This window comes from Arachis hypogaea, chromosome 7, assembly GCF_003086295.3.
Source record: "Arachis hypogaea cultivar Tifrunner chromosome 7, arahy.Tifrunner.gnm2.J5K5, whole genome shotgun sequence".
In the NCBI taxonomy this organism is placed as follows: Eukaryota; Viridiplantae; Streptophyta; class Magnoliopsida; order Fabales; family Fabaceae; genus Arachis; species Arachis hypogaea.
Window position 1 is genome coordinate 78,640,589 of NC_092042.1, and position 144,179 is coordinate 78,784,767.

Below are 144,179 nucleotides of genomic sequence, written 5' to 3' on the forward strand. Positions count from 1 at the left end.
TAGTGTTGCTACTCATCATCAGAGTCAATTATATGATCACTATGAAGTTGATTTAGAATATTCTAGGCATAATGTTGCTATGCTATCATCATCATCGTCATCACCATCTTGCACTGATGATACTACTGTTCATCAGTTTGACAATATTTATTATTATGATTTTGGATGGGACTTGGATTTTGATGGCTTGGCATGTTTTGATCATCATCAAGATCAGATTACGATGATTATGTAAGATTTTTAATTTGCTTACTACATATGGTGGAAAAGGAAGCTTCGTTATAAGTAATAGAATTGAGTGTGGTCGTTTTCGTATTGGAAAAAATTAAAAAACAGTAAAATAAAGTAGATATCTTTCTCCTTCTCCTCTTCATACTATTATATATATGTAATTTGTACATACCCCTTTACCTATAAATTTCAGCATTTCAGGTATGGATTTTGATTGTAAGAATTATCGATTTTGAAATGATTTCTGACAAATTTTCTCTTTTCTCAGTAAATAAATGAATATATAAATTCAATAAAATTAGTGTTTTTCAGCTATTTTTTACATAAATTGAAAAAAATAATTGTAACAAACATATACATAGATTTAATGTTTTGTATATTCTCTTTTTAATATTTAAAAATACAAATTCAAAAATTCTAAAAATTATTTTGTTTAAAATTAAATTCAAAACAATCCAAACAAATTTTAAATTACAAAAATAAGATCAGAATCAATTTTTTAAAAAAAATCCTAAACTCCAAATTCTAAAATCTTAAACCCTTAATTCTAAGAGGCATGCTACACATACAAGTCTTTTTTATTTACAAGTCTTACAAGTTGCTACACATACAAGCCTTTTTAATGCGTTATTCAGTTTCCAAAGCGCTACACTCACCATGTATTATGAATGACTCTTCTTCTTCTTCTTCTTACTTCTTCTTCCTCTTCCTCTTCCTCCATGTATTTCTTCGTTATTTTCTTCGCCTTTTCATTAGTTGTTTTACTTGCGTTTATCACTGGTATTCTTGCTTCGTTTTTTTTTTCGATTTTCATGGTTTTTGAAATCAAGTTTTGAAATCATTTTGAAGATAATGGAATTTCAGAAATATACCCAAACAATTACAGAAATACACTCAAACGATTACAGAAATACACGCAAACAGTTACAGGAATTCACCCAAACGATTATAGAAATACACCCAAAGGATTACAGAAATACACCAAAAGGATTACAAAACTACACCCAAAGGATTTAAGAAATACACCCAAAATTCGTTGAAGTACACCTTATGCATAATTTAGAACTCTTCTTCTTTCTCCTCCTCATCTTCTGCTTCTTTTTCTTTTTCAAAAATGATTTCAGAGCTTGATGTCAAAAAATAATGAAAATCGAGAAAAGAAAACAAAGAGAAAAGTACGTAAATGAAGAAGGAGAAAGAGAAGGCAAAAATGAAAAAAAGAAGAAGAAGAAGAAGAAGAAGAAGAAGAAGAAGAAGAGGAAAAAGAACGTGTAGCAAGAAGAAGAAGAAGGTGCAGTGAAATTGCGTAGTAACGGTTGAAGAAGGAGAAAGAGAAGGCAAGAAACGAAAAAAAAAGAAGAAGAGGAAGAAGAAGAAGAACGTGCAGTAACGGTTCAAGCGCGTCAATATAATGACTTGTAAAGACTTGTATAAAAAAATGTTTGTATGTGGAGAATTTCTCTAATTCTAATGCCTTAAATTCAAAAAATTAATTTCTTAATTACAAAAAAATTACAGCAACACGTGAATAGGCATTCAAGGAGATAAAAAAAAAAGTAACAAACTGAAAAAGTGGGAAAGAGGTTATAAAAGTGATAAATTTTTTATTACCAAATTCAAAATAAATTTGAGCAATGCTAGGGGGCCAGCAATTTTTGTGATTGTTAGCCATCAACTAGCCATCAATGATGATTTGATGGTGTGAGATTTCATCCAATGGCTCACCTTTCTCTGCTGGTTAAATGCTGGCCAAAATTCAACAAAACTGCTGGCCCCCTAGACTTTTCCAATAAATTTAATTAGATTGAGCTTACACTTAATCTTGGAGATTGAAGATTGAAGAAGGAAGAGGAGAATGAGGAAATAGAAGATTACAGAGAGTGAGAAGAAGCTTTTTCTCTATTACAGAAAAATCAGAGAGATCACAAACAATTGTGACGTATATATATGAATCTATTACTCACACCACAAGCTACTTAACTTACCATAACTACATATACCTTGAGCCATTCATAGCCTCAAGTGCCAGCTCAGCTTCTACTCAACTAACTGAATCCTAACAAACTACACAGCTAATTTTACTCACTCCTAACTAATTGTAACCAATTCTTTGCTTCCAAATCAGATGACAGTCATGATGTTTGATATGCAAAAATGTATAGATACTTAATAGGAGAAAAACTACTACAATAGCCACACTTTAAATGAAATAATAAATTGATTATATTTAGGTCATGTCTCGTTTAGAAAAATATCTTTATTAATAAAGCCATCTTTGTAACCTTTATGTAACGATCTATATAATATCTATGTAATAATAAAATCCTTGAAACTCTCACGCTTCAAATCATATCCAGATATTACAATTGATGGATCCATGCAAAATAAAAACAAATAATAAGGAGCCTCAGAGAAGTAATATTAGGATCCATTAATATTCAAATTACAATCTAATCAAAACTACTAAAGGTAAAGTAACTAATTTCATATTCATCACTACTATTAATTAATCCTAACCAGTCCTGACTTCATTGTCAGAATTCCATTAAAATTTCATAATAGGTTCTTGGATACACAAAGCATTATTTGATTAGTGGAGGACAAATCCGGAAAATAATAATCTCGAAACTAGGTTAAAACAAAAGTTAATCAAGCTTTACTATGATTAATTAATTTTAATATTATTGATTATTTCAAGCTAAGTCTTTGTCAATTGTTAAAATTTAACCATGAGTTCAAATATAAAAATTAAAAAATAAAACCAATGAGAAACACGTTTTCTCCCAAAAATATATAATACAATTACTAGCTAATCCGTTTAATTTGACTGAACAAGAATAGTTGCCTTGCCTCAAATTGGGGGCAAAATCGTCCTTTTTGTGTACATCTGGTTAGAATAGATAATTTTATCAATTCAGATCATCCATATTAAATTATCAAAAATATATATTATAGGACAAAAATATACTTATACTCATAAGAATGGTTGAAAAAATTTAGTTCTTTGATCGATCTTTTTCTATCAAAAATTTTTTATATTTGTAATAGGATTGAATCACAACTCTTTGATGAAAAAAGAGATATGTTAAAGACTAAAATCTTGAGATCACTATTTATATTCGAGTGTGATCCCATTAAATATTAAAATTTAAATAAAAAATAATTATAATTTATTTTAATATTTATAATAATAAATAAATTACTATTATATAAATTATTTAATTTAAAATAATATAATTTATTATTATAATTAATATATGTATTATTTACAAACAAATTAAAAAATTAAATAAATTTTCAAACACACGTAATCACGTATAGCACTAAGTAAGAATGATGACGTCATCATCATGATGCATTTCCATGAAAAGCAACAACCTATGAATCCAAGCTCCTGGCTAACACATCAGTTGCAATATACAAGAGAAAAATCTCTCTCTCTCCCCCCTACCTATACGTGGCAAAAGCCCATTGGCTGTGTTCTCCAATTAAACTACTTAGCTCATCAACACTATTTGCCTCTCATCATCATCACTATATAAAAAGAACATTAATCAAAGTTCCACTATATATACTTTTCATATTCTCTCATCATCTAATTTTGTGAGGGTTTAATTTCTGCCACTACGCACAAAAAATATGGAGAATCAAAATTCAAGGGGAAGAAAAGCAATAATAGAACAAGAGCTACTTAGAGGGCGTGACATGGCGAATCAATTGCTTGAAGTGCTTGTTGCTCATAATAACAAATCCAATAATCATCACTATCTAAATAGATCATATGATGATGATAAAGGGTTAATGGTACTATTACCATATGCTGAAGATCTTGTGCATCAAGTACTAAGATCATTCACGAATTCCCTTTTGATCTTGAACACTACTACTACCACTAAAAGTGATGCTATTGATCATGATGTTTTCTCCGATGGAAGGGTGGTTTTTGATTCTACAAAATTCAGAGATTTCTCTTCTACTACTTCTTCTCCGAGTCTTCATCACACAAACAATAATCGATTAAGAAAGTAAGAATATAATCATATATTATAGGGTGTAGATATATATTGATATATATCAAATAATTACTTTATGTATGTTATTGATTTTCATATTATTTTCCTTTTAAAAATGTTAACAATCAAAAGTTTATTGAGTCCCTTTAATTATATGTACAGATTTTCTCAATAGCTCTTAGCTTCTTGATGATTAATTATTATGGTATTGTCTTTTATTTTTATCCGAAATGATATATATGCCTCTCATATGATTTTGTCACGGGTGTTTTCTTCATTAATTTGATATTTTCCTAAGTAAAAAACTCTTATGTCAAACAAATGTTTTGTCTCTTCAATTTTTAGGTTAGTGTACTAATGTAGTCCCAGACAATATTCGGGTTCAATTTTATTTTAGGTTAATGATATCTGATTCCGAAGGCTTTCAAAAGAAAACAAACAAGAATTTATTTACTAACTTAATTAACCCAAATTTATATGTCTTGAATTTGATAAGATCATCTGTACCAACATGGGAGAAGGACAGTCCAATTTTAATTGAAGATGGACATGAATGGAGAAAATATGGACAAAAGATGACAATGAATTCAAAATACCTAAGGTATTCTTCAATGAAATTTCCAGCTTTAATTTTATGAATTTAATTTTAATGCACTGAAAAATAAAATGTTATCGCATCTATTTCTTGGATAACTATTCATACGATCAATGTAAAAATTAATTATTTTTGCCAACAAAACGTTAATAATTAGATACATATATAAAATTATTTTATTTATATTGACAATGCATCAAAATTAAATTCTTAATTTTATTTGTACCATTCATTTCAAAATACTAGGGTTATTAATCATTTTCTTTAAAAATAATACATATTTTTTTAACTAATTAAATTAATTAATATTATATATATATATATATATATATACTCAAACATAAATGTATCTTAATAATATTGCAGTGAATTTGGTTTATATTTTCACTTTTAAAATTTTATTAAAAAATAATAAAAATAATAAAACATTTTTTTATCTTTATTTTTTATTTTTTTATTTTTTTATTCATAAAATTTTAAAAATAAAAAATATTGAAAATAAAATTACAAATCAAACCACACGTAATTTTCTAATGGAGAAACAGGTAAACTAAAGCAACATTTATTAGAAAAACAAATTATTCCTAATTCAATTATAACCTAATCATGTATATTAATAAAATAAACATATGATTCAATAAAATTGTTGCATGCAGGAATTATTATAGGTGCAGTCACAAGAATGATCAAGGTTGCCCAGCAACAAAAAAAGTGCAACAAATTCAAGACAATCCACCATTGTTCCGAACAAGCTATTATGGTCATCACATATGCAAAAGCATCACTTATAATGAGGAAACAATTTTGGAATCTGAATCTTTTTCCGAATCTTCTATGTTCCTTAGCTTCAATAATAATAATAATAATAACAATAATAGCAATGTTATTATTACACCTAGCAAAGAACACCAATTTTCATCATCACAAGCTTTTGAATCAAAAAACTTCATCTCACAAAACCAATTATTACTATCTTCATCAGATTACTACCACCCATTATGTGTCTATGAAGAACTTGGTTTCGACTATTCTAGGCATCATGATCCTATGCTATATTCCACTGATGAAAAGGTTCAATTTGACAATAATGCTTTAGGGTGGGACTTATTGGATTATGATGGCTTGGCATGTTATGGTCAACAAATTTAAGAAGACTTTTGGTGACGTCAGCTTGGAACAGAGATTCAATAGAATTTAGGTTTCTTAATTAACTATTAGGAGAGTTTGTTAAGAAAATTAAATGATGAGTTGAGTTTTATTTGAAATTCAGAAGACAAAAGCAAAATTAATTAATTAAATAAGAATCTTTCTTCCGTTAGATTTTTCCCCCTTTTGTAGAGATTTAATTAAACAGCGGTTGTGTAATGCATATAAGTTTTACTTTTCTTAATAAATTATGAAATTTGTATAATAATTAAGATGTTGCCCAAGGATTTTCACTCGTTGGTTTGGCTTGTTGGTTTTTTTTTAAGACAAATTAAAGATTTAATAAATTAAATCGAGATGATATGGTTTAGTTTCTCATAAGTGTTTTTATTAATAATTAATTTCTAGTACAAGTCATTTAATTAAATAAGTCTAACAAGTTGAGTTGAAACTCATTTTGGCTCGTGAAATTTTTTACCGGTCTCAATTTTGACCCTCAAATTTATAGTTACCCAATTAACACTTTCAAATATTGGATCGTGTCCCACTTTTGTTCCTGTAACTATCTTTGTTAACGAAAATTTGATATAGCACGTTAAGTTAACAAAGTGTGTATCCACGTGGCACCTAACTTATCATAATATAGATGTGTAATGAGTGAATAATGTGGCAAAAGTTGAATGAACTCAATTTAACTCCTCCATAGATGATAAAACCCAAATTTGCTGCCCTCTTTTCCCAATACGTTCAAGACTTTGCTGGAGAAATAATGAGTTCAGGAAGTCAAGTTGTAAGGAGTTCTACACGATCATGTTCTCATGGGGCTTCTATGAGAAACCTTACTCGTAGGAGATTGGGGAAAATTTTTAATTGGTGTGGTTGTGGAATATGTCCAGTGCTTCGATGGTCTGGGACGAATGCCAATCCTGAGAGACCCTTTTATGAGTGTCCAAAATATAATGTAAGTTATCAATGTCGTCTTCTTCTTCTTCAATGTGTTGCTACTGGTACTTTTGTTTGATGAGTAATCTTAAAATCCTTTCTTTTTATTAGTTGATGTGAAATTGGCAGAGTTCTGGGAGAATGTGGTGTGGTTTCTTTATGTGGACAGATGGCGAAGAAGAATAGAGTTTAATGGGCAAAACACAACCTACAAGCAGTGATGATAGTTGGAAGATGAGTTTAGCATGTATAATTACTTCAATGGAAGTTGAAAATAGGTGTTTGAAAATATGAATTAGTATTTTAAGTTTGGTTATTTGTTTAGGTATGTTTGTGACTGTAATGTATGGTATAAGTATGATTAAATTTTGATTAAAAGTGTAGACCTAAAAGTGTATACTTTAAGGGTAAATGAAAGCATTGTATTCAGATTTTCATGAAAAAGAAGCATGGTGTTAGCTCCTCTGGTACATATGTAATGTTACAACAGTGAAGAAGTAAAGCTAAGTATTAAGCATACTGGTATCATTCATAAACCTGGAATAAAGTGTCTACATTTAGGGTCCAAAAAAGGGCATTCATAATGAATATTCAAAAGCATTGCTTGCTAATAACTGAACAAATATCCAGAAAGTCATGAACAAAATACATCTAAAAATTCTTCAACAAAATAGTCAAGTTTTTGGACACACATAATCATGTTCCAGTGACACAAGATAAACATAATTAGGAAAACAACTACCCTAACTATAATAGTCCATCACAACTAAACATCATTCATTTTTTCTTAGGAGGTTTGAATGTTGGCTTCACTCCTGGTGTTGGGACAAATTTCATGAATTCAGTCATCCTTAAAGATGTTGCAGTACTTACTCCCTACAATGGGTCAACACTTGTTGATCCTGGGACTGGAGATGCTTTCATCTTAGATTGTAATTTATTAGGCCTCGTTGCAGGAGTTACCTATAGTTGCAAGTAGAATACAAGTCCCCATCAATTTAATACACAATTAAATTAAATAGATATTTAAAATAAACGTTAAAAACACAAATAATAGGGCATATTAGATTCTTACTTGTTCCTGATCTCCATTATCTGGTTGTGAAAAAGGTGCCTGTGATAGCACAATCTCTGAAGGAGTATTAGCATTTGTTGGGGCCTCAAAAGTAGCAACATCAGTTGCTGGAACAGGGTCACCCTCTGCTTCTCCATCTTGTGCAGATTGACCCTCTATGGTTCCATTTGCATTAAATTTTTTTTCTTTCTTCTTAGCTATTACAGCTGTTGCAGCAGCAGTAAGGACAGCTGCAATGTCATCAGCTCTTTTGTGGGAGTAGCTTCTTTTCGTGTGACATTTTGTCTTACAGTAAACACAAGAAAACTCCTTGTACTTTCTAACTAGTTTTGTTGCATCTGTCTTACTTTTCTTACTTTCTGAAGGCTCTTCATCTAAATTCTTCCGTCGTTTCTTCTTCAAAGGACCTGGCTTCTTCCGAATCTTGGGAGCTTGAGGCCTACTATACTGAGACTTCTCCTACATTACTTGTATGTCCAGGGATGAGATTCAAGGAATGCTTATATATTTTTCTATATGAGTCTATTGTCAACCACTTGTGACAATAGTCTTTAGGATTCCCATTGAGTCTAGCTATTGCAGCACATGCGTGGACATATGGCATGCCTGAAATTCAGATTACATCCAATCAGAGAGGATGTTCAGTAACAAACAATTTATATTCAATCAAAACAGAATTTGTTCCAAGCTAAATTGTATGCCTAACACATTTATTTCAATCAAAGTTACGATTCCTACAAAAGTTGACAATGAGACCTCAAATGTATATATGAAACATTTTATAACTACTACCAAATAAGAAAAAAAATAATCTTATACCTGTGATCTGCCAGAATCTACATGTGCATATCTGCTTTCCCAAGTCAACAGTCATATTTGTTGACCACCCATGAATCTCAAATCTATGATAGCATCATTACCACACCACACCAGACGCTATTTTTGTGACTCCTTCCTTGTCTTCTCTAGTCTACTCTTTTGAATAGGAGGTAACCTGCCAATGTGGTGTTGCAGCTTCACTTTATTTTTTGTAATTGTTCTCATCACGAACATTCGTACTTCTTCTAATATAGTGAGTATAGGCTTTTCCCTATATTCCTTTATCCTTGCATTGAAGATCTCGCACACGTTATTACAAATGTTATCCAGCTTCGGAGCATGGCTAAAGTATGCCTTGGTCCAACTTTTCTTCGGCCATTTGTTCACCTCATTCTTTCTCTTTACCTTCTCCATCTTCTGCTCAAAGCTATGCCTAGTTATCTCTCTTACACATTTCCATAATATGGTTCTTAACTCTTACTCTTTTCATTGCTTGTTAAAATTTTTTCACAGGTGCCACACAGAAAACCTATGGTGCACTCCAGGCATCAATTCACGGACTGCTGGAATTAATCCCTGCCATAATATGTAGAACAGTTAGCAGTTAATGTTATCGAGCCCCAATTAAGCCCCTCAAACTAACACTTAAGACTCTATCTGATCTCTTAAATTTAAATTATGTCCCAACACAGTTTTCCAAAGTTGCAGTCAAAATTTTTAAAGCTTAAATATTACTTTTTGCATGTCCGACATAAAGCACCAGTTGTTAGAGGCTACATCACCCAGATCAACCAACAAAAGCTCCAAAAACCATCACCAATTGTATTTGTTCTCGACCTTTACAATAGCCCAAGCGATTACATATATGTGGTTGTTGGCGTCTTGTCCAACTGCGGCTAGTATTTGTCCTCCAAAGTGTGTCTTCAAAAAGGCTCCATCTAGCCCAATTAGAGGTCGACACCTAGTCTTGAATCCTTTCTTGTATCCATCGAGGCATATGTACATTTTTTTGAAAGTTGGTTCTCCTTCAGGTTGTGGCTTCACTCCTATTTTAACCGTTGATCCAGGGTTACTTTTGAGTAGTGTCTCTATATAGTCTCTGAGAAGTGTGTATTTTGCTGTCACATCCCCATATACAATGTTCCTTGCACTACTTAAGGCTCTAGTTAGAGAGAACTTATTCAAGTCAAGATCACACTTCCTCTTGAAGTAATCAGACGCTTCTCCATGCTTGAGGTTAGGGTATTTTCTTATTTTCTTTACCAGCTTTAAGGCTAGCCACTTTTTGTTTGTTGCCCTACTTTTAGTCCTCATTGCACATATGTGGTCATTTTTGAATGTTTTCATCTGCTTGCAAGTCTCTTCATGATCCATAGAGGCATATGCAACCCACTTACAACCCTCCTTCTTGTACTTGCAAACAGCTCTCACCCTATAACTCTCATTCCTTTTAAAATTGATTTGCCTCTCCTTTTGTATGGTGAACTCCCTCACTGCCTCAATAAATCATGTTTGCTATTGAACTTCATCCCGACCTCCAACTTTAGCTCTCCAAATCTTTCTCCCTCCACGAACATTGGAAAAGCATCGTCATCATCCGCATCAGATTCTTCGTCTAAAATAGGTGGGGTCTTCATTTCCTCAGATTTCCATGAATCATTTCCATCGGAATTATCGTGGTATGCATTAAAGGCATCATATGGTGGCTGGACCTCATTGACTTTTTCTATCACTTGACCCAGATCAACTTTCTCATCAGAATTCTGAACTATCAGCTCATCTTCTTCACACAAGTATTCCAGACATATCTTACCTTTTGCCTTATTCTTCTTCATTTTTAACTCCCTGGCTCTTGCTGTAGCAACTTCAGAATCAGAATCATCATCGCTTGAATTCTCAAAAGCCTCGCCCTATAGAGCTTATCTTTCACACTCTCATACGAGTCACTACTGTCACTGCTTAATGTCATTGTAGGGACCTCACCAATAGCGTTCTTCCCTTTGGGTGTAAATCTTGAAGTTGATCGTGTCACTCGTTTTGGTGGTGGTATTGTTACCTTCTTGACATCACCTTTCTTTGGGGTAGACTTTGAATTCTTTTTGACACTTGTTGCAGATTTTTTTGTAGTGGTGGTTGGAATAGACTTTTTAGATTTATTGGTTTTTGGTTTAGAAGAACATAGCCTGGAAAGAGGCATTGATTTAGGCTGGGCTGGAGGTGTGGAGGTGGTAGACTAGGGTGTAGGATTTGAGGTGGGTTGGACTGCAGGTGAAGAATTGGTTTAGGCTACAGGTTTTGACTTGGGCTGGGCTAGAGGTTCAGAGGTGGGCTAGGCTAGATGATTTGAGGTGGGCTGGGTTTGAGGTTCAGAGTTGGGCTGAGTTGGAGGTGTAGAGTTCGGCTGGCCTAGGGGTACAGAGTTTGCATCAGGGAATCTGATAATATTTTGTTCAAAGGGTGTGTTTGGGATACATGAATGAATATGGATTTGAGGTGGTGTCAGATACAGGAGTTTTTGGATTGGGGGTCATCGAGACTAGTTGTGGAACCTCATCACCTTTATGTTCAGAATTTTTATGCTCAAGGTACACATGCACTACACTTTCATTATTCCTTGCGTGAAAGCACATCTCCAAAAGCCCTTTCTCATGTGAGAGTGCTCTCAATCCAGTCTTTAAGGGCCTCCCAGGAGCTAGCCACCAGCACTCCTTCAAGTTTTCATATCCTAGAACCTTGTAGTAATTTCTTATTGAGAATAGTCCAATGTATGTTCCTCTAGTCCAAACAACTGTTCAATTTGATTTCTGACATACACCACTTCTCCATCTTCTTTCGTCTCAAAATTTCTTCCATGTTGAATGACAATTGTTACATCATCATCCATCTACATTGCAAAATAACAAAAATCTCAACAATGATTTCAAAAAACAAAGCATACTGGCTTAACTGAATTCAAACTCCAAACAGGATAATAGTTCATCATTCATTTTCAAACGATAAATTTTTTAAACACAAGCAATAACACACACATAATAACATTTATCCAGAGACAACAAAAGATATAATTGACATTCTCTTCTTCAGCAAGGAAAAAAACCCTAGTATCATTCACATGCAACAACTTCCAATGCCCTAGATATAATCAGCACCTTGCTTTGACAATAACAATGCAATATAAAAACTAAAACAAAAGCCAAGAACAGAGTATCAAGAAATTTGTGAAAAAAAATAAAACTTCACTTCTTAACCTGATCTTCGTCATTTCTTTCTGCGACAATGCTAGTTGTTCAGCAACCTCACCCAGCAGTCCAACACGATGAATGTTACTATGATTCTCCTTTCTCATAGTCAAACATGTGAGAAGAACAAAAATGTGGAGAAGAATAATAGAAGAAAAAGAGAATGAAAAAGAAGAGTCAAGTTACTTCTATGTCTTCATCTATATGTTCACCAAACTTTTTTAACCCAAAGAAGCCCTTAAACAACGTCGCATTGAGTGAAAATTGGAAGGGAACATAAAAGGACGTCATTTTAGGGTTTTCTACATATCAACTTAATGTGCCACATCAGATCTCCATTAACAGAGATAGCTACAGGGGCAAACATGGAGAACGATCCAATATTTGGGAGTGTTAATTGCGTGACTATAAATTTGGGGGTCGAAATTGAGGCCGTTTGAAAATTTCAGGGGCTAAAATGAGTTTCAACTCCTAACAAGTCATTTATACTCACACATTCCTACTGTTCGTTCTTCTTTTTCTTCTTCATCACTCCTTCGTCTTCTTCTTCTTCTTCTCTTTTTTTTTTGTTATTTTTCTCTTTCGTTATCGTCATCACCAACACCACTTCCTCCTCCTCCTCCTCCTTATTTTCTCATTGGACTTTGTTCTCCTCCTTCCTTTTCCTCCTTCTCCTCCATCATCTTCATCATCATGATTATCATTGTTATAGTCATCGTCGTCTTCTTCTTATACGTATTGTCTTTATCGTTATCGTCGTTGTTGTAGAATTTTTACCATATTGATGATGTTGCCTGATCCAAAATTTTTGCCATAGAATATTTTCAAGTTTCTTCTTGTTTTACTCTCTTAACAAGAATAAAAACAAAAAATCAAACAAAGAAGAAACACATAATACTATAAAATTACTTAGAAAAGGATGAACCTACATTCATTCAACTAAAAGAAAAAAAAGAAATAAGAAAAAAAAAGAAAAAAATATAGCATTAAAGAAAATATTTTTGTGTCTTTGTATCAAATTTTGATGTAAAACTGAGATATTATGTGTATTGTTAAGAATTTTTGGTGTATTTGTACTGATAAATTTTGCATAATTCAAATCTCTTTCTGTTCTTTCTCCTCATCTTCTGCTGCTGCTTCTTCTTCTTTTTTATCATCATCATCATCTTCTTTTTTCTTATTCATCTTTTACTTCTTGTTGTGCCTTCTCAAGTTTTTTCTTGTTTTACTCTCTTAACAAGAATAAAAACAAAACAAAAAAATCAAATAAAGAAGAAGAAAAAAAATACATAATGCTGCAAAATTACTTGGAAGAGGTTGAACCTACATTCATTCAACTAAAAAAAAGAAAGAAATAAGAAAAAAAAAGAAAAATGCAGTATTCAATTTTTTTGTGTATTTATAGTGAATTTTGGTGTAAAACTAAGATATTTATGTGTATTGTTAAGTATTTTCGGTGTATGTGTACTGATTAGATTTAGGTAAGTTTGGCAGTGTGTCATAAAAATCCCACGAATCATCGATAACGGGACAGATCTAAGACCTCCAGGATATGGCAGGGAGTATAATTAGACTAAACAGAGTATATTTTGGGAGTTGCCTTATTAGAAAGACAACTTAGTTTGACATTGTCTTGATGTGAGGCACATTGAAAAAATACGTGTTTGATAATATCATGTACATAGTAATGGACGATGAGCAAACAAATGACAACAATAAAGCTAGGCTCGATTTTATGGACATTTGCAGGCGGCCAAATCTGAACTTAAAGAGACTTGATAACGGGCGGTGGGCTAAAGCAAAGGCGGTGTTCTCTCTAAGTGAAGGAGTAGAGACAAAATATTTGTAGGTGAATTAGAAGATTAAGATTTTCTAATGGTTACACCTTTAACTTAGGCAGGTGTGCAAACGTGTGACAGGATAGACTTACAGGGTTGAAGAGTCATGATTGTCATGTATTCATAGAGTCTTTGCTTCCGATCGCATTCAAAAAACCTCCAACCAACATCTGAAAATTCTTTATAGAAATAAGTGAGTTCTTTAGGGATTTATGTGCTACAAAACATATCATCAATGACCTCACAGTCATGGACAAGAACATTCTCATCATACTTTGTAAGCTAGAGAGAATATTCTCTCCATCCTTTTTTAACGTTATGGAATATTTAGCAGTCCACCTATCGTACAAAGTAATACTATGTGAGCCGGCCCAATTTCGATGGATGTACCCATTTGAGAGGATGATTGGTTCATTCAAGTGCACCGTAAATAACAGAGCTTGAATTAAGGCACCATCTGCGAGGCATTTTTGGCTAAGAAAACTTTCGTATTTTGCTCTTTCTATTTTCTGTCTCATGTTGAGTCATGTAGAACAATGATTACAAGAAATGATGAGAGGGGAGAATCCTTGTTAAGTTGAACAACATACCCAATTTTTTTTTGTCATAAATAGCTGCAATGGGTGCGGGCAGTGACTATTGGATAGAGTAGAAGGAGATCGACGCTGCATATCTGCATGTGTTGCATAACTGTGACCAAATTTCACCCTACCTTGTGAGTTTTTTAAGTCTTCGTAAATATTACAATTAGTAACTTACTAGCTTCGTAATTTAATTAAAAATTTGTTATCCTATTCTATCCTATAGGTTATTTCGAGAGGCAAATCCAGAGACTTCGTTGAACAATTTTTCACGTTGGTTCCGAGAATATGTGAGCGTGCAGCTAACTGACACAATAGATTCAGAACTAGTTGAACTTAGTTGGAGCCCAATGAATAAGGCCACTAGCTACTGGATTTACAATGTTAACAAATACCGGTTCCGTACCTTACAATGGTTGATTGGAAAGAAAACAGATAACGCCAGAGTTTGGATTCATGGGAATTTAGGCGGGATCCATTCTGATTGGTTTGGTGTGTTGCATAATATAATTGAATTATAGTATTTCTATTGCATTATGTACAAGGTGTGCATGTTTAAATGTGAATGTATGATCCAAGTTCGAGACAAGAAACACGAAAGCACAAGGGCTACGATATCACTAAAGTTAATATAACCAGGAAATATAGGCACTACGATCCTTTTATACTACCTCAAAATGAACAACAGGTATACTATTTGCCTTATCCAAGTTCATGCAAGTCTATTTGGGTGGTTGTAGTTAAGACTAAGCCAAGAGACCGTATCAAGTCTGATGATACGATAGAAGGTCAGGAACCTTACTAGATTAACGACCCAACTCCTTCGAAAATGGTGCTTGATACCGGTGAGCCAATTTTCCTTAGGTCTGCTGTTATGAATGATGACATCGTTAATCTTGGACTAGATGCATATGCACTTCTATCAGAGAACAACGATCTTCAAAAAGAAAACAGGATCGATGGCGACGAAGAAGAGGAAGATGAGTTCGATGATAATCAGAAAACTACATCGGAAGAGGAGGATGGTAAACCAAAGGAAGATATTGAATCTGATTAGGGTTAATGTAAACATAGTTTTGTAATATATTTTCTTTAAAAACTTAATTGTATTCGTAACATATATTTCAGTGACTATAAACATAGTTATGTGAATGTAAAATAGTTAGTATTTTTTTAGATATTTCAATTACCATCATTCACTATTTGTAATTTATATATTTCGTCTTCACATCAGGTTTGAAGAGCTATTTCAATTGTTAATTATCAGGGTACATTAGAGATGGACAGAAAAATATAATTTTAAAAAAATTAAAAATGTTATCGTCAGAATTATCGTTGGAATATTCCGATGGTAACATTATTTTTAAAAAATTCAAAAAAATATTTTCGTCGGCATATATCGGATAAATTCGTTGGTAATATAGCGGGAAAACGAACAATATGGCGCCAATGTTACCGTTAGAAATTTCTGATGGTACCGTCCAACTTGATCCATTTTCATACTAACTATATTCTGTCACAGAATCTAATGGTAATTACTGTCGAGCAAAGAAAATTTGATAGTAAATATTTACCAGGAAGGTTTATACCGTCCGATTATTTCTGATGGTAATTAACTTACTGTACTGTTAGATTTTTTTTGTATTTTTCGACCATAAATCTGACGGTACACAACATTTTTCTTATAGTACTAAAATTTTTTTCGTTGCAGAAAAAAAATGTGGCATTTGTTGGTTTAATGTCTTTGTTAAAATGTTATTTTTATATGTCTATATTGTTGTTTTTATTAAGAAAATTTGTAGTTAAAAGATATTGCTACTTTATTTGGTGGCTGAACTGAGTTAAGGGTTTATGCTCTGTTTTTTAGATCATCATCGACTTTTTTTATTTTGTATTTGTAGATGGATGATGGAATAACAATTGTCTTTTATCATGGAGAAAATTTTGAGAGTAAAGAAAATAAAAAAATAGTTTATGTCAGAAACTACATTGATCAGTTAGTTGGATTAGAGGAGGACACAATAAATGTGTTCTCAATAAGAAATTACTACAAGGTTATTGGATATGAAAAGTTGAAGGAATGCTAGTGACTAGCTTCTGAAAGGCCCTTGAAGATTGAATTGAAAGCATTATCAAATGACAACAAATTGTTAGAGATGTGATCTCATACAAAAAATAATTATGTATTTGTGGATGTCTATCATGAAGAGACTTGCTGATAGATAAAGACATTCAACAGTGACTATATCTTTGCTAGGAGGACTAAGAATAGGACAACAAATAGAAAGTGACTAGTCTCAAAGCTGGTCAAAACAATAAAAAAGTATCCTAACCTAAAGCAGGGGAAGCCTTTAATTACTTTAAAAAACTGTGATCTAGACTTGAATAAATCTTCTTTGACTAAAGCATTAAGTGATGCAAAAAATATTATTTATAAGAATGTAGAAGATAATATACATTGATCAAAGTAAGAGACTGTAAAAACTCTTCTAAAAAGTAATTCTGACTCAACCGTAAAGATTGGAGTGATACCCCAACCTGAAGAAAATTTTATTTTTTAAAAAAATATACATATGCCTTGATGGATGCAAGAAAGTCTTTAAGACTGAATGTCACCCCTTGATAGGTTTAGATGGATCCTTCTTGAAGACTCAATTCGGAGGAAAATTCCTTTAACTATTAGATAAGATGTCAACAATCATATATATGTCATTGTCTAGGTCATTGTAGATAATTTTTGTGTTGCTATTTGTGAGGGCAGTTTTAATTTTATAAAGTTAATTTAAGAGTCTGGTTTGATTCATAAATGAATTTTATGGTCTATTTAAGGTCGTAAATTAAAACTTTGAGGGTTACTTTAAGGCATGATTATAAATTTCTTTATAATTTAGACAAATGTGTTCAATAAATTACTGCACATTATGTTAGGAGTTAATTCTAGTAGTATAAGAGGTGATGCTTGGAGTATATCATAGATTTTGTGTGTGGCACATGTAGAGAAATTTTATCAAACAATAAAAAGAATGAGATTTGGGAGGCTTATTATGGAAATGTGCAAGAAAAACTATCATGTATGGGTTTGATAAGAAGACGAAAAGGCCTAAAAAAAGAATGAGGATAATTGGACCTATTTGAACAGATATCCAAGAAAATCATGAATCAGGGCATACTTTAGCGATGATCCTAAGATGAATAACATTTGTAACAATGCATGTAAAGAAGTCAATGCAAGGATAAAAGAGTATAGAGCAAAGCCTATAATTATCCCCCTAGAGGAAGTTCGCATGTTCGTAATGAGAATAATTGCGTAAAACAAAATAAATCTGTAATATCACATTAACAAGATACCTCTTGTTTATAAAAGCAAACTAGAGAAGATAAGATATAAAAAGGATTACAAAAATAATATCCAAAATTATCCATGCTAAATTTATCTTCCAATTATCATCATTATTTGTATATTGTGCTCTTCTACTATGCTGCCTTCTTCTTTGCCATTTGTTCACATAAAAAAATCATATTCCATCCTCCCAAGTCTGTCAATCTATCATCAACCTAAAAAAGTAAACAAATTTATAATACTCATTAACAAAAGTTTTAGTATCAACACATTGAAGAAGAAGACATTGAACTTACATTATAATTTGGACACTCATAAAAGGGTCTCTCAAGATTGACATCCGTCTCAAACCACCGAAATACTGGACATATTCTACAGTCACACCAGTCAAGAATCTTTCCCAATCTACCACGGTTAAAGTTCCTTATAGAGGTGCCATGGGAACACAACCTAACAGATCTTCCTAAAGCTTGGCTACCTGAACTCATAATCTTTTCAGCAAAATTTTAAACATGTTGAAAAAATATAGCTGCAATTTAGGATTTTAACATCTTTGGAAGAGGTTAAATTGAGTAACACCAATTTTTATCACATACATAATTTAATCATTACCTTTTCACCGTAGCAATATGATGAAATCCACGTGAAAATACCCTTTGACAAGTTAATGTACTATATTAGAGTTTAGTTAATAGAAATAATTTCGGGAATAAATATGAGTCACGACTTTATATTTGGGAGTTTTAATTGAGTAAATTAGATTTCAGGATAAAAAATGAGGCAGAGTTAAAATTTCAAGGGTCAAAACAAGTTTTTAATTCAAAATAATTTGATAAAAAAAATTGATTTGTCTAACGAAAAAAAAATTAGACACTAATTTAATAATCAAAATTTAACAAAAGACTAAAATAACATTTAAATTAAAATTTTAAAAAGTGAGTATGTACTGCTTTTTTATAAATTTCTCATATAATTTTTTTTAAGAAAAAAACAAAAATCTTGTTATATAGGCTAGTACAAACTTTAATCCTAACAATTTGGGTGAAAATTTTATATATAAAAATATTTTTGGGATAATACTCTAAAATAGAATTTGGGGATGAAATTTAGAATGATGAATTTTAATTTTTCGCACTTTGTGAAAATTATTTTTTTATTTTTGTAAGTATTTCGTAATCTTTTAAATTTTTTTTTCAATATGCAAGAAGCTTTTTTTCAGCGTCTGCACAAAGTTTTGAAATAAGTTTTTTTTTATCAATATATTTTTGGCTAATTTTTTAAAAATCGTACTAATTTAGTAGCTGATTTTCGGTTAACCAAATCGATTCTCTGAACAATGCTTTGAAGTGACAAATTCAATATTTTTTGATAAATTGGACTAATTGAACACGTGACACGTCTCTGACTATTATTTTATTAGGTGCAAAAACATTAATTTATATACATGTATATTATTATTACCACCTATATTCATGTATTATACCCTCCAAAATTAGATGTAATTAAAAAATAATGTAAAGTTGGTTATTTATTTGAAAACCATAAACTAAAAAACAGGGACAGACCCAATAGCAAAAAAGAGGGGGGCACTTGCCCACAGTGTTTTTTATTTTTTTTAAAAAAATATAGTTCTATATAATATGCCTTTACTTTAAATTTTAAATAACTTTATTATAAATAAATTAAACTCAATTAGCTAAAATTTTAAATTCACTTTTTTATATTTCTCTATCATTTTAATTATTATTTAACTAAATCAAATTTAATTTTTGTGTCGTCACTCCTTTATTCCCTTAAACTCTCTTTTTTTATTTTTATATTTTCAACTTTTTTTCTATTCCTTATCTAGTGGTCATCTTCTCTTCATCAAAAAATAAATTTTAAATTTTTTATATTTTTTATATAGTTCCCCATGACCCTATGTATCTTTTAATTTCATTAATTCTCTTTTTGATATTTTCAATTGCAAATTTTAATTCAAACAATTGTAGTTTAGGTATTAATCTAATATTTTATTTTTTTCGTAAATTTATATATTTTATTTTATTTTCGATTTATTCATTTTTATTACTTATTTTTTATTTTTTGTTCTATTATATGTACCTATGTTGCGTATAAAATTTTAAAATAAATTGATTAATTTATTAATTTAGAATATATTTTTTATTTTTAGAAATAGTAATAAAAAATATTTTAATTACAATACATAATTAAACATATGTATAAAATCTTTCATCTAACATTATATCAAAATTAAATTAAAAAATATATAACAAATTTAATTATTTTAAAAAGAAAGAAAGAAAAAATTGTGAATTATATTTATATTATTTTATATAAACATACTTTTCAAGTTTTCGTATACAGATTTAAATTTTTTAGTATTTATATATAATTCTAGTTTCAAATTATAAATATTAGTGTATCATTAGCCGCTAATATACCAATTAATTCAGTCTTTTATTATTAAATGTGTATAAAAATAAGTTAGGATAATAAAGAATTTATAATTTAATTAAAATATTTTAAGTTCAAATTTTAGAAATAAAAAATATTTTTTTATAAATTATATATAATGAATAATATTTTAAGAATGAAAGTGTTCATTAACTCTTTAATTTTTATATTTCTATATAATTAATAATATTTAACAAAATTTATTTTAGTATATATATTTTCGCCCCTACTCTTAAAATTTTCTGGGCCCGTCACTGCTAAAAAAGAAAAACGAGCAATTAATATATCTAACTATGAATCTTTTTAATAGAATGATACGGCTTCGTCTACATAAAATTTTATTGGAAATTTTAAGTTCTCATCTCTTTCGATCTTTTTTCTTCTTTATAGATAAAGACGAGAGTTCTTTTTTATGAGCTGTTCGAGACTTTTGCTTATAAAAATCTAAATCTAAAGAATTATCTGATCTAGAATAAATATCGTTTTAGACTATATATACTCTAATTAATCTCAGCATCCCTTTTCTAAAATAAAAAACACACACAAACACAAATATCAATTTTCTAAGAGAAAAAACAAGATAAAACAAAACAAAGTTAGCTTGTGGAAAAAACCTACTAGTCCAATGAGGTCGGCTCTTAATTAACTAATAACTATAATTTCTTGCTTGAAAGGATAAAATAAACTCTCCCCTTGTCTTTGAAAATGTTCGGACTAGCCTGAGGATATCACATCTAAATAATAATCTAATTGGATATCTATACAAGCTAATTGAATAAAGACATAAATTTCCTTATATAAAGAAACACCATCAGAAAACATTTACTTATTAAAGGTGTATCCATCATAAGAAGGTTCCTTGCAACAACTTTAAATTCAATCGGTCAATTCTTTCGATTTCAGAAATCAAATCAAACCTCGTTCTACAGTCCTAAAATACGGCTCATGGATTAATATAATAACTTTGATATGTGCGTTCCGATTATTTAACACAACTATGGAATCTATATATAGATTTTATCTATCTACAATTGTTCATATCCAATAACCTTAAATACTATAATGCAATATATATAGATGTTAACAACCTTATGAACTTGCTGTATAATTAAAGCTTAGTCGTTTGTGTTTTCTTGGTCTTTTGTCCTGAATCTAATAATAATAATATTTTAATTTAATATTACATTTCTCAGATCAGAGTGGTACCACTGATTTTGTTGTGAACTTACCAAAAATAAATAAATAACTGAATTTATTTTATGTCGTGAATAGCTAATTAGGAATCTACAATAATCATGGCTTTCTAGAAACTCAATCAGCCTTAATTTTCTACATGTTTAACAACCTTGGATTTAAGATTGTGTTTGTTTATAGAGAGAGAACCTAGAGATAATGCAGAATAATATATTCAGAGATATAAAATTGTGTTTATCTTAAGAGATATAGACAGAGACAATATATCTAAAAATATTGAATTAGTGTATTTTATATTTATTCTGACAGAAAGAACATACACAGAGACACTAATAACAAGAGACACAATTTATTTTTTATTTTTTCTTTTATTATTTTTGTTAATTTTTTATTATTATATTTTTTGTCTCAAATTTTTTGAATGAAAAAAATGAGAATAAATTAAATTTTCATAATTTGATCTAGTTTATCACCAAACAGAATACTAGAACACAAAATTTTATGTCTCTGTCCTTTACATCTTGTTCTCAATGTCTTGTCTTATCCTGTTCTCAGAAATAAACGCAGCCTAAGTGCCTAACTGAAGTCCTATAGATGTCTTTTAATGAAGATTTATCCATTATCAAATTAAATTTAAAATATTATCACTTAATTATTATTCAAAAACAAAAATATTTATCACCTTAATCAATTTAATTTCATGTTATTACCTAGTCAATAATCTAGTACTCAGATTCATAGTTATAAGAATCAGACTGGACCGGCCGATTAAACTAGAAATTGGTGAACTAGTTATTTGGTTGGTTTAGTTGAGCAATCTGATCGAATAAAGAACAAAATTGGAGAAAATCGGGTTGAGCCATCCGATTTTGATGAAAACTAAAAAACCGGCGGTTTTATATAACTCGAACGGTTCAAAATTCTTTTTTTTTCTTTGCCAAAATGACATCATTTTGGGTCTTTAAAAAAGAAAAAAAAAAGACACTCGAATACCCCATTTCCCCTAATCCTAATCCCCTAAACGGCACCCATTTCTCATTAACCCCTTCAGGCTCTAGCCCTCCTTGAAGTCTTTTCCTCAACTTATCACACCATAGTTTCTCTCAACCTCACCTCACCTCACCTCACCGCCAGCCGTCTCGTCTTCTTTGTCTTGTCAGACACTGTGCGTCTCTGACCGTGTCCCGTACACCGTTGCGTTTTGGCTCGCAAGTCGTTTTCTTTGTTGCGGCTGCTTGCTTAGCATCGTCGTCGCGTCTTCTGCGTCCTCTATCAGATAGGTTGGCAATCTCTTCATTCCTCAATTCTCTAAGTTCTGCATTATCTCTGTTTTTTTAGTTATTCTGTTTATGTTATATTGTTAATTATAACTGGTTGAATTTGTTGATTCTTGATTATGAATTTTTTGAATTTATTAAATTTTTTATTATAAATCTGTTTAGATTAATGGCAGATTGATGTCTTTTTTCTGATTATTAGTATTTATAGTTGTTTTTGTTGATGTTGCTATGAATTTAGGGTTGCTGAATAGGAAATAGAGAATAGGTGATGTGAATTTGGGATAGTTGTTGTTTTATACCTTTGCCATTCCATATTGTTTTAGAATGGCGTCAACAAATACACCATCAGAAACACCATTCTTGCAAGAACAAGGATCAACTCTTGATGCATTAATTGGAACCCAAAAAAATAACAATAGAGCAAAAACCAATCCTGCATGGGACAATTGAAAATAAGTTGTGGAATCTGAAAAAAATCATTATGTTATGTATATATTGTGAGAAGCTTATTAGGGGTGGAGGAATTCATCAGTTTAAACTTCATTTGGCTGGATAAAAAGGAGATATTGAGTCATCTCGAAAGGTGCCAGCTGCAATGAGACACCAATTTGATCATAGCATTGAAGAGCTTCGAAGCACGAAAAGAAAAACTCAAGAACAACATGCAAAAAGTTATAATGCTTGTGATGAAGTTGAAAGAGAATTTGACAAGATTGAAGGTAATGAGATGCGATAACAATAAAAATATAGAGTTCCAGCACCTAGCTCTAGAAAAGAAAAACAAGTCAAAGGATTACAATCCTTTTTTTCATCGGCAACAACATCCGGAGCTCAACCAACTATCAAAAGTGTTCTCCAAATCAAAGAAATTGTGGAGAAGTGTGATATTGCTATTGCAAAATGGATGATATAAGCCTCTGTGCCATTTAATACAGTTAATTTAGCTTATTAGCAGCCAATGATATTGATGTTATTGCAAGCATGGGTGCAAGGTATAAAGGGTCAAATTATCCAAGAGTCCGTGGGTATTTGTTGAGCAAATTGGTTGAGGATGTGAGGAAAATAATTGATGGCTATCGTGAGATTTAGAAATAAATTGGATGTACTATCATAGTCGATGGATAGACTAATCATTGTAAGTGTACTTTAATTAATTTTTGGTTTATTGTCCTAAAGAAACTGTTTTTCTAAAGTCAGTTGATGCTTTTAATGTCTTAAAAACTACTGATGCTTTGTTTAAGTTGTTTAGAGATGTTGTATTGTTTGTTGGTCCTAAGAATATTGTACATATTTTAACGGATAATGCTGCAAATTATGTTGCTGCTGGAAGGTTGTTGAAGTATGAGTTTCCTAAATTGTATTGGTCCCCTTGTGCAGTTTATTGTGTTAATATGATGTTTCAAGATATTGGGAAGTTACAAGAAGTGAGTGAAACTGTGTCACAAGCTTTAATGATCACCAAGTATATCTATAATCATTGCTATTCGTTGTTCTTGATGAAAAAATTTACAAGCGGACGGGAAATATTTTGTCTAGCTCCAACTCGATTTGCCACTAATTTTATTGCTTTGCATAGTATTTTAGCTCAAAAGAATCCTTTGAAAGCTATGGTGACCTCTAAAGAATGGACAAGCTCAGCTTACTCTAAAGAAGCAAAAGCTAAAATATTTGTGGATCAAGTCTTGGATTCTAAATTCTGGAGTCAATGCACTAATATTGTTAAGCTTACTGAGCTACTTGTTCGTGTATTACGTATTGTGGACAGTGAAGATAGAGCTGTAATGTGTTTTCTTTATCAAGCTATTTATGAGGCTAGAGGAGAGATGGTGAAGAGGTTTCAAAAAAAAAAAGAAGGTTGCTTATCCTTGTTTGAAGATTTTAGATACACGTTAAGATTCACAACTTCAGAAAAATCTTTATGTCGTTGGTTATTAGTTAAATTCAGCTTTTTTATTTAATACCGAAAAATTTGAAAAGTACAGACAAATGACTTCTAGCCTGCTAGATGTCATTGAGAAATATGCTTACGGTGATCCAAATTTGAATTCTACGCTGACAAGTGAGATAAGGATCTTCAAGAATGATGAACAAGATTTTGGAAGACCGTCTGCAATACGTAAACAAAGTACTATTATGCAAGGTGAATTTTTTCATAAAATTAGTCTTTTATGTTTTTGATGTATTTATGATTTGATATTTATGATTGTGATATATTATTCTTTTTTTTATGTTAAGATCAATAGTGGAAATCTTATAGTTGTGAAGTGCCAAATTTGCAAAAGTTGACGATTTATATTTTAAGGCAAACTTGTAGTTCTTCAGGTTGTGAGCGTAACTGGAGTATTTTTTAATACATTCACTCAAAGAAGAGGAATCGGTTAGAGCATCAAAACTTAATGATCTTGTTTATGTTCATTACAACTTAAAGTTACAACAAATGTACTTTTTTAATTATTTTAAGTTGAAAGCATTATTTTTAAATTTTAATAATCATAAGAGTAGTAATGAAGTATATTGATAACATAGGAACCAAATGAGAAAGCCAGTTTATAATCTAATTTGTCTTGATATATTTGATGGTCATTCAGAATGGATATTGAAAGATTCACCACAATTTTTAACTCCTAAAAAAGTTGATGCTTTACAAAATGAGTTTACAAATATGCATCTTCAATCACCTTTAGATGATTTAGGTATGTTTTCTTTTATTTATTTATGAATTATGATCAACTATAATTTTGGTATGCTTTATAAAATATTTTATATTATTTTTTATCTTGATTTGTGAAACATTATATAATGTTAGATCAATTGAATTTGAAAGATGATCGAAATGATGATGGGACTAATAATTCTGTAAAAAATATAAATCAAAATAAAAACAATTAAGATGTAGCTCCACATTTGTCAGATGAAGAACAGTATTCCGACTTTGAAATCACTCCTTGAATATAGTTCATGGATTGTTATTATCCTTATTGTGTCAAATTAAAATATTATTGTAGTGGTACTAAGTACTAACCAATTTTATGATTATCTTTGTATTAGTTATCTTTAGAATTTGAAATTTGGTTGTTCTTAAAATATTGGTGAAGATATGTATTTTAAATTTTTTAATTTTTTATAATTTTATATTTTTTATTTACGTAAAACTAATTTTATCGATTCAACTAGTGATTTATCGGTTGAACTAATAAACTTATAACTTGACCGATTTAATTATTGGTTAGGTTCTTACAACCATGCTCAAATCAAAGTCTAAAACTTTCCGAGCTAGATATGAGAGTAACATTTTTGTGGTGAATATAATTTCATTCATTAGAAATTGAAAATCTGGTATCAAGATACATAGATTTATCATGGTAAAATAATATTGTAAGTTAAACTTCAATTATAACATTGGAAAACTTAACTGTGTACAATGTTAGAAACTTGAAATAATGTATCGATATTGCATCATATAAGCTACTAGAATGGGTGAGTTCACTAGACATCTAGATGTATGAATACGGGTTTGAACCTTGGACATTGAATCCAAGACTTTACAACATATAATGCTAAAAATTTTATGGGTAAAGTATACTTTTTGTTTCTGAAGTTTGTTAAAAGTTTTAAAAATATTCCTAAGTTTTGATTTGTTTTAATTTTGTCCTTCAAATTTCGGTTTGTATCAATTTTACCCTTATTACTAATTTTTTGATAATTAATATTTTTTTTCCAAATATACCTCTCCCTTATTATACCTATCATCATCATCATCACAATCCTCTGTCTCTCTTTCTTTCTCTCCATCTCCATCACCACTATCTCCGTTGAGCCCCAATTATGACCACCACTTTTTTTCTTCTTCTTCCCACAAACCCAGCAACAACGAAGCCATCGCTCTTCCTTCTTTTCTCTGTTAGCAAATCCAACCTCATTAATTATTAGTACTAGTTGGGTTAATACCTTTTCTTTGTTTTCAGATTTCACACAAAGCAAAGCAAAATCTTTTTACTGCCACACCAACCTGAGACCCTGACCCCAACAACAAAGATTCTTCCTTTTTTTTTGTTTTTAGATTTCACACAAAGCAAAGCAAAATCCTTTTGCTGCCACACCAACCTAAAACCCTGACTCCAACAACAAAGTTTCTTCCTTTTAATATTACTCGTACTATACCTCATTGGAAAATTAATAACACAAAAATTAAATGACAAAGAACCAAACATGATCCATTTCAATACACTTCTTCTCATTTCTCAAAATATCAACATCCAAAACAAATAAATTTATCATCATGACCATGATCATACTCCAACCTCCTCTCCTCTCCCAAAAAAATTAAAAAAAAAAGAGAGAAAATAAGAAGAGGATGAGAGAAAAGACCACATCTTTAAACACCTGCATAATCAAAAAGTATGGTTTTTTTTTAAAAAAACTTCATTGTTGGGTAAAAATGCATGCTTTTTGAAATTTCAATGAACATATTGAGAGTAAAAAGTGGTAAGAGCATTGCTAGAGGGATCCTGCGAGAAGAGCTCCTCCAAAAACCGGTTCCATAGAACCTATCCCATATCTCATTCTCTGTTTGCTAACAGAGAAGGAGGAAGAGCGATGGTTTCGTTGTGTCTAGGTTTGCGCGAAAAAGAAAAAAAAGGATGGTGGTCATCAAAGATTGGGCCTCAACGGAGATGGTGGTGATGGAGATGGAGAGAAAGAAAGAGAGACAGAGGGTTGTGATGATGATGGGAGTGGAGAGGACGGTGAAGATGAAAAGAGAGAAAGAAAGAGGAACAGAGGATTGTGATGATGATGATGATAGGTATAATAAGGGAGGGGTATATTTGAAAAGAAAAATATTAATTATCAAAAAATTAGTAATAAGGATAAAATTGATGCAAATCGAAAACTTGAGGGACAAAATTGAAACAAATCAAAATTTAGGGATATTTTTAAAATTTTTAGCAAACTTTAAGAACAAAAAGTATACTTTACCCAAATTTTATATATTGTGTTATGAATTTCAAGAGTGAGTTTGATCCCTTTGGAGCAATCAACACCTCGCTCTATTATTAGACTGTATTTCTAAGCAGGTGAAGCTTTGGTTTTTGGTACACTATGTGATAGTAGCCGGTTAAACTTTTTTATATATGATTATCATTGGCATGTAATTCTTAAATATGGGTGTTGTTTGTGATTTTTTCAAATATGGGAGGTTGGAATTGGAAAAAAAAAACAGGGTTAGTGAATTGTAAAATATCAAAACGGGAATGCCAAATTGTAAATTGATTTTGTGTAAAGATTTCAAAATATCAGTTCAACTCAGCCGAATTAAGTTATGAAACTTTTTTTGTTTATTTTAATGAACAATAACACAAGGGCGTTTTGGTTTGAATTAATATTAAAAAATTCAAAAGGACAATTCGACTATAGCGAATTGTTAATACACCTAGAAACTTTTAGGACTAGATATTTAATATATATTTCAAAAAAAATTAGATATTCATAAATTTTAAAGATTAGATATTTAATATATATTAAAAAAAATAATTATATATTCATAAATTTAATCGCGATTGAAGTCTAGTTTATAGTAATAACCCTCCTCTTTTTGTTACACATTTTATTGATGAAATAGGGGGTGTGCATGTTGGCAACTTGGCAACTTTCACACAATACAGCAAGTTGTGTTGTGATGGGGGCATTAATGAGTTTTCGCTAATGGCGTATTGTTACGTCTTCTCCATACCGGTTTGACGATTTCTTTTGTTAAACACCACTCCCATAATCATATCTATTAAGAATCGTGTGATAAAAATTGTTAATTTCAATGCATTTGGATATAAATGTGTTTAAATATATTGATTTGCCAATGTACCAAAAAAGTAAGATTGATAATTTGTAATTTATATATTATCTGATTAATTAGATTTGATTGCATGTAATATTCTTAGTTTATTATTCAAAATTTTGAATATTCAATAATAATTTTTATAATTTAAATTTTGTTTTATTATAATTTTATATATTTATCTAATTATTATTGAGTCAAATAATTCAATATATATCCCATCGGGTGAACTAGTGATCCAATGACTCGATAACCAAGTAGCTTAGTCGAGTAAATTATCGTCTCGATTTTTATAACTAAGGTTAGCTTCCTTTTTTTTTTGGAAATGAGAGGAGAACCTAAATGTAAGGTATCAGGCTAGAAAGTGAAGAATAGAGAAAAAGCAGAGAGAAAAAGAGAACAAATATGAGATTTGTGAGAAAAATAGAATTTTCTTGATTTCTCTTACGGGTGTTATTGATATATATAGTTGGAAATGCAACTATCTTAGCTAACTATAACTGTAACTAACTACTTCTAGAGATTTTTTGTAAGTTCTATTTGTAACTAACTTCCTAACTGTTACTCAGTTGCAGCTTGTCTGTGCATTACTGCTAACATCAAACCTATTGCTTTGTTTCTTGAAATTTTCTTTGACATTGATGCTTTTGTTGGAAGTGTTGTTGGCTAGCACTAGTTTTGTAACTCTGAATTTGGATCTGAATTTGAGAAAAACTGAGGCTGGAGGTGGATTTTGTGAAGCTATCAGCTATTTGGTCTTCGAATGAGATGTACAGTATGTTAACTTTTTTCTGTGCAACATGATCTCTTATAAAGTAAAGATCAAGTTCAAAATGTTTGCTCTTGCTGTGTAGGACTGGGTTTACAGCCATTAAGACTACATTTTGGTTGTCACAGTAGAGGTTTGGTGTGGTGGAGCATGAATTTTCATTTCACTCATCAAATTTTGGATCCCATAGGATTTCAGTCAAGCCAGCAGCTAACCCTTGATACTCTGCCTCTGTGGAGCTTTTTGAGACTGCATTTTGCTTTCTACTTGACCATGAGACTAGGTTTGGACCTAGAAATACACAGAACCCATAAGCTGATAGCTTGAGACTGGATACCATGGGTGTTGGTACGGCCTTGGCATCACGTGTCCCTACTTTGGTTAGCAGGTCCTTAATGTATTTGGTTTGGCATAGGAGCATGTCATTGTCATTCGGTTTTACAGCCTCAATACCCAAGAAGTAGCTCATTTTTTCCAAATTTTTTAGAGCAAACACAGCATTTAGCTGAGCAATTAGGTTGGAGAGTTTCATTTGGGACGTCCCAGTGACTAGAATATTGTCCACATATGCCAAAATGTACATGACAGACGAGTGCGAGAACCTGGTGAAGAGTGACATATTCGATTTGGTGTAGGTGAAGCCGAATCGATTGAGGGTTTCCTTCAATTTTGTGAACCACACACGGGGAGCCTGTTTCAAGCCATATAGGGATCTCTGGAGCTTGCAGACATGAAGGGATTGAGCAAGAGAGGTGAATCCTTCGGGTTGAGACATGAAAATGGTCTCCTATAAATCCCCGTTAAGAAACGCATTGTTGAAGTTGAACTGCCGGATGAGCCATCCCTTGGAGAGTGCTAGGCTGAGCATGATCCAGACTGTGGGCGGATGGACGACGGGGCTAAACACTTGGTCATAGTTGACCCCTTCTCACTAGTGAAAGCCCTTTGCAATTAGCTGGGATTTGTATTTCTGAATAGTACCATCTAGGTGCTTCTTGATTTGGAACACCCATGACGTTAGGATTTTTGCTAGTAAAGAATTTTATAAAGTCGCATTGTAAGTATAGATTCTGAACCAACAGAAATCCATTCATACAAACGTTTTGGTTGTCACAAGTAACAAACCCTTTTTAAAATTGATAACCGAGTATTCAAATCTCGGGTCGTCTTCTCAAGGAATTGCAGGGAGGTATGTTCTTATTATTGGTTATGGGTTTTGTAAATTGGGGTTTTGAAAGTGAGGAACAAGTAAATTAAATGACAAATAAAATAAATAATTAACTATAAAATAAACTCTCGGCAAGATATGAAAATTCGGAAGTCCTATCCTAGTTAATCCTATAAGAATGGAAGTTAATCCCACTTAGTTAACCTTTGCGTAAGCAAGGGAAAGTCAAGTGAACTAATTGGTTAGATTTCCCAAGTCCTAGCCAAATCCTAAGGAAAGACTAGAGTTAGTGGAATTCCAGTTAATTAGCCGACATAACAATCAATCATAAACAGTTGATAACGCAAGAGCTTCCAGTCAATCAATTAAAGCCAATAATGTGGAAAGTTAAATTGAAATCATAAATATCTGGCATACCTCAAGTAACATTCATTCAAAGCAGTAAAATCTAACATGGAAAAGTTCATAAGCCAATTGGGCAACATAAATCAAATACAAATAAAAGCATTAAAGTATCTCAAAGTAGAAGAGAAATATAAAGTAAAAGAAATATTGAACCTGATGAAGAGTTGAAATCCTAAATCCTTTAAGAGGAATCCTAATCCTAAATCCTAAGAGAGAGGAGAGAGCCTATCTCTCTAAAAACTACATCTAAAACCTAAAATTGTGAGCAATGAATGCGTCATCTTAAATGGATGCATTCCCCCACTTTATAGCCTCTAATCTGTGTTCTCTGGGCCGAAAACTGGGTCAGAAATAGCCCAGAAATCGCTAATTGTGAAATCTGGTCCGTACAGGTCACGGCAAAGTGGCGTCGTCCACGCGTCCGCGCGGATTGAAGTTCACAGATGCGACGCAGGCGCGTCATTCACCCGTTCACGTCGCCTATCTATACGACCACTATGGCAAATTATATATCAAATCGAAGCCCCAAACGTTAGCTTTCCAACACAAGTAGAACCGCATCATTCAGACCTCCGTAGCTCAAGTTATAGTCGTTTTAGTGCGAAGAGGTCAGGCTGGACAGCTTAGTAATTTCTCCAACTTATTGTATTCCTTCCACTTTTGCATGCTTCCTTTCCATCCTCTGAACCATTCCTGCCCTGTAATCTCTGAAATCACTTAACACACATATCAAGACATCTAATGGTAATAAGAGAGGATTAAACATAGGGAATTTAAGGCCAAAGAAGCATATTTTCAATCAAAGCACATAATTAGAAAGGCAAATACAAAACCATGCAAATAGTATGAATAAGTGGGTAAAGAATAGATAAAAACCACTCAATTGAGCACAAGATAAACCATAAAATAGTGGTTTATCAATCTCCCCACACTTAAACATTAGCATGTCCTCATGCTAAGCTCAAGAGAACTAAAAGAGTGAAGGAGAATGGTAAGAATGTATGAAATTCAACCTATAAATGCAACTACATGCTAAGATGTTTCTACCTACTTGGTTAAAAATAAATAAGTTCTCCAAGACAAACATAAATCAGATTTCACTAATTCAAATTACACAATAAAAGACAAGTAAACTTGTAAGAAGATAGCTCATGAAAGCAGGGAACATAGAATCAAGCACTGAACCCTCACTGGTAGTGTATATCACTCTAGTCTCTCTAGTGTATAGGGTACTTCACTCTAATCTTCTCTAATCATGCTTTCTAAACTTTGTTCTTCAGCTAACCAATCAACAAATATTTAGTATACCAATGCAAACATCATGAGGTCTTTTCAAGGTTGTAATGGGGCCAAGGCAAGGGTGAGGATATATGTATGGCTAAGTGAGCTATAAATTGAATCATTGAATAGCCTAAGCTCTCACATAAACACACACACACACACACACTCTATATAACTCTAAATTCATGCCTAACTACCCATAATTCCCACTTTTGTATCACATACTCATGTACCAAACTTTTGATATTTCTTTACTTTTATCACATGTGCATTGATCTTTCTATTAAAGCTTAACATTGGGGTAATTTTGTCCCCTTATTTAATTACTTAATAATAATTTTTTTTTGTCAATGCACATGGTAATTTAATTATTTTGATTTCATATGAGCATGCTTCCCAAATTTTCAAATAACTTATTCTATTTAATTCCCTTTTTTCCTATCATCCCATGTTCCCATAAAATTTCCCACTCTTAAATTATACACAATATCTATCTTAAGCTAACCAATGATTCAACTTGGAATTTTTAATTTGTTTTTCTGCTTAAGGCTAGTAATGTGGTTATAAAACAAAAGGGGATTAAAAAGCTCAAGGTGGATGACAAGGGTGACATAAAAGGGTAGGCTTTATTTGGGATAAGTGAGTTAATAATCAAATATGGCCTCAATCATGTGCAAGCATGTAAATATACTAAACAATGGACATATAGACTGAAACAAAGTAAAGATTGTAATTATAGAGAAGAAAACACACTAGAATAAAATATTATGGTTAAATAATGTAACTATGCAATTAAGCTCAAAATCTCACAGGTTGTGTGTTCTTTGGCTCAAAAACTATGTTCCAAATACAACTTCCAAACAAGTTTAACACAAAATTTTCGATTTAAATTAGTGAAATACTATGAAAATTTCTTGAAAAAGAAAATATTACTTCAACCAAGTAGTAACTAAATGCATAAAATCAAACAAACATGCAATCAAATATGCAAATGCAGCAATGAACAAACAAAGAAAATAGAATATTGGTGTTGAAAAGAAGGTAACTAACCCCTGGAAGTCGGTATCGACCTCCCCACACTTAAAGATTGCACCGTCCTTGGTGCATGCAAAGATGTGCAGGTGGCGGGGGTTGTGGTTCCTCAGCCGGTGCTCGTTGTAGGTCTTTCTCTTTACTCTTCCTGTTGGCCAGCCTGAAAAAAGGAGAAGAGAAAGGGACATGAAGTCAAAGGGATAGAGCAAGGGAGAGGGCAGTACTAGTAAGAATCATGCCAAAATAAAGAAGAATGTCCTTAACACATGGTCGCGATTCCATGAAATTAGGACATCACTGGAAGCATAGCATGATAAATTGAGGCAATTAAATGCAAGATGTTTATTGGCATGCTGGCAAAGGCATGAGTAGCATAAATCAAGCATTAAAAGCCTTAATGTATTATTAGTCGTGAGAAACTAACAATAACGTTTCTATTGACAATTATATTCAATTAATAAAATATTAAAAAGGGTTTTGTGAAAAGCAGGCATTAGAGTAGAAGGATAGAATAATTGAGAATGCACAATGCCATACGGACTTTTTCACAAATACATAGCATGCATGGTAAATAAGGTATTGAAAGTATTAAATTGAACATGCAAGCAATCCTATAAAAATAATATATAATTGTCAAATAGTTCCTTTTAATAATCCACAAGCAAAATATGGAAAATAATTATCCAAATAATTTCCAACACCAACATAAAAATGCATGAAAATAAAAAAAAGAAAGGAGAAAGAAGGAAGAAGAAAGAAGGAAGAAGGAGGAAGGAAGAAATAAGAAAGGAAAAGAAAAAGTAGGATTTGGGGAACAAAAAAATAAGATATTTTGGCAGATTAGGATAAGTTGTGCGCCGCTGGTGACGCGGACGTGTGGGGCACGCATTCGCGCGGGTAGCACGTAAGTGAGGTGACGCGGGAGTGTTGGTCACGCGGACGCGTGACATGGTTTGTGCTAGTAGCGCGAGGGCAGCCTCGCAGCCGCGCAACTCTCTCTTTGAAACTCATATTGCCAAATTTTAGGGGGACGCGGTCGCGTGAGTGACGCGATCGCGTGGATGGCCTATTTTGAAAAACGACGCAGACGCGTGGGGCACGCATTCACGTGGTAGGGCTTGTGCTTCTAGCACGGAACCAGCACAGGTTCAGCGCAACTTTCGGCCATACACCCTTTTTACGTCGATTTTGAGGCACGCGTTCGCGTGAGTGACGCGGACGCGTGGGAGGCGTTTTTCCCACATGACGCGGACGCGTCATCAACGCGATCGCGTGGACCGATTTGTGCCAAAGGCACGCCTCCAGCCACGCTTTTGCGTGACTCTCTGTTCAATTTATTTTCCTCCTAACGCACCTATGACGCGGACGCGTTGGCGACGTTGTCGCGTCGCGTGCGAAATTTTTTTTTTTTGTATATGCAGTATGCAAAATGCTAAATGCAATGAATGTCATGCAAAAATTCCAAGTTCAAATAAAATTCAAAAACAGAGTAAAATAGAGAGGGAACGATCATACCATGGTGGGTTGTCTTCCACCTAGCACTTTTAGTTAAAGTCCTTAAGTTGGACATTTGATGAGCTTCCTGCTAGGGTGGCTTGTGCTTGAATTCGTCCAGGAATCTCCACCAGTGTTTGCAATGACAGCATCCTCCGGGGTCCCAAACAGAGTACGTAAAGCCCTTGTGTGAGTTCAAACAGGCTTGCAGGCTCTCGGAGTGTTGAATATCAGAATAGACTCCAGGATCCCAAACTTTTCTTCTACACCCATCTTTAGCTTGATCTCTATTCTTCCATCCGGGCGGCTCAGAAATTGTATTCTCACCAAGATGACCAAACGTTTTTCGAGATCTATTCGATTGAACATGATACCAATCCGTGCACTTCAAGTTGAAGCGTGGAACCTTATTGAACCTTGTGCACCAGCTCTGAGTATGAGCCATTTCCCTTTTACTCTTAAAGCAGAAAGAGCTCTAAGCTGGCCATCTGTTTCAAGTAAACCATATTCAAGTGGAAAAGTAAAGATAAAAGCTAAGGATTTTACCCACTTGAAGTCTGTGTTGGGTGGTAGTGGCCTTGGGATAGGTGTTTCTAGTGGCTCTTCAAGCTCTACTCCCTTGTGGTCTTCCGTGAATTCCTCCACTTCCTTGCAAATTTCTTCAACTTCAACCATGTCTTGATCAAAGTCATTGATATCTTCCTCATCACTTGAGTCATAAATAGGAGGTTGAGAGAAGTCGACCTCGGCATCATCTTCATATTCACTTGGGGAAGATTCTTCTGTCTCAAAGAATTCACTTGCGGATGCAAGTTCATTACTAAGAGGACTTGACTTGTGATCATCATCATCAAGGAAACATGTGTCTTGGGTAATTCCGTCTAGTTCCTCATAAGATACCTGCCTTGGGGGTTGTGCACTATCCTCCTTAACATTAATTGTAACGTCTTCAACGGGATTCTCCACAACTCTGGATTCCTGCGGAGGTTCGGCATCTCCTAAATCTTCAACCAACTCTTCTTCTTCTACAATGACAGCATCCTCTACTTGTTCCAGTACGAAGTTATGCTCTATGCTGTCCACTGGAGCTTCTTGTGTCTTCTTCGTGCTGCCTTCTTCATTAGATTCTCCACATGAAGCCATGGGAGTCTGTTGAGTGCCTGAACATCTGGAAGATAATTGATTTATTGCTTGCTCCAGTTGATGAAGGGTTGCATTAAATTGTTTTACTGATTCTTCGAGGCGAACCTGTGATTGTTGGCTTGATGGATATGGACATGGTGCATAGGGGTGTGGTAGTTTTTGGGAATAGTTGGATTGGCGTTGGGGTGGATAAGGATCATGTGGTAGTGAATGGTGAAAAAGAGCTTGTGAGTATGGTGGATTGAGGTTGTGTTGAAAGGATGGTCTCTGAGCACAGGGTGGGGCTTGTTGGTAGCTACCAGGCGGTCCACCATATCTATCAGCTTGGTATGCATTGTAGAATGGTCTCTGTCCATGATATCTAGGAAGATGTTGTTGCCTAAAGGGTTGATCAAATCCTCTTGGCTCCATCCATCTTTGATTGCCTACACCTTGATGCATAGTCCTGTTATAGCTTCCATTCCTTGCAACAAAATTAGAACCAAACTCAAAGCGAGAGGGGTGAGAATTCATAATAGCTATCAGAAATAAGAGGGAAGAGAAAAAAAACAAATAAACAAGTAAGAGAAAAATATTTTTTTTTTGTAAAATATTTACAATAACCAATAATAAGGCACACGTTTGCAATTCCCCAGCAACGGTGCCATTTTGACGTTAGGATTTTTGCTAGTAAAGAATTTTATAAAGTCGCGTTGTAAGTATAGATTCTGAACCAACAGAAGTCCCTTCGTACAAACGTTTTGGTTGTCACAAGTAACAAACTCTTTTTAAAATTGATAACCGAGTATTCAAACCTCGGGTTGTCTTCTCAAGGAATTGCAAGGAGGTATGTTCTTATTATTGGTTATGGATTTTGTAAATTGGGGTTTTGAAAGTGAGGAACAAGTAAATTAAATGACAAATAAAATAAATAATTAACTATAAAATAAACTCTCGGCAAGATATGAAAATTCGGAAGTCCTATCCTAGTTAATCCTATAAGAATGGAAGTTAATCCCACTTAGTTAACCTTTGCGTAAGCAAGGGAAAGTCAAGTGAACTAATTGGTTAGATTTCCCAAGTCCTAGCCAAATCCTAAGGAAAGACTAGAGTTAGTGGAATTCCAGTTAATTAGTCGACATAACAATCAATCATGAACAGTTGATAACTCAAGAGCTTCTAGTCAATCAATTAAAGCCAATAATGTGGAAAGTTAAATTCAAATCATAAATATCTGGCATACCTCAAGTAACATTCATTCAAAGCAGTAAAATCTAACATGGAAAAGTTCATAAGCCAATTGGGCAACATAAATCAAATACAAATAAAAGCATTAAAGTATCTCAAAGTAGAAGAGAAATATAAAGTAAAAGAAATATTGAACCTGATGAAGAGTTGAAATCCTAAATCCTTTAAGAGGAATCCTAATCCTAAATACTAAGAGAGAGGAGAGAGCCTCTCTCTCTCTAAGCACTACATATAAAACCTAAAATTGTGAGTAATGAATGCGTCCTCTTAAATGGATGCATTCCCCCACTTTATAGCCTCTAATCTGTGTTCTTTGGGCCGAAAACTGGGTCAGAAATAGCCCAGAATTCGCTGATTGTGAAATCTGGTCCGTATAGATCGCGGCAAAGTGACGCGGAGGCGTCGTCCACGCGTCCGCGCGGATTGAAGTTCGCAGATGCGATGCGGGCGTGTCATTCGCGCGTTCACGTCGCCTATCTGTACGGTCACTATGGCAAATTATATATCAAATCGAAGCCCCGGACGTTAGCTTTCCAACGCAAATGAAATCGCATCATTCGGACCTCTGTAGCTCACGTTATAGTCGTTTGAGTGCGAAGAGGTCAGGCTAGACAGCTTAGCAATTCCTCCAACTTATTGTATTCTTTCCACTTTTGCATGCTTCCTTTCCATCCTCTGAACCATTCCTGCCCTGTAATCTCTGAAATCACTTAACACACATATCAAGACATCTAATGGTAATAAGAGAGGATTAAACATAGGGAACTTAAGGCCAAAGAAGCATGTTTTCAATCAAAGCACATAATTAGGAAGGTAAATACAAAACCATGCAAATAGTATGAATAAGTGGGTAAAGAATAGATAAAAACCACTCAATTGAGCACAAGATAAACCATAAAATAGTGGTTTATCAACCCACTTGGATCCAATCACTGGTTCAGTGTGTGGTGGAGGTTTGGGAACTAGCTACCAGGTGTGGTTGTGCATCAGGGCATTATACTCCTCTTGGATGACTTGCCTCCAATGAGGAGTGGCTAGGGCTTGTTGAACAGATTGGGCCAGGGAGTGGGTGAGATCAGAGACAGGGGTGGAGAGCACTATTGCATAGGTTTTGGGCTTGAGACTTCCTGTCTTGCTGTGAGTTTGCATCAAATGCTAGTTGACTGAGGCAGGAGGAGAAGGGAGAAGTGGCAGCACGATTTTAATGTGAGCAGATTAAGGGTGGGGACAGAGGAAACACTAACAGAGGCATTAGCAACAGCAGGTTGAGAAGTACATTTATTAGGTAAAGGAATTGGTAAAGCAGGTAATGATTCAGGTATTATATTAACTATATTGGAAGTTTCATGTAATGTATGCAAGGGTAGAGGGGGCTTGGGGGTTGAGATCGGGTGGGAAGGGGATGCAGGGTGGGTGCGGATGACTGTAGAGTAGTGTGAGGTGGAGAGAAAAATGTTACTAAAGTAGTAGCTAAGAGTAGATAGACGAGAGGTGGAGAGGTTTGGGTTAGAGAGGATGCTGGGTGGGGGATGGTTTGAGAGGGGAACAGTTAGTTATAGGGGAACTCATGTTCATTGAAGATAACATCTCTTGATGTAAATTCTTTGCCAGTTGGAAAAAGACAAACGTATCTTTTATGGTTTGAAGCATAGCCAACAAAGATGTATTTTTGGGATTTGTGGCTGAATTTGGTTTGGTTGTATGGTCTTAGAAATGGATAACAGGTACAGCCAAAAGGTTTGAGAATGGTGTAATTGGGTTTAGTTTTCGTAAAAGCTTCATGAGGTGAGGTATTGTTCAACTTTGGATTTGGGAGTAGATTGATAAGGTAGGTGGCTGAGAGGGCTGCTTCACCTTAAAAAGTTAAGGGAAGGGTTGCTTGGGCCAAGAGGGTTAGAGTAGTTTCTATGATGTGTTTGTGCTTTCTTTCTACTTTTTCATTTTTTTTGGTGAGAGTAAGGGCAGGTAAATCTATGTTGTATGCCATTAGTTTCAGGATATTAGGTGAAGGTTGTCGAGAGATATTCTTTTCCTTTGTCTGTTTGCAAGTCTTTTATCTTCAGTCCTATTTTGAGTTCAATTACTGCTTTGTATTTTTGAAAGGCATCAAAAGCTTGTCCTTTTGTCTATAGCAGGTAGATGCTGGAGTATCTTGAGCTTGCATCAATAAAGCATATGTAATACCTGCAACCAGCTCTACTATATACAGGTGCAGGTCCCCAAAAGTCAGAGAAGATTAAATCCAAAGGTACGTAACTTGTTTGCGAATTAAAATGAGGTAATTGATGAATTTTGCTAATACAACAAGCATAACACAATGAAGGCTCAAAGTTATTTTTATTGCTTGGATATTGTCAGTAACATTGCATTGTTTCATTACAATAGAAGTGACTTTTTCATACGGGTGGCCCAATTTTCTATGCCACAGTTGTGCAGTAGGACTCATACTCTTACAAGCTATTAGTAAACTTGCTTCTAAGACATATGCATCCTTAATTGGCTTATTTACATTTTCACTATTAGAGGACAAGTCACTAGTAGAGTGTGATTCTTTTTCTTTTGTTGCTTGCTGGATTGTGCTGTAAGTATTTGATGGTTTATTTTGTGGCTGTGTTGGTTTTGGAATTGAGTGTGGGTTTGTGTGAGTAGTAGTGATTTCATTTGATTTTTCTACAATAATAGGTGCTGGTATAAGTGATGGCTGAGGGGTGTGAGTGGATTAGGCTTGGTGACTTGTGATTGTGTTATAGCAGGGATGGAGGCATTGATTTTGTAGTGTATTTTAGTGTGAGGGTGAGTGCTTTCATTTGGCTTTTCTGCAACAATAGGTGCTAATATGAGTGGTGATGTGAGACGTATGAGTGGATCAGCTTTGGTAACTTATGGTTGTGTTGTAGAAGGAATGGAGGGATTGACTGTTTGGTTTATTTTAGTGTGAGAAAGAGTAACAGTATTGTAGTAAGTTGGTGCATTGTGTTTATTGAGGCTGAGAGTTCTTGGAACAATTTGAACTCCCTCAAATTTGTAAAGTTCTTCTTTAAGCGGTCCTTGAAGAAGGATTTTCTTAAAGATCTGGCATTTCACATTGCACAAGTAAGACCAAAATTCAAAATAGACACAGTTATCTAATGCAAACTTGGCTACACTTATTAAGTTTTTGGATATGGTAGGGACATGGAGCAGGTTTTGTAACTGAAAGGGTCTAATTGATAATGATGCATTCATTAATGTACTTCCAATATGCTTAATTTTCATACCTTGGTCATTATCTCCAAAAATTTGTTCTATGCTCTCATAATATGTTCCTGTGGTTAGGTTTCTTGGATCATAGGTGATATGATGAGAGGCTCCCGAGTCTGGGTATCGTGCAGTATCTGCTACTGATATAATAGCCCAGACCACCCGCTAGCACGATATTGTCCGCTTTAGCACACAAGGCCTCACGATTTTACCTTTGACGATAGGGATAATAGCCAAAACCCCCCACATTCACTCGTCAAAATGTGTCATGCTAGGGAGAGGTATCCACACTCTAATAAGGCATGCATCGTTCCCCTCCCCAACTGATGTGGGACCTTACAATCCACCTTCCTAAGGGAGCCCAACACCCTCGCTGGCACATCGATCCAGGCTCCGGCTCTGATACCATCCGTAACAGTCCAGACCACCCGTTTGCACGATATTGTTCGCTTTGGCACACAACGCCTCACGGTTTTGCCTTTGACGATAGGCGTGATAGCCGAAGCCTCCTACACTCACTCGTCAAAACGCGTCATGTTAGGGAGAGGTATCCACACCCTTATAAGGCATGCTTCGTTCCCTTCCCCAACCGATGTGGGACCTTAAAACTACCCTTAAACCTAATTTTACCTAAACTCTAATTTCCAAATTGGGAAAACCCTAACCCGGTTACCCTTTTCCCAACCCAGCATCAACACACACACACAAACACAACAAGCACACACAGCGAAACACACGCACCCACTCACTGCAACAAAGAAAAAATGGGAGGCAGAAGCAGGGGAAGAAGAGAAGAGGAGGGGGAAGACCGCGCGGCGTGCTGGGCCTCACCGCTGCTGTCGCACCATCATCGGACCATGGAGGGAAAGAGAGGGAGAGCGCTCGTGGAGGGAGCCAGGGGAGAGAGATCCGAGCGCGAGCCAGGGCGCGCGAGAGGGAGCCACCGCTGTTGGGTTCCCGTTCTGCCTCGCCGTCGTCTATGGAGCCACGAGCCGTCCCTAGTCACCTCGTATCAAACACAGGAGTGGCCACCGCCGCTGCAGAGAAGCAGCACTGCCACTGTCGCATCCTCGCCGCCAGCTTCGTCGGATCTTGCCATCGAACCCGTCCTTGCCGCCGTCGTTGGAGCCACGAACAGGAGAGGGAGAAGAAGATGTGAGCCATGGCCGAAGGGGAAGAGGTGCCGTGTCTGATCTCGTCACCGCCGTCTACCTCCGTCACTGCCAAACTGCTGCTCTGCGGTGCATAGCTGGAGCTTCTATTACTGTTGCTGGAGATCTGTGGTTTCCAGAAAACACCGCTGTTGTTGCTGCCGAAGGAGGAGGAAGCCTTGCCGCTATTTGGGCCCCCAGGAGCAGTCCTATGGCCACCGGAACCACCGCCGGGGATGTCGCTACTTGGCTCAGTCACTTCTTCTTAGTTGCGGTAAAGGTCTTGTTATTAGCTTTGGTCCTTTTTGAATTTTGGAAATACTGTAGTCACTGAATGTTGCTGCAGCCGCCGTCTGGGTCGCGTGGAAGGAGGAAGAGCCGCTGGGTGTCGCCGCACCTTGCCTCCGCCGCCTCTGTCCCCGAAAACAGCCACTGAGTCCTCTGTATTGGTAAGCATTTCTGATTCGAAAGGCCTTTTGTCGCTGCCCTGTAAACTTATGTTGAGGCATTGCGGTGTTGTCCGTCATAGGGTTGTGTATTCGTGATTGCATTCCGTGCTCAGAGTTTGTAGCTGCCTCGTTTTGTCATTTCAGTAGGTAATTATGTTTTGAAAATCCCCGCGTTAGTGTTCTGTACCTGTATTAAAGCCTTTATGATATTAATGTTCTTGGGATTTAGTAACTGAGGTTGCTTGTTGTGATTTAGACCTGTTTATGCTGCTACAAAAGTGTGTGGGGCTGTGCTTTGAAGCTGCCATTGATTTTGGGTCGAGACGAAAGGATTTTTGAGAGGCGTTTGGTTTATGGTTTCAATTTGTCGAGGTAGGGGCCTTTTCATAAAAATATATTTTATAAATTGGAATTATTATATGCGGATATTATGTGGTAAAAATATATACTTGAGTGATTATATAAGTCTTATGTGATGTTGGTTGTTTTGGATGAACATGAATGCTTGATTGATTTGATTATTATTTGGTTTTGTGAAACGGACGGTTTTGAAGTGTTTCTTTAAAGTCACTTCTTTAAAGCTTTGAAATCAAGTTCACTTCGTTGGAAATTGACTTAAGTTTGATTTGGTTTTCTTGAAATATGAAAATGGAATATATCTTTGGATTCAGTTGGATTTTGAGCTTATTTGGTTTTGGACCCTTTAAAGAGGGTTGTGGAATGGTTTGGATGGAACCCCGTAAAGGGTGGCAGAGTCCATGTTTTAGGGAAGGTACTGCCGAAATTCTGATAGAATTCGAGACTTTATTGAAATGTTATTTGAAAAATTATGAGTTAAAGACTTCTACTATTTTATTTGGATTATTTAAGAAAGGGATGACTTATGTTTTTGAAATGAATTATTAAAAAACAAAAAGGAAATTATGATTTAGTCTTGATTCTTAAGAAAAGTATTGTATCTCTTTTGGGAGCAAGTTATTTAGATGAAACTTATGTTTTAAGGCTGTTTTAAATGTGAAAATGGTTTATGTCTTTGAATTTGCCTTGAGGGTTTCAATTGGAGGAGTTTTAGTGACTTTGAAAGAACCCAAATGTCTATTGACAAGTCTCATTTTACAATGTTTTGGGAAAAAGTTTTAAGTACTCTTTGAATTCTGAATTTTTGCAAGACTAGAACAATTTTTGGGCAGTTTGAAACACTTTAGATTTAATCATGGAATTGAAGCTAGTTTTGTTTAAGTAAAGAAAATGGTTTTGAAAGGAGTAATTGATTATACGACTCAGTTTGGCTTAGATTCTATTTTTATTACTCAAATCAGGAAGCCAAAGTTCTAAAGATTTTAAGCGAACTTGAGGAAATGAGTTATATTATTCTTCCCTAAAGACTTGAGACTCTACCGGGGAACTTTTGTTACAAAATCCTGTTTTTGGATGGATGATTTTGAATATTTCAGATGAGATCTTTAAATTGCCATGGTTTTAGAAGTTTTGGAAAGAAGATGCCGAGAGTGGCTTTGTTTTGAAAAGGGAACCTACTTTGAGTAAAAGTGGCTTATGAGCTTGAAATGATTTGAGGAATGGAATTTTAAAGCCAAGCCTGAAAAGAATTGATTTTTGGATTTCAAAGTGAAGTAAATTGAGAAAGAGTGATTTATGGCTTGAATGATGATTTTATTAATTTAATGATCTTGGATTGTGGAAGTGCTATTATGTTATGAGCCGGAATGGCTTTGTATGATAATGAATTATGGCTGATTACGAAATATGTTATGAGCCGGATGGCTGACTATGAATCATGAATTTAAGCTGGATGGCTGAGATGAATGTTGATTTATGGCTGAGAATAAATGCATATATGCTGAGTTATTGATATTGTGATTGTTGCACTTCACCTATCTGAGATACGAGATTTCCTGGGTGAAGGCAGTGGCTAGCCACCACGTGCTCCAGGTAGAGATTCGATACTCTGCTAACCCTATATCGTAAGTGTGGCCGGACACTGTGAAAGTTCCGGATGAGCTCGCCCCCGTGAATATACACCAGTGAGCGTGTTGTATGTGAATTATAATTATGATTGTGAATAACTCGAGTTGGGGATGCACGAAAGAGGGACAGTCCAATGGTTAGCTACCAGGACTTGTCGGGTTGGCTTTATATCATCAGCCACTAGGACAGGCATTTATCATATGCATCTATGTGACATTGTTTGGGTGTGCATATTGTACTTGGTTTGGCTTTGTGATTACTTATGATTAACTGCTAATTGTTCTACTTGCAGTAACTGTTTGTTTGTGCTTGAACTTTCCTATTTGTTTTTGTGACTGAGACTTTGTTGGACTGTGGTGATTGGTTGTTGTTTGGGTTGGTTGGGCCTAGAGCCGTTGTTGATCATGAGGTGGGCCGAAGGCCATGTCTGGTCGATATTTCTGGTTTGGAAAAGTATGAAAAACTAATTTGGTTCAGCATAGATAAATCTTTTGAAAGGCTTTTGAATTTTTAAGAAATGAACAGTTCCTCTTTCAGAAAAGATTTTATATTTTTCTTTTATAGTAAACATTTGCTTTTGAAAAGATGCATAAGGCAGTTATTAATCAGTGTAACGATCTTATATCGCGTATCCTATTATAGTAATTCTGCAACACTATAGTGAGAACCCTTTCGAGGATGATGTTCTCACTCCCCTACAGGTCTTTTCTTTTCAGGTTATGGACGACGAAGTTTGGAAGAGCTTATTTCTTTTCTGTTAGATGATATTTCTATTTTGTTTTAGTATTTTTGTTCCGTCACCTCTATCTTTATACATTCTATAAGAGGGATAGGAATTGTATTAGCTAATGCTTGTAAAACTATTAATATGTACATATATATATATATATATATATATATATATATATATATATGTATATGTATATGTATATGTATATGTATATGTATATGTATATGTATGTATGTATTCTTTGTGAGTTTTGTAAGTGGTATTATATGTATAGATGTATATTACTCATCGAAAAGTATTTTTGGAGCGGTTATATGGTTTCAAGTTTTAAACATGCTTATATTTTAGTACTAAATATTTTAAGCGTCGTCGTAATACCCGAGCTATCAGAGTGACGCAGCCGGAAGCATGACATTATGATAGTTAGGGTGTTACAACTGATGAGGGCATGGTGAGGAGTGCTTGAGGATTGGGAGAGGTAGGTTGCAGTGTGTTTGGTGGCTGTTGCTGTTGCTGAGGGGTTTTTGGGCTTGAGTTGTTGTGAAAAGTAAAAGATGGTGGTTGAGCTATGTTTAAGGGTTGAAGGTAAGGGTTCATGAATTCTTAATCAAAGAGATGATAGCACTGGACGACCGTGTGGCCAATCTTGCCACAGAGTTGACATTGTGGTCTACTTCCTTGCCACCATAAGGATCATCCACCTCCATCCTTGAACTGTCCTCTGCCTTGGAAACCACTGCCTCTGCCGTTGTAGTTGTTGTAGTTTCTTCTTTGAGATGCATCTTGAGTTTCATCATTTTGAGCAATGTTTACTTGCATTGATCATAGCTCAGTTTTTCTGAACCTCTCAACCAACTCTTCTTGAGTCAAGAGTTGTGTTTCAAACTCGCTTTCAGTGGTGTGATCTATCCTTGCTGTCGCAACAGTGACAAACGTATTGTATTTTTCTCCAAGACCTGCCAATGCCACTTCGATATATTCTTCTCTTGAGAGAGGTGCACCTAGTGCTTTTAACGAATCTGCCACCTAATTAATCTTTGACATATACTCCATTATTATTTATCCATGCTTCTTGAGTGTTCTTAGTTTAGTTTTTAGCTGTTTGATTCTTATTTTTACTTGCACTGCAAATTATTCTTTCAGTGTGATCCAGATCTGACATGTGTATTGACATTCAACCACTTGATTGACAAAGTTTGGCTCCATAGACGCAATGAGCCAGGTGACAAGCCATTGATCTTGAATCTCCCATTCTAAATATTCTTGACTTTTAGTTCCATTTTTGCGATCTAATTTTGAGTTGAACTTCGTTGAAATTTTTGCAGGATTGAGAGGATTTTGCAGCTTGTTAATCTTGATGCATGCAAGGGCTTGTTTCTTCCATGCTTTGAAGTTGTTGCAGAAAAGGCAGCAAACGCATTCTTGTTTTGTATACTCACAGATGCAATGGTGGTGAACTGTGATATGTGTTCCATTGATCTGAAGCTCTGATGCCATGTAAGGTATCAGGCTAGAAAGTGAAGAGCAGAAAGAAAAAGAGAAACAATCTGAGATTTGTGAGATAAATCAAATTTTCTTGATTTTTTTTATAGGTGTTATTGATATATATAGTAACAAATTCAAAATCTTTCACATACAAATTAAAATAAAACGAAATTAAAAAATTTTTGACATAATAACATAAAAAATCTTGATCGACGATTATAATTCGGTGATAATACTTTGATCGAGGATTATAACACAATGATAGTATTTTCTTTTTATAATAATACAAATTTAAAGAAAAAATTCTTGTATATTTTCTAATGGAAATGTTCTTACATATTCAAGAAAGAAGAAACTTTTTCCTCCATAAGGTTGTAATAACAACCTTTAGATGTAATACAAAGTATGAACGAGAAACTGAATGAGAATAAGAATCAATGTTAAATGTGTATTGTGGAGTAAAACTTTCATGCCAACTTTAATTTTTTAACTTTATCTTCTTTGACAAGAAAAAAAATTATTTTTTCCCTTCTTCAAAATGAAAAACTTTGTGCAAAATATTATATATTTTATGTTTAATAATATAAGTCGCTTTTAATCATAATGTTATACCCAAATATTTTCGTATTATACACAAATTTACTACAAATACAAAAAAAAATATTTTTTCTAATGATGCATTTTTTCTTCTTCTTTTTTTCTTTATTTCTTTCTTTCTTTTAGTTAAATGAATGTAAGTTCATCCTCTTCCAAGTAATTTTGCAGCATTATGTGTTTCTTCTACTTTTTCTTAATTTGATTTTTTTGTTTTTATTCTTGTTAAGAGAGTAAAACAAGAAGAAACTTGAGAATGTAAAACAAAATGAAAAAGATGAATAAGAAAAAAAAAACAGCAGAAGATGAGAATGAGGAAGAGGAAGAATTTTGAATTATACAGAACTTATCAGAATAAAAATACACCCAAATTTACTGCAAATACAGAAAAATATTTCCTCTAATGCTACATTTTTTTCTTCTGAATTGAACCACACCTCAGCCACTTGATTGGATTCAAAACAATAATCAATTTCATTCTGGTTCAATTGACAATCTGAACCTAAATTATTCATTATCTTCAACAACAAGATAACTGGTGATGGAGGAGAAAGAAAAACAAGAAGGAGAAGAACGTGCAATAGTAATAAGGAAGAAGAAGAAAACGAAGAAGGGAGAAGAGGTGGTGTTGATGACGACGATAACGAAGAAGAAAAATAAGAAGAAAAAGAAGAAGAAGAACATGCCGTAACAAGAAGAAGAAGAAGAACGTGCGGTAACAAGAAGAAGAAGAAGAACATGTAGTAACGGTACAAAGCGCGTAAATATAAATGACTTGTAAAGTCTTGTATCGAAAAAACGCTTGTATGTAAAGAATAATTTATATTTTTTATTGTTGGCCAAACTTCGTTTGTCTAACTTTAAACATTTAAATAAAAAGTTACAAATTTAATTATTTGTATTTTATTTTTAAAAAACTAATTGATTCAATATGCTTAATTATTTTTTCATTTGACCATTTCGATGTAAAAAAAGTTGAATTTAAATTACTATGTCGGTTACTAATATTTAAATCAATAAATTTTAATTATTATATGTCAATTACTAATATTTAATTTTATTTTGTCAGAAAAAATAATTATGACATAATTTACTTTTAATTTATCAAACTAATTTTGTTGTTATTTAATAAAATTATAAATTTCTATATAAATAAATAATCTAAAATAAAGATTAATTTTTTTTAACAAAATAAAAATTTAAAAAATAATTTAATAATCAAAATTTATTGAAAACTAAAATATTTTTAAAAAAATTATTAAACATTGATGTGGGTAATTCTTATGAATTAATTAACACTAATTTTTTTAGGATTAAGAATTGTAATTTTATCCGGATAATCTTAAATTCAAAATTAAATTACTACAGTAATTTTGTTGAATTAAAAATTATGTTCTTTATAAGGAATAATCTTACACCGTCAACTGATATTAGACTATAGTTATAAAAATGAATAATATTGTATTGTAACTAGAAGTAGATTTAAATCCTTATTTTAATTCATATACTAATCAAAATTTAGCCCCATCAAATAGAATTTTAGATTAGACCAATCCTCTCCATTTGTGACTCGAAAAAACAAGATCCACAAACCACCTTTGCCAAACTCCATTAGACACGGCTAGAATTTTTTTTGGTCAAGGTTCTTCTTCTTTACATTAATCTTAGAGAGGACTGATAATGGGTAGGTTAGACTAAAATTTGAACTCTATCTTAATTCTATTCGTAAATTGAAAATTTTCTTAAAATTCTACTCTATTCTACTTGTAGATCGAGAATCTTTCAACCCTAACTCTACCAGCACTCTAAAGTTCTAAACCCTAACCTATCCTACCTGCAGAAAAATCAAATTTTTTTAAGCAAATATAAATTTCAATCATTCCAAATTTTATACATATTAATAAAATAAAAAATAGAGTTCAAATTAAAATTAAAAACAATAAAATTTTTAAAAAATCTAACATAAAATTACAAATACCATAATCATCTTCTTAAGAAATGACACTTAGGTCTTAGGGTTTTTAAATGATATATGAATTTTATTTTTTTTATTTTTATTTTATGTTAATTTTATAAATGTACAAATGCTTTAAATTATTAATTTAACTAACTAGTTTAGTGGTTACTCACTTACTCTAAACTATTATATGAGGGAGGTTATGGATTCAACTCTTATATCCTTTACTATATGTACGATTTTTAAAATATATATTATATATTAGAGATTCGAATAGAGTAAGATAGGATACACCCGACCCTACTCACAAGGAAATCCAAACCTATCTCTATCCTAATCGCAACATTTGCAATGGGTGAGGTAGCCTACCCTATATATTCGATTGGGTCAGGTCGATAAAAAAAATTAAACATATTGAATCAATTATTTTTTAAAAACTAAAATAAAAATAATTAATTTTATAACTTTTTGTTTAAATATTTAAAGTTAAGCAGACAAAGTTTGACCAACAATAAAAGATATTATATATTTTTTTATTATTTGATCATAAAACATCTTTTCATAATTCATTTATAATAACCGTTTTTTAATTTTAAAAGAAAATCAGATAAAAAAAAGCACATAATTAACATCAAACAACATACATTTTTTGTCCAAAAAGACAACAATTTCAACGAAATTTAATAAGATAATTAACATGACATCACATTATATTATTTCTATTGTGATAAATATGAATGGATGGATATCCATTTAATACATTGTGACTTTTTTTCACAATATTGGACAGCCAACGTTTTCAATAAGAGAAGTCTTGTTTCTCAAGAAAGACTTAACTTTATGAAGATTGAAAAAGATATATTTTATACAAGTATAAATAGAAGTGAAAGTCTGAGACATATGACACAATAAAAATACAAAACATTTTTTCTCTCTCTCCGTACAAAGTTCTTCTTTATCTTTTCTTCATATACTACAACATATAATATTAGTAAATATATTAATCATTATTATATTGGGATAGTAATTATTGTGAATATTATTATTAGAGCTATCTAATTATATTTCATTATTTTATATTATAACATCTTATTTATTTATTTTATAATACATTATCAGCACGAAACTCTGATCAAATTTTAGGAAGACTCAGGTAACAAATTTTCATTATGTCGAAACTTTCTCATCTTGAATTTAATGCTCTTGATATATCTGGAAACAACTATTTATCATGGATACTAGATACTGAAATCCATCTTGATTCAATGGATCTTGGAGATACCATTAAGACTAAAAATAATGTATTCCAAAAGGATAAAGCCAAAACCATGATTTTCCTTCATCGTCATCTTGACGAAGGATTGAAAAATGAATATCTCACATTAAAAGATCCTGCGGATCTGTAGAAAGACCTTGAAGAAAGGTATAATTACCAAAAGACGGTGATACTTTCTCAAGCTCGATATAAATGGAAGCACTTGCGTCTACAAGATTTTAAATCGATAAATGATTCTGCAATGTTTCGAATCACCTTACAAATGAAATTATGTGGGAAAATGATAATTGATAATGATATGTTAGAGAAAACTTTCTTGACCTTCCATGCCTCGAATGTGCTCCTGCAGTAGCAGTATTGAGAAAAAGGATTTAAAAAATATTCTGAGTTAATTTCTTGCCTTCTTGTTGCTGAACGCAACAATGAATTACTTTTAAATTTTAAGGAATCATGAAGCACGCTCAGTTGGTGCCGCCCCATTTCCTAAATTAAATGCAGCAAATCATTACCCTAGAAGAGGTAAATGGCAAGGTTTTAGTAATAAGAAAAATTATGGAAGGAAAAGGAATTATGTTCACAAGAAAGGATTTCACCAGAAGTGGGATAAAGAAAGAAACTTTGGGCAAAATAAATCAATAGAGAAAAAGTGTTTCCATTGTGGTGGAAAGGGCCATTGGTCACATAACTGTCGTACCCCAAGGCACGTAGTCGATCTTTATCAAGCATCTTTGAAAAAAGACAACAAAGGAAAAGAGTCGAATTTTGTTTCAAATGATGCTGAAAATTCCACCACTCATTATGATGTATCTGATTTCTTTGAGGATCTTGAAGGAAATATTGGTCATTTGATCAATAATGGAATAGTTTAATATGTGAGATTGTTAAGTATTCATATAAATAAATAATGTAAGAAACTTATCGTTAAATTTTATTTTTTATGTATTTAAGTTTCAAATATGATGTAAAAAAATAATGAAATATTAATGTTTATGTTTAAGAATTTTGAAATCATTAAATGTGTCAAGTTTTTAAAAATAATAATAACAATAGTGATAATAATAAAATTTTAGTATATGACATTATTTTTATGTAATGTGTTTCTTAGAAAAATAATTCCAATCAAGAATTTAATTTAATTATGTATGTATTACTACTCATTTTATTATTATTTATCTTTGAAGAAAATGGCAAGGATATATAATGAAGATGTATGCCTTGCAGATAGTGCAAGTTCGCACACCATTCTCAAAAGTAATATATATTTTACCCATCTTGTGCTAAAGAAAGAATATGTTAATACTATTATTGGCTCGGGCAATATGATAGAAGGCTCTAAAAGAGTTATAATTTTGTTTCCTAGAGGAACAAAATTTATAATAAATAATGCACTATTGTCTACTAAGTTTCTAAGAAACTTATTGAGTTTCAAAGATATTTACCGAAATGGATATCATGTTGAGACAATGAATGAGGAAAATCATGAGTACTTATGTATCACAACTCATGATTTAAATAAAAAAGTTATATTAGAAAAGTTACCATCACTTTCATCTGGGTTATATTATACCAAAATTAGTGCAATTGAATCACATGTCATTGTAAACTAGAAGTTTACTAGCCCAAATGAATTCATAACTTGGCATGATCGATTGGGTCATCCGGGAACAACTATGATGTGGAGAATCATTGAAAACTCCCATGGACATTTGCTAAAGAACTAGAAGATTCTTAAAACTAGGAAATTTTGTTGTGTTGTATGTTCTCAAGGAAAGTTAATTTTAAGGCTATCACCAGTAAAGATTGGATTTGAAACCCCTGAATTCCTAGAAAGGATTCAAGGCGATATATGTGGACCTATTCATCCACCACGTGGATCTTTCAGATATTTTATGGTCTTAATAGACGCATCTTCAAGATGGTCACATGTGTGCTTATTGTCTTCTCGCAACCTGATGTTTGTGAGATTACTTACTCAAATTATTCGATTAAAATCATAATTTCCAGAAAATCCAATCAAAACAATTCATATTGATAATGCTAGTGAATTTACTTCCCAAGCTTTTGATGCTTATTGTATGGCTAACGAAATATGTGTTGAACATCCAATAGCTCATTTTCACACGTAAAATGGGTTAGCAGAATCACTTATTAAACGACTCCAATTAATTGTTAGACCCTTACTAATGAGAATAAATATCCCAACCTCGGTTTAGGGGCATGTTATTTTACATGCCGCAACACTTATTCATTTGAGACCAACGAGTTACCATCAATTATCTCCTATACAATTAGTTTTTGGCTAGCAAACAAATGTTTCTCATTTAAGAATATTCGGGTGTGCGATATATGTTTCCATTGCACCACCTTCTCGCACCAAAATGGGAACCCAAAGAAAATTGGGGATATATGTTGGATATGATTCTCCCTCTATAGTAAGATATCTTGAGATACAAATTGGGAATGTATTTAAAGGCCGATTTGCGGATTGTGATTTTGATTAATCAAAATTTTCAACATTAGGGGGAGAGAATAAGCTTCCTGAAAAGAAATTTAATTGGGATGCATCATCCTTGATGCATTTGGATATTCGATTAGGGCAATGTGAACTAGAAGTTCAAAAAATTATACATTTGCAAAGAATAGCAAATGAATTGCTTGATGCATTTTTCGATACAAAGAGGATAACAAAATCTTATATACCAGTGAAAAATGTCCTAATTCGAATTGATGTCCCAGTCGGACAAATAGTCACTTAAAGAATAAAATATTTGCTAAAGAATAAAATATTTGACTAAAAAGTTTTTGAAAACTAATTTTAAGTTTTTATTTTAGTATTCTTAATAAATCCAAATTAACTTAAAATTACTTGATAGCAAAAGTCAGATTTGCATTACTAAGGATTCGTTTGGAAAGTTTTAAAAGTGATTTTTTTTAGTTTTTAACTTATGAAAAGTAGTAGTATTAATGTCTGATACAATTTTCAAAACTAAATTATGGCTTTTTAAGAAGTTATTTAAGAACTTATAGAGAAGTTAAAAAAAATGACTTCACTCATAATACTGCTATTTTTTATCACATTTCTATAAAATAAACACTTTTAAAACTAAAAATTTAAACATAAAATAACTTATTTATAAGTTATTTTTAATATAACAATTTATTTTTTAAACTATTTGTTTAAAAAGGACTTAATTAAGTAAAGAGTCCAATCTCTTGCTTAGTAAGCTCGGTTCTTTGTCTTAATTTAATTACTCCTACTACCACTGTTATTGTACTTTGGGAATACTATAATTTGAGGTATAAAATTGGTTTTGGTTTTGGTTTTTGATGTCGGATGAATTTGTGAAGATGTTTAAACATAAAACCGGTTACGAGATTGTGGAGCCTGCTCATATGGTAATTTACTAATTTCCTATATATTTTTATTTGTAAAATGTTATCAGGTAAAGAAAAACATAGATTTATAGAAATGTTAGCTGATGAACTTTTTCTAATGTTGCAATGAGACTGTTAGCATTTTACTTAGGTTGTTTGTTTGTCAATGGCAATGAGACTTGCCTTTTCCCAACATGAAGTAAAAAAGAGATAAAGCTTCTTTCTCTTTTCTTTCATGGTTTGATCAGGCAGCTAGATTTGGCTCATAGAAGTATAAATAGTGTTAACAATATTCTTCATGGTGCATAAATCAACATCCTTTTCATTTTCATTTTATGACAATATTGTAATTTGGATGGCTGGGGGAAATTCTTGATGTTTCATAATATATATACATTTTTAGGAGTTAGCAGAACCATCAATTAGAGATGCCTTTCAATCTTGTGTCGAACAAGATGCACAACGTGTTGTTATCAGCCCCTTTTTCCTCTCTCCCGGAAGGCATTGGAATCAGGTAGGCTGTTGTAAAATTGCTGTTGTGATTCTTCAACTTGATGAAGAATGAAGCTTTCAGAAAATGGCAAAATTCTTAAAACTCTACACTGTATTATGTATAGGATATTCCTTCTTTAAGTGCAGAGGCAGCAAAGGAGCACCCTGGCGTGTCATACATTGTAACCGCACCCCTTGGACTGCATGAGCTACTTGTGGTATGAACTCTTGTACATTTCAGAATGTCATGTTTGCTGTCAAATAAATGGTGAACAAAACAACTCTGATTTAATTAAAATTCCTAAAAGTATCATGTTTCAAAAGTGATCATTAAAATGGTTTTATTTCAATTGGAGTTGTTTAATGGATGAGATTTCTCTCTTATGGGAAGTGCTCCTTAGGCATCTGGTTAGTTAGGGAATATCATGCTTTGTTGGACTTTCTTAGCAGATAAACCATGATCATGAGCATTGTAACAGATTCAAATCCAAGGGCATAACTCAACAATGACCATAAAAAGTTGAATCAGTATTATATCATTTATCCTGCTTTTGGCAAGGGTTCATACCGTTTTTCCTCTTCTGCTATTCTTTCCTTGTTTATTGGAGGCCATTCTGAATCAGGCAATTGCAATATTCTTAAAAAGGAAGTACCAAATAATGGATCTATGTTTCATTATAACTGTCATATGGAACTTGAACACTCCTGTGCCGCAGGATGTTGTGAATGATAGGATCAAGCATTGCTTGAAGCACATATCCGGAGATGCCGAAGAGTGTTCTGTTTATGCTGGGACTGGAAAATGTAGGCTCTATAATTCATGAAGCAGGGTTGAAAGTCAAGGGAATTTTATTAACTGGGTTGCAACTAACCAAACTGAAGATGTTGGCAACAGCCTGGTTCAGAAGAATCAAGATGGTTTCATAATCATGGTTGGATATGATACCTTGAAAGTGATATGATCAGTGAGTCACAAGGATCTTCTCCTCTTATATCATGATGATTTCCAAAAGTTTAAGTTGAATTTTTGTTCAATATTGCCAAGGCAATAATATTGAAACTATTGCTTGCATAAGCAAAGTTGTAACATTGATTGAATCCTTTGTATAATATATATTCTTACGGATGCAGTTGAACTTGGTATATGGCTAGGGCCGGCAACATGTACCCTATCTTACCCGTAGTTACCCAACCCTATCAAACCTGCTGCGGATAGAGTAGGATGCGGTGTGGGTTTGCTTGTGAGTAGGAATAGGTGCAGTTTTAGGGTATATTCTATCTCATCCTATCCGCACTCCTAATATATTATATACTAATATATATTTAAAAATTATATATGTAGTGAAAGAAGTGGGTGTTGATATCCCCTACAACCTCTTTTTTGTAAAAATTTAAAACAATCACTAAGCAAATCATTTAAATTATTAATTTAATACATTTGTTATTTAAAAAGTAATATTGCAAGAACTTAAAAAGAGTGACAAGACATTTATTTTTATTTGTGTTATTTTAATTTTATTAAGAACTTTATTATTATATTATTTATAATTTTAGGTTGAATTTTTTTAGATTTTATTGTTTTTTATTTTAATTTGAACTTAGTTTTTTTTATTTTATTAATATATATGAAATAGAATGATTGAATTTTATATGAATTTAATTTGATCTGTGTAAAATAGTTTTACACATGCATCCAATTACATAATGTCATATCAATAAAAATAATTATTTCTTACATTAACTACGTGAATAGTAATAGATGTGATTGTACAACTGTGTGAAATGCTTTACACTATCAGTGCATCAAAATTAAATTCATTTTATATTTGTTTGGAAAATTTTAATTTTTCTGCGAGTAGGATAAGATAGAAAACTTTAGAGTGCGTTTGGTTTGCATTTTTATTTTCTATTTCCATTTTCAATGTTTTCTATTTTCTGAATTTTGTAAAGAAAAAAGTAAAAATAAGAGGTGAAAGTTTTATGTTTTCACTTTTTCTTTCATAAAATTCAAAAATAAAAAAATACTAAAAATAAAAACAAAAAATAAAAATACAAACAAAACACACCTCTTAGAGTGCAAAAAATAGAATTGAATTTTAAGAAAATTGTCAGTCAACTAATAAAATTAGGATAAACTCTAATTTTTATCCTACTCATTACCTGTCTTACTTGGTAAGATAGTTTTGATGACTTTTTTGAGGATACATAACAAAATTACCCATTTCTTTGAATATCAATTTAGGCTAAAGGTGTGTGCAATTGCAATATTCTTAAAGCAATGTATTTTGTGGTAACTAATTTCAAAATAATTTGATTTGTAATTATAAGATTATAGAGGAGAGAAGATTTCACCTTTAAAATTAACTTAAAGCAAGTATGCAACTAAAACTCAAATGACAATGAATCAATCTTACTCTAATGATTAACATGACTAGATGAGTTATGGAACATGACAAGTAGCCAAGTAGGCAATGACCATTATCCTTGAATACAGTAAGACTCTTAAAATATTTTTGAAAAATAACAGTGAGTTTTGCGATCAAATAAATAATATTATTAAAAGTAATTTTTATTTAAAAAATTAATAATTTATACAAAGGAGTGGAATTAACAAGAGCAATAAAGAGGGTTTAAGTGCATTGATGAATCCCCTTGTGTCTCACCATGGCAATTCTCTTCCTCCCTCTCTTCTTCGTCTTTTTCAACTCCATTCACTACTCTCACTCTTCCAACAACAACATCATCATTCTTCAACCAACTCACCGACACCACGACACTTCTTCTTCTTCTTGTCCAGCTCCTAACCCCAACCTCTACTACCAACCTGTCATCGGAATCGTCACCCACCCCGGTGACGGTGCTTCCGGCCGCCTCTCCAACTCCTCCGCCGTCTCCAACATCCCCGCATCCTACGTCAAATTCGTCGAAGCTGGTGGAGCCAGAGTTGTTCCCCTTGTCTACAACGAGTCTCCCCAAAAACTTCTCAAGGCATTATTGCTCTCTAATTTTGCAATTTTACTTACATGTTAAAGAAACAAATCTTAAGAATCTAAAGATTTCAAATCCATGCTATCATTATTCATGGTTTTGTAAAGCTTTATTAATACTACTATATCCAAAAGAGTAAATCTTGTTCATTATATTTATTCAATTAAGTTGAAATCCTTGAGTAAATGATTTTGATTGATGATGAAATTTTGTTTACTTTGCAGAAGCTGGATTTGGTAAACGGGGTGCTCTTCACAGGTGGATGGGCCAAGGATGGTCAATACTTTGAAACTGTTAGGAGAATCTTTAAGGTCAATTGCTCATCTTAGTGATAGTAGTAATGTGAATTTAGAAGTTTCACTTTCAATTTTGTCTTTGTTATTGTAAGAAGCTTAGTTCTGAATTGTTATTTAAATGATGTGCAGAAAGTGTTGGAGAGAAATGATGGTGGAGAACATTTCCCATTATATGCCATCTGCTTAGGTTTTGAACTCATAACAATGATTGTAAGCGGGGTAAGTGATGCTATGTTTGTGCTAATGACTCATTATAAAATCACTCTTTCAAAAGAGGTAGACTGCCTAGGCAAGTCACTAGGAAATTCTAGAAGGACTCGTACATATACAAGACCGGATTTAGGCACAGGATTGCTTTCTGCTTAAGTTGCTCTCGGAGAATTTAGTTCATAAACTTTATTTCTTATGATATCTTATGAACATTTGCTGTTTAATGTTTGTAGTTTTTCTTGGACTAGATTTCAAATTCGCAACACACCATGATATTCGGAAAATTAGGCCCCTGCTTCAACCTGGTGAACCTTGTCCATGACATGTTCAGAACATTTTGAAAGTTCTGACATAACATTTCAATCGTTTCTGTTTTTGGCTTTTTACAAGTTTAGCTGTTTTTTTTTATTGATAATAGGACAATAATATTCTTGAAGAATTTAGTGCTTCAGATCAGGCAAGTGCTCTTCATTTTGTGGAGAATGCAGATATCGAGGGAAGTTTATTTCAAAGGTATACAATATCAACTGTATTGTTAGGCTCCCATTAGTAAGAATCAGGAAGAGTAGTTATGAGTTACTTGTGAGTCTTGGGCGATTTGAGAGTTCTCTTGAATATCATCTACATTATTTTAAATCATCAATAAACACTACTTGCAGAGGTTTTCACATGTATTAATATTTATGACACTGAAGCTGCAATTTGGATTCATCTGTTCTTACCATTTATATGTTTTTCCCTAAACATCAAAAGGTGATGTTGTGCTCCATTCTGTTCATTTTAAAGAACATGGAAGTCATTTAACAAAATACTAGTATACCTGAGAATCTGAAATTTTAATTTCCCTTAAGCTAAATTTATAGGCCCTTGCCTTTGTATCACCTTTTCAAGTCACGAAGTGAGATCTGTTACTCTGTGAGTTCATATTCTCTTCTCTTTCCTGCAGTTTTCCTCCGGACTTGTTGAAGAAGTTGAGTACAGATTGTGTTGTTATGCAAAATCATCACGTGAGATATTATTATATTTATTATTAATCTATTGCACTGCATGATCCGTGTACTGAATTTCACATTTTGATTGATCCATTTATAGTTTCAGGTTGAATCCAGTTCTAAACTATTCTTGTTCTTTTGAGTTTGATGTACAACTTATTTTATAGTCAAAGTTTCATCCATAGGATGGTGAATGAAAATGAAAGAATCCTTCAAGGCATTTTAATTATAATTCAATATATTTAGATGCTTGACTTTTTGGCATTCATAAGTCATTTGTCTACTTCATCTATCTTTTATTATTTTCTCTCTCAGGAAGTAGCAATGATGTTAAGTTCTAAAATTAGCCAAGTGTGTTCAGAAAAAAAAAAAAAGGGGGGGGGGGGGGGGGAGAGAGAGAGAGAGAGAGAGAGAGAGAGAGAGAGAGAGGGCGAATGGGATATATGCCCTTATCAAAGGTGGCCTGGCCTGCAATTTCCTATCGAATATAGCTGCGTAGAAAAGTTATAATGAGTAATCAAATAATAGCTGGATGTTAGGCAGAGGCTAGAAGATAGAATTGTCCATTGCATGCATTTTTTCAGTCATCAAGATGGTATGTTTCCAGGATTAGTTAATTTAACAGAATATGTATATAATTTGATGAAGTTCATCATATGATTTCAGTTAAATAATTTCAATTCATTTTGGACATGACAGTTTGGTATATCCCCAGAAAAGCTTTTGAACAACAAGAAGTTGTCCAGTTTTTTTGATGTCTTGACAACATGTAAGGATGAAGATGATAAGGTATCAAATTTAGTCTATATGAGTTCTTATGCTGATTTACAAACCCCTCATAATGTCTTTTCTGTTGGGCCAACCGTGGGGAGCTCTTGACAATCGGGGAGATTTTGGGGAGGAATCAAGTGAGAGAACATAAGATGAGAAGACACCACATCCAACTCAAAACCTTAAGGTGTCAAGTTAATGGGTCGCATCAACTCCCCTCTAGCTCCTCCACCACCATGAGTATTCGTCCATCACACCGCCGCAAAACATCGCGGGACACGCCGCCCGGACTACCTTTGCCGGGAAGACTTTCGATGCTTCACCTTGAATACCCCTTAAAACCACCAGACCGATTAACCATCGGCTCTGATACCACTTTGTTGGGCCAACCGTGGGGAGCTCTCGACAATCGGGGAGATTTCGGAGAGGAATCAAGTGAGAGAACATAAGATGAGAAGACACCACATCCAACTCAAAACCTTAAGGTGTCAAGTTAATGGGTCTCTCATCTTATAAACCCCTCACTCTTCCATGCTTTCTTTGATGTGGGACTAACTTCAACACTCCTCACACTTGCAACACTAACAATTTCTTTAGAAAAAGCTACTTTTTTGTTAAAGATCGAGTTGTGATGTGATCAGTAACTGTTTTAGGTATATGTTTCCACAATGCAATCTCGCAACTATCCTGTCACTGCCTTTCAATGGCATCCAGAGGTGATCCTTAAATTTATCCATCATTGTTTGCTTCTGTGTTTTAAGCTTCAGTTGATAAATCACATTTCAATTTTCTAACCATGTAACGTCCTTTACAAATATGATGTCCCAGAAAAATGCCTTTGAATGGGGCTCAGCAAATATCCCACACACAGAGGATGCCATTCGGGTAACTCATTCTACAGCAAGCTTCTTGGTCAGGTTAGTATTCTATGGTTTGATAATAATATCATGAAGCATAGCTGATGCATATATGTTCCTGGAAAGTCATTAGGTTACCTAAATAGTCATAGAGACTAATTAATTATAAAAGCCAATGCAATGGAAGTGAATAATGATGCAGTTTAGTTGCTTGAAATATATTGATTATCACTTTTCAACAAACACAAATCCTTATTCTAATGAAATAAGCTCGAAGAAGCTCTTATGATATGCTTCGCACGGGCTATTAAAGTCACGTTCACACTTATATTCCTACTCGCCTCTCCTTTTTTATATCCATTGCTATGATCACTTCGTTAGATATAAAATCACTCATGTTTCGGAGAAATGGTTCATGACACTGATGCACTTGTCAACATCTAAGTTAATATGTCATTTTCTTTTGTGGACATGGCTCCAGTGAAGCTAGGAAATCCTCAAAAAGACCAGATGCTCAAGAAGTGAGAGACAATCTTATTTACAATTACAGTCCTACTTATGTTGGAAAAGCTGGGTACGGCCAATAAACATATCTTTTGAAAAAAAAAAAACAATTTTATTTGCATATAAAGTTATTGATGTTGATGTTTTTTGCTACTTGCAGAAAAGGATATGATGAAGTTTATCTCTTCAGATAGTAAAAATGGAGTCAATGGATGCTATTTTGGGCACTGTATTATCATCACTGTATGTTTCAGAAATAATATTTTTGTGCACAAAGGAGGAGAAACTACTCAGCTATCCTCATTAGCATGTTGTATTACATAACAATATCTTTTAATAATGATACCCCCAACCTTTGAATTCTTACGTTAGATAATATTATACATGATATCACTCGATTTATCATGACTAGAGTTAAGCTTTAAAATGGTCTCTGAAGTTGTACTTAAGTCTCAAAGTGATCTCTAAAATTAATAGTTACTCAAATATGTTTTTGAAATTGTACTCTGGGACTTGTAGTAGTCCTTAAGGCACTTTTTATCCATCGCTTGTCATAAAAAAACTGAGCTGGACTGATTGCTATCAAAATGAGTAACGGCTAGCTAATGTGGCAAAAGAAACTTTTTTTATACAATTTGGTTCCTTTCTCTCCTTTTAAAACCCTAATTTTTAAATTATCTTCACTTTTTGTCGACTTTTCCTTATTTTTTCCTTTGTTCTCTTGGCTGCATGCACTGCCATATTCTTCCATTATCGCTTTTCCACCGTCTACAACTTCGCCCTCTGCCTCCCATGCTCCCACCCCCACTATTGCCCACCAAATCATTGCAATCTCCAAAGTCCTCTCTGCCGCTCAAAGTTGCGATTGGTACTCCTACCTCTAGCTCAGCTCCTCTGACTTTGCCGACGACCTCTCCCTCCCTCAGCAACAGTTCAAGAAGCTTGCACTCCTCTTAGACACCAACACCTTCCCTTTCTTAGATGAAACCCCCACGTGCCTTGCGAGGCTTGGCACATTCTCGTTGATCCCAAAGGCGCCAAATATGAGGCACTTTTTAGACGGTGTGTTCGTATTGCTCAGTTCAATGTTGGTTAGTAACTAGTTTGGATTTCTTTAGGTTGTTGAGCATGATAAAAATAAAAAATACAAAGAAGAAAAAAGTGTGCTTGAGGTATAAGATCAAATGAAAGTTTTGTTTTTGATAACTTCAATTCTGATTTGGCTAATATCTATTATTGCATATAATAATAGATGGAGGATTGTTGATGATGTTGGGAACAAATTGAATCTAAATGTTCGTGCTGGTTTAAGTGACTCAAAATACTCTTAGCAAGTGGTTTCTGCTCGAGTTTAAAAGTATTATTTCTAGTAATTATATTACCAGTATTTATCCGGACAAAATTTTAGGAAAAATTCTCTTACTTGGTGCCAATAAGTGCTCCAGCAATTGTGTAGATCTTTAGGCACTGAATAATTTAGATATGCTCAGAGAATTAAATTTATACTCAATTGCTTTACACTAAAAATGGGACTGTGTAAAGTAACATTATCATTAATATGACTAGTTTTCGTTCTTATATTTTATAATAATTCATCTTAAATATGGCTCCTTGGGCTATCAAACGGCATTCATATACTTTTTTTTGTTGTTGTTGTTGAACTTATTCTTTTCTTCCAAAGGTATTATCCAATAAGAAGAAAAAGGTGAAAAAAAAGGAGAAATTTAAGTTAATGCAGCAATGAAAAAAGAATGAATGATTCAAGAAGTGGAAAATACAAACATTGTCAAAGTGTGAAATGGAGGGAGACATACTAAAGAAGCCAATTGAAGAAACGCAGAAGGAAAACAATGACGTGGGGGGTCAGCATATGTTCCAGGGCGAGAGTTTTTACTATGTGGAGCTCGCAAGTGATGAAGATCAAGAGGTAGGAAAGGAGGCACATGCAGATTGGGAAACTCAACTAGCCAAAAAGCTGGAAAAGAAGCTGAATTTAAAGAGGAAGCGGGAGTTCATACAGGTGCCACTACTAACACAAAAGGAATGGAAAGAGGAGCATGATGACAAGGAAATCAAGAAATTGAAGAACAACAGAGCTGTTCTGAACGTAGGAGAGCATCAGTTAGCAATGCATGATTCTGAACTCTTTAAGGGAGGTCAAATGGCTGAGGAGGCGGTCCTTAACATGCCCCAACCTCAGCCATGAGTATAATTAGCTGGAATTGTCGGAGAATAGCGGCTGCCCCGACAATCTCTGAATTATATAACCTATGTAAAAAAGTTAAGCCGCTAATAGTGTTTTTAATGGAAACTAGGGCCAGTAAAGAAAAAATGAATAGGATAAGAAGGAAGTTGTATTTTGACAATATGTTTTGTGTAGAACCCCGGGGACTGTCCGGAGGTCTATGTTTGCTTTGGATATCTAATATTAGTATGAATATTTACGAGTGGTGTGACAACTATATTAAAGCCAATATTAACATCAATAATGATTTGAAATGGCAGGGTATTTTTGTGTACGGGAATCCAATTTTTCAGAAGCGGAGGAAGCTATGGCAAGAGCTAACGGTAAGTAACATGAACAAGGAGGAACCCCAAGCTTACATGGGTGACTTCAATGATATTTTAAGTCAAGATGAGAAGGTAGGTGTCCATCCTCAACCAAAAAACTGTTTAGAAAATTTGTTGATGATAATGGCTTAATGGATGTTGACCTTAAAGGAAGTAGATACACTTGGTTTAGTAATCCTAGAAATAATTTTGTTACTAGGGAAAGACTAGATAGGGTGTTAGTGAATTGGAAATGGCTGCAAATGTACCAGAATGTTATTCTTAAGGCTACTCCAGCTATAAGTTTGGACCATTGTGCACTTATTTTAGAAACTCAGCTGCGAGGACGGATAAAAAAAGAGTTCAAGTTTGAGGCTTTTTGGGCAGATCACGAGGAATGCAAAGAAGTGATCAGGAATAGTTGGCAACAGGATGAGGGAAACAGGAATTGCTGGAATCAATTCATAAGGAAAAGAAACAGATGCAAAAGGGAGCTAATCGAATGGAGTAGACGAAAATTCAGGAGAGCAGACAAAGAAATAGAAAGAATGAAAACAGAGTTACATAAGATCCAAGAAGCTGATTTGATGGATAGAGACCAAGGAAGAGAGAAAGAATTGAAGACCAAAATATCAGAACTTTGGAAACAAGAGGAAAAATATTGGGGTCTTAGATCAAGGCTGAAATGGCTAAAGTGGGGCGACAAGAATACAGCCTTCTTTCATGCATCGACCATCCAAAGAAGAATCAGGAACAGAATAGATATAGTGAAAGATGGAACGGGTCGGTGGATACAAGGGGAAGCAAACATCATGAGGCTAGTAGAAAGGCATTATACCGAATTGTTTGCTTCGGAAGGGGAGAGAAACATGGAAGAGTGTGTAAAAGACATTCCAAGGAGAGTCACTAGGGAGATGAATGAGGAGCTCATGGCTAATATTAATGAGGAGGAAATAAAGGAGGCAGCGTTTAGTATGGGGGGGTTAAAGGCTCCAGGGCCAGATGGTTTAAACGGGTTATTTTTTCAACAACACTGGGATATTCTGAGCAAAGATATTTGTGCACTAGTGAAGCAAATTTTTGAAGACGGCGTTATATCGGAGGACCTAGGGGAAACAACGGTTATTTTAATTCCCAAAGTAAGTCGGCCGGAAAGCCTCAACCAACTCAGACCTATTAGTTGCTGTAACTTTGTATATAAGATCGTAACAAGAGTCTTGGTGGGGAGACTAAGTAAAGTACTTGATCTCATCATTTCCACAGTCCAGAGCGCGTTTGTTAAAGGAAGACTCATATAAGATAATATAGTTATTGTGCAGGAAGCTTTTCATAAGCTAAATAGGAAAGGGAACTTGGGAAGTCAAGATCTAGCCATAAAATTGGATATGAATAAGGCCTACGATAGACTGGAATGGAGCTTCTTGCAAAGGGTTATGGAAGAGTTCGGTTTCAGTAGTGAGTGGGTGAGGTTGGTGATGAGCTGCATGAAAAGTGCTACTTACAGATTTAAAATAAATGGAAACTTGTCAACCAAGATCTACCCACAGAGAGGTCTCAGGCAGGGAGATCCTCTATCACCCTACTTATTTATTCTGGCGGCTGAAAGCTTCACTGTTCTCATGGAAAAGGCGATGAGTGATAACCTTATTTCTGGAATTAAACTTGCACCATCTGCACCGGTTATTACTCATTTGTTATTTGCTGATGACTGTATAATTTTTGCAGGTGCGCAGGAAGAAGAGATTTATCAACTCATTCAGATTCTAAATAAATATACCGAAGCATCAGGCCAGAGAATCAACACTGAGAAGTCTGGGTTGATATTTGGTAATCAAGTATCTATTCAAAGGAGGGTTAATATAGAGGAGATCACCGGAATGGCATCGTGGGAGGATCATGGGAGATACCTAGGGTTACCAGCGAGATGGGGCAGGTCAAAAAATAAGGCCTTAGAATGGATAAAGGAGAGGATACTAGATAAGATGCAAGGATGGAAAGAGAAACTATTAAATCAAGCAGGAAAGGAGGTTTTGATAAAGGCGGTAATACAAGCGATTCCAACCTACGCTATGAATGTCATCAAATTTCCCAAATCTTTTTGCAAAAGCATTGAAGCAGCAATTGCGAGGTTCTGGTGGACAAATAATGGAAAGGAAAGGTCCATTCATTGGAAAGGGTGGTCAAATTTGACAAAGTGCAAATTAAATGGAGGATTGGGATTTAAGGATGTAGAATGCCAAAACATTGCGCACTTGGCAAAACAAGCATAGAGATTACTAAAGGAGGAGGACGCAATCTGGGCTAAGACACTAAAGGACATTTATTATCCAAATTGTAGCCTGTGGGACGCTGAAGAAGGAAGGAACGCGTCATGGATATGGAAGAGCTTGTTGGAAGGGAGAGACTTCCTTAGAAGGAAAGGTAGATGGAGCGTAGGGAGTGGAACAGAGATTGACATTTGGAAAGACAATTGGGTGATGGGAATGGACAAGCTGGGGAGGCATGGCGAAGGGCAACCCAGAAGGGTTTGCGAGTTGATAAAAGAGGGTGAGGGTTGGGACGCGAACAGAATTCAGGAGTTATTTCCGGAGAACATAGCTGATTTAATTAAAAGAACACCCATAAGTTTGATTAATAAGAAAGATCATTTTGTATGGCCGGATAGATTGGATGGTCAATATTCAGTGAAATCTGGATACTATTCTGCGAAGGTGGAGAAAGATACAAAGGAGGAGATAAAACAAAGCAAAGCCTCAACAAGTCAGAATTTTAGGGAGGTGTGGGAAACTATTTGGAGATTACCAGTGCCACAAAAGATCAAGATGTTCTTTTGGAAAGCAGCTCATAATATATTGCCAGTGAACGTTAATTTGTATAAGCGTAGATGCGCAGTTAAACCATCATGCAGCATATGTCAGGCTGAGAATGAAACAGTTGAACATGCATTACTATTGTGTCCGTGGACCAGGGCAGTTTGGTTCGGTTCTAGCCTTCAAATTGCGCCTACAGCCAATAATGTTTCATCTTTCGAGGAATGGATGATGGATACAGTTCGGAAGATAAAGAGCGGGACAGGGAAGGAACATGACAGAATATTGTGTAAACTGGGAAGTGTTTGTTGGTGCATATGGAAGGCAAGGAATCAGCACATTTACCAGCAAATAAGAATCAATCCAAAACAGGCAATTATCAACGCAGAGCAACTAGCAACTGATTATCATAATACAACAAGGAGTCGCAGCACAGACAACACATCAAGAGCAGATAGGAGTGGTGAAAGGAAGAGGATTACCTGGAGGCCCCTGCCACAAAATAGGCTGAAGGCGAATACTGACGCGGCTTTCCATAGAGAATCTGGCATCGCAGCTGCAGCAGTCGTCATCAGAGATTGGCAGGGAAAGATCATTACTGGAACAACATCAAGATTCATCACAAATTCAGCAATAGCAGTAGAGGCTCAGGCATATAGAAAGGCACTTATTCTGATTAGGAATTTACAAATGGACAACTGCTTAATTGAAACTGACTGTTTACCTTTGGCTCAAGCCATCAAGGCTAGAATGCCGATAGCAGAAGCGGATGCTATCATCAGAGACATTTTCCAGCTGCTGGACGAGGCTCCGGACGTGGGAGCTACCTGGACTCCAAGGGAAGGCAATAATGTAGCTCACCAACTGGCAGCAATGGCAGCAGGGAATGAAATCAGGAGGCAATGGATATTTGATCCTCCTATTCAAATCAGGAACACAATCAGAACAGAAGCTGGATTCGCAACTCATCAGCACAATTAGCAGATTCATAAACAATTAAAAGGTGTCTCAAGTCCTACTAACCATCAAGGGCACCAATTAGAGAATGGGTTACCTGAGAGGGAGGAAACGAAGATTCAGGACAACCAACAAGCTGAAGTGGGGATGCAGCAGAGATCCACCGTGGTGCTCCAGCCAACCTCAGAGAACAGCAACCACAAACTCGATTCAGGGAGAGGAGTATACAGAGGGATCGTTGATGGATCCAGAGCTGCGCAATCGAGTGCGAGGCAGAGGATTATCGGCGAGGTAAACACGATCGAAGAAGGAACTTCCTCATGGCGGATCCACTACCAGGGGCGTCAACAGCGGCGGACGGCGATGGGTGGCGAAAATGGAGATCCCATGCTGACTACGGGCATATGCAGATCGATGATGTACGAACGCTGCAGTCTTCAGATTCATGCATCAACTCCTTCAGCCCGCAATGGAGATCCCGGCGATATTGGCAACCACAATCAAAGAGCGTTGAACAACACGAGTTCCATCCTTAGAAGCGGGCGCTAACTGCGTCGGGTCGGGCACCGTCAGACCAGATCATTGGGGGGGTTGGGTTTCTTGTTCTGTTTGTGTTGCTGGGTCAGTTCTCTGGTCCAAAATCATGACCAAAAAAAAAAGAAGTGGATTTTTTTTTTTGGGTATACCAAGAAGTTGATTTTTAATAGGATATTTTAGGAATGCCGGTTAAACTACATTTCTTATAAGATAACAAAATAAAAAATATGAGGAACTTAAGTGGCCCATTAAACATACTACCTTTTGAATTCAAGGACAATGGAGTATTGCAACACAGGAAGAAATAAGGAGTATTTTTTTATGCTCGCAGATTTAGGTTTGAATATTTAAAATTTTAAATATTAGAATTTTAAAAGTGAGAAAAGAGATCAAATTACAAAATAAAGTTTTTTCTGTCATATCATCTAATCGTTATAGTATCAGTGTGGTAAAAATCAGTCCAGTTTAGTTTTTTAATGGCAAGCAATAAACGGAAAGTGCTTTAATAGTTCTGATCTTTTCGAGGGCAATTTTAAAGACAAATTTAAATAATTAACTAACTATTAATTTCAATAACTACTTTAAATTTTGAGTATAACTTTTAAGAAAATCTTAAAACTTAACTTCTTCACTCTATTTCATTCTCATATAAAGATTCTCACTATGTGTCAAGTTTAATGGAATGTTGCTCGTTATATTTTACAAAATATGAGAATATTTAGAGTAATATCATTTAAAGTTTAATAAGATAGCTTATATATACTTTTGTAAATCGAAACTTGTATATGATATCGTTTAGCCTCGTAAAATACCACCGTTGAATAAATTAGTTTGACGAAGAATATTATCTATTTATATGTTCAATTTATATAAAAAAAATTAAAGATCTTGTAAATATAAATGCTCTAAATCATTTCTAAAATAAAAAATATTATTTATAAAAAAGGAAATTCAGTAACTGCAGAACCAAAAAATACTTGAGGTTCTTGCAAAGATAATGTTTTTTTCTCACTTTTATATAAAATGATTGTTCTTTTATAAAATAAAAATATCTTCAGACTTAAGCTATTCTTAAGATTTAAATATAATTTAAAGTAACCACCTAAATTATTTTTTTATTTTATTTTAGATAAATTATTTTTGTCCTTGATAAATTAGTCTCAATATTATAACAAAAAAAATTTTCAAAAATTTTTAGAATAATAAAGAGTTTAATTTTAATACGAAGGTTGTAGAAGGTTTAGAGAAGGGAGGGTTGAATCTATGACCTTCTTCTACTTTTAATAACTTAACTCTTTACAACAAATTTGCTGTCTAAATCTATTTGAACTTAGCAGCAAAAAATTTATGAGACAATTTTATTTTGTCTCATGAATATCAGAAAACAGGACAGAGCAGAGAAGAGAAAAGCTAACACTATCATATATCCTGGTTCGGTTGTCTTGTGCTATGCAACCTACGTCCAATCTTCACTACAACAGTGGTGGAATTTCAACTATAGTTAAAGTATTACATACATCAATTCTACAGGATTGACACAATCCTTTCACACTCAAGTTCTAACCTAACTTGACTTTGGCTATGCCAATACCTAACTCTTCACTCTTAGTGTTCACCCAACTAAGAAAGGGATACCTTACTGATACAAGATATAAGACACGAACTTACCTAAAGAAATTTGAAATAACTCTAGGTTTTTCTCTCAAGTATATCACTCAGCCTTTCAACACTCATTGGCTTTTACTTGAGCTCTCTCTTTATGCCTTTTCACGCTCAAGAAATTACAGAAAGATATACATTAAAAATGAAATTACAATCTGTAAAACATGAAGGAAATGAACTCATCAACAGCCTCTTTGCTATGTGATAAACCAGATTTGCTAGCCTCTGATTCAGTTCTTTATTATGGCGGAATGCTCCTTTGACTAGGAAGCACTGTCCAAGTAGATGAACTTCTTCAAAAAGCTCTTCACAGAACAAAACCTCAATCCACTGGGTTATTTCTCTTTTGCTTCTTAATGGTGAAAAATCTTCTTTTATCTCCTTGCATGTTGCTGAGTTACTCTCTCCTAGGTCAACTCTCGAGCTTTGTGCTACACCAACCCACCATCTCATTTTTTTTTTCATTAATCCTCAAAATAGGAACTTTGGTTCTGACCTTCTCTTGTTGACCGAAAGCCACATATTAGCAGAAACGGATATCTTTAATGGTAAATCCAGATCTTGGCCATTGAAAAATAACTTGGTCCCCAAGACATAATTTTAAAATGCATAGCAGTGAAGAACAGAACTCATCTTTCCCATGAATCCCATTTTCGGACTGGTAGAAAGTTGGGAAGAAGAGAAGAACGCAGTATGCATGCAATAGGAAATGGATTACCTTTGACCTTTGCCTTAGCTTGATGTAGTTTGAAATGGTTGATTAGACCTCTGCCTTTCAAGCTTAATCTTTCTCTTTCTTTCTTCTTTGGTGAATAGCTTAGGGAATAAGCTCTCTCTTACTTCTCTACTCTCTGACCAAGAGAAAAAAGTGTACGTTGCTTTTTTGTGAAAGCACATGGAAGTGTTTGAATGAGAGAGGCAATTGGGCTTGGATCGGGTTTAATTTGCTTGGCCCGTCTGATTCCTTGCTTTGTTTTTCTTTGGGCTTTCATTTGTTTGTAACCCGCCAGCCTTGTTTTTGTTTTCATTCAATTTGGGCTGCCTTTGTATATCAATTTGGCCCGCATCACTAAACCAAAATGATCAAAGCTAATTGGGTAATTAACCCAATAATCTAATGTTTGTCATCATCAATTATGTTAGTTAATTTCTTAACTCAACAATCTCTCCCTTGATGACAAATATAATTAAACAATTATCAAAAGGAAATGAATTTCAGTAACGTTAAGAAACTTCCCTTTGAATGATGTTGCTTGCTTTTGTGTTGCTCCCCCTTTCCATTTCACGATTAGCTTCCCCTAGATTTATGCTCTCTTCTTTGTTCCTATTTTACATTGTACTTATAAAGAGCACAATAAAGAGCTACACACATTCATCTTGACTAAGGGAGTTTAAACAATCAACACCACAAAACCAGCCCAACATTGAACATATCATATCCGCAACAAAAACTAAGCATCAAGTTTAATCAGGGACAAACCAGCAACATATCATATCCAGCAAGTTCCAATTTTCATGCCACAAATTCACAGCAGTAGCAACAATTCGTAAAACAAGTTTTCATGCCAAACCATTGTGGCACCAGCAATCAATCATTACAAAAGAAACAATAGCAGCAATTAAATTCAAAAAATTTACTGCTCATGCTATTACTCTCCCTTTTGTCATCAATGGAGGACAATAAGCAAGGTCAATAAAAACAGCACCTTAAATCCTACAAAAAAGTGTTAGAGCACAGTCCAAAATATCAAATAAATTAAAATTAAGTGCAGCAGTAGTTAGAGTATTACATTCATCCAAGACAACAAAAACTAGTTCAAAAGTAACAAAAAAAACAGTTTTCATGAGACAAAAAGAGAGCAGACAGCAGCATTTTCATGAGACAAATCTAGGCATCTGAACTATTCCCCTCCAAATCAACTTCCTCATCAACATCAGTGGCAGGATCTTCATCTTGTTGAAGATTATCAATGAACTTCATAAATACGGCCACTTTATCCCTTGATTCCTGGAAAAAATTCTCATGCTTGCTTGCTAGCTTCCTTTGTTTCTTACTCATGGCAATCATGTGATTAGATTGGGAGACAAACTCCTGGACTATATCTTTGACAACATTCAACATTCATGAGACAAACTCCTTACTGTTTCACTGCACCACCTCCCTTTAGATATGAATGCCTATTTTCATAATCCTCATTGGACAAATCAATACCAAAATGCTCAAAAATGTAAGTTAGAAACATGCCATAAGGAAGTGCTTTGTCTTTCTCACTTCTAACAGAGTCAAACATGTATCTAACCATCAAATAAGCAAATGAAAATTCTGTTTGGTGAGCAGGACATATAAAACAAGAGTGTCAGTGTAAGAAACCTTTTGATATAAACCACTTTGAGGAAGTATGATGTGGTTGACAATTTGGTGCAACTGAGCACGTTCATATCCTAGGGCTTTGTGAGTGGGTGTAATTCCATCAATCAAGGAAACATGCTCACAAATATGAGCTAAAGCATCATTGTAAGAAATACCAACTCCTTCATCCTACTTAACAGAAGTATAAGCACAAGGCCCAACATTAGTATACTTCAATAAATCACTCATTGTTTCATTATTTAAAACTATGTCTCTGATCTTAACATAAGAGTGAACAGTGCTCTCATGATGTGTCATGTTTGCATGAAACCCTTTGACCAACAGAGGATAAACTAGTTTTTTGATATCAAAAAGGTGATTCCAATCTAAAAATTTCAAATTGTCAACATATGGAAAACCTTTCTTTTTCAAGTTAGGCAAATCAGCAAGAAAAGAGGGACACAGGGTACGGTACTTGATAACTCCATCATAAAAGTCATTGTTCATGGAAGACCTAAATCTATAAAGATTATAGTTGGAGTGAGATGTCATGAAGTGGGATTTATGTGCAAAGGGATCGATGTCTAGTTCTCTAACTGATTTAAGGGGTATACGAGGATTACCTCTATGTGAACACAAGGGAACAGACCTTGTCCTAGGTTGTGTGGGCTCATAGGTAGTTTCAGGCGCTACTGGTCATTTCACTTTCGATGAGCTCGGCTTTGATGACCCAGGTTTCGATGGAGGTTCCTTTGGAGGTGGCATCGGCTTGGCTGAAGGGGGAACCTTGAAGGGTTCTTAGTGCGAGCCATGGGGTCAGTCCTAGGAGGTGAGATAGGAGGAGAAGGAGAAGGAGTGAAGGTTCAGTCTTGGGAGCGAGTTGAGGGTTTTGTAGGAAGCTTGTAGACTTTTTCACGAGGTGGCCTTTTAGCTATGATTTTCTTCCTCATTTGGTTGGTTTCATATTTTTTTTTTAAGAAAGAGAAGCAGTAAATGTAGTGGGGAGAAACCGAAGGGTTAGAGAAGTTATGGAGGGAGAAGAAAAAGTATTGGTAACCGTACCCAAAAGAAACTTTCTCAAACCATGCAATTGCATCACCTTCTGATTTGACTTGAAATGACTTGACATCATAAAAAAGAAAGAATTGATTTTATTAAAAAAACTAAAAATCAATTTAAAATTTGAAATCTTTTTGGACTTAAGAGAAAACAACAAAAAATAAGCTAAAGCAGACAGTCCAACAAAAACAAAATAAAACTCATGTAACATTCATATTAGGCCTAGAGGTGGTGTGCATTAAGGAAACATGTAGGACCACCCAAGTTCAGAATTTTGAGGTTGGCCCAAATAAATCTGCACGTGCAACGAGTTAGAGAACGCTAATTGAAGAGAATTTTTTCACTTGCCCAAAATTGTCTCATCCCTGTTTTTGAGACAAAAACTCCAACAAACATATCAGTAACTTTCAAATAAAGAATCATGGCTTAAAATTCCTAGACTAGTCCTAAGCATATAGAATTTGTCCTCAACTAGTGGTTTAGTGAAAATATCTGCTAATTGCTCTTCTGATTTAACAAATTGAATGCTAATATCCCCTTTTGAACATGTTCTCTTATCGAGTGAAATTTTACTTCAATATGTTTAGTTCTAGAGTGAAAAATTAGATTTTTAGAAATATTAATGGCACTCATATTGTCACACAACAAGGAAATATTTTCAGCATTTAACTTGTAATCAGCAAGCTATGTTTTTAACCACATAATTGAGAACAACAGGAAGAAGCGGCTATATACTCAGCCTCTGCAGTGGATAATGCCACTATTGGTTGCTTCTTACTTGACCAAACATTCATGGACTTTCCAAGGAAGCAACATAAGCCTAATGTGCTCCTTCTATCAACTCTATCACTGGCAAAATCTGCATCACAATAACTAACTGCAGAAAAATTATCAATCTTAGGATACCAAAGACCAAAATTAGATGTGCCATGAACATATCTAATGATCCTCTTAACTGCGGAAAGATGAGACTCTTTTGGTTTAGATTGGAATCTTGAACACATTCCAACACTTTGCATAATATCGAGTCTAGAGGAAGTTAAGTACATAAGAGAGCCAATTATTCCTCTATATCTAGTCTCATCTACATCTTTCTCAGTTTCTCCCTTGTCTAATTTTGAATTAGGGTGCATGGGAGTTCCCATGGGTTTGGCATTATCCATACCAAATTTCTTAACTAGTTCATTGGCATACTTCTCTTAATAAATGAAAATACCTTTTTCAGTTTGTTTAATTTATAGCCCAAGGAAAAAATTAAGTTCATCCATCATACTAATGTCAAATTCACTTGTCATGAGTTTTCCAAATTCAGTACAAAGGGATTCATTGGCTCATCCAAAAATAATGTCATCAACATATATTTGGACTAGAATGAAAGAATCATTAGAATTCTTGATAAATAAAGTTGTGTCTGTGGTGCCTCTTTGAAAACCATTTTTCAAAAGAAAAGTGCTAAGTCTCTCATACGAAGCTCTAGGAGCTTGTCTCAAACCATAGAAAGCTTTTGATAATTTGAAAACATGGTTAGAAAATTCTTTATTTTTAAAACCCGGTGGCTGCTCCACATACACTTCTCTATCTATCACACTATTCAAAAACGCACATTTCACATCCATTTGATATAATTTAAAACCACAAAAAGCAGCATAAGCTAAGAGAAGTCTTATGGCTTCCATTCGGGCAACAAGGGCAAAGGATTCATCAATGTCTATTCTTTCTTCTTGGTCATATCCTTGTGCCACCAGCCTTGCTTTGTTTCTTGCAATGCTACCATCCTCTCCTAACTTGTTCCGAAATATCCATTTGGTGCCAGTCACTTTCTTTCCATTCGGCCTTGGAACCAATGTCCACACTTGATTCTTCTCAAATTCAAGAAGCCCATCTTCCGTTGCGTTTATCCAAGAAGGATCATTAATGGCTTCTTTGACATTCTGAGGCTCGATTTGAGAGAGAAGAGAAATGTTTGTTACTTCATTGGCCTTTCTAGTTGAAGACCGAGTTCTAACCCCATGAGACACGTCCCCAATAACAAATTTCTCAGGATAATTCTTCAAGATTCTCCATTCACGAGGTCTGGTTGACTTGGAGGCAAATTCAGTCACCAAGGAATTCAGGGAGTTACTGGTTTCAAGATTTCCTTCAGATTCATGAGACAAAATGGAACTATCTCTTGAATTTTCAGCAACTACAGTTTATGATTCAGCTTGTCCAGAATTTCTATTTTCATAATTTTGTGTAGTCTCATCGTCCTTTTGAGCTTGATTCTCTGCATCACAATCTTCCAAAACACTTTGCACCAAGTTAGTATCACAAAATGTAACATGTATGGACTCCTCAATTATTCTAGCATCTTGATGATAAACTCTATATGCTTTACTAGTTGTGGAATATCCTACAAATAAACACTCATATGCCTTTGGATCAAATTTTCCCAAATTGTCTTTGTTATTTAGAACAAAACATTTACATCCAAAGATATGAAAGTAGTCCAAGTTTGGTGGGTAACTTTCTAAAGTTCATAAGGGGTTTTCTTCAAAAATTTTCTTATGATAATTCTATTCAAAATGTGGCAAGCTGTGTTAACCGCTTCAGTCCAAAGGAATTTTGGAACATTGCTCTCACAAAGCATAGCTCTTGTCATTTTTGTATGCTTCTATTTCTTCTTTCCACAACACCATTTTGTTGTGGTGTCCCTAGACAAGAGAAGTTGTGAGATATTCCAAATTCTTCACAAAAGGATTCAAATAAATTATTTTCAAATTCGGTTCCATGATCACTTCTTATAGAAGAGATCTTTAAATCCTTTTCATTTTGAATTTTGTTGCAAAAGATTTCAAAGGCCGAAAAAACTTCATTTTTGTGTGCAAGAAATAAAACCCAACCAAACCTAGAATCGTCATCCACAATTACTAAACCATAATATTTACCACCTAGGCTTTGGGTTCTTGTTGGACCAAATAAATCAATGTGTAGCAACTCAAGTGGCCTTTTAGTTGAAATGTCTTCCTTTGGTTTAAATAAACTTTTTGTTTGTTTTTTCATTTGGCAAGCATCACGAATGATGTCTTTGTCAAACCTTATCAAAGGAAGACCTCTTACTAACCCTTTCTTTACAAGTTTGTTTATTTGAAACATACTTGCATGGCCTAATCTCTTGTGTCATAGCTACTTTTCAGATTCTTTAGAATGAAAACAAGCTACATTTTGATCCTTTAGTTCATCAAGGGTAAGTCCATACACATTATTACAATGCTTGGCAACAAAAAGCACTTCATTAGTCTTTTCATTCACAACACATCATTCAAATCTTTTGAATGTCACTAAGTATCCTAAGTCACACAACTGACTTATACTCAAAAGATTGTGCTTCAAACCACGTACCAAAAATACATCATCAATGAAAGTAGAGTGTTCATTACCTACTTTTCCAACAGCCACTATTTTACCTTTACCATCATCTCCAAAGGTCACAAAACCTCCATCATATTTATTTAGTTTGATGAAGTAAGTTGACCTTCCAGTCATGTGCCTTGAGCATCCACTATCCAAGTACCATATATCCCTTTTGTTCTTGGACGCTAGGCAAATCTGCATGAAAAACTTTAAGTAACCTTAGGTATCCAAATTAATTTGGATCCTTTGAAGTTAATCCATCTTGGTTGCCCAAGTGCATTGAAATCACACACAACATTATAAATTTGGTTTCCTACAATTCTTTTTTCAATGAAGCATTGTGAATATGAGTGACCAAATTTTTTCCAATTAATACAATGATTTCCTGATGCATGTTGCTGAAATTGAGGTGAGATATTATGCTGGAAATGATTAGAGGGCTGAAATTTTCTGATTTTTGGAAGATGTGCATTTCTTTCGACAAATTTATTTTTGTTATAATTGTTCCTCTTTGCAAAAGCATTTTCACCAAAATTTTTGAAAACTTTTGGACCTTTCAAATATGAGGTTTTGTTGTAAAATGGTGGTTTCTTGAAAGTAACATCATTTTTTGAAATGTACCCCAGACCTAACCTATTTGAAGTAGGTTCGGTTCTTGGTGAAGGCTCAGTTTTACTTGTGTAAACTTCATCAAAGTTTTCCTCAAGTGCAGGAACATATCTAATACCAGATTTGTTGGATGTGGATTTAGTATTTGATGAAGAAGCCACAAATTTCATAGAGGAATCATTACAAGCTGCACTTTCCTTGGTTATATAACCTAAACCAAATTTTTCAAACAATGGTCTTTGACTTGCAAGCAATTTGTCCAAGTTACTAGAACTTTGAGCAAATTTTGCTAAGTCACCATTCAACCTTTTAATCATATCATTTAATCTTTCATTTCCATCAATTAACTCTTGAGAAGGATCCACAATGTGCTTTCCTTTTAATTTTTCAAGTTCAGAATTTAGAAATCTGTTTTCTTTGATAATGTTCAAAGCACATTCAGTTTCCTTCAACTTTTTCTTTTAAAAAATCATTTTCAGCCTTTAACACATCTTTTTCAGATCTGCATTTATTGTACTTGTCTAGCAGTTTTGAGGTGTTTAGAGTAAAATCATCAATTATAGCATGTAAATCATCTATAGTCAAGTCATAGAAATTTACCTCATCAAGATGATTATTTCCAACCATGAAGCAGGTTTTATCTTCACCTTCAGAATCTTCTTCCTCGTTGGAATCGTTCTCAAGATCCTCCCAATCTGCCATGAGCACTCTTTTCTTTTCTTTCTTCCTTTTTTCCTCCTTCTTGAGCTTCGGACAATTTAGCTTGAAATGTCTAGCCTCCTTGCAATGATGACAAGTCACCTTGATCAAGTCCATCTTATGTTCCTTTGAGCTTGAACCCTTGTATTTTCCCTTGTTCTTCATCATCCTTCTAAATCTCCTAACAAAAAATATAAGCTCATCATCTAAAATACCATCACTAGACTCACTCTCTTTTGATTCTATTTTTGACTTGAGGGCTATGCCCCTTTTTGTTTGAGTTCGGATTTGTGTGTGTGGTTTCATAGGCAAGGAGTTTTCCTCTCAGCTCATCATAGGTTATAGGACTTAGGTTATTGCTCTTGGCTAGGACAGTGGCTGTGGTTTTCCATTCTTTTGTGAGGCTTCTAAGGAATTTTCTCACTAGGGTTTGTTTTGAGTAGTTTGTACCCATAACATCAAGGTTGTTGATTATGATTGAGAATCTCTCAAACACTTCATCAATGCTTTCTCCATCCTTCATATTAAACATCTCGTACTCTTTTTGCAGCATATCAATCCTCGTATCTTTGACCTGTTTAGTGCCTTCGTGTGTAACCTGGAGTTTTTCCCATATTTCTTTGGCTGTTTTGCATCTAGACACCTTTCGGTACTCTTCAAAGCTGATAGCACAGTGAAGAAGGTTGATGGCTTTAGCATTCAGCTTCATCTTCTTCTTGTCGTCTTCATTCCATTCAGTTTCTTCTTTTGGAGTCACCACTCCATCAGCACTTGTTTTTGTTGGAATCCTGAGACCGCTTACAACGATCTTGCATATGTTGTAATCAATAGATTGAATGAAGATCCTCATCCTCTCTTTCCAGCAGGCATAGTTCTTTCCGTTGAAAAAATGAGGCCTGTTGTTTGACTGGCATTCAGTGAGGGTGTAGACAACTGTGGTTGTACCCAAGTTGTTCACCATTGGATCTTTGCTCTAAGTGGTGAAGCTTGATTCTTGAGACCTTAGCTCCTAATACCAATTGAAGGTTGTAGAAGCTTAGAAAATGCGGGGTTGAATCTATGACATTCTTCTACTTTTAATAACTTAACCCTTTACAACAACTTGCTGTTTGAATCTGTTTGAACTTAGCAGCGGAAAATTTATGAGACAATTCCATTTTGTCTCATGAATATCAGAAAACAGGAAAGAGCAGAAAAAAGAAAAGCTAACACCATCATGTATCTTGGTTCGGTTTCCTTGTGCTATGCAACCTACATCCAGTCTCCACCATAACAGTAGTGGAATTTCTACTATAGTTAAAGTATTACATACACCAATTCCACAGGATTGACACAATCCTTTCACACTCAAGTTCTAACCTAACTTGACTTTGGTTATACTAATACCTAACTCTTTACTCTTAGTGCTCACCCAACTGAGAAAGGGGTACCTTATTGGTACATGATACAAGACACTGACTTACCTAAAGAAATTTGAAATAACTCTAAGTTTTTCTCTCAAGTGTATCACTCAGCCTTTCAACACTCATTGGCTTTTACTTGAGCTCTCTCTTTATGTATTTTCACACTCAAGAAATTACAGAAAGATATACATTAAAAATAAAATTACAATCTGTAAAACATGAAGGAGATTGACTCATCAACAGCCTCTTTGCTATATGATAAACCAAATTTGCTAGCCTCTGATTTAGTTCTTCATTCTGGCGGAATGCTCCTTTGACTAGGAAGCACTATCCAAGTAGATAAACTTCTTCAGAAAGCTCTTCACAGAACAAAACCTCAATCCATTGGGTTATCTCTCCTTTGCTTCTTAATGGTGAAAAATCTTCTTTTATCTCCTTGCATGTTGCTGAGTTGCTCTCTCCTAAGTCAACTCTCGAGTTTTGTGCTACACCAACCCACCATCTCACTTTTTTCCATTAATCCTCAAAATAGAAACTTTGGTTCTGACCTTTTCTTGTTGACCGAAAGCCACATATTAGCAGAAACGGATATCTTCAATGGTAAATCTAGATCTTGGCCATTGAAAAACAACTTGGTCCCCAAGACATAATTTTAATCGTAGATGCATAGTAGTGAAGAACAGAACTCATCTTTCCCATGTATCCCATTTTCAGACTGGCAGAGAGTTGGGAAGAAAAGAAGAACGCAGTATGCATGCAATAGGAAATGTATTATCTTTGACCTTTGCCTTAGCTTGATGTAGTTTGAAATGGTTGATTAGACCTCTGCCTTTCAAGCTTAATCTTTTTCCTTCTTTCTTCTTTAGTGAATAGCTTAGGGAAGAAGCTCTCTTACTTCTCTGCTCTCTGACCAAGAGAAAAAAGTGTGTACATTGCTTTTTGGTGAAAGCACATGGGAGTGTTTGAATGAGAGAGGCAATCGGGCTTGGATCGGATTTGATTTGCTTGATCCGTCTGATTCCTTGCTTTTTTTTTTTGGGGCTTTCATTTGTTTGTAGCCCGCCAGCCTTGTAGTCGTTCAATCATATTTATTTTTTTCGATGATTATTCATATATTAATTTTTAAAAATAGTTATTTTTACTAATATAATAAGACGTAATTTGATGTATTGCATCAAAATTAAATTATAATAAAAATTTATTAAAAACTAAAATATCTAATTTAAAATCTATTGGAACCAGTTTAAGTGTTTAATTTATGTATCCAAACCACATTGTCACGGCCTTGGACACACTCCAACGCTACCGTGCCAACACTCGGACTTACTCAACCTCTTGAGCTAAGACCAAGTCAGCCTAACCCTCAATACTTAGCAAGAAAGCTAAGAACACAAGAGAACACAAGAAAAAGGAAGTTTGGTGGAAAGAACACTTTAGTACTCAAGTGTGGTTACAAATGATTCACACACCCTCACACCAACTCTTACCTCCTATTTATAGCCATCCACCTCCTCAATGGATGGTTAGGATTAAATCTAATCAATGGTTTAGATTAATCATCTAGAACCTTCTTTATAAATATCTATCCTACCACTACTTTCTAAATACTTCTAGATTGTTCCATACAACTCTTCATACTTTTATATCAATCCACACTCTTCTAGAATATTCTATGATCTTCTAGAGTCTTCTAGAACCTTCTAGGGTATTCCAGGAACTTCTAGGACATTCTAGAACGTTCCAGAACCATCTAGAGTATTCTCAAACACTCCATAAAACTATACAAACACTGTTAAATCTAACCTTCTAAAAATTTACCGTGACATTCTCCCCCACCTAATGCACAGACGTCATCGTCGCGTTCTGTTCATGATAGCGCTCTAGGTGTTCTTGTAATTGCCACAGATCTTCATGAGCTTCCCAACTAGCTTCAGTTATCGGAAGTCCTTTCCACTTGATCAAGTATTGGATACTTGGTGGTACTCCTCTTCGTCGCACGATGCGATTAGCTAAGATCTCTTCAATTTCTTTATCAAAGGATCTAATCACCACAGGCGGAGCACGACTTGAATCACCTCTACTCGGTTCATCTTGGTCTTCGTGATATGGTTTAAGCATACTCACATGGAAGACAGGGTGGATCTTCATAGAGGGAGGGAGTTATACTTTGTAAGCAACTTCCCCAACACGTCCAATGATCTCAAATGGCCCTTCGTATTTACGGATTAAGCCTTTATGAACCTTGCGAAAGGCTTTGAATTGTTGTGGAAGAAGTTTGATCATTACCTTGTCTCCCACTTGATATCTTGCATGCCTCCTCTTCTTATCTGCCCATTTCTCCATCCTCTTTGCAGCTTTGTCGAGGTAAGAACGAGTGACATCTGCTTGTTCTTCCCAAGACTTAATCATATGATAAGCTCCAGGGCTCTTCCCTGAGTAAGGGGAAGGAAGAGAGTGAGGTGTAAGCAGTTGTTGTCCAGTCACAATCTCGAACGGACTCTTCCCTGTAGACTCACTCCTTTGCAAATTATATGGGAACTGAGCAACAAAATGCCTCAAGTAACACTCGAGTAAGGCATTCACTCTCTCAGTCTGCCCATCGGTTTGAGGATGGAAGCTTGTTGAAAAATGAAGCTCCGACCCAAGGAGTTTGAACAGCTCTGTCCATAGTCGTCCTGTGAAGCGTGGATCTCGATCACTAATGATGCTCTTAGGCAATCCCCAATATTTCACCACATTCTTGAAGAATAGTCGTGCTGCCTCCTCTGCAGTGCAGTCAGTAGGGGCGGGTATAAAGGTAGTATATTTCGAAAATCGATCTACTACCATGAGAATAGATCCAAACCCCTCAGACTTCGGTAAGGCAGAAATGAAATCTAGAGAGACACTTTCCCACGGTCGCTCTGATGGAGGCAGAGGTTCCAACAACCCGCTTGGTGTCTTATTTTCAATCTTATCTTGTTGGCACACAAGACAAGTCTTCACATAGCTCTCTACTTCATCTCTCATTTGAGGCCAATAATAAGAAGATTCAATGAGTGCCAAGGTCCTTCGCTGACCTTGGTGACCAGCCCACTTGGTGTCGTGGCATTCTCTCACTAATTTTCTTCTTAGATTTTCTCATTTAGGGACGTATAGTCTTCTCCCTTTAGTGTAGAGAAGGTCATTTTCTAGCCAAAATCTTTTGGTCTTACCTTCTCTAGCCAACTCCACCAACTTCTTGGCTAATGGATCGTGATGCAACCATTCCTTGATGGTGTGCACAATATCTCCTTCAACCATAGAAATGGCCACCAATTCAGCCTTGTGACTCAGCGCATCTGCTACCACATTAGTCTTGCCTGACTTGTATTCAAACTCAAAATCAAACTCAGCCAAGAAGTCCTGCCACCTAGCTTGTTTGGGGCTCAACTTCTTTTAAATTTGGAAGTAGCTTGTAGCCACATTGTCTGTCTTGACGATAAAGTGTGAACCAAGCAAGTAGTGGCGCCAAGTTCTCAAACAATGCACTACCGCGGTCATCTCCTTCTCTTGGACGGTGTATCGCCTCTCTGTATCATTCAACTTGCGACTCTCAAAGGCAATCGGATGTCCTTTTTGCATTAGAACCCCTCCAATGGCATAGTCAGAAGCATCAGTGTGGACTTCAAATACCTTTGAGTAGTCGGGTAGTGCTAGTACTGGACCTTCTGTGATAGCAGCCTTCAACTCATCAAAGGCCTTTTGACACTCCTTTGACCATTCCCAAGTGTGATTCTTCTTGAGAAGATCAGTTAATGGTGCAGCCTTGGCGGAGTATCCCTTGATAAACCTCCGATAGTAATTGGCCAACCCAAGGAATGACCTCAATTCAGATACCTTGTTTGGCAGCTCCCACTCTTTGATAGCCTTCACCTTTCCTTGATCCATGCAGAGAGTTCCACCTTTAATGATGTGTCCCAAGAAGTGGACTTTGTCCCTTGCAAAGGAACACTTTTCCTTCTTCACATATAGGTTATTCTCTCGCAAGATCTTGAACACGGTTCGTAAGTGTTCTACATGTTTCTCCAAAGTATTGCTATAGACAACAATGTCATCCAAGTAGATCACTACAAACCGATCAAGGTAAGGTCGAAAGATCTCGTTCATCAAGGTACAGAAGGTCGCAGGAGCATTGGTCAAGCCAAAAGGCATTACCAACCACTCATACGATCCATACCTCGTGACACACGTGGTCTTAGGCTCATCACCATCAGCAATTCTCACTTGGTGATATCCTGACCTCAAATCTAGTTTTGAGAACCACTTGGCTCTACCAAGTTGATCAAACAAATCGGCTATCAAAGGAATGGGGTATTTGTTCTTGATGGTTACCTTGTTCAGTGCTCGATAGTCGATGCATAGTCTCAATGAACCATCATGCTTCTTTTGGAACAAAACGGGTGCGCCATAAGGTGCCTTCGATGGACGGATGAATCCAGCATCTAGCAAATCCTTGAGTTGCTTCTTCAACTCTTCAAGTTCTGGCGGTGCCATCCTATAAGGTGTTGAGGCGGGCGGCTTTGCTCCTGACTCCAATTCAATCTTGTGGTCCACCTTCCTCCTAGGTGGTAGTTGTTTTGGCAACTTGGGAGGCATCACATCCTTATTTTCTTCAAGGACTTCCTTGATTTTGGGAGGAACGTCTTCTCTTTCAGATGTTGACTCCTCTTGTAATAAAGCCAAATATGTAATCTCTCCCTTCTTGAACCCTTTCTTGAGTTGCATAGCAAAGAGTATCGGTGGTCCTCCAACTTTAGAGACTGTAGGGACCATGCATGGAGACCCTTTCTCCATGACGCATACTACGTCGTAGTATGGCATAAATATTATATTTGCCTTCCTTTGCAAATCGAGGGTGACTATTTTAAAATCATCCATGGGTGCTACTGAGAAATCTACAAGGCCCTTCCAAGAACCAAGAGTCATCTCAACCCCTTTTGCTACTCCCTTAAGGGGTTCACTCTTGGTGTTCACGGGTTTGAACCAACCATTCTTTTCGGTGATCTTCAACCCAAGCCTCTTTGCTTCATCAGGCGTGATGAAGTTGTGTGTAGCACCAATGTCGATCATAGCCATGACAGGTTTTTCATTGATAAAGGCTTTGACATACATCAAGCCTTTCTTTTCTGTAGTGCCTGCTTCTTTGCCCTTCACAGCATTTATGTGTTGGATGGATCCAACACACTCAGTTACTTGAATTTGGGCCTCTCGTTCCTCGGCGATAGATGCCAGAGTCCCTAACTTGGGACAGTCCTTCATTTGGTGTGGTCCCTTGCACCCGAAGCATCCTCCTTTAGGTACGAAAGCCTTCTTCTTTTCCTCGTACTCTTTCTTTGAAGAGTATTTTCCTTCCTTCTTGGTTGAGAAACTCTTTCCCTTGTCTCCCCCACTTTTAGTAGAACTAGGCTTGGAAGAAGACTTGGGTTTAGAGTCTCCCCTATAATACTCAGTGAGTGATTCGGCCACCACGATGGCCTCATCGACATCCTTAACATTCCTTCTTTGTAGTTCTTGCTTTGCCCAAGGTTGGAGTCCATCAATGAAGAAGAACAATGCATCCTCTGATGCTAAGTTGGGGATTTGAAGTGTGAGAGTAGTGAACTCTTTTACATAGTCGCTAATCGTACTCTTGTGCTTCAACTCCCTCAACTTCTTCCTTGCTTCATAAACCACATTCTCAGGGAAGAATTGTCTTTTCAACTCCCTTTTAAAATCTTCCCATGTGGTTATGTTGCAAGTACCATTCTCCATATCTACGCTCTTTCTCCTCCACCACAAAGTAGCATTATCAGAAAGATAGAGAGCTGCAGTGCATATCTTTATTGCTTCTTCGACCACCCTTTGGCCTTCAAAGTACCTTTCCATTTGCCATAGGAAGTTCTTCACCTCTCGAGCGTCCCTCACGCCCTTGAACTCCTTTGGCTTTGGGAGATCAATCTTTGTCATCTCCCTTATAATGGTTGGTCGAGATTTTGCCTCCTCGAACCAAACTCGAACTTCCTCAAATAGCTTCAAGGAATTCTCAAGCTTATCTTCGATTTGGAGCATGCTTTCTTTGAAAGCATCTAATTCTCCCAACACGTGAGCTTCGAGGGTCTCCTTGTCATGTTCTATCCTTTGGAAGCGCTCATCCATAGAGGATAGAACATTTTCTAACATAGAAACTCTTTCTTCTAAGAAGTTAGAGTCCTTACCTCTAGGCTCACTTGAAGAACGGATCTTCTTGCCTCCCCATTGAGAAGGAATAGCATTCCTTCCCCTTTGAGACTCAACATGCTCCATGGTGATATTAGAAGCCATTCCCACAAACCACTTGTGCTCCCTTTCGAACCTTGCTCGGATACGAAGTTGTCACGGCCTTGGACACACTCCAACGCTACCGTGTCGACACTCGGACTTACTCAACCTCTTGAGCTAAGACCAAGTCAGCCTAACACTCAATACTTAGCAAGAAAGCTAAGAACACAAGAGAACACAAGAAAAAGGAAGCTTGGTGGAAAGAACACTTTAGTACTCAAGTGTGGTTACAAATGATTCACACACCCTCACACTAACTCTTACCTTCTATTTATAGACATCCACCTCTTCAATGGATGGTTAGGATTAAAAATAATCAACGGTCTAGATTAATCATCTAGAACCTTTTTTATAAATATCTATCCTACCACTACTTTCTAAATACTTCTAGATTGTTCCATACAACTCTTCATACTTTTATATCAATCCACACTCTTCTAGAATATTCTATGATCTTCTAGAGTCTTCTAGAACCTTCTAGGGTATTCCAAGAACTTCTAGGACATTTTAAAACGTTTCAGAACCATCTAGAATACTCTCAAACACTCCAAAAAAATATACAAATACTGTTAAATAGCCTTCTAAAAATTTACCGTGACAACATGGTCACCCGTCCCATTTCATATTAACAAACTATTTAATTTTATCAGAAATTCTTGCCAATCGTGAATGTGTGTAGGGCAAAGGAACATCATTTGGCGGGAAAACGATGAGAGTGTGAGGTATTTCTAATTGCCAATTGGAATCCGAAGCAGAGGGAAAAGACTAGAAAACTAGAAACCAAAAACCGCGAAAACCTTCTTCTCTAACAATTCGTAATCGTTCTCTCCTTATGGCGCAAACCCAAACCCTAGCTTTGGTCGAAGAGATTGAATCCCTCGTCTCCGATAAACTTCAAGTGGTATATTCTCTCTTTCTTATTCCTTTTAGTTTTCCCCCATTTTCTCTGATTCTCGGGTAATTTAAGCAACTTCACACTTACCATTTGCTTTTTTTTTTTCCCTTTGAGAAATCTTAAATTCGTTAAATTTTTCTCTCTGGATTTGAATTTCGGAGGGTTTTTCTTGTGGGTCAAACCAATTTCATGTCTTGTTATTCCCAATTTTGTTTCGTTTTAGTGGCAAATTTTGATTCGATAGAGTGTTGCGTACTTTTCAGGTTTCATATAAGTGGCTTAGTCGTAATTACATGATATCTTCCAATGAGGCAAAGAGGTAAAATTTAACGCCCCCTCAAAAAGAAAAAAAAATTGCCTTAAATTTTTTGTTTTTCCCTCCCAAAAAAATAATGCTATGATTTTATGAGCAGTTATTATTTTTTTTAAAGGTTGCTTCAGGAGTTTGTTGAAAAGCATGATGGTGGATTGGAGGTTGTTTATGCTTTGTCTGGCTGGTTAAAGGGCAGCCACCCAAGTTACCACATAAGGCTTGTTACTGGCCCAAAGCTAGCAGGTACTATCCTATGATCATTTTCTGAACCAAGAAGTAATTAATCAGTATGCTAGAGTGTTTTACATGCTGTGATTTCATCTTCGTTATAGGAATTTGTTAGAAAAGGAGAGGATATAAGAACCAAATTTAACTACTCCATATTGGTTAATGTTTTCACTGCGGCACCCTTTCAGTAAAAGATTTTCATTGTGTCATAACTATTTCTTGTTCTGTGTCTTAGTTTCTCAAATTCTGATTATAAAACCTTGGATCCATTATGATTTTCATTCATTGCTGTTTAGCTGCTCAGCTTACTCTCGTGTGATTAATCTTCAAGATATCAGGCTTTAAAGGCCAGTCTTGAAACAAACAGAACCTGCATTAATTTGTGTTTCCTTAAACTCTTGCTAAACAGGGGTTGTTATTTAGTGTCTTATTCAACCCGATTTGAATCTATTTGGTGATTCTCTTACACAACATTTGGTATGACCTGCACTCTCAGTTTTGCATATAATGGAATAAATGGTTAGTTCTTATCAAGAGCTTTCACTGGTTGTATGATCAGAAAGTGTTTGATTGTCATTGTTTGATATGAAGTGGCCTATTGGTTGTGTACATCAGGGGTTAGGAATACATACATACATACATTAATCTTTTCCCACTCTTATGCAGAAGCACAGCAAGAATTTGATGGCAATTGCTCAATTCAGGTATACAGTGTGCAAGCTAGCATCCCAAAGGACCCAGCTGTGCTTTGGAATGCAGAATTTATTCAAGCAGAGGAGCTCTTCAAGCAGCCATGGTCAGTTGACAATTGCTTGAGAGATAACAGGTAGGTTCGATGCCATCAAAATTTCTATACGGTACAGAAGCATTTGTTTAGCGTGCCTGATAGTGCAGTGAGAGGTTGAAAATATTTAGTTATCTTGAGTTTGTTAATTTCTAATTTCAGTCAATTTTCTATTTTCATTTAATATTTGCATACATATTTCATATGATTATGCATGGAGATAAAATGTCATGCTAGCTCAATCAACAAATAGTGTGCTGTACAGTAGCAGTTGTAGAATTTTCTATTTTCATCACGATGCTAACCAACATATTTCTCAGGTTCTGTGGCATATCTAGTTCTTTTGTTCAACGAAATGTAGATGGCATGCCATTGGTTGCTGCAACTCCACTGACAAAAGCTTCAGTAGGCATAGGACAAACAAAGATGAATGTTCTGCAACCTCAAAAAAATATAGCACACGATACAATTCCCAGAGCTGATCTCAAGTCAGAGGATGTGGTGAAAGATGTAAAGAGTGAAAGCAATGGTACAGGGAGTACAGGAGTTCATGATCAGGTTAACAAACCCAGTGAAGACAAAGAAAAGGTAGTGCCTGCAGGAAAAAAGAAAGCACAATCTGATAAAAGTGGTTCTTCTACTGGTGGTTCATTGGCAAGCTTTTGGGGTCGTGCATCTGCAAAACCCAAGCCTAGCTCCGTGCCAGTAGAAAGTAGCAACGCAGTTTCGAATCATAGTGGTTGGTATCAATTGCAATATTTTAGATTTTCACAATTTTCTTGGTGATTTTAATTTTAATAGTAAAGTAATAGTAATATAAAAGTTAATATTGTCTCCATTATATTTATTTAGACTCAAATGTTTCAGTAGCTACTGAAGATGCCCAAGCTAGCGCTCGTGAAGCAGATGGCAGTGGTGATGATGATAATCAAGATGTCACAGTAAGGCGATCATCCAATAGGAAAAGGAGGGTTGTCTTTGACTTCTCGGATGAAGATGAAGATGTTGTCAGTTTATCATCACCAGAATTGCCAAAGAAGCAATCATCTCAAGATTCTAAACAAAAGGATAACAAGTCATCGGAGAAAGCCACCTTAAATTCCGATACAAAGAGAGAAAATAAACCAATGGCTAAGGAAGAAAAATCATCTGATAAAAAAGCCAACCAACCTTTCCAGGAAGAGTTATCGGTTATCAACAAATGCACAAATAATGGTAAATCATCTAGTGAGAAGCCACAGAGTTGTGCTCCTGATATTTCTGTTAATAAGGATAGTACAAAGAATGCTGCACCTGGTTCACCGAAGAGGAGAAAAGTGATGAAGACCAGAATTGATGAACGAGGGAGAGAAGGTATCTATCTTTTGTAAAGCAGTTTCATATCCCCAATTTGCTTTAAAGATTATGGGCTAACTTTTCTATGAATATAATAGATTTCTTTGGAACTTCTCTTTTGAACTTTGTTCTTTATTAAAGATCAACTATCCACCTTTGAATCTTTTTTGAACAGCAACTTATCGCCTTTACAACTTCATCAAGTAATTTAGCAATTCTCAGGAAACAAGTCTTTTATGTTACATTTTTTTCTGTTGTATTTTATTTTATTTATTTCTCTCCAGTAACTGAAGTAGTCTGGGAAGGGGAGGAAACAGAAGCGAAGAAAGCTGATAAGGTTGCAACAAAGAAATCTGAGAATAATGTATCTACCAATTCTGTCAACAGGTTAGTGCTATTCATCCTTAATTCCTTATATTTCTAGCATTTGAACAAAATGACTGGTAACAGGCAACACTGAAAAGAATCAGTTGCCCTTTAAGCACTATAACAGTGCTACTTAGGCTTTTCCTTGCACCCCACAATGAATTTCTGATATTTCAACTTTCAAGGTCTTCCAAGAAAAAATTTTGTAATTGTGATATTAAAATTTGAACTGAGTTTATTGAACTAACGCTAAACGTTATGGAGATTTGTGCTTGAATCTAGTGCAGCTAAGTTGTGTGTGCTTGAAGCTTTTTACATAAAACACGGAACCTATTAGAAAAACACAGCCTGTTTATTTTGTGGCTGTGTTGAAAATAATTTGGACTAATTACTTTTAAGATATTTAACAAAGTAGATTGTTAAGCTTGATTACTTTTAGTCATTTACTGCCTTGTCGTTCAAGCTTCTTAATTGTGACTAACCTTGTATTCACTGGTGTGAAGTTCCAGTGGCCCGGCAACTAAGAAGACTCCAGCTGTGGCGAATACCACTGGAAAAGGAAGCAAGAAAACGGTAAACAAGGATCCCAAACAGGGCAATATACTTTCATTCTTCAAGAGAGTTTGAGATCAAGATAGAATTACAGGATTGTGGAGACAATGGTTTAAGCTGTATGATCCATTAGTGCTGCTGATAGTACAGTAATGATGTGAGTGAGGGTTTTGGATTGTGTAGATATTTTTACTATCATGGAAGTTTTCAAGGCAGTTGAAATACATTTATCTGTATGTTTTCCTTGAGCACTCGCTTTCTAATATTGTTCATTTGTTCTCACATCCTCCTCTTGTCTTAACCATTGTGAAGTGCCAACTCTTAATCAAGGCTTCTTGAGGAAACCATAGATGCCTTTTCAATACGAGGCTATGCCAGTTAGAATGGATCATTCTATTGTGCAATAAAGCAAAAGCAGAATACCGGTAAAAAAAAAAAAAAGTTAAGCTGCATCTTCACTTGAACTGTGCACAAATGCTCAATGAGAAAAAAAAATGTGAATCTAATTGAGAATAGAAGCTTTTGATGTCTTTTTACAATGATACAAATTGGTCAAGCTAGAGAAACCACATTAATCTTAGTTGATCATCTTGTTATTAGTTTGACAATTTGTTAGTGACTTCACTGATTTAATTGGCCTGAAATTTTCATGTGCTTATATCGGTAATCGGTATAACACTGCAAATATAACAAGTTGAATACGTAGAAGAAAAATCTTGGTGAAAATATATTTATTGCATGGTAGCCTAAATTCCCAATTGACCTCTTATTTTTTTTATTTTTTCTATTAGTGCATTTAGTATTACACTTACCAATCCAACAATTTGATTACACAAGTTAACCATTAACATGCTAAGCGTAGTCATATTTTGTTCAGTATTTTTGCATTATAGTGTAAATAGCCCTTTATACAACATCTTATGAAAAGTGCAAATCAAAATCTCAATTGAGAAGTTCTATATTCTAATCAAGCATGTAATCAGAATTGACATGTCCATTTCATTAATCTTTGATGGAAAATAAATAATGGAGCCGTATTTAGCAAAGCATAATAGGGAACAGACTTAAAGAGATTTGCTCAATTGATTGAGGAAACATAAAAGCAGACAGTTGTCAAAGGTGAGTTGCAGTTGGAAAGGGAAAATAACAGTTGCTACTACTCTATGCAAAGTTACCAAATCAATGAGATCATCATAATATACATTGATTTACAATATAGCTTTCTCATCATTCAATGTTACTATTTATAATGTCTGTTATTTAACTGTCCCGAATCAGGTTAGTTGGCTCACTCAATACATACTTTGGTAGTTCATACTTTGCTCCTGCAAAACAAGTATATACAGGCAACAATCAAAACAAAACAAATATATTTTCTTTCTTTTACTTTTGGGTATTTTCATTTAAGGGGAAAAAAATACTGCTAATAAAAGGGAATCTCAGCTGCATAATGAAGAACACTAGATCCAGAGTACAATTTCCCTCTTTTTGGTTGACAAAAATAAATAAATAAATATGATTGATGATAGAACACTAAGGCAACCATTCAACTGGGAAAGCTTCGTTGTCGATAACGATGAATTTGGGCAAGGATTAGACATGCCACCCTTCATAAAATAAATTCAGTATTTGCGGGGATTTTGTAGCATATATTTACACTTCATATTTCATATTTCATAAGCATGTTGTATGTTTATATGATAGGGCAACTAGGATGAAAAATAACAATGCTACGTGTACCTAAAAAATCAGTCACTATGTATTTGTGTATCCATATATTGTCTAACTCATTTTTAATGCATATTTTGTATTTCAACATGTATTCTATATAGGTGGCTGATTCGGTAGTTAATTTTTGATATACATGTAGCATGATTGGGTGAAAAAACGTGATGGTGGTGGGGTGAACTAGCTTTCAACAACAACAGGCAATGTACTCACTCAATAGTAATCCACATCATAAAGGTGGATGTCACATGATAAGAGTAAGGTTGGACCACACAGTTGGATAATTATTACAAAAAAGTATGGTAGTGCTGTTGGAAGCTCCACAAAAGATATTTGGATTCTAATAACTTTCAATTTTAACTTTAAAAGCAAGACTCTAATCATTTAACTCTTTTCTGGTCGCCTTCTACTTTTAAAATTTTGTTCAATAACAAGATAAAATAAGTGATTTCAATAGGAAATAGGTTACCTCTTTCGTCATAGCATACTGTCAAATCCGAACTCTGGACAATAACCCCGGCACTATCCACAATCGCTTGTGCTAAAGTTAGATCAGCCTCAGCAGCAGCTCGAAGAGCATCCCAAATCTCTAGCATCCAGAAAACAGGATATGCACTTCAATTAACTTGAAAAAACTAACACATTTATTCATACATGAAACAAAACAAAATGATTTTGACCAGACTTGCATACTCATATGATATTAACTTTCTTTTCGGAATTGGAGTTATTATATTATGTTATCGTGAGATGGCTGCTATTTAAACATACTATGATTCTTGGCGTTTCCACTTGAAGAAGTCATCATCTTTCAATAATTTCCTATAACTAAAACGTTGCAAAGCCATTGTGGAAACAATAAATAAAAGCAACTCTCCCTATCTTCTTATCTCCATAGAGCTAAGTGTTAATTCTAATGTGGATTCTTTTGGCAAAGTCATTGTGGGAACAATAACTAAAAGTAACTCTTCCTTTTTTATCTTATCTCCATATTTCTAAGCTAAGTAGCAATTCTAATTTGGATTCTTTCGACAATACTCGAGCATCAGAGTCAACTCGATTTTGTATATAATCCCATCTACTGTTCCTTGGCAGCCAGAGTTCTACGTATAAAGCAAGAGAATCGAGAATCCACAATGCATAAACCCTATATGCATGAGTGACTAACATCAAATAGAGCTCCTAAAATAGTGCAGTATTTTCTATTTTTCCTTGATTAGCTTTAGGTGAAAACCTATTTTCTTCGGATAAACACACTTAAATCACATTTCATCATTCATTTCACCATGATATGAACAAAAACCTAGCAGAACCATCTAGGCCACTTGTGTTTACTTAGCCCATTTCATTATGCGTAAGTCTTGAAAGAATCCAAATATAGTAGCTTATTAAATTTTTGTAATACCTTTACGGCCACCATAGTGGGGAGCTGTGTCCCAGAACTCATCGCGCAGTTGTATTAGCTGAGTCTTTGTTATTGGCTGAGGATGCTTCCAAGGCTTAGGCTTCCGGATCTTTTTCGCTGCCCCTGTTATAAAATACATCAATTTTATATTGGTGCAAATGGAAACTGATATTGAACTTTAAGCTGAAACCACCAGAGAATTCGAAACAAGAACAAGCTTCTAGGATGGTAATTTTACACTTCAGTATATTATGGAATCAAAATTCTATCCACAAGTATTAACAATAATGAATAACAAGAAATTACATGATTTACATACGCAACTTAATCTTAGAAACAGAAAACAACAACAATCTGAGAGTGCACCTCAATTCACATATTACTTAATCATCAGTCTACAATACCTTTTTCCCTTTATGGTATTATTATCTATCAACAAATATCACTACAGAACCAATTGATGATGGTACTAACGAAAGACGAAAAAAAGGCCCCATCGTGTTGTAATGCTCCAATATGAATGTATCTATTTGTGGATACATACTTCAATGCAGAGATCACACGGTGAAAGTCCAATTGATAATTGATGGGGTCTTAGAAAATAGCATATTCAAATATAAGCTGCAGCTTCTTATCTTCCTTATTTCCAAGACAGGAAAATTAAACACAAACTTTTAGTATCATCATGTTTATTCAGATACTCGGAACTAAGGTAGCATTTTCAATGTCAATTGCATCGGACCATATATTTAAAGGAATAAAGATAAATTTATAAATATACTGGAAAAGTTTTAACTGTATTTGGTCTCTAAACTTCATCATGCTGTTTCAAATGTGTCCACCAAATTATAGTGATTCAACCAAAATCTTGAAGATTCAAAATAAAAGAAAAAAAAAACATATTTTCAAAGGAAAAGGGAACTAAACTAATTGGATACTTGTTTTTATCCTTTCTAACTTCCCAATTCACAAAGGAATCAATTAAGTGAATAAATACCAACAACCAACTACAGTTGTTTACTAAGTGACTAAATTTTCCAAAAAGAGAAATAGACCAAACAGATCACCTGAACCTAATTAAAGCAAATCTAAACACCATCTAGAGTTTAACACAAAAGAACACCTTCAGAAACAATCAAGCAGATTAACAACAAAGCTTTATCTCACTAGGTCAGTCGACTCTCTCGCTGACCGTTCCATTTCTCATTTGACACTATACTCGAGCCATAGGACCATAGCACAATTCTGTGTTTGATCCCTCTCATTGAAATTCCACAGAATCTTACTTTGGCTATCAAAGGCCTAACACAATTCTCTTCTTTTATCGCAGCTTATCCGAACTTGAAACTGGCTAACCGGAAATGTAAAATGCTTGGAACAATTTTGATACAATCAGAGTTAACAAAAATCAATACCACAGGAGTGGGAAAAAAAATGCTCACAGTATCACAAAAGGTATGAATTTCATTTCTTTACACAAATGTACTTCACATAATCACATCCCCAACCCCACTCCCCCACCCACTCCTACCCCAAAAAAAAAAAAAACAAGAAATCATTTGCAGCTCTGAACTATGCCATGAAATTCTTTATTCATATTTACCAACTAAAACTCACTATTCGATGAGTGATTAACATGATAAGAAGAATGATTGGGGAGTTTCTACAATTATAAGGATCAACAGCATCCCCAGCAAACAAATCCCCAGAAAGAAAGAAAGAAAGAAAGAACAGATTTTGACCACAACCCATCATCAATCAACCGAAGCCTTTACCAAAAACGGAACCAAATGCAAAAGATAAAGTTCAGCTCACAGAAAAAATAAAATAAAAAATGAAAACAAGACCCAAGAAAAAAAAAAAAAAGGGGGTATAGTGGATGATGCTAACCATCAGGCTTGGACTGTGAGGATCCAGTACAACCCATTGCAGAGATTGGTTGGCAGCAGAAGCTTGAGAGAGCTAGAGAGAGAGAGAGAGAGAGAGAAAGAAGAATAAGGGAGAGGGTGATTTGAAAGAGAGGGTGAGATGGCAATAGCAAAGTCAATAAACGTCGTAGTGACGTTAATCCAACACTAATCACTCAGTAATCAGTGAATCAGCGTTAGCATCAATCAACACCTCACACTTTATCCAATTTTTACTTATATATATATATATATATATATATATATATATATATATATATATATATATATATATATATATATATATTTCAAAACTTTATCATACATGTATAAACAAAATTAATTCTTTCTATAAAATATATATTAAAATATATAAAATAATATCTGTTTTTATATATAAATATAAAATAGGTCATTTAATTATTGATTTTTTATATATACATAATATTTTTATTTCCAAAATCAATTTGAATATCTATGTTTAATCTGCACCAAATTTGCTGGATATTAAATTCTTTAGGTATCACTCAGATTCCGATTATCATATAATTTAAATTTTGCAACCGAGTCTTGATATTATAAAAATCCTTTTTTATTAAAACCTTTTGATTTAAAAATTTGGTGGACTTTTACTGTACTAAACTTTTAGAATCATAGGAATTTGTTTCTAATTTTTATTTAAGATGTAGAACTACTATTTTATTTCTTAATATTTAAAACTATCAAAAATATATTTTTTGGAGCTCTTTTCCAGTATTATCTTTTTGGATTATGTTACGTGTATATTAAAATTAGCCGCCAAAATTAGTCACCAGTATAAAATATATGCTAAAATATAAATACATTATAAAAATAAATTAAACCACACATATATTTATACACAAATATATTGGTGGTTAATTTTAATGTACAAATAATATTTTTCTATCTTTTCTTGTAGCCACAACAATTATAATTGTGATAGTAGTTATAGCGATTTAGTAATAAAAGTAGAAAAAGAATAAAAGAAAAAAAATAAAAGATAACAATAGAAGAAAAATAATTTGAAAAAAAAGTTTAAATTTTGATAATATGACAAAAATATAACGAAATAAAAGATTTGAAATAAAAATAAGTTATTGTAAATATTAAAAATAGAATTAAGATTTAAATAAAATGTTAATACTAAAACAATACTTTTTTTATTTTTAAGCAAAAGAAACCTAACCAAAAAATATTTTACATTAAGAATTTAATTATAAATAAAATAAAAGATAGGAATTCAATTAAAAAGTTTTATATCAAATAAAGAATTAGATAAATAAATTATTTTTTTGGCTAACAGTTTATTGGCAATATTTAAAAACATGTGCTAAAAGATAGTATTAGACTAGTAGACTAAAAATATTAGATTATTAACTAAAAATACTAATTAATATAAGTTAAAATTGATGGTTCTTAAACTTTTGTCTAAAAAATTTATTACAAATTTTTAAACTATAAAAGTTAAATTAAAAATTAAATTAAATTACAATATCTTACAAAGTAGTTAACCTTTAATTTTTATCATTACATTTATATTTAGCGTTATTTATGTTATATATGAATAATAAAAATATTAATAAAAAATAATATAATATAAAAAAATTTCTAGATGACTAATACATTTTTTTTGTCTTACATTTGAATTAACAGTGACATTTTGTTTTTTACACCAAAAATGTGAATAACATTTTTCATAACAGAGGAACTTGAATGAAGGTAGCTAGCATAATAGTGTTAGTGTTGCAAGTGTGAGAAGTGTTAAAATTAGTCCTACATCAAAAAAAATAAAGAAGAGTGAGGAGTTTATAAGATGAGAGACCCATTAACTTAATACATATGGGTGTGTGTGGTTGGAAGAATTATAAATAATTTCTAAGAATTTTAAGATGGGAATATCATATTTCCATATTTGGTTCAAAGTTTGAAAGCTAATTTTAAATAAGTTTGATTCCAGGGAATCAAAATATCATCATTTTTGGATTATCTTTAATTCTCATGGGAATGAAATTTTTGTAACAAAGTAATACTTAAACCACACACACCCTTAAGATTTTGAGTTGGATGTGGTATCTTTTCATCTTATATTCTCTCGCTTGATTTTTTTCCGAAATCTCGAGCTATACTTCAACCGTTGAGGAACACCGGAGGAGGTTGGGACCTGCAAAGAGACTCCAACGTTCAAGTTAGAAATTACTTGATTGTGGTATGTTCTCTCGCAGAGAATCATTTGGTGGCTTCTTTGACAAGGTCTTTTTAGGATTATCAGCAAGTAACCGTTCTCTTTTTGAATTTGCTACACGTGGCCAAGTTACAGTACACGCAGCCGACTTATACGGATGGATCACAAACTACTCTATTTTGAATTTGCAAGTGGCCAAGTTATAGCTTACATGGCTGACTTATAAGGACATATCAGACCTAATCTCCTAATTATAGCTTGTATCCGTCGAGTTATAATGACCATATCATAACCCCCAAACTTGACCTGTTTATTTTTAAGAGAAACAGGTTGAGCTTTTATGAAAATTGAGTTATAACTCGGCAGGATGTAGAAGAGATGCGATTGTGTTATAATTCGAATATATAAGGATTAGCCCCCAAGATCAACCTAATAATCTTAAAAATAAAATTGGACAAGCTTGTCATTGAAAAATAGGTTGCTTATTTTAATATATTTTTGAACGAGCTTATAGGTGATTGTTTGTTCGAATGCTGCCGACTTATAGGTGATTGTTTGTTGGACTGACACCAACTTATAGGTGTAGGTTTGTTTTGATTTTTGAAACTTATAATTATCAGTTTGTTTGAAGTGATTCCGAATTATAGGTGGTATGTTCTCTCGCAGAGAATCATTTGGTGGCTTCTTTGACAAGGTCTTTTTAGGATTATCAGCAAGTAACCGTTCTCTTTTTGAATTTGCTACACGTGGCCGAGTTACAGTACACGCAGCCGACTTATACGGATGGATCACAAACTACTCTATTTTGAATTTGCAAGTGGCCAAGTTATAGCTTACATGGCTGACTTATAAGGACATATCAGACCTAATCTCCTAATTATAGCTTGTATCCGTCGAGTTATAATGACCATATCATAACCCCCAAACTTGACCTGTTTATTTTTAAGAGAAACAGGTTGAGCTTTTATGAAAATTGAGTTATAACTCGGCAGGATGTAGAAGAGATGCGATTGTGTTATAATTCGAATATATAAGGATTAGCCCCCAAGATCAACCTAATAATCTTAAAAATAAAATTGGACAAGCTTGTCATTGGAAAATAGGTTGCTTATTTTAATATATTTTTGAACGAGCTTATAGGTGATTGTTTGTTCGAATGCTGCCGACTTATAGGTGATTGTTTGTTGGACTGACACCAACTTATAGGTGTAGGTTTGTTTTGATTTTTGAAACTTATAATTATCAGTTTGTTTGAAGTGATTCCGAATTATAGGTGGTATGTTCTCTCGCAGAGAATCATTTGGTGGCTTCTTTGACAAGGTCTTTTTAGGATTATCAGCAAGTAACCGTTCTCTTTTTGAATTTGCTACACGTGGCCGAGTTACAGTACACGCAGCCGACTTATACGGATGGATCACAAACTACTCTATTTTGAATTTGCAAGTGGCCAAGTTATAGCTTACATGGCTGACTTATAAGGACATATCAGACCTAATCTCCTAATTATAGCTTGTATCCGTCGAGTTATAATGACCATATCATAACCCCCAAACTTGACCTGTTTATTTTTAAGAGAAACAGGTTGAGCTTTTATGAAAATTGAGTTATAACTCGGCAGGATGTAGAAGAGATGCGATTGTGTTATAATTCGAATATATAAGGATTAGCCCCCAAGATCAACCTAATAATCTTAAAAATAAAATTGGACAAGCTTGTCATTGGAAAATAGGTTGCTTATTTTAATATATTTTTGAACGAGCTTATAGGTGATTGTTTGTTCGAATGCTGCCGACTTATAGGTGATTGTTTGTTGGACTGACACCAACTTATAGGTGTAGGTTTGTTTTGATTTTTGAAACTTATAATTATCAGTTTGTTTGAAGTGATTCCGAATTATAGGTGCCGGTTTGTTTGGATTGATAAAAAGTCGAGTTTTGTTCTCGAATTGATTAATAGCCGAGTTTATTCTCGGATTGATTGATTGATTTTGAAATTGAATAATTGCATCAAAGTATCACTTGTGTGAGTTGTACTTGAGCTTGAGTATCTGATCTTTATGGTCGGTTATTAGGGATAATTGAACATAATAGATAGCTTGGTATCTTGTGCATTCAGAAATTGGAGTATAATTCGGTTTTGATGTGATCATGGATTGAATGGCTTATAGATCAATTAGGAAGATTAATAGAAAAAGTTAAAAGTAAAAAAATAAATATATTTTATTAATGAAAGAGAGCACATAACCGTGTTTCGACATATGAACTTAGCTGTAATAAACCTTTAAGAAAAAGATATTCCCTATACTTGTTAGAGTATTGCCACAAAATGTATGCATCTCGTCTGATGAGCTTTGGATGTCCTATCACCGCGGCTTTAGCTTCCGAGGTATAGTCGTTATCATTACTAGGATTTTTCTGCTCCTCTTCGTTGCCTTGGTTATTTTTGTTTCTGGTTTAATAATTTGGCCATCCGCTAAACTTTTGTTCATAGCGACTCATTAATAGCTAATAGCTTGGCCTCAGTGGGAGGAGGAGGAGGAGGTGGATTATTTTACTCTTCGCTATTGATTATAACTTGAAAATAGGATAAATAATTGGGTAGAAAAAATGGTAGTGAAGTTAAGTAAACTCAGCCCCACAGTGGGCGCCAAATGTTCTTATCCATTAATCTAAGTCGAGGTATAACTCTTTCTGGTGTCGAGGTATAACTCATTCTTCCATGTGTATGGAGTTTTCTGTCCTAAGAGCACAGACGCCAAGCTATACTTCAGCCGTTGAAGAACATCGGAGGAGGTTGGGACCTGCAAAGAGACTCCAACGCTCAAGTTAGAAAGAGTTTTTCTAGTTTTCTTTGAAAGAGAAAATAAAAGGGAGAGTTCTCTGTGTACTTATCCTACTATGTTTACTTGGTTCTGTTTATATAAGATTTGTATATGACTTGATTGTGGTATGTTTTCCTCATTCTGAGATATGAGGCATGGATACGGTTCGAGAATCTCGCAGAGAATTATTTGGTGGCTTCTTTGAAAAGGTCTTTTTAGAATTATAAACAAGTAACTATTCTCTTTTTGAATTTGCTGCACGTGGCCAAGTTATAGCACATGCGGCCTACTTATACAGATGGATCACGAATTACTCTGTTTTAAATTTATAAGTGACCGAGCTATAATTTACGTGACCGACTTATAAGAACAGATCAAATCTAATCTTTGAATTATAGCTTATATCCACCGGATTATAATGACCAAATCAATCATGATGATGATTAAGTTGCTTTTTAAAAAGTAGATGTGCTTAGGAATTTAAATAGGGAAAAGAAGTCATCCCCAATTATTTATTTATTTCTTGACCTCATGCCTTCAGTAAATATTATTCTTAATCTCAAACGAAGCATTTAGCAACTTTGATTATTTATAATAATGGCAAGCTCATTGGTGTGTAGGCCACTAATTATCTCATAGTTGTGTGCAAACTACACTATTTCTTTTAAATAATAACTTAATTTGTTTTTTTAAAAAAAGTACTCTAAAGATGTTATTTAAAATATAAAAAGAATTTTTCGGAAAAAACAAATGTTTTAAGTTTTTAATAATAAACGACATTAAAAAAAAAAAAAAAAACAAAAACACACACTCTAAATGGAGACTTTTTATGATTCGTATGCAACTACAAATTACCCTTATCAAGCAACATACATGTGCGAAATTTCTCTAACCAAGGTTTACATCAATCAGTACATAGAATTGTTTTTTTCTTTTTCTTTTCAAAAAATTGGACCTACCGTGAAGAATCGATTGATGTTGTTTATAGAAACTTGAAACACCAAACCAATTACCTCATAATTATAAAGTTAGTTTTATTGTTTTAATATATGAGTTTAGTTAACATATATTCTAAAATTATTATTAATAAAGAATTTTAGTTTTATTAATAAATATATTGAAATTTAAATTTTGCATATTTTTCATAATAATAATTTTTTAATTAATAATCTTAATATATATTTTAAAATACATATTAACTAAATCTTTATATTTTTACCCAACTATTCTTTTTTATAGCATCGCGGAGCCTCATCGAAAGAAGGAGGGCCATAGTCCCCAAAACTTAAATTTTTTTAATAAATTATATATAAATTTTTTTAATATTTTATTTTAGAGTAAAATATATTTTTTATTTTTAAAGTTTGAACAAAAGTTTTAAAAATATCTCTAAATTTTATTTTGTTTTAATTTTGTCCTAAAAATTTTCGATTTGTATCAAATATACCTCTAACGGCTAGTTTTTCAAAAAATTTAAGACCAATTCAACAACAATTTCATAAGAACAACCCTAAACACAAGTAAATTAAGCATAATTTTCATGCATTATTGTTATATTGGTCTTAAATTTTTTAAAAATTTAGCCATTGGAGTATATTTAATGCAAATCGAAAACTTATGAAACAAAATTGAAACAAAATAAAACTTAAAGGTATTTTTAAATTTTTTATCAAATTTCAAGAAAAAAAAAATACTTTACCCTTTATTTTAATATTCATTTTACTGTGAAATTAATTTTTAACCACTTTCTAAAATATAAACTCTTGCTAATTAAAGTAAAGGTGACATTAGTCGGTATAAACATACAAATGGCTAATACTATTATTAAAACTAACGTCTTGATATAGGTATTACTTCGGCCATCTAGTTCTTTTTTTTTTAAAAAAAAATGTTTTACATTTTTTATAGTTATAAAATAATAGTGGCAGTTAATTTTGTATCACATACATGTGATAATATAATAAGTGCTTTTTATGTGATTGTTAGTGGAAAATAATTATATGTGCGTATATAGTTAAAAGAGAAACAACAAAGATATGATAGAAATAAATATTACTATTTATTTAGATCAGTAATTATCCAATAATAATTTGTAATTTATATTTATATTTACAAAAAATTTAGGATAAATCACTTAACTAAGCCAATGAGTGAATAAAATTACACCAATTAGCCAAAAATAAAATCGGTTCATGAATTAACTAGAGTGGCATTTTTATATAGTTTGAATTAGGTTAATTCGAACTTCACACTCTATGTAATTCGAATCAGTCTGATTCGAATTATACACACGCATACAACCACTAATTCGAATTAACTTGATTCAAATTACACACACTAATTCGAATAAGGGTGATTCAAATTACACACACGCAATCCAAAGTAATTCGAATTGAGTGATTCGAATTACTCAATTTTTGGCTCTAGTAGTAATTCGAATTAGGGTGTTTCGAATTACTCATGCTTCGACTATAAAAGGAGTTCGAACCAACCTCATTCGAACCACTTTTCTAATAGCATACCCCACCAAATCCCAGAAAAAACGATCTAAAACGACTCCAACAAAGGCTTGAACAGGATATTCAGCCCATGGGGGATAATCCCGACAGACTTTATCGTTTGGATGGAGTAGCCCATATAGCCGGGGTCATCAACGAAAAGATTAGTACGAAATCTTTTTTTTTTTAAAGTTGGATTAAGTAGCTTATTTGTTTGTTTATATACGTTATGTATTCGCAGTTTATTTGGATGCCGTATAGCTCTCTAGACGTTCTTCAGGTTGTGCATCCGGAGGTATTGGAGCCTCGGCGTACGGTGATATGACGGTATGTGATGGCATTGATATATTTCGCTGTCATAGAGTGACACCAGATAGATCGGGTGCTACCGTAGTTCGGTGGAGTATAGCCCCACCCCCAGCCCGCCCTGAACATCGACTTCTTAATGTCGAAGGACGACAGAGGTGGTGATCATTGGTTCCCCTACAGCTTGCAGTTCTGGCACCTTTATTGGGAGAGCCGGACAGATCATGTTTTTCAGTTTGATGTTATGGCAGATCCAGGTCCTTCAAGTACCAAACTAAAACAAGGAAATCTAAATACTAAAGTGCTAAAAAGATAGTAATTCATCTAACACGACATCTACTCATCTCCCCCAGTGCGCCTTGCTCTTCCGCCCTGTGGACAACTCTGGCGTGTGTGTCCTGGTTTCCTACAAAGACCGCATGTCTTCGGCCTGTTCGGATTAGCCTCGTCCATAGTAGTTCGGATCCTGGTGGACCTAGGACGTCCCTCACTTGCATGCCTCTTGGTGGGGTCTGGTATCACTGTCGGCCCATCGTACGGTGGCCAAAACTCCTTGAAAATGGGAGGTGTGAACCCCATCTGGTACACACTGAACACTGAGCTAAGATGATACACCTGGTGGACATACGGCTGCCAAGTAAGCCGTGAATAGGAACAGCATGCCAAGGCATGAGGACACGGGTAATAAAGTGCCTGAAAATATCCGCAGTCACATGTCTGACTCCCGAGTGACACTCTGTAGCTACCAAGTGAGAACGAACCAGTAGGAGTGGTTTCCGAGACTGTGAACTCCGAGTTATCTCTGTCGTACAAAGTCACCGTGAAGCACATCGCCGTCTTCAGATTGGCCTCTATACACTTCACCAGATGTTGAATGAATTGCTGTCCAGTTCCTAGCTGGGCCTCTGCCTCTCTCCCCTTGCGAACGAATAGCTCTGCCAACTTCCCATAAGTAGCCTTCACCAGCGAACACACCGGAAGATTCCTGACCCCCTTCAAGATTGAATTAACACACTCGGAGATATTTGTCGTCATGTGTCCGAATCTCCTACCCTCATCCCGATGCTGAGTCCACAATGAATACTCAATTCTGTTCGCCCACTCACACATGGCAGGGTCTTCAAACCGCAGAATATCAAACCAGTAATCAAATTCCACCTCAGTCTTTGCATAAGCTGCATTCACAAGAAGCCTCCTTGCGTCCTTGTCCTTGAATGTCAGGGCGGAATTTGCTGCCACATGTCGAATACAGAATGTATGGTATGTAGCAGGAGGTAGCCATCCTCCGTCAGGAGCCTCAAGCGCAGCCTTGATCTTGTTGTGCCTATCTGATATAACCAGGAGACCCGGTTGTGGGGTCACGTGCTGTCGGAGATGGGAAAGAAAGAACGACCAGGACTCCGCATTCTTACCCTTCACGAGTGCAAATGCAACAGGCAGGATGTTGGAGTTCCCGTCCTGTGCAATCGCGATGAGCAACATAACCCCATACTTACCATACAAGTGGGTGCCGTCAATACTCACCAACGGCTTGCAATGCCGGAATGCCTCAATACATGGTGGAAACGTCCAGAAAAGCCGGTGAAAATAGGCTTGCGAGCCGTCGACCTGGTCCCCAACTCGGACAGGACTCGTCCTAAGGACTGCAACACTACCTGGCATCGTCAACTGCACTCCTAACTCCCACCGCGGCAGCTCGTTATACGACTCATCCCAATCACCATAGATGTGGGCGAGGGCCTTCTGCTTCGCCAACCAAACCCTCCTATAAGTCGGCCTAAACCCAAAGTGTGCCGCCGTCACATTCAGAAGCACCTTGATGTTGACGGATGCATCAGCTATAACCATTGGCATGATAAATGCCGAGATCACATGATAATCCAAACTTCTGTGGTTGCTAGAGATGGATGTCGCAAGATACGTATGAGGTCCGTTGTACCATTTTACCTCCCAAATACCCTTGCGCTGCCGAAGACTTAGCCTAATCAACCATGTGCACCCATTCCCAAACTCAGAACACTTTCCTACATACCGGCGATAGTCAGACTCCACCACTTTGTACTCTACCCCGCGTCATATGCTATACGTCTTCACACTTAACACAGCCTCATCTTTTTTCGGAAACTACTGGCCAATCTAAAACTCTGTGAGACCACCAGACCCCTGGGCATCTCTCGCACCAAATCCAATAGGTTCCCCAGGAACCCCCTCCTGTCTCATGGCATCCAAGTCCAAAGATGAAAAGTGCGGAGGGTACTGCTGTGTCCCAGAGCTAGAACCACCTCCAGCCCCAACTGGATTACTCGCTGTGATCTCATCGCCATTATCATCAGCAATGATATCCGGCTCCACATCATCATCGTCAATATCATCCAGCAATGCATCGCCCAGACCAGCCGGTGCCGCACACTGTAAAGAAGTCGGCACCCTATCCACGATACCAACCTCTCCGCCTCCACTACAGTTGAGATCAACAGCGAACGACGGGGAGGCGATAGGTTTGTCCGGAGGTTCATTCACAGGGACGGATGAAGGTGCACCAATAGGTCTGGAGCTAGAATCGGCTACCGTGCCTATAGTGTGGGTATTCCGGTTTGAACCCCCCGAGCTAGATACCACATCACCAACTTCGCCAATAGCTCAGGTGTCCTAACCTCGGGAAACTGCCGACGACAATGAAACAGGACCTACAAGTCCTCATCACTCCCTATTGTAAAACAATCGTACTTCACAATTTCTTGCAGCACTGAGATCAGAATGCGATAGAATAATTTCTGAACCTGTTTCACGCCTTGCAGACCAAGTTTCTGTAGTATAGAATCACAAAGTCATCATAGCTCGTCGTAGGCCTGATAAAAATACTGAGAGGATCCTTATCAGTGAACTTCACACCATACCGTATTTTCCTCTTAATGATTCTCTATAATGAACCAACACTACAAAACTCTCCTCACTAACCATTTTCTCACTCTAATGAGATCAATTCATGTTCACACCATATTTATATACGTCTGACCCTGTATAATTCGAAACAGTATCATTCGAATTATAGCTTGAGTAATTCGAATCACCCCAATTAGAATTACTTTAGATTGCGTGTGTATAATTCAAATCAGGTTGATTCGAATTAGTGGGTGTGAAGCTCGAATTAACCTAATTCGAACTACATAGAAATGCCACTCTGGTTGATTTATAAACCGATTTTGCTTTCGGCTGATTGGTGTAATTTTATTCACTCATTGATTTAGTTGAGTAATTTACCCAAAAATTTACATATAAAAATACATAATTTATATTTATATTTCAGAATTTAAACATATGAATCAATATAATTTATATTTATATTTATAAAAATTTGTACGCATAACTTAATACCTCAACAGCTCAACCCTTTATGATAGTAGTAGAAGTAGTAGATTTCAAGATTAACTTAGGGTGTGAAAACTAGATAATAAAGGATCATCAAGCATGTATTAGAAGGAGATCGAGCTTAACTTTTGCTTTAATTTTTCTTTTCATGTTTTTAATATGTTAGAATCAAACTTTGTTGAAGCTGATATTTTAAATGAGAGTTAAGATTCGATTACATATCTTATTATCTAATTGCTTTTTCTTTGTCGAAAGAATTATTAATTTAAGTAAAGTGAAAATTAGCATATCTACAATGTCATCTATTCATATGAACATACATTCTAATATTGTAAGATACGACATAGAATTATTTTAACAATAGATATATCAGTGATTCTTTTCCTTTCAAATTATCAATATATAATAGATTTTATTGTTATTATTAATTAGTTAAATGACGTATATTTTAATATTGAACGGTATACAATTTTAAGAACATTTATTAGAGTTATTTTTATATTGAAATTACTAATATACAATAGACAATTTTCTTTGTATTCACGTAGTTGAAGCACGCGTTAAGATATTTTAGTTGTTCGGATATTTAACCATGTGGACTAATTTCATGATAGAGTTTGTTAGGCAGTTAGAAACGTTAGATACTTAGCTGAATTCAGTTAGTTAGAACTCTCCTAATACAACTAACTAGTATAAGAAGTTCTTACTCTTTATTATTGATCTCTCATGATTTCTCCCCTTAAAGTTAGAAGAGAGTTTAATTGCTTCAAAATGGCATAATAATGAGAAAATATTCATAAACAAACATACATGAAATCAATTGTAGCACTTTTATATATGTAGGGTAGTATTTAGTTGATGTTCATGGATACGATGATACATGTTGTTTGATTTAATGAGACGCAGATTTTTTAAAAATAAGGGAGGATACGAATGAACACAGAAATATTAAATTTGTGTATCTCTAATTTGGCAAGTCACTGTGATATAATTTATGAGACACTGTTTTTTTGTTCTTTTATTCTTATTCAATTTTTAAAATTTATCTTTTATCTTTTTAAACCTTTCTTTTTCCTCTTCCTCTTTTAATTTTTACAACCAAATTTATTCTTTTATTTTTTTAAAAAAAATATTGTACATTTAATTTTTTTATTTATTTAAATTTTAATTAATCTTTAATAAATTCTGAGTTTTAGTTTTCTATTTTTAAAAAAAATTATATATTTAATATTTAAATGATAATGTAAGATGATATTGAAAGAAATAAAAAATATTAAAAAAATAAAAAATTAATAGTAATGACATACAGTATTTGAAATAATAGATGTACATTAATAGTGATAAAATTTGTGGTTGAATGAAAGATAATTCAATATTTTTTAAATACGTGTCTTATTTTTTATTTTTGCCAAACACAATATATAAACATAAATATTTTATATCTATATTTTTAATGTCTGTATTTTTGTGTTTATATCTTATCGTATACATCAATCAAACAAAGTCTAGTTTTACCATAAAAAAAAACCATCAATTTCATATGCACCATGCATGTGTCATGTTCTAGTCGCGATTGAAGTTGATTGCATGTTATGAAGGATGAAGATGGAATCATCATGATGATGGTTCAGTAATAATGGATCAATAATGAGGAATTATTATATTCTAACAAACTCAGAAAAAGATAGAAAGGGGGAAAACATCAAGGGGTGCTTGTGCTGTGTAAATCATTAATCGAACTTCACTAAGCATACGGATTCTAATATGATTTTAAAGTAAACACGAGTCAAAATCATGATCATAAATGAATATCCACGTCACCTAGTAAAGTTTTGCCAAAAAAATGCATTATAATTATAATTTATATTAAGAGTAAAGTATTATTTTTGTTTCTAATGTTTGAAGTAAGTTTTAAAGTTGTATGTCCTCTAACATTTCAATCGTCATATTTAAAACTCTAACATTTTGTCCTGTCATTAGAGATCCGTTAACAGAATTGATGGCAGGACAAAGTTGAGATAATTTTGAAACATTAAGAACTTAAATAGAATGAAAACATTAAGGACAAAAATGATATATAGAAATAAATTTTAATTTTATCCTTCAATAATATCAATTTTTTACTATACATCGTATTCAATTATTTTTTAATCACATCTAAGTAAATTACCCTTAATCACATTACTTTCATTCTAAATAAATTAATTTTTTTATAATTTTATTCTTAAAAATTTTCAATTATCATGAAATGTTTTTAGAATTACTAGTAAATAAATTTGCGAAAAAGAAAAAAATGATATATATATATATATATAATAAAATATCAATGGTACTTTTTGCCTCTAATATATTAAATTTTTTTAATATTTAATTTAGTTAAATTTTATTTTTAATTTTATTTTTTAATAATATTAAATTTTTACGGTAGATAATTATTTAATTATTTTTAAAATTTTATTTTTAATCACATTATTTTTTTAAGTGAATTTATTTTTTATTAAGAGTAAAATTAAATAATTTCAATAATTTTAATTTTTAATAAATTTAAAAAAATAATTATGGTAATAATAATAACTAATTAAATTAAGTTGTCTAATTATTATGATTCGGTTGCTATATTATATTGTAATATTATAACTTACATATCTTTTACAGTTGGTAAAAAATATTAAAGTGATAGATTTAATTCAACTGATAAAATATTAATCAAATTGTCAATTTTAAATTTAATAATATTATATAAATTAAACTTTATCTTATATAACTATATAATATATGTAAAACATGTGAGATAATAATTTCAATAATTTTAATTTTTAATAAATTTTAATTTTTTTATAATTTCAAATTTTTTATGACAAATAATTATTTAATTTATTTTTTAATTTTAATTTTAATAAAAAATAAATTCACTTAGAAAAATAATGTGATTAAGAATAAAATTAAAAAATATTGAATAATTATTTATCGTAAAAGTTTGATATCATTAAAAAATAAAATTAAAAATAAAGTTTAACTAAATTAAATATTAAAAAATTTTAATACATTAGAAATAAAAGGTATAATTTATACTTATATCATTTTTTTCGCAAGTTTATGTATTAGTTATTCTACAAATATTTCATGATGACTAAAAATCTTTAAGTTTAAAATTATAAAAAGATAAATTTATTTAGAATGAAAGTAATGTGATTAAGTATAATTTACTTAAATGCGATTAAGAAATAATTGAATACTATGTACAGCAAAAAATTGATATTATTAAAGGTTAAAATTAAAATTTATTTCTATGTATCGTTTTTGTCCCCAACGGTTTTGTTCTATTTAAGTTCCTAACATTTCAAAATGGTCTCAATTTTGTCCCGCCGTCAATTCTGTTAAAGGATCCCTAACGGCAGGATAACATTGAGCCAATTTTGAAACATTAGAGATTTAAATAGGACGATTTAAATGTTATGGACAACTTTAGGACTTACCCCAAATGTTGGGAACAAAAACGATACTTTTTTCTTTATACTAATTATTTTGAGAAAGTATAGGGAGACAATGAATTTAGTGTACAATGTATATAATAGGGATAAAATTAAAATTATAATCAGTTAATAATTAATTTAATTAATTCCTAATAATTTTGAATTTTAAATTTTAAAAATATAACGATTTGGTTATGATGAAGTTACGTATTCCTTCATTTTACGCGTGAGAAAAACGTGCTGCAGTTTCTTTCTCTCCGACAATCTCTTCCACTCTCTCCAAACTGACGCCAAGAAGATCACTACCGTCTGCCGTCCAAAATACAACCCGACGCCGCCCAGCTATCCGAGAACATCCGACAAAGACACCCCTTCACGCACGTTACGTCCGTCATGCAGCCCAAGACCACCATGGTAGCCTGGATCCTCCTCCCCCTCACCGTAACACTCGCCGAAAAGGCCGATGGCAGCGACGACCACAAGAGTCCCCAGGTGTCCGTGTGGGTTCTTCTCTCTGGCTTGGCGTTCGTCATCTTCATGATGACGATTATTCTACCGGGATGAAGCTGGTGGCGCAGCGGTGCTCGCAGGAGCACGATACGGAGGACGAGGCGTATATCTGCTTAATCCTCATTAGAGTGATGGTATTAGGATTCGGGACAAACCTGATCGGGATCCACTCAATCTTCGGTGCATTCGTGTTTGGATTGACGATTTCGAAGGGAGGGAATTTTGCGAAGAGGCTGATAGAGAGGATCGAGGATTTCATGTCCAGATTATTACTGTCGCTATACTTCGTTTCGAGTGAGTTGAAGACTGGCGAATTTAAATGCTGGTATGTAGATGGTTATTTTAATTCTTAATTGGATGGTTATTTTTTTTATTCAGTTTAAGTATATACAATTAACAAATGTTAGATGGTCATTTTACTAAGTAGTCGGATGATTATTTTAATAACTATGTGAATAGTTATTTGATGGCCGGTGAGGGAGCTTCTAACGCCAGAAAGATGGGATAATTGATTAGAATGAGATAGTAGACGGTTGGAAAAAGAGAGTGTTTGGATAAATTTCATTGATAAATTAGGATTGAAATGATTAATTTTTTGAAATAATTATTTGAGTTTTTTTTTTGTATTAGGCCAAAATTAAAATTTATTGTACACATTGTCAAAATTTTTTATTGTCTCTCTAACGAAGTTCAATTATTTTTATATAAGTAATTAATAAGAAATTAATTTTATAAAAGTGGTTTATTTATATGGCTGATAACGTAAAAGAATAATAATATAAATAGATTCCTAAGAAACTTTATAAAGACTTATAGATCTTTAAAGAATAAAATATATCAAATAAGTCCTTGAAATATTTTTATAATGGATTTATAGATTAAATAAAGAAATATTAAATAAATTTTTAAACAAAATTGAAATACCAAATTTATAGATTCCTAAAAAATTATGAATAAAGTTATATGTTCAAACGAAATACTTAATTAAGTCTAATCAAAATGTTATAACAACTTTTTAAATTACGCTCTATTTCTCTTTTTTCTTATCCTTCTCCTTCTCCTTTTTCTTCTCCTCGTCTTTTTTGTTCTTCCAAATTCTGCAGGTTCTTCTTCTTCCCTTCTTTTTCTCCTCCTTCTTTTCCTCTTTTTTCTTCTTCTTCTTCTTTCAAATTCACACACGTAGATTCTTCTTCTTCAATATTGTATCTTCTTCTTTTTCTTTTCGTTATCGTCATCACCAATAATACCAATATTTTGTGAACATCTTTATTAGTTCTGATTTTCTCTGCTGTCATCATTAAATAATTTCGGTTCATTTATTAATTTATTTCAGTTCATTTGTGTGTTAATTGAAGTTCACTTTATGCTGCTGATAAGTATTGACCAAATTTTTTATTCGTTAAGTAATTTTGGTATATTTCTGAGTTTAATTGAGATTCATTTGGATTCAGAAATGAATTCGATGTGTTTTTGTTAATGATTGAGTCTTTTTTAGCAAAAAAGAATAAAATTGTTTATTATCACTTTATTCAATTGTATTAGATTTCATTCCATTCCATTCAATTTGTCTTGAAAGCCATTCCAATCATTGGGAGAAATTACACCTAAACTGCAAATAAACCGAAAATATTATTAAAGCGAAACCGTTGTATAATATCAAATGAACCGAACATTTGTCTATTATATAAATTCGAATTCAGAAACATCTGCATCTAGAATTAACCAAAAATATTATCAAAGTAAAATATTGTATAATACCAATAAATCGAACATTTGTTCATTATATAAATTTAAATTCAGAAACACCTGCGCCTAGAATAAACCGAAAATATTATCAAAGTGAAATCATTATGTAATATTAAATGAACCAAACATACATTGTCCATTATATAACTTTAAATTTAATTCAAAATATTGGTTTTTGTTAGCAAAATATTGGTGTTGTTATTACGATAACAAAAGAGAAAAAAAAAAGAAGAAGAAGAATCTACGTGTACAAATTTAAAATACGTGCTAGTGTGATGAAAATAATTTTTATTAAATTTAAGTAAATTTAATTGAATTTGATTGTCAAAAACACTTGAATGTGTAGTTAGACTTAAAAATTACATGTTAAACTTGATTTATCTTTCTCTTAAAGATGACATATAACTCCATCGGTAAATTATTCAGGATTTAGTTGGCCCTGATTTATCTTCATGACCTATACGTCTATCTCAACAATTTCTTAAAGATTTACTTGGTATTTTTTATTCTTTATGAATCTATAAATTTATAACAGATTTTTTTAGAAATCTATTTATCTTTTTATATTAATTTAAAAGCATAATTTTAACAGTAAATATATAAATTTATATTCACAATTTAAACCTCATGTAATAATGATGTGAATTATCCATAACGGTTTTATTTGGCCATTGTTAATCATCGTTTTTTATCTTCTTTTGAGTTTAAATAATAATAAGCTTTTCAATTCTTTTTTCCCACCTAATAAAATCAAGTAGTCATTTTTGGCAAGAAGCCCGTGAGGTCGGATAGTTGAACCTAACCTTTATAAGAGGAAATAGAAAAGTGAGAAAATTGGTAATTGTATATAAATTTAAAATAAATAAATTTTTTTTGGTGTCTAAACATGAAAAAAGACAAAATAAATACGATCTTATATTCAAACGAATAATTTGTTAAAGATCAACATAAAGCTCACACCAAATAACATGATTAAAAATAAACAATTAATAACTGCACTTCTCACTTCTCACCATCTTTCTCTCTTTACATATTTGAAAAGGTATGTTTCAAGTGGAGAACGAATTCTCTCTCACGAGATAAAAACTAAACGAGATCAAGCGTTAAAATTTGATTATTTATATTCTCGTTAAATTGAATGAAAATATTAAGAAGATAATATTTAAATTATTTTATATAGTATAATATCAATAATTTTATATATATATATATATATATATATATATAATATTTGTAATTATATATTTATTATCTCTAAAATTGTAGAATTATTTTAGCAATAATTAATAAATATTAAATAAAATAATTTTAGATTATTTTTGTTTTTTTAGACTGATTTTTTATTATTTTTTAAATATTATTATAAAATTAAATAAATAGTTTAATATTTAATAAATTAAAAAAATTTAAACCCTAGTTATACATCTCTCTCTCCAATTTTTCTTCTTCCTTCCTCACCTCGTTTCTATGATGATAAATCACCATTGTTGCACTGAAATATTTTCATTATCGAAAATGCTATTTTGAATAAACTTACTATAATTTCTTGTCTCAGAAAGATAATAATTTAGTTTAAATGCTTTAATCTTAATCTAGTATATTTCTTTAAAAACATAAACCTGCAACTTTAATATAAGAATAAAACAACAATCCGTTTGATTATAGAATTATGTACTTCCAACAAGAACACCATAGTTGAATAAATGTAGAGAAAAAATTTTAAACAATTATGTAATTCTTTGGAAAGATAATGAGGTTCTCAATTAAAAAAAATTTGACACTTGATTTTTATTTTTATGAGATTGATTAGTTTTTCTGTCAATATTTTCTATCTGTATTAATAGAATAATAGGTCTACATAATATGTTAAACTGTTGATTTATCTATTAATAATCAATTAGGATTAACGAATTCTTTTTATTGAAAATCTCATTGTCTTTAAGGATAATTAAAAGGGTTAAGTACTGAAATCGTCCCTAACGTCTGGGGTAAAAATCAAAATCGTCCCCAACCTTTTTTTGTTATTAAAATCATCCTCAATGTTACAAAACGTTATAAAATCGTCTTTTTCCACTTCAATTTTATTTTTTTTACCATATTACCCTTCATTATTAATAAAAATAATTAAAAATAATATCAAAAAATTAAAACAAACCCCCCTTCCCCTCCCGTAACTCCCTCACCCCACTCCCTTACTCACCCTCCTGTAACCCCCACAGCCCACTCCCTCACCCTCACCTCTCACTCCCTCACTCACCCAATCTCCTTCCACCTCCTCCCTCTCCCTTTTCTCACCATTCATTACTCATAACAAAACAAATTAACAGCAACATTCACAAAACAAAATAAATCAACAAAAAAATTAGAAGCAGAAGAAGCATAACAATTTCAATAATCACATCAATTTCAATAAATAATAATTCAATAATCATCAACTACAATTTCAGTTTTCAGATCCAAAAGTTCAATAATCATCAAGTTACAATTCAAGAAGCAGAAGTTCAAGCAGAGCAGAGAAAGAAGCATAGGCAGTCACAGAATCCCTCACCGAGTCACCGTAACTCCCCACTCCTCACCCCCTCACCCCCTTCTTCATCACCACTAACCCATTAACTCCCAATTCCTTTCTTCATCACCAAAATAAATACAAAATTCAGCAACAACATCAATCACAAAATAATCACAAAATTAGCAACAATCCATCATCAATCATGTATATGTTCTTCAAAAATTAAAAAAGAAAAAAAGGAAAAACGAAGGGGCGGCGGCGGGTTGGACGCAGGGGTAGCGCGCGGTTGGACACAGGGGGTGAGGGAGTGGGAACTGATGATGATGGAATTGGGGATAGGTTTGGGGGTGGAGGGAGAGACGAAGGGATGCTGGGTGTGGGTGGGGTGGGGTTTTATTTTTTTTAATATTATTTTTATTAATAGTTAAGGGTAATTTGGTCCAAAAAAATAGAAAATGATGATTTTATAACGTTTTGTAACGTTGAGAATGATTTTAATAACAAAAAAAGGTCGGAGATGATTTTGATTTTCACCCCAGACCTTAAGGACGATTTCAGTACTTAACCCTAATTATCTCTTGGGAAGAAATTTGCTTGTTCTTCTTTCTGGGACTTGGTAATTAGCTGCACATAATTCTCTATATTTTTTACACTCGTCTTTATATCATGTATGAATTCTTTCATGAGAAGCTCAAGATCTTATGGTATTTGAGATGAATAAGGAGATGGTGGCTCTTGATATGAATAAGAAAGAGATGATGGTTCTTGATAAGTGTAAAAAAAGGATGGTTCTTGGTATGAAGAGGTAGATGGTGGCTCTTGATATGGGTAGAAAGATGATGGTTCTTGATATGAATATGGAGATGGTGGTTCTTGATATGAATATGGAGATGGTGGTTCTTGGTAGTTGGAACATGGAGCATTGAAGTTTCTTTGGTTTTGACTTTGCCAACCAAAATTTGGATAGTTCCTCCATCCACCATAATATGAATCACTACTTGGGTGTGAGTAGTAACCCATGTGATCTTTCTCCATTATTTTCCTTAGCACAAAACACTAAATAGAATTAAACGCACCATGTGGTAAACAGGAAAGCAAAGAAGACAGAACATAAATTTTTTTTCGAAAATTTTTTCAAATAAAATTTAAATTAAATTAAAACTAAAACGCCTAATCTAAGCAATCAAACAACTGATAGTTGTTAATCACTATCAATCCCTGGCAACGGCGCCAAATACTTGGTGCGGTATTTTATAACCCACAAACTAACTGGCAAGTGCACCAGGTCATACCAAGTAATACTTCAGGTGAGTGAGGGTCGATCCCACGAGAATTGATGGACTAAGCAAAAATGGTTAAATGATTTACTTAGTTAGGCAAGCAGAAAATGGTTTTGAGATGTTCAAAAGGTTTAAAAAGTGACTTCACAATATCAGAAGGCAGCAAGTAATTAAGTTGAAAATAAAATATGGGAGAAAATAGTTAAGGTTTCAGAGTTATCTATTTTCCTGATTGACTTTTCTTATTAACTATTTTAATCATGCACGATTTAATTCATGGCAAACTATTTGTGACTATACCCTAATTCCTTAGACCTTTTTAATCTCCTCTAAAATTCATCAACTGCCAATTTCTTGGTCAATTAATTCCAATTAGAGGGTGATGATCAAATTCCAATTTATATGCCACAAGAATCCTAATTATCCAAAAATAAGGGGATTATATGTCACGTATCCCGTTAAATACAAACAATTAGAAATTCAGGATAATATGTTTTCAAGCTGTTGTTCAAGTAAAGAGCTTTTCCAAGTTATACAAGAACTCAATTAGAACACGGGTCATACTTCCGTTCCACCCAAATTCATAAAATAAAGAACGAAAATAATTATTGAAATACAAATCAAAACATGAATTAAAATAGAAAAACAAGAGTATCAATCCATACAGTAGACAGAGCTCTTAACCTTAACAATGGAGGTTTAGTTGCTCATGACTCAGAGAAGAAAACTAGGATTCAGGTAAACTCTGAAGTACAGAATGTAAATTGGAATAGAATTCCCCTAATGGAATCCCCCCTGGAATCCCCTAAAGAAGAAAAGTTTCTCCTTTTTATAACTAATCCTAATTCATTTAAAATCTAATATCTAAAATTAAGATAATATCTTTTCCTTTTTTCAAATTCATATTTGAATCAGAATCAATTAAATAATCCACGCCTTGTAACGTGGGGACCACTTGACTTCACTGGATCCGCGCCTAACTTGGCAGAGAGCTGCGCCTTACTTGAGTGCCAAAATGGGGCCCAGAAATCGCCCCCAATGTTTTCTGCGTTTTCTGCACATGGCGCATGTCACGCGTACGCGTCAGGTACGCGTACGCATCGCTGTGCAACTTCACTTTTCACGTGTATGCATCAGGCACGCGCACGCGTTGTCATGGAAAGCTCCAAATCACGCGCACGCGTCAGGTACGCGTATGCATCGCTCCTCGCTGTCATCTCCTTTAATTCTTGTGCTGCAGAAACTCCATCAAATCCAGCTTAATGCTACCTAAAATAAATAGAATTGCACAAGACTCAAAGTAGCATCCATAGTGGCTAAAAGACAATTAATTCTTGATTAAACTTAACAATTTAAATGCAAATTCACTAGGAAAAGATGAGAAAGATGCTCACGCATCAGTGTACATTTGGGACCTTGGGCGATGGTCAAACAGACATAATTAAGGTGCTTTAACATTAGGGAAGAAACGACCAAGGTATGATTTTGGTTTATCTTAGATAATAGATAATATTGCTTGAAAACTTAGGTTAGATGACCATATGATAAGCTTGAATGTGTTGAATTATTGAATTTAATGGATTATATGTACCAATGATGAGTGTGATGAGTAGTGTGGGTTATATGTATGATGGAGTCAATGTGTGTATACATGTGTGTGTGTGTGTGTGTAGGGTGGGGGGGAGAATTATTGATAATAATGATGTGATATAAGTCTTGATGATGGTTGGTGAGGTTGTGATGCAGAATGTGTATGATGATGAGAATTATGAGTTTGAGCAATGAATGTGGAGATGTGGTGCTATGAATTATTAATAAATTGTGTTGTTGTTGGCTATTAATTGTGGGGAAGAATTTGATAAATTGAGTATTGAGAGGTTGTGAAAGGAATGAAATGGTTAGAAAATTACTTTGAGTGTATTTGAAGTTGTTTTAAGGTGTGAAATTTGGTTTTAAAATTGAGAGTTTGGAAAATAGAAGTTTTGAACTCTTTTGGTAAAAATATATTTTTAACGAACTTCAAAGGATCATAACTTGAGCCCTGAGTTTTGGATTTGAATGAAATTTATTTCAAATTAAAGATAATCTCAAGAGTTTCAAAATCGTTTAAAGTTTGTAAAAATCAAAGTTTTGTAAAGAAAGTTATGAAAGTTGGAAGTTAGGTGTATAAACCTGATTTTTAATGACTTAATAGCTTTTGGAGTTAAAAGGAGTGTCGCGTATGCGACCTGCGTGAGCGACGTGAGCTATACTTACTGTTTTGTAATCTCGCATACGTTGGGCAAGGCCTGTGTACACGAAACCCAATTTTGTAAACTCGCGTACGCGAGAGTATGCACCCGAAGCGAGCACTCCCCCTGTTTTGAAACCCCGCCTATGACGACATAGTCTTGTGTACGCAAGCCCCCTGTTTTAGTCAAAAATGATATTTTTGAATATTAAGTCAGTCCTCTATCTTTCCAAACTCCCTTTACACTTGTTTAAGGTTCGTTAGTAAGCTTTTAAACATTAGAATGAGGATGGGTATGTTAAATAAGTTGAGGGGATATTTGGAAGGGTTTTACGAAGTGTTATCTGAATTAATGAGGCATTGTTAATGTTGAATAAGAAGTAAATAATTAAGATAATGATAATAGTAATAAAATGTGACTGAGTTGTCAGGTGTTTGATGATGAGGTTGGCTATGAGAAAGAAGAATAAGGAGAACTGAGTTAATTATGAATTTTGAATGAGATATGATGAGATTGATTAAGATATATGAGACCGGATAAGATGCAGTGACGTTGTCCACTCGCTCTGGATAAGAAATGAGAAAGAAGAATGATTGAAAGTGATTATGAAGACAATGATTATGAATGTGAAGTGTAAATGTATGTTTTGTTTTGTTTTGTTGCATCATTTTTTCTCTATTGTAAAGTGTGTCGGGTACTATATCCCATGAGTGTGTCAGCGACTATATTCCAAGAGCGTGGTGGGTGCTATATCCCAAGAGTGTGGGAGCACTTTACTCTGGGAAGTGTGTTGGGCACTATATCCCTTGAGTGTGGCAGACACTATATCCCAAGAGCGTGGCGGATACTATATCCTAAGAGTGTGGCGGGCGCTATACCCCAAGAGTGTAGGAACACTTTATCTCGGGAAATGCGACAGGCACTATATCCCATGAGTGTGATGGGCACTATATCCTAAGAGTGTGGAGGCATGTCAGAGAGACCGGGTTAGCTATTGGGTGTGTTGGGATCTGACAAAGTAACTGACACGTGAACTCACGGCCAGTAAAAAAGGCATACATCATATGCATTTGTTTGTCTTGTTTGAGTTTGCATTACTTGGGTTTGCCTATTTGAATATCTATACTTAGTTATTATATGTTCTACTTGCTATAACTATATTTTATCTGTGTTTTCCTTGTCTGTATTGTGTGTCTGTGCAACTGAGAGATCTCTCGTTTGGTGGAGGAGTGACGAGGGTAGTTCCGCCGGTGTTTCGAAAGGTTGGAGGAAGCAAAAGTGAAGATTTGAGTTAGGATTAGATTCAGAATTTGAGAACCTTAGACAGTTACCAAATTTCTGGTTTAGTTATTCCTTTAAGTTTAAATCTGAGTGTTGGAGTTCTAGGATTGCCTCTGGCTTTCTTGAACCTTATATATTATCTATGTGGGCACCTTTACCATACTGAGAATCCCTGGTTCTCATTCCATATATATTTTTTGTTTTTCAGATGTAGGATGTGAAGCACCTCGCTGAGCGTGCTGGACGACTCTTTCTGGAAGCAAAGAACTCTTCTTTCGGCTTGGTACTTTTGTTTATAGTTGTACATATATGTATCTAGATTCTCCGCTCTGTGTATATTTGTATTTTTTCCCTCCTAGAGGTTGACTTGGAGAAATAGGTTTTATGGTTTAGCTTTTGATAACTTTTGGGTTATATATATATATACGATTTGCAGGTTGAGTCAAGAGCTTGATTATATTTACTAATTGGAATTCCATATATATCTGTCTTTTGATTTTCTGTATAAGCTTTCCATCTTATCGTTTATCGTGAGCGTTGTACCTTCGCTCTTGTTTTGATCGTACTGTTTCTTTCAAGGCTCCTAGCTATATTACTCTTGTCATATATACAATTATTTTTACTTTTAGAAGTTGTAGCACCTCGCCACCTTTGGTTTATGTCCTAATTGTAAAGCTCTGTGTGGTAGGGTGTTAGGTTATGGTATTAGAGCAGTTCGTTCCTGTAGAGCCTGAGGGACAAACTAACTATACTTCTGGACATACTCTGTGTGTGTGTACATGCTATTTAGGATGTCAGCTTGACATACATAGTATAAGTGTTCATGAGCATTCATTTGGGACTTTGAAGTACTAGAATTGAGATATTGAGACTGATCACCTTGATATCACTTGTTTGGTATGAATAGGAACCGAATGGCATCTCAAGGACTTGGGCGAGGTATTCGGAAAGTGCTTCCAGCCCACGAAGAACCGTGAGGGGACACGATGACAGACGCAGAGCGAGACCTCGTGGAAGAAGTCAGAAGCATAGCACATCTATGAGAGCTAGCGTTGAAACAAAGAATAAGCCTAAAATACAACCGCGGCATGGTTAAACGGGACTTCAAACAGGGAGACCTAGTCTTGCAATGCAACGACATCGGTCCCCCACCCCGGTAGAAGGAAAACGCATGCCTAATTGGAAAGGACCCTACTGAATCAAGTCTGTGATTGGAAAAAGAGCCTACAAACTAGAACAACTCAACGAGAATGAGTTATCGAGATCATGGAATGCCGTAAACATACAGCACTACTACACATAAGAGAGTCCCACCGTGCTGATACCTTTAGCAAGATCTAAGGTTATTTGTTGTTTTGCTATTTTTCATATCTTGTTTATAATGACCTTCTTATTCTTGACATCGTTTTCTTGGGCACTCTTTCCTATCCAAAATGGGAGATTTTAACGAGGCCCGACCTTTAATAAAAAATCGTTTCAATACTCTTTTTTAAATACATTTTCTGTGTTTTCACCAAGCAAACAGTACGAACAAAATAAACAAAACGGCTACCACGGAGACCGATCATTCCTGAGGCTAACACAAATAGATATCCAAATTTGCCCACCAAAAGGCCCACCATTCATACATAACAAGACAAAAGAGTCCACCAAAACAAGTATAAATTGCCGAACACACGACTTACAAATTTAATAAGAAATTGTTCCACGAAACCAAAGTAAAAAATGCCAAAAAAACGGCTTACAAACTTTGGAAATAAAAAAGCAGGCTACTCAACGTCGACGATCTCCCCATCCTTCACGGTTCGGAAGGCCCCATGACTGACACATCCATGTCGGGAGCCAACACCCGGACCTGAGCTTTCAGCGCCTCTTTTGTAGCCGAGATAGCCGCTCTCGTGTCAACCAAGAGGCCGGCGTTCCGCTTCCTTTAAGTCCTCCATCTCCACCTTTGCAGCACCAGCCTTTGCACAAGCTACAGTAGCAGAACTCTCAGCGTCAGCAGCCAACATCTAAGACTTAGCCACTTGGGATGTTAGCTTGGTCTCCCGCTCAAACAAGCGTAGGATCTCGGAGCCAGCATCCTCGGCATCCTTCGCCGCCTTGGCCCTTGCAACCTTAGACGACTCCAACTTCCCCTTTAGGACTGTAAGCTCTGACTGAGCTTGTCGGAGTTTCCCATCCAAAAGAAAGGTCTGCAAAAGTGTAGGCTCAGCCTTCCAGATGACATTGGCCAAGTGAAGGAAGGCACAGTACACCGACTTAGCTTGGCCAGACAAATCTCAATCTCGGAAGAAATCATTAGTACCATGTAGCAGATGACGGTCAATGAAGCCGGGAGCGTCAAAGAACATGTCCATCACACAAGGGGTAACCACCCCCGTACTAATACCCTGATAGTTACTCCTTGGGCCTCTTGCACTTCTTGTCCGGCTCATGAATCGGGATCTTCTAAATATCGTCATTTCTGACAACCCCCTTTTGAATGATCTCATGTGAGACCTATGAGAACTAAGGATAGAAGTAGCCAGAGGCGTCGATTGAGAAGATCTCTCCCCTTCCCCCCTCCCGCGCTTTCAGCTCCTGAACAAAGGCAGCGTTCAATCGCTGCAAAGTCATTAGCCCATCAGCCATCCCAACTACAGGAAAGAAAAAGAAGACCAAAATTAAAATCATAAGTTATGATAATGGGAACAAATAAGCAAGTAAACTCAAACAACAACAAAGAACATACCAACATAGGACCTGTCCCCCTCGGGATCCCCGATTATGCCACGAGGATTAAGAGGCTGAAAGAACTGAGGATTGATGGTTTAGAAGTTATAGTAAACTCTCGTTGTAAGTATAGTTAATAAACCAAGCAATCAACCTTTCTTACAAACGTTTTGGTTGTCACAAGTAACAAGCCCTTTTAAAATTGATAAGCGAGTATTCAAACCTCGGGTTGTCTTCTCAAGGAATTGCAGGGAGGTATGTTCTTATTATTGGTTATGGGTTTTTGTAAATTGGGATTTTGAAAGTGAGGAACAAGTAAATTCAATGACAAATAAAATAAATAATTAACTATAAAATAAACTTTTGGCAAGATATGAAAATTCGGAAGTCCTATCCTAGTTACTCCTATGAGAATGGAAGTTAATCCCACTTAGTTAACCTTTGCGTAAGTAAGGAAAAGTCCAGTAAACCAATTGGTTAGATTTCCCAAGTCCTAGCCAACTCCTAAGGAAAGACTAGAGTTATTGAAATTCAAATTAATTAGCCGACATAACAATCAATCATAAATAGTTGATAACTCAAGAGCTTCCAGTTAATCAATTAAATCCAAGGATATAAAAAGCTAAATGAAAATCATAGATCTGAAAATACCTCAATTGTATTTAAATATAAATTTAAATCTAACATGGAAAGATTTATGAATCAAATGGGCAACATAAATAATAAACAGATAAAAGTATTAGAGTATCCAAAGTAAAAGAGAAACATAAATTAAAGAACATTGAACCTGTGATGAAAAAGTAATATTCCTAATTTCTAAAAATTCTAATCCTAAATTCCTAAGAGAGAGGAGAGAACCTCTCTCTCTAAAAACTACATCTAAAACCTAAAATTGTGAATTATGAAAACCTCTTGAGTCTCTGCATGTTCCCTGGCTTTAATATGTGTTTCTGGGCCAAAAACTGGGTTGAAATCCGGCCCAGAATCTCTGCCAGCGACTTTTGTGATTCTGCAGATCGCGCACGTCACGCGGACGCATCATTCACGCGGACGCATCATTCGGCGTTTTTCTTTTCCATGCGGGCGCGTCGTCCATGCCTCCGCGTCGCTTCTGCTTTTCCAATCCGCACGTCCGCGTCACTCATGCGGCCGCGTCACTGCGAATTCCTTTCTTCCACGCAGTCGCGTCGCTGGCACGTACGCGTCACTTCTCGCTGGTCATCTCCTCAATTTCTTGTGTTCCTTCCATTTTTTCAAGCTTTCTTCCCAATCTCTCACTCATTCATGCCCTATAAAGCCTGAAACACTTAACACAGAGATCAAGGCATCGAATGGTAATAAGAGAGGATTAAGATTAGCTAAATTAAGACCAAAGAAGCATGTTTTCAATCATGTAATAATTTTAGGAAGGAAATATAAATGCATGCTAATTATATGAATAAGTGGGTAAAGACCATGATAAAACCACACAATTAAACACATTGTAAACCATAAAATAGTGGTTTATCAGAGGCCTATCCCTAAAAAGTGCCAACAAGACATTGTCAATATCCTTATTCTCAGGAGACAACTCTTTGTAGGTCATCCTCGTGAGATAGGAAGCCTCGGCCCCAAATTTTCAATACGCGCAAATCCGGCGCACCCCCTCTGGCGATAGCCAAAAAGGATGGTAACCCTCGGCGGGACGAACCTTGAAGTACTCCGCCTTGAATCCATGAAATAAATCATTGAACAAGTCAAAGATTCGGTGGTTTGTTTGAGCACGAAAAGAGATATACCCCTTCCTATGTTTTCCCTTCTTGTGCGGAATGGTACACAAGAAGAAAAATAAGAATACCTCAAACCGAGCCAGTATCTCCAAAATACCACACACCAACTCAAAGGTCCGAATAGACGCCCATCTATTCGGATGCAATTGATACGGCGCCGTGGAAACCCAGTTCAGAAGAGCCCTCTAAAATTCAGAAAAAGGTAACTGAACCCCTAACTTGGTAAACAAGGGTCCGTGCACCCAAATCCAGTTCGAGATGCGAGGGGAATCCAAGTTGAGCTAGAAAACCCTCCCATTCTCATCGGCGAGCACCAGCTCATATTTCCCCGCCTCCTCACCACCTCCTAACACGACCCCTTCATCCCAGAGCCTTTGGAGGTACCCCTCGTCCAATGGGGTATGTCCACACCCCATGGAGACCCGTTGCCATCCCTATGCGTAACGTACTTGAGGGAGTCCCTGGCTCCCTTTATATAGTTTGCAGTTGTTATCTTATCTAATTTTGTTGGTTAAGATAAGGGAAGTGTTTGAATTTGAATGTTGGTTAGGGATTTGTGGTTATTGGGTTGGTCTGGGCCGAGAGGTGGCCCATACCCGGGCATCCAGGTTGCAGCTGCTCCAACAGGGGATCTGGGGATTGGGTATGCTTAGTCTTATCACTGGGTAAGCTTGTTTCTTCGTAAGTATCTGGGGGTTCACAAGCCTCACATGGGAGGACGGAGCGTCACCCCTTACCTTCAGACGAGATTGAAATTTCGCGATGTTTGGTGCGCTTGGTCATTTCGCTATCTATTTGTTGCTTTTCTTGGTGATAGGACTTCAACCCTCATCCATTGGTAATACCATTCAAATTATTTGGGAGTTTATTTTCTTGGTTTCTTTGCTGTAACTGCTTGTTTTTACACTCCTGTGACTTTTTTGCTTGTGCCATTTTCTTCTTCCTCTGCTGTTGGTGCTGCCATTGGGTTTGGTTGTTCACGTTTCACCTCTTTCCCTCTTCATATTCCACCGTAGGTTGGTACCCTTCTTTTATGTGTTTTCTTTGCTGAACTTTTATTTTGTATCTCCTTCATTTCTATTTTTGTGAACTATCCTATGTTTAGTGATAGGGAAATAACTAAACATATCTAAATACTAAACATATTTATTGCATTCTAAAAGCCTTCTTTCATCATGTAATGGTAGTTATGGTAGATTTCGATTTGTGTGAATCCTACATAAAAAAAAATCATATAATAAATCAACAATAATATCCTAAGAATTGCATAAAATCCCAAGAATCACAAAAATAAAATCACAGCAATCACAAAAAATTACAGGAATCGGGAAATAGAATCGTAGAAATTAGAAAATCACATAAATCCTATAAATAGAATCACAGAAATCAGAAAATCACAGAAATTACAGAAATAAAATCCCAAAAATCACAAAAATCAGTGAAATAAAATCTCAGAAATAGAAAAAAACCCAAGAATTATAGAAATAAATTAGCGGAAATCATAGAAAATCCCATGAATCAAGAAATAAAATGGCAGAAATCAGAAATCACATAAATAGAATAATAGAAATAAAAAGTCACAAGAATCACATAACTCAGAGAAATAAAATCTCAGACAGAAAAACTCAAATATCACAAAAATAAAAGAAGCATAAATCACAAAAAGTCCAAGGAATCAAGAAATCAGAGGCTGACTTACCGCCGAAGAGGCTCTGATGTGATGGAGACGGCGAGACTTCTGCCTCGACTGGGTTTAGCAGCGGCGACGACTTCTCTTTGGTTGGGTGGGGCAGCGATGACGATTCCACTTCGACTGAGTGGGCGACAACGATGACTTATCTTCGGCTGGGTGAGGCGGCGACGATGACGTTGTCTTTGGTTGGGTCAAGTGGCAAGGACGATGTTCTCTTCGATTGGGAATAGGCGCGTTGTGCGGTGAGGAGGTAGGAGATGGCAGACGACGGTGGTGATTGGTGAGAGGATAGGATTTGAATTTCAGAGAAGTGATAAGAGAAAACAGTGACAGAGAAGAATGACAGTTAGGAATTAGGATTTTAAATCAAGTGAAACACTGAAACTCATATATATATCACATGGGTATTTAGGTCATTTCATATATATGGGGATTAAACGGTCTTCACGGGGTGAGGACCTCTCCACCTCTGTCCCGTAAAATAAACGGGTCTCCACCCCATTCCCGCGGGTACAAAACTGTTCCCATATTCGCTCTTTGGTAGGTATTGCCTCTCGAGAATTTTTGTCATCTCTAGTTACACACTCTTAACCCTCACTCTTACCTCTTAGAACTATTTTAACTTGAGTATCAGAATATTTTTACAGGTACTACTATCGGACTATCGCTGTTCTAGAGAATCGATCACGTCATCACCAAAACCAATAAATTTTTGATCCATTCCTCAACTTGTACCGGCAAAGTCTTGTACAAAGTTAATTAACAAAACCTTTTCTGAGGAATAATTTCTTAGAATTTAGTCTATATGAACGATAACAATAAAGTCATATTAAGGATAGCTTCTTTTTTCTTTAATTCATGTGAGGTGTTGGCTCGTGTGAGTACAGCTCAGTAACACCATGTTAAGTGCTAACAACAATTATGAAAAGTTGTGTTCTTACTTTCTCTTGCACTTGAAAAGAAAAACGTGTTAGGTGGATTCTCGTGCGTGTTTAATGGTCAAACGGATAAAGCCAGAAACATTTCTTGCAGATTTTTAACCAACTAAGTCATGCATGAGTTCGAATATGGCTTTAGGAACCCATGTATTGAGAGTCCTATGATGTACTAAGACAAAAATACAACGGTAAAAATAAAAAAGTCATGCATATAGGCTTTTAGATCCATCAATCCAAATGATATGTGGACTTTGTTTGGTAAACGTTTTTTCTCTAAAAAAAATATGAAAATTATATTTTAAATGATAATCTTTTAAATTTTACCGTATTTATATTTGATAAATCAAATTAAAAATAATTTTTAATAAGTATAAATAACAATAATTATATTTAGAAAAAGGATAAATTGATCCATGACTTTTTAATCTGTAAATATTTAAATCCTGAAAATTTAAAAATATATTTAAATTTATAATTTTCTCAAAATTTGGACACATTAATTTTTTTGTTTAATTTGTTCCATTTTAAAAATTTTTCTACATGTGCATCTGTATCGATCAGATCAGTACAACGAAAGCTACGTTTGATTTTTCCGTTGGGTCTAACAGACCTAAGGTAGCGTTTTAAGAGACAGAAATTGAAATAAATCTTAGTATTCTATTTGGTGCAAAATGAGAGACAGGAATTGAAACAATAATGAAACTCTAATTTAATTTGCACAAAGGGTAAAATTGGAATTAATTAATTGAAATGAAAGTATTTTAGGTATAAAATATTATTAAAGTTTCAGCCTCCATCTCTAAAAATTTCAGTCCCCTGTGTCCCTACTTTTTGGAGGTACTGAAATACTGAAATTTTAGAGATAGAGATAGAAATTTTAGTGCCCGTCTCTGAACTAACAAACACGATACTGAGTCTCAGTCTCTCTGTCTCTGTCTCAGTACCTCAAAACAAACGCTACCTAAGTGAACAGAGGGATCAATGTGTCCAGATTTTGAGAAGGTCAGAGACTTAAATGTATTTTCAAATCCTCAAAACTTAAATATCTACGGGCCAAAAATTCAAAGACTTATTTGTCTTTTTCTCTTATATTTAATAAAATAATTTTTAAAATTTAAAAATATTATAATAGACATAAATATAAGAAATAAATTTAAAAATTAGTTAATACATAATGTTATATTAGACTTTTTAATTTTAATAAGTATAAATCAATTTTAAAAATTTTGACTTAAAATACTTTCAAAAGTACATTTATTTTTTAAAAGCTGCAAGTATAAGTATATTAACTTTTTTATTTATTAAATATAAATGAAAAGCTTATACTTTTTATTTAAAAATATAAGTAGTTCTTCAAAATATTTTACCTTGTAATCACAGATTATTGTATATGTAAAAGCATCTAATTATATATTAAGATGCCAATAAAAACTATTTTTTATATTTATTATTTTAAATAATCATATAAAAAAACCTAATGTAATTGGACAAATTTATAAAATATTTTATATTATTAATATATCTAAAATAAATTTATATAATGAAACAAGTGAAGTATTGTTTTAATCTTTAAGATTTATCCTAAAAATCAAATAATCCTCAACATATTTTTATGTAATAATTTCTAATATTATTGGAAAGTTCTAAACTACTTTTGTCAAGTGACTTTAAATTTTGGATGGAATTGTCCCTAGTGCAAATTAGTTGTGAAAAAGTAGAAAAAATAATAATTATAAAATTAAATTAGGTAAAAAAAAAAGAAAAACAAATAATAATTGATGACTTTTTTATATAATTTAAAATTGCAATATCAAAATGAAATTAACATAATTAAAGATCAAACAAAGGAAATTGTAAAGCAGAGCAACATGCAATGCAATTATATTGGTAGGTTCAAATGAGAAGATTTCAAATAATTTAGTTTTTTACATTATTTATTTTTTTAGTTTTTATTTTATTTTATTTTATTAGCCTTGGAGACAATTTTGTCAATAAAATAAGGTTAGAAATTATTTTGATTTTTAACATAAATTTGAGAGACCAAATCAATACTTTATCTTAATAATAAGGGTTTATTTGGGTGGATTTTTATGAAAACAATTTTTTTCAAGTGATCTTTTGGAAAAAAAATTAAAAAAATAAAAGTAATTTTATATATAAATATCTCATATAAAAATATCTTTTTATCTAATAATTATGTTTAGATACAACAACATAAAAACATTTTTTATTTAGGGTAAAGTATACTTTTTGTCCTGAAGTTTAATAAAAATTTCAAAAATACTCCTAAGTTTTATTTTATTTCAATTTTGTCCCAATAGTTTTCGATTTGCATCGAATATACTCATAACGGCTAATTTTTCAAAAAATCTAAGACTAATTCAACAACAATTTCATAAAAACAATATTCAACTCAAGCAAATCAAGAATAATTTTCATGTATTTTTGTTAGATTGGTTTTAAATTTTTTAAAAATTTAGCCGTCAGGAGTATATTTGATGCAAATCAAAAATTTTTGGGACAAATTGAAACAAAATAAAACTTAGAGGTATTTTTAAAACTTTTGCCAAATTTCAAAGATAAAAAATATACTTTACTTTTTTATTTATTTATTAAGCTAAAAATATCTTTTAAAAAATATAAATTGTAACTTCTAAAAAAAACTTTTTTTTCCTAATAATTTTACTATTATTACTAAAATTTTGCCAAACATACTAAAAATTAAAAAAAAAAAATTATTCATTTTCTAATAGCTTAATCGCACCCAAACAAACTTTGAAACTGACCAAAATAATAATAATATACAATATTCCTTTACCTTAAAGTAGGTATATATAAATTCCCCTTTATTGAATAAGAAGACTAGACTTGAGTCTCACGAGAAAATCTAATTAATAGTAACATGTTACCACCGTCCTTGTGTTCAATCATAAATGCTTCAATTAAGCAAAGAAGAAACATGAAAAGAGGGAGCAATCTCCTTGAAACTAAACAGTAAACACCTTTTTCTATGTAGGTAATGCTAATTTTGCTACTAGTTCTTTTTCCAGCACAAGGGTTACAATTAATCCTCCAATGGTTTTCTCATAACAGAATCTTTACTTATATAATATATCTTCAGTTACAGACAGATTTAGGTGCCCAATTGCACATACTCAATAATGGATGATTGTAACAGAATCAGAAGCTAAAAAACAAAGCCATTCAAAACTTGCTACTGAGAGTTGAAGCGGAAGGCTTCCCCAGATGCATACTTAGTCCTCATACTGTAGTGATCAAACTTGGGATTGTTGTAATCAACGGTCCTTGTCTCGGCCGGTTTTGGCTCGGCCCTGACTGCTCCGTAAACAACTTCTCCGCTCTTTTCTCGCGACCTATGTCTTGGCCTTTCTTTCGGGACCTTAGATTTAGTGTACGGTGGGATTTCAGTTGATCCGTAGAATTCAGCATACTCGGCTCGTTTAGACGATGAATGATGCTTACTTGACAAAGAGGGATCCTTGGAACTGCTTGATTTTATCTTCCGGGGCTTCATTTCTGAGTGTTTCTCAGCTGTGCTTGAAGTATGGACCTGCCGAGGTTCTGTAGGAGTAGCAGGATGCCGAGTTCCAGTAAGAGGAGCAGGAGCTGGAGCACTTTGCCTATTGACCAAGGGAGGTTGCTGCACTTCATCTTCAGGCATCTTGAGACGATCTTTCAGTGGTGTTAGGCCTCTCGTGGGGCCGTTCGATTTGAGACGCGAGGGTATGAATTGAGTGAATGCACCAGCCAATGCTTCAAGGGATAGCTTAGAAAGATCAACAAGAAGTTGCCCAAAAGATGGCCATCCCGGCTCCTCTTTAGAGTTCTCCAGGATCGGCATGGTTTTCTCATGGCTTGCATGCGCTTTGAACTCTCCTTCCGATGGTCGCTGCAAGGTTAATGGAGTGTAATAAATCATATACGTCTGAAAATTCTATTACAAATCTTATTGAAGCGAAGTGGACATACAGATACTACAGTTTTGGAGAAGAACGAAGGACCGAATCCCTGCTGAAGCATGCACGTCGCATATCCCAATATGATAGCACCAACAACTGTAAGGATATCTGCAGTAAAAACCCACAAAATCGGCAATCAGAAAAATAGTGGGCGATGGGGAGAGACTAAATTAAGATGCAGCTACTAGACAAGATTTCAGACCCGTATTCCACATTATTTTCCTTCTTGGCTGAGTACAGCAAACTCACATGTCCCAAAAGCGCCTACCAATTTAAATATTTTATGTACTAAACCCTTGCTTAAAACAACAACAACAAAGCCTTGTCCCACTAAGTGGGGTCGGCTAAACCCTTGCTTAAAACGAAAAGAAAAAAAAACAAAGAGCTACAATTCTAGAGATATTATGAGATTAAATAAATTCAATGTTACATAGATCAGGAATTGCATACTTGCATTTGAAGAGTGAACATACTAGACCAAAGAGGATTAGGTTAAATGCATTAGAGAGAAGATTGCCACTGCCTATTTGGAAGATATGGTAGACCTTTTATCTTAGGCTTTATGGTAGGACGATATGGAAATGTTTAATCTATGTAGCCAACCCATCACACAGGGAAGAAGCCTTGGTTGTTGCTAACTAGGTATTGTTGTATGCATTAAATAAACTCAAGGTGTCTTTGTGAATTTCATTTTGAAGGGAAGGAAGGGGGTTTACTCACTGTTCCATTTCCCTCCACTTATGGAATACGACACAGTATTTAAGACTAGGAGTCAAGGACTGAGTAGACCCTTCAGTTAAATGAACTAAATTATTCAAAATTTTCCTGTATTGTTATGACATGTTTGGAATATGCAGGAAAAGTACCAGATAGTTATGATCTTATATCGAGATATAATTTGAATAACAAAAACATATCAAACTGAAAGTAAGACTTTGAACCTGTACTGGAAACTGAACTTGATTGAGAATCACAATCCTCCTGTTCAAGGGAGATTTGCCGAAGAGCAGCATTTCCTCTATCAATGACCAACAAGGAACAGGTGGGCCTAACGTATATAACATCAAAATCATTTGAGAATTTAGCATCCTCACTTGGTCCATCTCTATAGCCTGCAACAGTTGACTTCCCACCAGCGATGGTTGTCACACCTTTAACAACAATTGCAAAGATCATTAACATTATCCTTCCTCACCATTTCCACTAATCATTATCTGAAATAAACAATCATACAATCGTGTATTATGCATGCAGGGAAACTTCCAGATTCAAAGGAACTTCATATTGCATCTCTGGTAAGGCCTCTATATTGAGTTGCTATTATGACTCTTATGTTAAAACTTCATTCTACCATAGAGCATGTTATTCCAAACTAATTCCAGAAATATTTTTAAGTCAATTAACACTTACCAGCATCGCCGATCTTTCTGATGGCCATATTCTGAGTGTCAGCAACATAAACATTCCCTTTATCATCCATGGTTATGCCTTTGGGATGATTAAAACGAGCGTCACTTGGCTTTCCATCCACATGCCCAGTGTGACCCTGAAATGATCCAGCCACCAATCTTCCTCTACTATCTGAAGTACAGGAGAACAATAACAGGAGGAACAAGTAAGTAAAAGCAAAATACAGACCTAAATAAATTATGTGAAAATAGGAATATCCTAGGGACAAATTATGTATATGTTACTATTTAGCAAATCAAATTTGCTATGAATAGTTATTATAAGAATCAAAGTTCAAGAGGATAAGAGCAACCATACATTGCGACAATGGCGGGGTAATTTTAACAATGTTGCTATTGGTTGCATCCACAGCATAGAGTTCGCCATCTTCCTCAGACACACGGATCCTATGAGGAATGACCCCAATTTCATTTCCTTCCACAACAGTCTCAACTACATAGCCATTCTCAAATTGAAGAACACTCCCATCTGAAAAGGAAAAAGAATAATAACAACAACAAAGTACACTTACATTTACATACTAAACCATAAGAATGTGATGTACCACACAAATCACGAAGCTATTATTATTATCATCACTGCAAAATGAACCTGAATTTGGCGTCTTGGAGGCACTAGACCTTGTCCATTTGAGAAGTGAAGAAAGATGGTTAATCAATGGCCCTGATTTACCAACATTAATTAAATTAATTATCAAGCTAAAAAACGAAAAAAAGAAAGAAAGAAAGAAAGAAAAGCATACCCACTTTTGAAAAAAAAAACATGCAAAGTAAGAAGGGAATCAATTGGCACTCATCAACATAAAGCAAAAAGATTCAAAATTTAGCAGAGCCCATTAAAGAAATTGGGAAATCGAACTAATTAAAGAAACCGGGACACTGAAATTTTCCTTGGCTTTTCATATTTTTGGGGTTACCTGCAGGAGCAGCTTGAGCTTGAAATCGAAGAGAGAAGTAAGCGGCAAGTGCAATGAGAGAATACAATAACAGAACACTGTTCCTCCTCATAGTAACTCACCCAATGATCGAAGGAGAGGGTGGGTGGGGAAGAAGTGTTGTATGATTTCTGTTGTGTTTGTGTAAACTTGTTACTTTGAGTTTGAGAAGAAGCTATGGAAGAGGAATGAAGTGATGAAGTAACATTTTTTGGTGCGCAACTAGCAAGTGGATTCTTCTTCTACCACTGGCACTTTGCTGCCACAACACTATTTCCCTCTTCGATGCTTCTCTCTCTCCCCATCCCTCCCTTCCTCTTTCTGCTTTTTCTACAAAAAAGCTTTTAAGTATAATAACAATATTTAAGTGTATTATTGTTAATTTGAATAAAGCAAACTTTATTGGCTATTACAGAAAGGATAAAGTCCAGTTTGTTTTAATTTTATCCTCGTAATTTTGATTGGTTTTAATTATAGGTAAACCACCAAAATCGCCTACAATTTTTTAAAATATAAAAATATTCTCTATTTGTGATAATAGTAAAAATAAAAATATTATTTGTATATTAAAATTAGTCACTAAGTCATAAATATATTTATGTATAAATACATATGTAATTTAATTTATTTTCAATGTGTATTTATATTTCATCATGTATTTTATACTGATAGTTAATTTTAGTTGCTGATTTTGGTATACACATAACATAATTCTACTAAAAATATCTTGAAAATATTAATTGTAGGGTTAACTAACAAAAACGAATTATTCAAACGCTGACAAAAATACATCCGAATTTTACTATCGAAAAAAAATGTCTTTAAATAATTTTTGGTGACTGTTTAAATAATTTAAAAATACAACAAAAATACTCAACAGTAAATATGTATTTTTAAAAAATACTTTAGAGATTGAATTTTGATTCAATTTTTTGCAAACATGATTAGAAATATGAGATATTATTATTCTTAAAATTTGATAATTTTTTACTAAATATATATTTTTGTGATTTTTTAAAAGTATTATTGGTTGCTAACAAAAAAATTATAAAAAATTATTTATTTAACAAAAAATCACCAAATTTTAAGGATAATAATATCTCATTTTTCTAATCATGTTTGCAAAAAATTGCATCAAAATTCAATCTCTAATGTATTTTTGAGAAGTACATATTTAATGTGAGATAATCTTGCAAAAAAACTAACATTAAATATGTATTTCTCAAAAAATACATTAGAGATTGAATTTTAATACGATTTTTTGCAAGCATGATTAGAAAAATGGGATATTATTATTCTTAAAATTTGATGATTTTTTGTTAAGTATATATTATTTTGTGATTTTTTAAAAGTATTATTGGTTATTAACAAAATAATTATAAAAAATATATATATACTTAACAAAAAATCACCAAATTTTAAGGATAATAATATCTTAATTTTATAATTATTTTTGTAAAAAATTGCATCAAAATTTAATCTCTAAGATATTTTTTGAAAATATATATTTACTATTGGCCATTTTTGTTGTGTTTTTTAAATTATTCAAAGACATTTTTATCGATAATAAAATTCAGGTGCATTTTTGTTCGCGTTTGAATAATTTGAATGCGTTTTTGTGGTTAACCCTTAATTGTAACATCTCAATTCTTAGTAGATTATACTGTAGTTACATAGTATTAATTGCTAATTGTTATTAATCATGTATTTGAATTTTGTTATCGATAAAAATATTTTTAAATAATTTTAGGGGTAAAGTATTAAATTGGTTTTTTATATTTGAGCATAATTTTATTTTGGTTCTTAAGGTTTAAAGTGTCCTATTTGAATATAAAAAAGTTTCATTTAGTTTCAATATAGTCTCATGAGGTCAGAGTTAAATAATTAACAGAATGTTCTACATAACAACAATACAAGAACAAGGTCGATAATTTGGAGAACAATTACAAGTTCTAGAGACACAAAATCAAACCGTAGATGTATCAATACATTTATTTATCATGCTCTTTAGTTTTATAGAAAATATTTCATTTAAATTGAGAAGAATGATAAATAAATGTATTGATGCATCCACGGTTGATTTTGTGCCTCTAGAATTTGTACTTGTTCTCCAGATTATCAACCTTGTTTAGGACATTATTAACTTTGACCTCACGATGAAACTACATTGAGCTAAATAATTTTTTTTTGGATTTAAATATGACACTTTAAATCTTAAAGACCAAGATAGGATTATGTCCAAATGTAGGAGGCCAATTTAGTGCTTTATCGTGATTTTAAAATATGGTAAAAATATCTAACATTAAATATGTATTCTCAAAAAATATTTTAAAGATTAAATTTTGATACGATTTTTTGCAAATATGATTGAAAAAATAAGATAATTTTTTGCTAAGTATATATATTTTTTGTCAATAATTAATAATATTTTTTAAATTTAAAAATAAAATATTGAAATTAAATTTTTATTCTTTTTGTGTGTAATAATTATTTAAATATTTTTAAAAATTTTAGATTAAATACATAAATAATTTATTAAATATAAAAATTATTTGCTACTTAAAAAAGATAATTTTTTAAATACTTTTATCAAATTTTTAAATTATTTAAAAATATTTTTATAAATAATAAAATTTAGATATTTTTTTATCAATAATAAAATTATTCAAGTCAGTTTTTTGTAGTTTACTCTTATATTAATATATGAGTATGTTGTATTGAACGTAAACAATTAATAAATAGAAAAAGATTATTATCATACATTACGAGACAGATAGAAGAATAAATAGCAAAATATACATATAACAATTAGAACTATGAATTCGTAAACAGTCGCTTATCATATAACATGTTATCAAACAAATTCACATACCATACATTATTAAGGTTACATTTGGAAGAGAGCCGGACACTGATATTAAAATTAAAATATAGAAACTGAAATATATAGATTGAAAAATACAAATTAAATTAAATTTTTGTATTATATTTGATGTAAAATATACTAAATTAAGTTATGTTTAAATATTATATTTGATTTAAAATAATATAAAAATTAAAGAATAGATTTCGAATTTAAAAAATTAAATAAAAATATTTTTAAAAAATGTTATTAAAATTAAATTTTAGTCTATTTGTCTCTATTTTCTAGAAGTACTGAAAGGATTAAAATTAAATTTTGTATTTTAAAATTAAAATTTTAATTCTAATCTCTAATTGTTAAATACAATACTAAATTTCAGTTCATTAATTTTAATTTTAGTATCTGAAAACAAATACTACAATAAAAAATAATGTGATTAACAATCTGATTAACAAAATCAGAAATAGAAGCAGAATTGGAACCCTGGAGAGGATAGGTTTTCCAAAACTTGCGAAAATCGGCGATGGTGGTGATGGAGAAAACCTGGCGGAGGACGCCGCCGTTGCGGTGACAGCGGCATAGGAGGAAGAGAGTGTGGTCGAGGGGACACTCGTTGAGGGGCTAGGCAGTGGCGGTGCAAATGACGGGGCGGAGGTTGTCGCAGAGGAGCTGGACCTTCTTGGCGAGTTTGGCGCAGTCACGTCTCCTCTCTCCCTTGAGAGCTCTCTCTCCCTCTGGTTCTGATTCCTGACAGCGATGGCAGCTCTAAGCCTCGTTGGCACCGTTCCCCCTTCCCCATCTTCCTTTCTTTCCCTTCTTCTTCCCTTTCCTCTTCTTCTTCCCTCTCCCCCACGCGTGATTCCATTCTCCTTCTCTTTTTTTATTTTATATTTTTTTGTTAGGGTTAATTTGGTAATAAAATTTAAAATTTAAATAAAATGGACAATTTTAAAACCAAGTTAAACTTTAGGAACGATTTTATATGCAAAAAAAAAATTGGTGACGAAAAAATTTTTGGCCTATACCTTAGGGACCAAAATCATACTTAACCAAAAAATATCTAAGAATTACCATTGCTGAAAACAATAATTTGATACGTGTATGCTCAAGGAATTAAAAGCTAAGCTTCCAAGAAAGTGAAGAATACCCAAACCAAAAAACTTTCAATCACAGCTTAAACTAAAATTCACAATTCCCTTATATTGAAGCAGCAAGTAGGAGTAGAAACAAGCTAGGCTAGATTTTACTCTTAATAGACCAGGCCTGTAATAGAGTATATTGGCCTAAATATGACCTGTAGCTTGATATAAACTTTTTAATGAGTATGAGTTTGGCCTGTTGTCAAATCTGGCCTAACTTGAAGCCTGTTAATAAGCCTTTTTTTAATAAATAATTAAATTTAAGGTATAATTTAACTTTTAAAATTATAAAATATAAAATATAATTTAAAAAAATAAAAATACACCTATATAATTAAAGAGACATATGGCTTAGTGGATAAAAGCATTTTAATATTATATAAAACCTAAGTTTAAACCTTTCCTATTACATTTTTACTAGTATAATAAAATTTTACATATATCTTTGCAGGCCTAGGCCGACAGACTATTTCGAAAGCCTAGGCCTTTTTAAAGAACTTAGGCTTTCTAAATAGTCTAAGCCTATTTTCTATCAAGATAGGCCAAGCTACTGGCCGCTTGACCTTTTTTTTACCCCTAACAACAAGCAACTTTGAAAATCAAAGCACCAAAAATTAGTTTTCACGTAAAAGATTCAGATCACCAATTCTAACCAGAAATAAAATCAAATTCTAAGAATAAAGGAGTTTAAAACAGTGATGATTGGAGAAAAAAATTCCAAAAAATACCATCCGCTAGGGCTGGAACTCAAACACATATGAAGGAAAGAGGGAGAAAAAATGAAGTACCCGAACTAGAAGACACAAGCAACGAAACTAGAACAGACGACGGTTAGAGCCTAGCAGAACAGAGGCAGCGCGACAGAAATGGAACAAAGGCGACACATCTTGAAGAAGAGAGAAGATATGGAGGCTTCGGGCTTTTTGGGTCTGGGAGTGAATATCTCATGAGGTCACGAGGAGGAGTTGAGGAAGACGAAGACGACTGTAGCCGATATGTTGAGTTTAATAAAGAATCAATGATATTTTAGTCACTATGGATGATACTTTGAGTCATGTGTAATTCTATTTATTTCAGGTAGCATTCGGATGGATTTGATGGAGTTTCTATAGAAAAAGAGAAGGAAGCGAATGATGCTGTCAACCCTGACCTCTCTGCACTCAAACCTGAATAACTCGAGCTATAGAGGTTCAACGAACGTGATTCTAGTGGCGTTGGAAATCTAACTTTAAGAGCTTTCCAATGATATATAATAGTTCATACTTCTCTTCCATCAACTTTGCAAGGGCTGCGCCTAACTTGAGAAAATTCAAGTTAGGCGCAAGACACAACAACAAAACGCAAGATTGGTTGATTCCTTCAAGTTAGGCGCATGTGCATTCAAGTTAGGCGCATGCCTTACTCACACACACCAAGTTAAGCGCATGGATCCACAAGTAAGGCGCCAACACCATCTACCAAGTGAAGTTAGGCACAACTCTCCATCAAGTTAGGTGCCATCTATATGAATCAAGGTGGTCTCAGCGCTCAATCAAAGGAATGCTGTGAAGATCTTTATTTATTTTTTATTAAATTTAATTTATTTATAAATAGGAAAAGATATTATTTAGTCTTAGAAAATATATTTTACATTAATTAGGATTAGATATAAAAGAGAAAAGAATCAGCCCTTTGGGCTAATCTCTTCTCTTCTACCTCATTCCATAATTTACAGTTTTTTTACGAATCCTAGTTTTCTCTCTGAACCATGAGCAACTAAACCTCCACTGTTAAGGTTAGGAGCTCTATCTATTGTATGGATTGATACTATTATTTTTCTATTTTAATTCATGTACTGATTTATAATTCAAGAATTGTTTTTGTTCTTTATTTTATGAATTTGGGTGGAACGGAAGTATGACCCTTATTCTAATTGAGTTCTTGTATAACTTGGAAAAGCTCTTTACTTAAACAATAGCTTGAAAACATATTCTCCTAAATCTATAATTATCTGGACTTAACGGAATACGTGACATATAATCCTCTTATATTTGGGTAATTAGGATTTCTGTGGCATATAAACTAGAATTGAACTTCACCCTCTAATTGAAATTAAGTGACCAAGGAATTGGCGGTTGATAAATTTTAGAGGAGACTAAAAAGGTCTAAGGAATTAGGGTTTAGTCACCTATAGTTTTCCATGAATTAAATCTTGCATGATTAAAATAGTTAGTAGGAAAAGTCAATCAGGAAAATAGATAACTCTAAAGCCTTAACTGTTTCTTCATATATATTCTCAACTTATTTACTGCCTGTCTTATGTTTTATTGAATCTACTGTTTAATGCTTTTGAACTTTCAAACACCATTTTCTGTTTGTCTAAATAAATAAATTAATCAACTATTGTTTCTCGATCCATCAATCCTCGTGGGATCGACCCTTACTCACCTGAGGTATTATTTGGTACGACCCGGTGCACTTACCGGTTAGTTTGTGGGTTATAAATTCCACACTATGGTGCTAAACTAGTTTTCTGAACTTTACCATCTGATCTGAATTAATTGACCTTTTCTGTAGCGTTTTAGTAGGATTGGATGAGATTAAATCACTAAGAGATTAAGGTTTAATCACTTATGGTATGCCATAGAATGAACCATTCATTGTTAAAATATTTGGTAAGACGTTTTAATCCAGAAAGATAAACATCTCCGAGACCATAACTGTTTTCTCATCATTGTTTTACTATAGACTTATTTATTTGCTTTGTTTACTTGCTTTTTACTACTTATGCATTTTACACATATAACCATCTTTTACTATTTGCCTAACTAAGTCCAACAGGATAACTATTGCTTGCTCTATCTAACAATCTTCGTGGGATCGATCCTCACTCACCTAAGGTATTACTTGGACAACCTGGTGCACTTGCCGGTGAAGTTGTGCGAGTTCTAATTTCGTGCACCAAGTAGATATCCTAAATAACACATAGACACAACTCAGAAGCATACTCGGTCCATTCATCAGTCTCTATGGGAACGAGCTACTCTGATACCATAATATAACACTACCACACAAAGTTACGCTATAGTCGTAAATCAGAGGTGGTTAGGCATTACAACGCCTAAAAACAAAAATACATACATATATTCGAAAGGGATATAATATATCTAAGAGCATGTGAAGAAAGGATAACAAAACAATAATCGGGTCACTCACGAAATATTAAAGATAAAAGTGTAAAATACATAACAAAAGTTATATACATATACATAAGATTCAGAATAGATACATAAGTACTAGTCTCGACCTGCGAAGAAAAAGGCAGGCTAGAATATTACAGAACCGAAGTGTATAAAATACATCCTGTTTCTCTAAACCAAATCCTAAAAACATACCCAAAACATATGATTCACTCACTCAAGCCCTATGGCCACAATTCAATTTACAATTAACAATTTAGCCAACATCCATCAACAACTCTAATCAACGCATGTCCATAACTTATATAATTCAAATAAATTCTCACCAAACTTATTGAGACTTACCCAATCACGGCCTCTGGCCCAAAAATCTATCCAACACGAGCATAACTCACCCAATCACGACCTCTGACCCAATTTTTATATCAACAGCCATGATAGGCAATTAAACGCAACATTTATCAATTTCAATTACACACACACACACACACACACACACATTGCTCATCAAAACTCCAATTGTCAAAATCATAGCATATTACATCATTCAACACAATCATTTACACTAAACCATATATCATTAATCACATCCATCATTTAACCATCAACCAATACAAAATTCATACTAAACCATTAATCATTTACAACAACAATTATTTCATTCAACACTATCCTAAGGACAATTAACCTAGGTTTTCACATAATCTTATATAATATCTACCCAAAACTAAAACCCGTACCTTAATGACAACGGTTTTTCGACACTTGAATTTTCTTCCCGGATAGATCCAAGCCTCACTCAATCCTCCAAGCCTCCACAAGTGATCCAAAATCAATCCAAGCGTCAATTCAAGGCTCAACAAAAGCTCCATAACCACACCAAGCACCCAATCTACACAAAATCAACCAAGCAACTCTAATTTCACCAAATTTCACACATAGTTCAAACTAGGGTTTGCACATATAGAAAAAAATTCAAAGGAGGAAAGTTTTTTTACCTTGTACCACGTAACCTTGGGTCAAAACCTCGCTAGAAAAGGTGATTAAGCATCCCATAAACATCAAAATCATAATTTCTCAATACCACAACTACCAAAACGCGAAATCAGAGAAGAAACATAAAATGGGTCAAGGATTTCAAAATTTTTTTATCATAATAGTTAGATAAAATTGAAGAGAAAGGTGAGATGAATGCGTAGCCGCAAATGGATTGTCAATCGAAGCTTCGGTTTGAGATATATGTGAATTTGAGTGTGGGTGTGAATAGTGAACAAGGGTTTCCTCACTCTCTTCTCTTCTATCCGTGGATCTCTCTCAATGAAGGGGGAAGGATCTGAAATGTGCTAAGTATGGGGTTTAAGTATCATGAGCTTGGGTCCAAGTGATGGCCCGTTGTGATTTTAGCCTGTTTGGCCCTACTTAGGGCCAAAACCTTTAAGATAAGTGTTGGTTTTAAGATAAGTGTTTGGATTTTTATCCTAAATAATTTTCTTGTTATTTTTACAGTTCTAGCTTTCTCATATATAGCACTGGACAAACTAAAGTCGATATAGTTAATTTTTAGCGTCGATATGCATTTTTCACAATGAATTATATTTTTGCACTCAATTTTATTTTTTAAGTTAAATTCTCACCGATAATTTCTCAAATTATAAATTTTTAATTTCTTAACCTTTTTTTCTTATAATTAATTTATTATTAATTATTTATCATTTATCTGAGTTTTACAATTGAGACTCCTAAATCATAATTTATGAACATAACAAATTATAATAGATTACTCTCTCATTACTACCGTGACTGAATTTGAGAAAAGAGAAGACAGAAAATTCTTCTCACCTTTTGAATCAAGCATGAACATAGAAGTCATGAAATTTATCTTTTTTTCTCTTTATTTTTGTTCTGAAAGTGATAAAAATAATTTTTGGAGGGGAGAGAGAGAACTAGCATGATTTATGATGATAGAGAGATAAGGTTGGTTCAAAATTTCTTCTAAGGAATAAATCAAGAGTAATGATCATCTGAGCATAGATTTTTACTTTATCTCATCACGTGACTCATATATTAATGTTTATAGCACTGATATTCTTACTAGTTGAATTTTAGACTCGATAATCATATGATCTCAAAAAGCTACTTTTAACTTTTTGAGATGCTTGTTGACTTTTCAATAATAAAATATTTTTTTATTTTTATATTTTTTATTCTAGATTCGAGCTCGGCCTGTTAAGCTGAAGCGAACTATGTCATGCAAATTTTACAAATTCTAATCATAGAAATCTCAAAAAGTCATTTTACAGCAAAAACTGAATTGTTATATTAATTACAAAGCGCCATAAAAATAGGGTACAGTTACTTGAATTCTTTTTACTAAACTTTAAAGTTTTCGAATGAGAGAAAAGCTGAAAAATATCCCATCCATTTGAAGAATATAAAAAGATGCAAACTTATTCAAAGTTCTCCACTAATAGCATCAACCGTTTGTTCGCCTTTCCTTATTTGGTAACCAACTCCTTCAAATTTTTCTTTCAAATAATCTCAACAAAGACATCTGAAAAACATCAAATTAAAAATAATAGTTTATTATCCAAGCAATATTATAAGAAAACTAACCAAATAGAATATTCTCATGAAGCCATGCAGAATTCGTTAAAAAATTATTTTTTAATTTATTTACGAACAATATATATATTAATTATAATTACAAATAAAGCTATTTCATATTAAATGACTTATATAATGGTGATCTCATTTATTATCATAAATATTGAATTAAATAAGTCATTATTACTTTTGATTTGGAATTCGATGAGATTAAAAACTAGAGATACTATTTTATTTGGAATTTTAGGATTTAATTGGGGCCACACTCAATTATAAATAGTAACTTCAAGATTGTAGACCCCAACACAACAAAGTCACCTCTGTAGCTCTTTTTCCATCAGAGGAGTTGTGATTCAGCCCTATCAGGGATACATAAGACTTTGGTTGAGGAAGATCAAAAAACTTAACTCTCTTAATTATACTCACGAATTCAGGTACGCTTCCACGCTCTTAGGTATCTCTTTCTTAATGATTTAACATGGATAGTCTTGAGATTAAGAAAACCAAAATTTCTAACAAGTGGTATCAGAGCCTTCCATGCTTGAATCGTTAAAAGGTTCATTTTTTTAATCGTTCTTTTAACTGAAATGATTATATTTATTTTTGAGTAAATGGACAAAAGTACACATGAAAGATTTTTGAGATAACAAAATTACACATGACAAAATCAAAATTTTAATGTACACTCTAAAGATGACTAATGATGGACAAAACTAACCCACCGTCAGAGGAGCTCTGTTTTCGTTAAGTATAGTGTACACGAGGCCAATGATAAAGTGGTATGGCACTCTTTAGGATATTTGAGGTGAAAAATTCCAAATCTCTTTATTTCAAAATTATGAAAAGATCCTTGTTAAAGGCGAGAGCACCCTTATTATACCCCAATGTTAAAGCAGCAGAATTCCAAAAAAACATAAAAAAAATCCTAGTGGAGTTGATACATCTTTTTTCACAAGTGTTATCGTCATCATTCATCCTTCCGTCAAAGAAAGCAAGTATTGTTTGTAGTCTTCATTAGTCTACATGTTGCTGAAAGGTGGTCCCAGTGACAGGACTTTGTGTGGGATGAGTGAAAAGTTTTCGTTAATGACTCGACAATAACGAAAGTAAGAATTCACTATCATCAATATTGTGAAAGTGACATTTATTATTTTTATCATAGTAACAGTACATAATTTAAAATTATTTTTGTTGGTTTTTTAATTTAAAATTGAGTTACTTTGAGGATTTTTTTATTGAGTTTGTTGTTTATATTTACCGACAAATGACAATTCACATTGCTCTTGTGTATCATCATATGAGTAAATTGGAGAGAGATTCGATCTTTCGGTTGATTTATTATGGGGGTTTAGAAACTGAGATTGGTAGAGTTAATGTGAATACTCTGAATATGTTCTTTATGGAGAGTTTGTTCTTGGACTTCGGATACAAAAAATTTGGTGAAATGTATTAGTTAAATGAGGACTTAAAAATTAATGGTGGTGGTTTAAACATGATTAAGAGAGACAATGCTGTTATTAGCATGTATAATTGGGCACTCAAGGATGATAAGAGAGTGCATATATACTTTGATCATCCTGTGGATAACCCAATTGAGTTTATTGACTTGGAAGTGAAAAAAGAGGTAAAAATGTCCCACTCTACCTCCAACTTCACCTATATCATAAGAGATACCTGTAGATAAAAGGACCCCAACCCCTAAAAAGTATGCAACTTGTAGAAAATCATATAGAATAGCTAGATCACAACAAAATTTGCATACCAAATTAGATAGTTGTAAGTCAGTTGTTCCCATAACTCAAAATTAGTCCAAATTTTATCCAAAATTCACAACTTAAACACAACCCAACCCACACTCAAAGACCAAACCCTAATCATAATCCAATCCTATTTTAAAGTTCACATCCCAACCACACTCTAAAATTCAAACAAGACTCATAATCCAACAATAGTCCAAGCCCCAAACCTGGGCCACAACCCAGAAACAGCCCAAATAACATACAAAACCTACACCATAATCACAACCCATTCCTAAACCCAAGTCCACACGCCAAACACAACCTAACTTCCAAGCTGAAGAAGTTTTATTCTCTGAAAGTCAAGCACATCTAACTCTATTAACTAAAATACAAGAAATCTAATCTGAAAGTCAAGCCTAACTAATTCAAGTAACTGAAATACAAAAAATCCAAACAGAACCTAATCTTACAACCTGAACAAAAGAACAACACACAAATGATAGTAAACTGAATAAGAGAGCAACCTATAGAAGACCTGCTCCTAGTGGCCAATATTTTGAAAAGGAAAAGAAAGATCAAGTCCCTAGAATATACATCCCTATGGATGACCCCGA

The 144,179-nt window shown here is 34.0% G+C and overlaps 10 protein-coding genes and 1 long non-coding RNA gene across 17 annotated transcripts in view; 7 read left to right on the top strand and 4 right to left on the bottom strand.

Annotated features, from left to right (window-relative positions):
- Positions 1 to 367, top strand: part of LOC112703585 (WRKY DNA-binding transcription factor 70) — a 3,550-nt gene extending 3,183 nt beyond the window's left edge. Inside the window, exon 3 of the mRNA XM_025755109.2 lies at positions 1 to 367. This exon is cut by the window's left edge and continues 285 nt beyond it. Within this exon, the coding sequence (XP_025610894.1) occupies positions 1 to 235 (235 nt within the window). The 3' untranslated portion in view covers positions 236 to 367.
- A 3,494-nt stretch (positions 368 to 3,861) lies between these two features.
- Positions 3,862 to 6,052, top strand: LOC112701659 (uncharacterized). Its single transcript, XM_072198641.1, has 3 exons — positions 3,862 to 4,256; positions 4,741 to 4,845; positions 5,496 to 6,052. The coding sequence occupies exons 1-3, from the start codon at positions 3,871 to 3,873 to the stop codon at positions 5,986 to 5,988; spliced, it is 984 nt and encodes a 327-aa protein (XP_072054742.1). The 5' UTR covers positions 3,862 to 3,870; the 3' UTR covers positions 5,989 to 6,052.
- Positions 6,053 to 23,345: 17,293 nt separating this feature from the next.
- On the top strand, positions 23,346 to 29,253 carry LOC112701660 (uncharacterized). Its single transcript, XM_025752393.1, has 6 exons — positions 23,346 to 23,469; positions 23,706 to 23,828; positions 23,927 to 24,584; positions 24,733 to 24,890; positions 25,339 to 25,443; positions 29,153 to 29,253. Exons 1-6 carry the CDS (start codon positions 23,346 to 23,348, stop codon positions 29,251 to 29,253), a joined length of 1,269 nt encoding a protein of 422 aa, XP_025608178.1.
- A 24,044-nt stretch (positions 29,254 to 53,297) lies between these two features.
- Positions 53,298 to 54,711, top strand: LOC112704150 (sirohydrochlorin ferrochelatase, chloroplastic-like). The gene is made up of 4 exons (XM_025755681.2): positions 53,298 to 53,366; positions 53,749 to 53,859; positions 53,963 to 54,055; positions 54,554 to 54,711. Exons 1-4 carry the CDS (start codon positions 53,298 to 53,300, stop codon positions 54,659 to 54,661), a joined length of 381 nt encoding a protein of 126 aa, XP_025611466.1. The 3' UTR covers positions 54,662 to 54,711.
- Positions 54,712 to 56,408: 1,697 nt separating this feature from the next.
- Positions 56,409 to 60,821, top strand: LOC112703586 (gamma-glutamyl hydrolase 2). 2 transcript variants are annotated; one of them, XM_025755111.3, is made up of 10 exons: positions 56,409 to 56,825; positions 57,050 to 57,136; positions 57,251 to 57,340; positions 57,750 to 57,844; positions 58,278 to 58,338; positions 59,023 to 59,112; positions 59,748 to 59,810; positions 59,923 to 60,011; positions 60,433 to 60,525; positions 60,616 to 60,821. In XM_025755111.3, exons 1-10 carry the CDS (start codon positions 56,502 to 56,504, stop codon positions 60,647 to 60,649), a joined length of 1,026 nt encoding a protein of 341 aa, XP_025610896.1. In that variant the 5' UTR covers positions 56,409 to 56,501; the 3' UTR covers positions 60,650 to 60,821. The 2 variants fall into 2 exon arrangements, 1 of the variants encoding a protein (XP_025610896.1); XR_011864199.1 differs by having other exon boundaries at positions 56,455 to 56,825; positions 59,023 to 59,579.
- Positions 60,822 to 62,253: 1,432 nt separating this feature from the next.
- LOC112701661 (uncharacterized) lies at positions 62,254 to 66,796 on the top strand. The gene is made up of 5 exons (XM_025752395.1): positions 62,254 to 62,631; positions 62,961 to 63,098; positions 63,278 to 64,144; positions 64,325 to 65,163; positions 65,344 to 66,796. The coding sequence occupies exons 1-5, from the start codon at positions 62,254 to 62,256 to the stop codon at positions 66,794 to 66,796; spliced, it is 3,675 nt and encodes a 1,224-aa protein (XP_025608180.1).
- Positions 66,797 to 85,209: 18,413 nt separating this feature from the next.
- LOC112703587 (uncharacterized) lies at positions 85,210 to 89,557 on the top strand. Of its 6 annotated transcripts, none has more exons than XM_025755114.3 (8): positions 85,210 to 85,703; positions 85,961 to 86,016; positions 86,129 to 86,253; positions 86,905 to 87,064; positions 87,343 to 87,761; positions 87,875 to 88,375; positions 88,642 to 88,744; positions 89,227 to 89,557. In XM_025755114.3, exons 1-8 carry the CDS (start codon positions 85,635 to 85,637, stop codon positions 89,348 to 89,350), a joined length of 1,557 nt encoding a protein of 518 aa, XP_025610899.1. In that variant the 5' UTR covers positions 85,210 to 85,634; the 3' UTR covers positions 89,351 to 89,557. The 6 variants fall into 6 exon arrangements, with proteins under 6 accessions (XP_025610899.1, XP_025610900.1, XP_025610901.1 ...); XM_025755115.3 differs by having other exon boundaries at positions 89,233 to 89,557; XM_025755116.3 differs by having other exon boundaries at positions 87,890 to 88,375.
- LOC140174523 (uncharacterized) lies at positions 87,164 to 88,332 on the bottom strand. The gene is made up of 2 exons (XR_011864200.1): positions 88,193 to 88,332; positions 87,164 to 88,078 (listed from the first exon to the last, which is right to left on the bottom strand). It is a non-coding gene; the product is annotated as an uncharacterized lncRNA (long non-coding RNA).
- A 782-nt stretch (positions 89,558 to 90,339) lies between the features above and the next one.
- Positions 90,340 to 94,543, bottom strand: LOC112703589 (uncharacterized). The gene is made up of 4 exons (XM_025755119.3): positions 94,299 to 94,543; positions 92,409 to 92,531; positions 91,473 to 91,592; positions 90,340 to 90,600 (listed from the first exon to the last, which is right to left on the bottom strand). The coding sequence occupies exons 1-4, from the start codon at positions 94,333 to 94,335 to the stop codon at positions 90,536 to 90,538; spliced, it is 345 nt and encodes a 114-aa protein (XP_025610904.1). The 5' UTR covers positions 94,336 to 94,543; the 3' UTR covers positions 90,340 to 90,535.
- A 7,936-nt stretch (positions 94,544 to 102,479) lies between these two features.
- Positions 102,480 to 120,554, bottom strand: LOC112701662 (uncharacterized). Its single transcript, XM_025752396.1, has 4 exons — positions 120,449 to 120,554; positions 104,835 to 104,889; positions 104,426 to 104,751; positions 102,480 to 104,206 (listed from the first exon to the last, which is right to left on the bottom strand). The coding sequence occupies exons 1-4, from the start codon at positions 120,552 to 120,554 to the stop codon at positions 102,480 to 102,482; spliced, it is 2,214 nt and encodes a 737-aa protein (XP_025608181.1).
- An 8,084-nt stretch (positions 120,555 to 128,638) lies between these two features.
- On the bottom strand, positions 128,639 to 132,391 carry LOC112703590 (uncharacterized). Its single transcript, XM_025755120.2, has 7 exons — positions 132,024 to 132,391; positions 131,699 to 131,770; positions 131,405 to 131,575; positions 131,048 to 131,218; positions 130,579 to 130,788; positions 129,648 to 129,745; positions 128,639 to 129,567 (listed from the first exon to the last, which is right to left on the bottom strand). The coding sequence occupies exons 1-7, from the start codon at positions 132,112 to 132,114 to the stop codon at positions 128,872 to 128,874; spliced, it is 1,509 nt and encodes a 502-aa protein (XP_025610905.1). The 5' UTR covers positions 132,115 to 132,391; the 3' UTR covers positions 128,639 to 128,871.
- Positions 132,392 to 144,179: the final 11,788 nt, after the last annotated feature.

Coding starts and splice junctions, on each gene's coding strand:
- LOC112703589 (XM_025755119.3), bottom strand. CDS start 94,335: ATGGGTTGTACTGGATCCTCACAGTCCAAGCCTGATG. Junction 91,593..92,408: donor CCACTATGGTGGCCGTAAAG/GTATTACAAAAA, acceptor TCTGGATGCTAG/AGATTTGGGATGCTCTTCGA. Junction 90,601..91,472: donor AGTATGCTATGACGAAAGAG/GTAACCTATTTC, acceptor CTTGTTTTGCAG/GAGCAAAGTATGAACTACCA.
- LOC112701659 (XM_072198641.1), top strand. CDS start 3,871: ATGGAGAATCAAAATTCAAGGGGAAGAAAAGCAATAATAGAACAAGAG. Junction 4,257..4,740: donor AACAATAATCGATTAAGAAA/GTAAGAATATAA, acceptor GAATTTGATAAG/ATCATCTGTACCAACATGGG. Junction 4,846..5,495: donor ATGAATTCAAAATACCTAAG/GTATTCTTCAAT, acceptor TGTTGCATGCAG/GAATTATTATAGGTGCAGTC.
- LOC112701661 (XM_025752395.1), top strand. CDS start 62,254: ATGGAGGGAGACATACTAAAGAAGCCAATTGAAGAAACGCAGAAGGAA. Junction 64,145..64,324: donor CGGTTATTTTAATTCCCAAA/GTAAGTCGGCCG, acceptor GTTATTGTGCAG/GAAGCTTTTCATAAGCTAAA. Junction 65,164..65,343: donor ACAAATAATGGAAAGGAAAG/GTCCATTCATTG, acceptor TCCAAATTGTAG/CCTGTGGGACGCTGAAGAAG.
- LOC112701660 (XM_025752393.1), top strand. CDS start 23,346: ATGAGACACCAATTTGATCATAGCATTGAAGAGCTTCGAAGCACGAAA. Junction 23,829..23,926: donor GAAAATAATTGATGGCTATC/GTGAGATTTAGA, acceptor ATTGTCCTAAAG/AAACTGTTTTTCTAAAGTCA. Junction 24,891..25,338: donor ACAAAGTACTATTATGCAAG/GTGAATTTTTTC, acceptor ATGGTCATTCAG/AATGGATATTGAAAGATTCA.
- LOC112703587 (XM_025755114.3), top strand. CDS start 85,635: ATGGCGCAAACCCAAACCCTAGCTTTGGTCGAAGAGATTGAATCCCTC. Junction 86,254..86,904: donor TACTGGCCCAAAGCTAGCAG/GTACTATCCTAT, acceptor ACTCTTATGCAG/AAGCACAGCAAGAATTTGAT. Junction 87,065..87,342: donor AATTGCTTGAGAGATAACAG/GTAGGTTCGATG, acceptor CATATTTCTCAG/GTTCTGTGGCATATCTAGTT.
- LOC112703586 (XM_025755111.3), top strand. CDS start 56,502: ATGGCAATTCTCTTCCTCCCTCTCTTCTTCGTCTTTTTCAACTCCATT. Junction 56,826..57,049: donor CTCCCCAAAAACTTCTCAAG/GCATTATTGCTC, acceptor TTTACTTTGCAG/AAGCTGGATTTGGTAAACGG. Junction 58,339..59,022: donor TTGTTATGCAAAATCATCAC/GTGAGATATTAT, acceptor TGGACATGACAG/TTTGGTATATCCCCAGAAAA.
- LOC112704150 (XM_025755681.2), top strand. CDS start 53,298: ATGTCGGATGAATTTGTGAAGATGTTTAAACATAAAACCGGTTACGAG. Junction 53,367..53,748: donor TTGTGGAGCCTGCTCATATG/GTAATTTACTAA, acceptor ATACATTTTTAG/GAGTTAGCAGAACCATCAAT. Junction 54,056..54,553: donor GACTGCATGAGCTACTTGTG/GTATGAACTCTT, acceptor CCTGTGCCGCAG/GATGTTGTGAATGATAGGAT.
- LOC112701662 (XM_025752396.1), bottom strand. CDS start 120,554: ATGTTGGCTGCTGACGCTGAGAGTTCTGCTACTGTAGCTTGTGCAAAG. Junction 104,890..120,448: donor AGCGGAACGCCGGCCTCTTG/GTTGACACGAGA, acceptor TTCTGATCTCAG/TGCTGCAAGAAATTGTGAAG. Junction 104,207..104,425: donor TAATCCAGTTGGGGCTGGAG/GTGGTTCTAGCT, acceptor GACGCGGGGTAG/AGTACAAAGTGGTGGAGTCT.
- LOC112703590 (XM_025755120.2), bottom strand. CDS start 132,114: ATGAGGAGGAACAGTGTTCTGTTATTGTATTCTCTCATTGCACTTGCC. Junction 131,576..131,698: donor CTCCAAGACGCCAAATTCAG/GTTCATTTTGCA, acceptor TTTCCTTTTCAG/ATGGGAGTGTTCTTCAATTT. Junction 130,789..131,047: donor CAGAAAGATCGGCGATGCTG/GTAAGTGTTAAT, acceptor TTGTTGTTAAAG/GTGTGACAACCATCGCTGGT.